Below are 144,179 nucleotides of genomic sequence, written 5' to 3' on the forward strand. Positions count from 1 at the left end.
ATGTTTTATATTTCATGGAGCGTGCAAGTTGCATACCGGAACATATAAGAACGTGTAAATAAACTGATACTAAACAGATTTTATATTAAATCCGGTTGAAAAAGGAGGTTACAAAATAGGATCACATCAAACCTATTCACAAACTTATTTTATTCTACCACACCACCGCACCACACGACACCACACCATCACCACACGACCACACCAGCAGTCACCAGGAAACCCTAGTTGTTGTCGAGGATCTCTTAGGCCCCTTCACGCTTTACTCTTTTATTCACCGTCACTTTGTGAGTTGTTCTCTCTAGCACATCTTGAAGCTGACCATAGTATGAAGCTTGCTTTTCCGGGTAGGTTATTGCCTCTGTCTTGAAATTGCTATATGGTTGCTTCAGAACTTCTTGGTGAAGTGCATCGGTTTTTGTTGCTTCATCTGTCACACACGTCTTTGTGTCTTCAACTACTTGTAGCCGATTGCAGTCTCTTTCAAGCTCCATGTTGATTCTTGCTCGGAAAATGCTTTTAACAGTAACATTCCCAAAATCCATTTTTTTTTCAATTTTTTGTTGTGTGTTTGTGAGATGCATTTGCTCTCTTTTTATATACATTTTTTGATTTTTTGGTTGGTGAATGAAGTTATTACAATATTTACTTAATATATTGAACTAAGTATAATTATATCTAGGTATATTAACATTTTAGTAGGCATGATTGCATTGCCATTTTTTTCAAAGTGAGTGGTTGAACGTATTAATGAAATTTGTAATTTCTTTTTTCTTTGTATTTTAATTGGTATTGGAGATTTAACATATATAATAATTAAACTAAAATCTGATGAAAATTTTTTAATTACATGCAGTTGTCATTTCAGTAGGGTTATTTTTATGACCAATCTTTTAATACTTTGGTGTTAGAACGTATGAGAACATTTGATAATGTATTAGAACGTGTAAGTGTCTTTCATATGTGTCAGATTTTTTAAATTATTAAATTACAAAAGATTTAATTTTTCCCAATAATTTATTTCACTGTAGTTTTTTTTTGTCTTTATGTATCTTTATTTTATCTATTTAATTACAACCACACCTTTCATCTCACCACACAAAACTCAGTACAACAAGATATGTATTCCTCATCTTCATCGTCTTCTTTATCAGCTAAGGATTTGTTGTTGAAACAGATTCAAGCGCAAATCCTTGAAGATACAAAGAATCGGGCTGCTTTACAACACGAGTTTATCATCACCGCTGGTGTAAACATGGATATGAGGGATGAAATAACAAAGTTGCTAGCAAACATGCCCGGTAGTACTATTAACTATTTGTATGCTTTGTTTTTTATTGACACAGGTAAAAAGGAAGTTGATGAGTTGAAAGAGTTGTGTAAGGCGATAAAACTTCTGAACTTCTCTATTGAATTGAAGACCGAGTTTCTTAAATCTATCATGTAATAAATGGATTTTTAGGCAGTGTGTTCTGGTTACCCAATAATTGTTGCCTGTTTTATTGTATTTTTTTATGTTTTATGTGATTTTGATAACATTCTATGTGTTTTATGTTATTTGGTATTTTTATGTTTTATTTTTTTGATGAATAACTCTATGTTATCTTATATACAATTATGCAAAAATAAGATATGTTAACTAGAACGTATAAGCAAAATCTAATTAAACTCCATCATATTTCCATACAAGGTCTGTTAACTTGAATGTACAAGCAAAATGTATGCATCAAAAATAAGATATGTTAACTAGAACGTATAAGTAAAATAGAATAACTCTATGTTATCTTATTAGCAATTAAGCAAAAATAAGATATATTCACTAGAACGTATAAGCAAAATCTAATTAAACTCCATCATATTTCCATACAAGATCTGTTAACTTGAACGTACAAGCAAAATGTACAAGAAAAATGTATCCATCAAAATAGAACGTATAAGCAAAATCTAATTAAACTCCATCATATTTCCATACAAGGCCTGTTAACTTGAACGTACAAGCAAAATGTAACTAGAACGTATTAGCAAAATAAAGGTCATTTCCATACAAACATAATAAAGGTCAGTTTCTAATTATCTTGCCTCTCATCAACTTTAGCAGTTAAAATTTTGTTACTGAACAGTTTTTTCTCAGGTAATGCATCATATTCCTTTGCCAGTCTAACTAAATCTGATTTGGCTTTGTTGATATCGTATACTAACACCTTTGACAAGTATTTTATCCTCAAATCGTTTAGTTGTCTTTTTTTTCCTTGGACACTCTTTATAAAATCCGCATGTCCACGGATACTTCCCTTTGTAAGTTTCCACGTGTCTTATACCGAAGACGCCACAATCAAGTTCGTTGTTTTTTTTTCTCCAATGCATCTGCAGCCTCTTGATCTCTGATATCTCCAACCTCGGCGCAAAGTACATGCAAAAAATATCCCTCTGCGGGTAATCAACATATTAATTTTTTTTATATATTATTTAAATCAGTTTTACAGAATGTTTAAATGTTTACCAGTTTTTCTGGGACACCATTATATCTTATTTCTAAAGCTTTTTTTGTAACATCTGTTTTTCTTGAGATGATTTAAAGCGAGTAGTTTTTGATATATCGCCGTTAGCCATGTTGTCAATCAGCTCATTGTACCTGTTTTCAAATTGAAAACAACCACATAGAAATGGTATTCATAAAGTACTGGCACAACAAACAGTGTAACTGGTTTGAGTGACTTGAATTTATGCAAAGCCATTATCTTGTCAAGGTTGTCTGTGAAAACTTCCAGTATTTTATATTCGCTGACGTTAGCTCCCTTCAAATAGTAATCACTTGGCTTCATGTATAAAAAATAAAATTTGATATAATTAATATGTGTATACATTTTTGTTAACGTATAAATAATTGTGTAATACTTACTATAAGCGTTGATGAAGCAAAAAATCTTAACGGGGATAATTTTTCATCTCTCTTGTTCTCTTCATGATTCAAAAACTCTTTGTAATATCCATAGCACCAGCCAAGATGTATATATCCGGACAAAAGCATTCAAACACAAATTTGAAAACGGTGACGGATTCTGACTTGTAAATCACTTCAAATTTATGTTCATCATTGTGACACTCGTCAATTTCAGGTTAACTCCGTTAACTCAAACTCCGTCAATTCAAACTTAAGATCACTTGATCTATAACGCACATCTTATTACATTTAAACTAGGGTTTTAAATGACGCTTGACAATCACTACATATGTAGTCTTTCGGGATTGCACCGAAACGCAAACGAGTTGACACAAACTATTGGTGAATAAAAGAAAAACATCCAAACAATAATTATTTGATAATTATGTGTTAGGATTATGTGCTATTTGATAATATAATATAGAACACTAACTCAAGATGCAAACAAGTTACTTATGCTAGAAAAGTAATAATTAGAAGTTGAGGGGCCTTGATGTAACATATTATTATTAATAATATTAAAAACCCTAACTCCTCTCTCCCTCTCTAAAATCCGATCGGCCTCCTCACCCCCCTCCCTCTCATCCTTTGCGACGACAGCCACACCCACACCCATATCACCTTCGTTTTGGCTTGGTTCTTCATAATCGGAGCATCCCACACTTGTTTTTAAGCATCTCTCACCTTTCTCTTGGTTGTTTCTGCGTTTTTAAGGTATAAACATGAAACCCTAACTTTGTAAATCATGTATTAAGTGTTTATATGCTTGGTTTTGATTAGAGGATGATTGATTATACGTTGGTTATTGATTTAGATGATCATATGTGATTTTGAACGATGAAAGATTGTTAAATCATTGATTGTTTGTAAACCCTAGAGGGTTACTACTGATTTCTATGAATAATTATGTTTATTGCATGTTTGGAGATATGTCGTATGCTTAGGATGCATGTTAGACGATTGTGTGTGCTTGCTGAGTTTTGACAGCAGAGATAGTTAAACTTGAACAACATGTAACTTGTTAAATATAAAGCCAAACTGGATTAATTATGAGTCTAAAAGGTAGTACTCTGAGTTTAGTTTCCAGAAAACCCAACCACGCCTGATTTGGAGGTGTTTTGGTTGCTCAAATGATTTAAATGTGATTAAAGGTCAAAACTGGTACTGGACAGATTGTAAGTTATGTTTAGACAACTGTAACTAAATGTTAATGTGGTAATTGGTCGAGATTGTTAACACTACAGTGTACTAGGTTGAGTCTAGTTTCTATAAAGTCCAAGTTTGTAATTTTTGGACAGGTAAAGGTTAACTTTTATTATTTTACAAAACTGAAGTACAAATTTGAATTATGAGACCTGCTGTTAGGCTGTTTTGTAATTATCATATCTCATGAACTACAAGACCAAATGGGTTGGTTCCACTTCTTTAAGTTAACATGTTGAGTTAAGAACCTAACCCAATTGGTCTTGCATTAATTGGATTTTTCATTTAACGGGAATAATAAATAACATTCTGTTGCGCATGATTTTGACTGCTGTGAGTTTACTGTAATGTTTTGATCATTGTGAGTAAACTATGTGGAATAAAACTACAATAAAAATAGTTCTGGAAACCTAACTCATGTGTGCTTTTGTGAAGATTTTTGGTGAATTAATTGATATGTTATGATCTGTTGGATAGAGTAATCTTTCAAGTAGAATTAGGTCTTGATGAAACTAGCTGCTGAACTATGTGAAAATACATGAAACGTGCTTGTTGCTAGATAATTGCTATGTTTTTGACTAAATTGCCCTTGTGGGGAATGATTGCTAGTAATTTAAAATATTAATACATGATATGTAAATAGTTTTTCACACATGTAACGTATCACCAATGTGCTTGTTGAGACACACACAATTCACCAACGAAACACGAAACATATCTTGTGCATAGGTGTTATGTGCCGAGTCTAGAGACTCGATAGTAGTTCCAACACTTAGAAAATCTCATTTGTTGTTTTAGAATGCTAGTGAGGATTTTCTCTGACGCGCATCACTTGGGTGACTTGTTTTATTGAATTCTTCGCAAACAGTGAGTTTCACGTTCCCCTTTTAACTCTTTTAAACGCTTTTTCACTTGAGGGAGAATACATACTCCGAAACGCTTTTAGATTTTGTTATTTAGTTATATATCACCTATAAAGGCTAAGTGGCAAACGAAACAACAAAAGTTCTTCATACACATCGAACCGTTTAGTATTGGATAATAGCGAGTCACTGTTGAGTAGTACTACTGGATTTGACAAACCCCACCCAACACTAAACTCGACTGGAGGTCGAGTGGGTGTAATCTTGGCTAACACATTACCATGGTCGGGATAGACCTGGTGGCAAGGCAAATGATAAACAGTCAGCTTCGGTGTCGAACACTTAGTAATACTTGCTTTATAGGCTTGCTACCTATAGATATATAATTGATTTAACACTATCCGGTAACGCAAACGCAAAACGCAAAACGCAAAACGCAAAACGTAAACGCAAACGCTATATTTTATATAAACTTGTGAACTCACCAACCCCGTGTTGACACTTTTAGTATGTTATTCTCAGGTAGCCGAGGCGGGCGCGCGGTATAGAATCATGCATTACTTTGAACGCTATTGTTTATGCAAACTTATTTTTAAACTGTTATTAATTGGGTTTTTAAGTCGTCCTGCGTGACGCAACACTTGGTTCATGGTTTTACGCTTCCGCACTTATTTACACTTAAATTGTTTTCGTGGTTTGAAAACTTTATTTATGGTTTGATTATAAATAATGATTCCGATCCTGTTAGTTCACACCCTCTGACGGTAAAACTCCGTTAGTGGATTTTGAGGGTGTGACAATCAGAAAGATCACCAATAACAAATCGTGAGACAATCCGTTCATCTATTGTTATTTTTTCAGTCATTCCAATTTCCCGGTTCAGATAAGGTGATTTCAGGCCGGTGCTAGTCTATTTTCTCTTTCTTCTCGCTGTAGTTTATCTATTTTAAGATAACTTGCAGCTGGTGTAGGAAATGTAGCAACAAGGGACAATTTTTTTGATTTAGATTCAGGAGTTCTAAATTTCGTTGAATGATTGAAAAACGGAGTTTTCATTATCACTGAATCCAAATCATCACTGTCGTATTCATAATTTCTTCAACATTAACATCAACCAGCCTATAATACGACTAAGTTATAATATACATTTTTTTGTTTGTGTGTGTTTTTGTGATTGTATATACAAAACTTTTTAATACATTGAGTAGAGTTGTTGATACTTTCTTTGTCACCAATTTATGCATTTAATTCTTCCACTTTTGTAACTACATACCAATTATTGTTAGTATATTTTTTAAATAATATTTTAAAACAACAGGTTTTTAATTAATTACCTCGAATGGGTTCTTCCGTTTGTCTTTAAGCATTTTCTTGTGTTGATGTATCTGTATTCTCAAAATCAAGTGTATCATTGCATACTTTCTCATTTCCTTCAATACAGTTTTTCAAAATTTTGAATGTACCTTGACTATATCTCTTTTCTTCATTCATTTCTTCAATTTCTGTCACTGCAAATTTTTTTTATAAGTTTTTTTTTACTTTAAATGTAATATAATCATTAGTTTATTAAAAAAATTACCTTGAATTATATCAGCTGTTTGTCTTATACCATCGTCATCCTCACATCCTTTGTCAGCTACATCAGTCAATGGATTTTTTTCTGCAATTGAATATTTTTTAATTAGAACGTATTGGAAAGTATTTAGCATTTTTATTTGATAAAAAATCAATTAAAAATTAGGTTATGATATTAGAACGTATCGGAACATTTTACCACCTTTTATTTTTTTTTAAATTTTCTTGAAATTATCTTGCAATTCCTTTTTGCTCATGGCATCAACAATCTCAACGTCATTTTCTACTTCTTTTGTTAAGTTTTTTGGATTCTCATGGACTTGGCTAACATCTTCTTTGCTCACATTATTTGTGTCATTTACATACATATTAAATAAAAAAATTTTAAATGCAGAGGGATAGAACGTATAAGAACGTATAAAGGGGATAGTATTTTTTACCTTGAATTACCCCTTGCTCCTTGGTTACTTCAATTTGTTTCTGAACATCTTTTTCTACCTCATCGGCTAAGGTTCTTGGATTCTCATTGTCTTGGATAACATTCTGAACATCTTTGTCATTTAAAGTACCTAATAAGTAAAAATTAAACTGTAGAGATGTAGAACATATAAGAGGCGGGCGCACGGTATAGAATCATGCATTACTTTGAACGCTATTGTTTATGCAAAATTATTTTTAAACTGTTATTAATTGGGTTTTTAAGTCGTCCTGCGTGACGCAACACTTGGTTCATGGTTTTACGCTTCCGCACTTATTTACACTTAAATTGTTTTCGTGGTTTGAAAACTTTATTTATGGTTTGATTATAAATAATGATTCCGATCCTGTTAGTTCACACCCTCTGACGGTAAAACTCCGTTAGTGGATTTTGAGGGTGTGACAATCAGAAAGATCACCAATAACAAATCGTGAAACAATCCGTTCATCTATTGTTATTTTTTCAGTCATTCCAATTTCCCGGTTCAGATAAGGTGATTTCAGGCCGGTGCTAGTCTATTTTCTCTTTCTTCTCGCTGTAGTTTATCTATTTTAAGATAACTTGCAGCTGGTGTAGGAGATGTAGCAACAAGGGGCAATTTTTTTGATTTAGATTCAGGAGTTCTAAATTTCGTTGAATGATTGAAAAACGGAGTTTTCATTATCACTGAATCCAAATCATCACTGTCGTATTCATAATTTCTTCAACATTAACATCAACCAGCCTATAATACGACTAAGTTATAATATACATTTTTTTGTTTGTGTGTGTTTTTGTGATTGTATATACAAAACTTTTTAATACATTGAGTAGGGTTGTTGATACTTTCTTTGTCACCAATTTATGCATTTAATTCTTTCACTTCTGTAACTACATACCATTTTTTGTTAGTATATTTTTTAAATAATATTTTAAAACAACAGGTTTTTAATTAATTACCTCGAATGGGTTCTTCCGTTTGTCTTTAAGCATTTTCTTGTGTTGATGTATCTGTATTCTCAAAATCAAGTGTATCATTGCATACTTTCTCATTTCCTTCAATACAGTTTTTCAAAATTTTGAATGTACCTTGACTATATCTCTTTTCTTCAATTTCTTTCACTGCAAATTTTTTTTATAAGTTTTTTTTTACTTTAAATGTAATATAATCATTAGTTTATTAAAAAAATTACCTTGAATTATATCAGCTGTTTGTCTTATACCATCGTCATCCTCACATCCTTTGTCAGCTACATCACTCAATGGATTTTTTTCTGCAATTGAATATTTTTTAATTAGAACGTATAGGAAAGTATTTAGCATTTTTATTTGATAAAAAATCAATTAAAAATTAGGTTATGATATTAGAACGTATCGGAACATTTTACCACCTTTTATTTTTTTTTTTAAATTTTCTTAAAATTATCTTGCAATTCCTTTTTGCTCATGGCATCAACAATCTCAACGTCATTTTTCTACTTCTTTTGTTAAGTTTTTTGGATTCTCATGGACTTGGCTAACATCTTCTTTGCTCACATTATTTGTGTCATTTACATACATATTAAATAAAAAAATTTTAAATGCAGAGGGATAGAACGTATAAGAACGTATAAAGGGGATAGTATTTTTTACCTTGAATTACCCCTTGCTCCTTGGTTACTTCAATTTGTTTCTGAACATCTTTTTCTACCTCATTGGCTAAGGTTCTTGGATTCTCATTGTCTTGGATAACATTCTGAACATCTTTGTCATTTAAAGTACCTAATAAGTAAAAATTAAACTGTAGAGATGTAGAACATATAAGAGGCGGGCGCGCGGTATAGAATCATGCATTACTTTGAACGCTATTGTTTATGCAAACTTATTTTTAAACTGTTATTAATTGGGTTTTTAAGTCGTCCTGCGTGACGCAACACTTGGTTCATGGTTTTACGCTTCCGCACTTATTTACACTTAAATTGTTTTCGTGGTTTGAAAACTTTATTTATGGTTTGATTATAAATAATGATTCCGATCCTGTTAGTTCACACCCTCTGACGGTAAAACTCCGTTAGTGGATTTTGAGGGTGTGACAATCAGAAAGATCACCAATAACAAATCGTGAAACAATCCGTTCATCTATTGTTATTTTTTCAGTCATTCCAATTTCCCGGTTCAGATAAGGTGATTTCAGGCCGGTGCTAGTCTATTTTCTCTTTCTTCTCGCTGTAGTTTATCTATTTTAAGATAACTTGCAGCTGGTGTAGGAGATGTAGCAACAAGGGGCAATTTTTTTGATTTAGATTCAGGAGTTCTAAATTTCGTTGAATGATTGAAAAACGGAGTTTTCATTATCACTGAATCCAAATCATCACTGTCGTATTCATAATTTCTTCAACATTAACATCAACCAGCCTATAATACGACTAAGTTATAATATACATTTTTTTGTTTGTGTGTGTTTTTGTGATTGTATATACAAAACTTTTTAATACATTGAGTAGAGTTGTTGATACTTTCTTTGTCACCAATTTATGCATTTAATTCTTTCACTTCTGTAACTACATACCATTTTTTGTTAGTATATTTTTTAAATAATATTTTAAAACAACAGGTTTTTAATTAATTACCTCGAATGGGTTCTTCCGTTTGTCTTTAAGCATTTTCTTGTGTTGATGTATCTGTATTCTCAAAATCAAGTGTATCATTGCATACTTTCTCATTTCCTTCAATACAGTTTTTCAAAATTTTGAATGTACCTTGACTATATCTCTTTTCTTCATTCATTTCTTCAATTTCTTTCACTGCAAATTTTTTTTATAAGTTTTTTTTTACTTTAAATGTAATATAATCATTAGTTTATTAAAAAAATTACCTTGAATTATATCAGCTGTTTGTCTTATACCATCGTCATCCTCACATCCTTTGTCAGCTACATCACTCAATGGATTTTTTTCTGCAATTGAATTTTTTTTAATTAGAACGTATTGGAAAGTATTTAGCATTTTTATTTGATAAAAAATCAATTAAAAATTAGGTTATGATATTAGAACGTATCGGAACATTTTACCACCTTTTATTTTTTTTTTAAATTTTCTTGAAATTATCTTGCAATTCCTTTTTGCTCATGGCATCAACAATCTCAACGTCATTTTTCTACTTCTTTTGTTAAGTTTTTTGGATTCTCATGGACTTGGCTAACATCTTCTTTGCTCACATTATTTGTGTCATTTACATACATATTAAATAAAAAAATTTTAAATGCAGAGGGATAGAACGTATAAGAACGTATAAAGGGGATAGTATTTTTTACCTTGAATTACCCCTTGCTCCTTGGTTACTTCAATTTGTTTCTGAACATCTTTTTCTACCTCATTGGCTAAGGTTCTTGGATTCTCATTGTCTTGGATAACATTCTGAACATCTTTGTCATTTAAAGTACCTAATAAGTAAAAATTAAACTGTAGAGATGTAGAACATATAAGAGGCGGGCGCGCGGTATAGAATCATGCATTACTTTGAACGCTATTGTTTATGCAAACTTATTTTTAAACTGTTATTAATTGGGTTTTTAAGTCGTCCTGCGTGACGCAACACTTGGTTCATGGTTTTACGCTTCCGCACTTATTTACACTTAAATTGTTTTCGTGGTTTGAAAACTTTATTTATGGTTTGATTATAAATAATGATTCCGATCCTGTTAGTTCACACCCTCTGACGGTAAAACTCCGTTAGTGGATTTTGAGGGTGTGACAATCAGAAAGATCACCAATAACAAATCGTGAAACAATCCGTTCATCTATTGTTATTTTTTCAGTCATTCCAATTTCCCGGTTCAGATAAGGTGATTTCAGGCCGGTGCTAGTCTATTTTCTCTTTCTTCTCGCTGTAGTTTATCTATTTTAAGATAACTTGCAGCTGGTGTAGGAGATGTAGCAACAAGGGGCAATTTTTTTGATTTAGATTCAGGAGTTCTAAATTTCGTTGAATGATTGAAAAACGGAGTTTTCATTATCACTGAATCCAAATCATCACTGTCGTATTCATAATTTCTTCAACATTAACATCAACCAGCCTATAATACGACTAAGTTATAATATACATTTTTTTGTTTGTGTGTGTTTTTGTGATTGTATATACAAAACTTTTTAATACATTGAGTAGAGTTGTTGATACTTTCTTTGTCACCAATTTATGCATTTAATTCTTTCACTTCTGTACCTACATACCATTTTTTGTTAGTATATTTTTTAAATAATATTTTAAAACAACAGGTTTTTAATTAATTACCTCGAATGGGTTCTTCCGTTTGTCTTTAAGCATTTTCTTGTGTTGATGTATCTGTATTCTCAAAATCAAGTGTATCATTGCATACTTTCTCATTTCCTTCAATACAGTTTTTCAAAATTTTGAATGTACCTTGACTATATCTCTTTTCTTCATTCATTTCTTCAATTTCTTTCACTGCAAATTTTTTTTATAAGTTTTTTTTTACTTTAAATGTAATATAATCATTAGTTTATTAAAAAAATTACCTTGAATTATATCAGCTGTTTGTCTTATACCATCGTCATCCTCACATCCTTTGTCAGCTACATCACTCAATGGATTTTTTTCTGCAATTGAATTTTTTTTAATTAGAACGTATTGGAAAGTATTTAGCATTTTTATTTGATAAAAAATCAATTAAAAATTAGGTTATGATATTAGAACGTATCGGAACATTTTACCACCTTTTATTTTTTTTTTAAATTTTCTTGAAATTATCTTGCAATTCCTTTTTGCTCATGGCATCAACAATCTCAACGTCATTTTCTACTTCTTTTGTTAAGTTTTTTGGATTCTTATGGACTTGGCTAACATCTTCTTTGCTCACATTATTTGTGTCATTTACATACATATTAAATAAAAAAATTTTAAATGCAGAGGGATAGAACGTATAAGAACGTATAAAGGGGATAGTATTTTTTACCTTGAATTACCCCTTGCTCATTGGTTACTTCAATTTGTTTCTGAACATCTTTTTCTACCTCATTGGCTAAGGTTCTTGGATTCTCATTGTCTTGGATAACATTCTGAACATCTTTGTCATTTAAAGTACCTAATAAGTAAAAATTAAACTGTACAGATGTAGAACATATAAGAACGTATAAAGCAGGTTTCTTACCATCATCTTTTCTTTTTCATTTACACACTTAATAAAGAAAGAAACTGCATGACTGAAATTTGATCTCTTAATGCACCATTTGCTCTTAAACAATGATTTTTATTGATAAATATAACTGATATTGTATTTAAGTCAAAAAGTGTTGCATTTTACCTTCAAAAAGGCTGAATATGTATTTTCGGGTAAGGTTTGATGTTTTATAACCTTTCCGAGCATACTTAGATGCTTGTGTCTAAGTTTATCAATTTCGAGCATGCTTTGAAGTATTTAAAATTTTTCGGGTAGAGTTCATAATTTTACTTGAAATTTAACTTTCTGAGCAAGCTTGATATTTGTTTATGTTTGAATATGATGTTTCCTAGCAAGCTTTTATATAGTTAGGACTTTCGAGCATACTTTGATGATTTGTTTGAAAGTACATCTGTTTCTAGCAAACTAGTTGATATGATTGATTGCACTGTTCACTAGAAAGCTTTGTTATTTTCTAAACTTTCTAGCAAACTTAACTATTTTATAGGTTGTTTAAGTCAGTCTAGCAAGCTTTGTGATTAGATGTGATCTTCTAGCAAGCTTTAGTGATTGTTTGTGTCTGTTACATTTAAGATCCATAAGCAACATTTCTGTTTGTATCTGATTCCGCTGTTTACAAACAGTTTTCTTACCCAAAATAGCAACCGTCATTAACCCTCTTGTCGACACATTTATTGTGTGGGTTGTGACATTAATTGTGAGTGTGAGTGATTATTCAGGACCGACAAGTATACGTATAAATAAAAAAAAATTAAAACTGTAGAAATGTAGAACATATAAGAACGTATACGTATAAAAAGTACAAAGGAGCATAACATATAAGAACTCATAAAGAAGTTGGTATTTTTTACCTTGAATTACCCCTTTCCCCTTGGTTACTTCAACTTGATTATCAACATCATTTAATACCTCATCTTTGTCATTTAAAATACCTTATAAATAAAAAAAATTAAACTGTAGATATGTAGAACGTATAAGATCGTATAAAGCAGGTTTCTTACCATCATCCTTTTCTTTTTCATTTTTTACATTGCCTTGATTCTGAACATCTTTCTCACGGTCAAGGCTCATATTTTTGGTGCTCACATCATCTTTGCCATTTACACACATAATAAATATAAAAATTTTGAGCATAACGTATAAGAAAGTACAAACGAGCAGAACGTTTACGAACGTATAAAGAAGATGGTATTTTTTTACCTTGAATTTCCCCTTGCCCCTTGGTTACTTCAACTTGATTCTGAACATCATTTTCTACCTCATTGTCTTGGCTCACATCACCTTTTTGATATAATTACATAATAAATAAAAACAATTGAAATGTAAAGGTCTAAAACGTATTCAAACGTATTAGAATGTATTAGAACGTACTAGTTTTACCTTCATTGTCTTCCTTGTTAGCATACCATGAATCCACACCAGAGTTGTTTTGATTTATTGAAAGATCAACTGCTGCAACTATAATTTTATATAGGGGTGTTGGTTAGGTATTGTATTATACAATTAAATTAAAAAAAATGGTGTTTCCCAAATTCATTTAGACCTCCTTCTTCAGATTGAGATCCAAATGGTGTTTCTTTTGAACAACCTTTTTGATAGAATTTAGCTTCCCAAGCACAACACCTATCAAAGAACCATATGTTTGTTCCATGTTTTTCTTTACCTCTCTTTACCAACTCATTGATTTCAGAGACAATTTTATCAAATTACTCTAACATATTGTCCATTTCTTTATTCCAATTCCGCAATAAATATTTTTTTTAATATTTTTACAAAAAATTGTTTTGTATGTTTAAAACTTTTACCTCTTCCTCTTTGGTGAAACGTTCTTTTGGTAGATATGCAGACAATCTAGACAACTCTGGTTGGGTATTGTAGTAGTCTATTATTTCTTGAGTTGCTGTTCCTATAGACATCTGGAAATAATCTTTATAATTTTTTTCATTTTGTTATTTTTCTTTGGCAGTTTCATTATGTTCTTTTTCATTATCCTTGCCATCACTAGTGTTCAACATACCATTATCCTCTTCAGTCTCATTTTCCCCCCCTTTTTGAACACTGTTTGTTGCATGTTCACTTACTTGATCATTTTTTATTTCTTTTTCATTGCAAGGTCCACTGATCATCAGAACCTTACCTTTTTCAGTTGGTTCAATATTTGAAGGACTATCGTTCACTGTTTTTGTTTTTTTCAATGATAAAACTAATATAGCATCAATAGTAATATTTTTAACATTATAAAGTTATAGTTACTTACCATGATCAATTTCAACTATTTCATTCTCGTTTGCAGCAGTAGTGTTCATCATAGCATTATCCACCTCAGTCACATTTTTTTGCACTAATTGAACATGGCTTGTTCTATGCTCACTCACTTTTTCATTGCAATATGCAGTGATCATCAGAACCTTACCCTTTTTAGTTGGTTCAATATTTGAAGGACCATGATTCACTGTTTAGGTATTTTCAAAGATTAAATTATTATAGCATTAGTAGTCATATTTTTAAAATTAGAAAGCTATAGTTACTTACTTGAGTCTTCGTTGTCCTCCTCGGTATCAGTTAATGGACCATTATCATACACGTAGATATCCGTGCTCACAAGAGTTATTGTGGTAATGTAGCTAATTTCTAGTGTTCTGACTGGCTTCTCAAATGCTCCATGACGTTTTTGATACTCGTGTGTGTAAATCATTGCAAGCAATGTTGTCGGACCATTGAATTGTTCTTGTTTTCCATTTTCTTTTATATCTTTCCAGTCATTTTTTGATCTTTTCAAATTATGAATCATGTAGCTACACCAATTCATATTTGAGATTTTTGAAAAGTCATCAATCGATGTGACGAACATTAAATTGACTGTTGTAGATTTTGTTATCAACCTAATTGTCACACCCTGCCAATAGGGGGCTGGGAGTTTCATGGATAAATTGGTACCATGTGTAAGCAGCGAAATATTATTGATAAAGATAAGTTACAATATTTGTACTAAGTATTTATGACAAGGTGTAACTACACAACTATCTCTTCTCTTCTCTGACACTGCTGCAATCTATGTTGGGTTCTACTAATCTCATTGGCATCTAATCTTCTTTGTTCTTGTTCGACTTACGCCTCTATCTTTAGTCATTCTCATTACAATGCTAATCCAAATCACTATCCACAAGGTACCTGAATACATGCTAAAAAGTGTCAACTAAAAAGTTGGTGAGTTCGTGAGTTTAGCTCACATACACATAAAACAGTTCATTTATAAAAGCGCGCAAGTTTGCGTGTATGTATGTATAAAGCATGGTGCACATCTATCAAGTCCGCAATCAAACCTGCAAGTAGCATACGTATCCCCAACTCATACTAGAAGTTAAACCTTCCTGGACTATCACCCTGCTAAAAGCAATAATCAAACACGTAGGTTATATGCCGCAACGATCCGCAGATCTTAGTGTGGATTACCCAACATAGGGTCACTGTGAGTGAGGGTCTCCCAAATAGTACTACCCATACAAGCCTCCGGCCCATCCCCTTGGGCTAATGATTGTGTAAAAGTTGGGACAAAATTTAGCAGTAAAATACCTCTTGATAAATATCACACCATAAGTAAAACCAGCATGTATCCAGCCCAAAAAGTTTAAGTAAAAAGGGTAGCACGAAACTCACCTCAGTCCATATGCAATATGTATATGAAAGATTATCAATGAGCTTTCACTATGCTAGAAATAACCAAGTACGCCTAGTGTATATATTAATTAACAATAAGTTATCGAAGAACAATATAAAATTCACTATTGGAATTGTGTACTAGATAAGTGTTTTCCAACACATTTGTTTATCGATGAGTAAAGTTTCCTTTTATGGGGAGTTTTTACTTAAATAACTTAATAATATTGATGTTTCGTGTTTAGGTATATAATTCAACTTCCAGGAGTTGTAGTTACCTTGGTTCATTTGCCAGGTTTCCATAAAGTTTCCATTTTTGGAAAGTTCGGGTTTTCGGTTAGGTTTTGGGTTACCATATGACCATAGAATATAGATTTCATCGACGTCAAAAGTTTAATGATTCTTATTTAAAAAACCATGGCTTGTGTTTGCATAAGTTGACAATTATCGGTTAACTGGTGTTGTTGGTTTTTAACGATGTCTTGAAAGAATAGTTTAAATAAACGAATGCTCTTGTAACTAAAACTTCTAATTTTCCAGAAACACATATTATACAAAATATGCTATTTCCAGGTCTAATTATTCAGAAAGTTTGGTGTTGTACCGGTTTAGTACCCGCCCTTTCGTTTAACGTTCGTTTAGACAAAAATCGGGTTAAAAACTTAGTTAAATTTGGAAAAATAAGTAAACACTCAAATTATGGTTTTATAAACTTATACTTACTGTTAGAAATAAAAAAAAAACTTCAAAATTTTGTATTTTTCAAGTTGCTTGTTCGGTTTATGTCGTTTTATCGTAAGTCACGTTTAAACGTCAATTCTTGACAAAAGGGTGTTGTAAATATATATAAAAAAATGGTTTATAACATCATAATAAATAATTTTATTTATTACTTCCGGAAAAATATCCATTTTATATTTTTGAAGTCTTTTAGTCTTTAAAAGCCGGCCCGTTCGTCGGTTTTGACGAAACAATAATTTTAAACTTGTAAACGGGCCCTTTTTCTAAATACATGTATCCTTGACATTTTGTAACTAACTTATGCCCATTTTGACTCAAAAGTTTCTGTCCTAATATCATATTTTCATAATGTAACATCCCGTTTTTCTAGTTTCGGTTAATAAAATGAGAATATGGATTATTATTTGTCGGGCTAGTGTTGGGTAAAATGGATATGGGTTATGGACTTTGGTCATGAAGGAAAGAAGGAAAAGACCATGGGCTTAAGCCCATGATCCATAATTATATAAACCTTAATTACCCATTTTTCATTCATTTACACATATTCCATACACCACCAAAACACACACTTAGCTCTCTCTCTCTAGCCGAAATCACCAAGGAAAACCGATCCTGATCCAAGGTAATGATAGTATGATATTGTATGAGCTCAAACCCGTTAGATCTAGTTGCGAAACAACGAGCCGACACCTTTAAACTGTTAAAGTCACGAGATCCGGGTGAAATCGGGTATAAACCGAACCTAAGATGAGCTTAGGGGTCACCCTAGCTCAAATCTAGATCGAACGGGACGAAAAACGGTGAAAATGGTGCAAAAATACATTTTCCCGGCGAACCCGCGGTTTTCCGGCGACGACGGCGCCGGAAAGGCGGCGGGTACGAGGAAAGGAATGCCAGAGAATGTTTCTGACATTCTCTGACCTAACCCTAATTCGTTAATGAAGATTTAACGAATTAGAGGCAATTCGTTAGATGATTCGTTACAAGAAGCTTAACGAACTAGCCTTAGTTCGTATCCAGATTCGTTAAGGAAAAGCTAACGAATTAGCCCCAATTCGTTATAGTCATTTGTTAAAGGAGATAACGAATTAGAAGATTCAATTCGTTACAGAGGGGTCATTCGTTATAGGGTTCAATTCGTTATAAGGACTAGTTCGTTATGAACCCAATTCGTTAAGAACCAAGTAACGAACCAGACCTTGTTGAGATAACGAACCAGAATAACGAATCAGCTAACGAACTAGATCATGAAAGATAACAAATTAGTTAACGAATCAGGCTTAATTCGTTAGGGCAAATGAGTTAGCGAATTAGAAAATAATTTAAAATTCTAATGAAAAATGTGACCTGGCAGCTCGACCCCAGCCAGGGGCTCTGCCCCTTGGACCCTGCTAGGGGCTGCCGCTCCTAGACCCTGCTGCCAGGGGCGCTGCCCCGGACCCCCGTTCGTTGAGGATTATAACTAGACTAGAAACGCGATGTGAGTAGTGATAGTAAATTGATAAGTGTAATTGTTATACAGTTAGTCGTGCTCAGCTCAAGAAAGGATTAACTATAAACGGTGAACGTAATCGCGTTCAGGTGAGTTTCTAGCCCCACTTCCTTGTTATGTTTTCGGGGCTGTGTGGATACTCGATGTGATAGTTAATACAATTACCTTACCTTAAGTGGTAAGTGTATGCCTTATATGAAATATGTATGATGATTGCTTGACGGTGCATGAACGATCTTCGGATATTGCATGGACCGTCAGGTGGTAGCTAATAATATGAATGATATATATGATTTATGATTGATGTATGAATGAAGTATGTATGATGTATGAATGATATATGTATGGTAGTACATTAACGATCTTCGGATATTGCACGTGTTATTAAGGCAAGTATGTAATGGACAGGTATGTTACAGTAGCACAATATAAAGGGACCAGACCCTAATAATATCTGTGAGGATAGGGACCAGACCCTAATAATATCTGTAAGGATAGGGACCAGACCCTTATAATATCTGGTGATGGTAGGGACCAGACCTAATAATATCTGTGATGTTGGGGACCAGACCCTTATAATATTTATGAGGTTATAGGGAGGAAGGCTCTTTATTTAGTATGGATAGTTATGCAAGTAAAATAAAGTATGAATAATGTACACACCTTCGGGCACGTGTGCAAGTATGTGAACAGATTGTATGTCGTAGGATTAACTAAAACTCACTCAGCGTAGCTGACTTTTAGTATGCACGCATGTGAGTAGATTGAGGCAGCTTGCAAGGGGAAGCACATGGCATGAACTTCAAGAAGCTGGCATCTCACGAAATGTTATGCTATTTTAAAGACAATATTTTATGTTTAAATGTTTTAAATGCCCGTTATGACAAGAATGGATGGTTATGTAATAATATGGTTTGAATGTTTTTAATATTCCGCGAATGTTTTTATTAACTCTGATATTATGAACTGTCTATGAGTAAATCCAACGTCCAAAGTAGGACACCGGTAACGGGGCCTTACAAGTTGGTATCAGAGCAAAGTTCAAGAGATTTAAGCATCCTACATGCTTAGACTCGAACATAAAATGAGATTAAAGTAAGAAAAGAAAGAAGATGCCAGTACGAGAATACCATGTGTCATTCAAGCAAGTTAAGTAAAGGTAAAGTATGTGATTAAATTCACATGTAAATTAGAATGATGAATGAATGTTTGCGTAATAGATAAATAAAGAATGTATGAATGCTAGCTTAATTGCTAGTGTAGTTTCCCAAGCGGATCTACACGGAAGTATCTCGTACTACGTAAGTGCGGAATCCCTACGTAAGACGATACGAGCGTAGGATGCGATATACGTTAAACCCAAGTACAAATACACGTTACAATACTCAAAAGACACGTTGTATTGCAACTCTTTTAACACGTGATATGCAAATCACAATTACACGTACTGATCAACTCCCTCAAAATAACCCGTACATCAAACATATATAGTTATCGACAACTTCGCCTAACAGGCTAGGCGAAGTTGTTGATAACTTTGCTTGTTCCTCAAGTTCGCTTATAAGAGGCGAACTTGTGAGACAACTTCGCTAAAACATAACAAAACCAACTAACACGATTACAGACACTATATACTGAACTACTGACATCATGTACCAACAGACTCCCCCTTGGCAGTAGCTTCATATCTCTAACTCCAATCACGTGTCTTGTTATCCCAAAACTCTTGTCTCTCTCGTCTTCAAGCATTAACTCCCTGTCTTACACAGACAGAGATGACTCTCTGGTATTTCCTGGCTTCTTCTTTCCATGCCAGAATATAGAATATCTTTTTCTCGTTCAGCACCTGCAAGTCAGCTTGAGACAAATTCATCAAGTGCATAGGATCATACACTCTCAGCAACTCTTGTTCATCTTCATCCTCCATCACCGCTTCAGCTGTTTCACTATCGACATACCACCATTTTAGATTCTTTAGGACATCCTTGGGCATCTGTTTCATCGGCACTTCTTTTAAACACCAGATCGGCTTATACTTCATTATCATCCAAGGTTTGCCATCAGCTCTCATACCTCTGTCTTTATCTTCAACGAGCTTTCCTTTCTGCGGCTTTAATAACTCAAACTTTTTCTCTTTGATGCTTTCTTTCCACACGATCTTTCCAATAATCCTAGCCATATTGTCATCACTCCTGTTTATCAACCCCAACTTGGCTAAGTCCTTCACCTCACACTCCGGCAAGGTATTCAACGATCTCAACAATCTCTTGAAATACTGAACTCCGTCAAAACGTTTAATCACAAACAGCCTCAACTGCTCATCGTATAACCAGCATATAATCCCCTTCTTCGATTCAGCATATCCTTTGATGTTGTAAATCTTCTTGAACATAGTAGGAACTGCCGGTTTCTTTGTCTTTACGAACCATTGAGCGTAGCCTTCTTTCCATCTCGGCTGCTCTTCCCATTCAGTCTCATCGCTTCCCATATCTTGACCCATATCTGACTTATCAACTTCGGGAATTTCATGCACAACGTTTTCTTCCACAATCTCTCCCTCTTCAATCTCACTATCAATTACAATATCAGCCCCTATCTTCTCAATCTCTTCACTTGGTAACACATCGTCGTCACCCACAGTATCATCATCCAACACCTCCTCAGCATCCACTACCACCACATCATCACCCCCTGATCCACCAGTTGCACCCGTTGACTCCCCCTGAGATGTGGAAGTCCCAAGAGCTTGTTCAGTTCTTGGCAACTCACCACCTACACCTTTCGATGCATTGGGATCATCATCTCGATCATTCCTCTTCTTCGTCCTCAACTCATCGCCCTTGCAGCTCGTCTCCCCCTGAGATGCTAAGAACTGTTGTAAAGCATCAAAAAGTTTACCGTGCTCAATCAGGAGGGACGACTGAATTTGATTTTCGGCAACAAGGCGCTGGATAGCGTGAGTCTGGATCAAGTTTATTCTCGACTGTTCTGCCACGACCCTTTCAAGAGCTGCTATCCTGTCTGAGTCAGATAAGGTTGCATCAAAATCAAACCTCACATGAGAAGTGTCTTGAGCATATGGTGGAGGGATTCCCAAAGAAGCCGATACATCAGAAACAGGCATAACAGTAACCGCAGGTGGTATCGAAACAGATAACCCTGCAGTGGCAACCAAAGTCGACTCTACGAATCTTGCAACAACCTCCGATGGAGTAAGTGTAGAAGGTGGCAAGGAGACAATTTCTGGAGTCGAAAACTGGAATGTAGTGGGTGGAATGCGAAATGAAGATGATGTAGATACCACGGGAACATCCGAGGTGATTGGTCCTGTCAAAGTCATGGATGCAGGGACCATAGTCATTCCAGATAAACTTGGTGGAGAGAAACGAACCACCCTCGAGCTTTCACCAGCTCCCGATCCTTCACCCGTTCTTGCCCTTTTAGATCGACGAATCAAACGACCCAACTCCTCCTCAAAATCAGACTCACTGTCATCTGTATCTTTCTTTCTTTTTCCATGAATTCTTTCTTGAGCGACCAGTATCTGTCTTGCTTCAGCAACATCGTCAGCTGAGGAGTCAGAGTCGGTTCTTTCAGAATCAGCTACCGTCGTAGCTACCAACGACACATCAGCACTAGAAACCTGCGCAACTGAGACCTGAACTTCTTCCTCAGGATCAACTCGTTCCATGTCGAAAAATCCTTGGCCACCAAAAGCAGCTTCAAGGTCTACGTGTTCCTCAGGTGCCACAACAGGGGCAGCAGGCAAAGCTTGCTGTACCACAGATGGTGGTTGAGGTGCTTCAACCTGTTGTGATGCCGGATCCCGAAACTCATCCCCACGAGGAGCAACATACGCTGGGTTGATCAAATAACCAAATAGCGGAGTGTGTCGTGGACGAAGCTCTGGTTTACTTCGAGCACTCGACGCTCTGCACTGTGCGAATATCCTCTTGCTGACACTCTCTACATAGCGAATCGGACGGCGCTGAGGTAGCGTAGGAGCCACGTGATTCAAGATCATCTGTAAGAATCTTGGATACATCAAGAATCTTTCACGAGCCACCGCTCGTCTCTGACGGTCTATCTCATAAAACACCATCTGACTGAAGCTGTAACGCTTGTTGTATGTCAGTGCTGTCATTGCCGACTGCATCGTCGCACCCATCCCGTCCGTACCAGCCTTCCCGACATGCACACGATCATCACGTGTATAAGAAAACGCCATTGATCCAACAAGAATCCTTTACGTCTCTGAGTGTCACCCAATGGACCAGAATAGCCCATTCTTAAAAATGCACCGTCTCTAAATGGAGCAAAAAAGTCTGTAGGGTCATCTCTCGTTTCGTTCCCAAACTGCAAAGCGACCCTTATCTGTTCCGATGAGAACTGCACCACCTGATTGTTAACGGTGGCGCGCATTACCGGGGGCTCGACTTTGCAATCATATTCAACCGTCTGCCAGAAGTCTTCTATGTTCGGCAGAGAGATGGGCAGAGTTGTAGAAATTGCATGGAAGATACGCGAGTGAATCAGAAAGTTGATGATCTCGCGATAATCATCAACACCGCTAGCATCCGGGTCCAGTGTTATGTACATATTGTGCCCCGGAAAGAATTGGCGGTAGTTATCACCACCTTCATCACCACCGGCACCACCGGCTCCTGCTACAGCTGCCATATCTGCACCACAAATTGTCTAAGTTAGAGAATCGTCAAGGCAGATCGTAACTTCGCTTATTACCATGAGCGAAGTTAAGATAAACATTAGTGTGCAAGCGAAGTTAGACATAGGGCGAAGTTGAGCACAACTTCGCCTATACAATAACTTCGCCTGACAACAGATTAACTTTTAAATAATATTTAAAGCAACAGGCGAAGTTAAGCCTAAGGCGAAGTTAAGGATAACTTCGCATAATCATAACTTCGCTCCTTGAACAACTTCGCCCCTGATTAATTAAAATTTAAAGTAACAGGCGAAGTTAAGCCTTAGGCGAAGTTGAGAACAACTTCGCCTAAACTATAACTTCGCCTGAACTGAAATGGCAAAGGTTTAGACGGCCAAACGAGATGTCTTTTGGATAATTTGAAGATTGTAGACTCTAAAAAACATGTTTTTATGGAGATCTAGACGATCAAGTTGGTTACGACCACGTTAAAACGAGTTTGGAAAGCGGGTGTTTAAGGTTTGAATGAACGGGTCACTAATCGGACCAAAACGACAACTAATTAACGTGATCGACATGAATTATTCATTATCCCGACCCTACACACCTTTAATACGGATTGAAATTGAGAAAAGATAACAAGTGTTGATTCGTTTGACAAGTTCGCCGAGGGTTATATTATGATAAGTTCGCTGGAATAACTTCGCTGGGTTTTTGAAAATAATAAAGAGTTTGACCAAATTAACCCTTATATAGGTCTGACTTTGCTCAGGCGAAGTTAAGGTTAACTTCGCTTATCTTTAACTTCGCCCCTTAACAACTTCGCCCCTTAACAACTTCGCCCCCTGCACAACTTCGCTTAATACTAAACTTACAAAACAGTCCCTCATAAATTTGAACATAATGCAATTGTCTCTTAAAACTTTCTTTAAAGAGTTAAATGTTACAATCAACGACCCAAGTAACCAAGTTTTAAGCCATAAAACGTCATATGCAATGAAAATTTTAGAAATAAAATACACGGGATCAAATTTCAGTCTTGACAGGGACTAGTATGTTTTAGAAAAGATCCGAACAGGAATCATACTAATTAGATGGCTGTCACATAGATCCATGTTTAGCTGTATTATGACATAAAGAAACAGGTTGTAAGCAGGTAAACAACAAAGTATGGTTTTCATCGCTTCTGTGATACGGGTTAGGTTCAATTAAGCTCAAAATATAAATGGACAACACATCAGAGATTGTGATGCCTCCTATCTATTCTCAAAGCGTATTTGGCTTTTCCCAAGTCACCCCGAGTTGACCTCGACCGTAGTGTCTGATTAAACAGTAAGTACACTTCGATCTTTAGAATCTTCTTCCCGTTCTCTTTCTTGCTTCTTGATTGATAAGTATAATATAATAGGCTTCAGAAGGCTTAATTTTTTTTAATGATTTCAATTTTTTTTTAATGCTAAGGATTTACATAGCTTCAAACAGTAGACTACTGCAAGTCCCGAATCTGGATCACTGCAATTTCTTGACACACTATCTTCTCGGGAATCAGAACACTCATGGGCTCGTGTATGACTGGGTAATCACTTTTCTGCCTTTCATTCGGAAAGATATATATGGAGACATACGCAACTCTTAATGAGTTGTCCCTTTAAATCGAGAAGATTTAGTTAGTATCACTTCTACTATTACGCACCATAAAAAGCTACCATAACATACAATGACTGTTCTAGAGTCTTTTAGGCCTAATAATTTCACTAGTTAAGCACATAGAAATAGTTAGTGTATCACTTTCCAGGGTTGGATCAATTTTCTTAGAAACATTGTATAGTAACTTCTTACGAAGTAGTAGACTTGAAAAATTATTTCATCTCCCTTAAAAAAAAAAACCAAATTTTATCGCCCCGATCAAGTCAAAGTTATCAGGTAAACGGCTATCCTAAATATCCAATGGATCAGCTGGACCGACCACATACGAATATGCGTCCTTTTAACTTAGTATGAACGACTACTTTTCAGCGAAAGAATAAAAACACATCATAAACCGCCCCAGTTGCTTTCAGTCATCTGGTTAATGGCTATCCTCATAATCTACTGGTAGAAGTGAGGACCAAACACATCCGAAGATATGTCCTTCAAACAAAAGCAACCGACTAATTCTAAGCGGTAGTGACGTTTTTTTTTTTAAGTAAAAACGAAAAATACGGTTACTCGGGATTGATCATCCCATTAAACTCAACAAGGTTTTGAAAACGAGTTCTGTCAAACGCTTTAGTAAAAAGATCAGCGAAATTATCTAACAAATCAACCTTTTCGAGCACTATTAATTTCTTCTCAGCACAATCCCGTATAAAGTGATGACAAATGTTAATGTGTTTAGTTTTGCTGTGCTTTACAGGATTGTTAGTTACTGAGATCGCTGCAGTGTTATCAATGCAAATAGGAGTTTGAGTGAATTTCAGACCGTAATCGTGCAATTGCTGTTGTATCCAAAGAACCTGGGAGCAGCAGTTTGATGCTGCCATGTACTCTGCTTCACAGGTAGAAATGGCTACAGAAGTCTGCTTCTTGCACTGCCATGACACCAATCTTCCTCCCAGAAACTGGCATCCACCGGTTGTCGATTTCCGGTTCTGATTGCATCCTCTATAGTCAGAATCCGTGTAAGCGACCAAATCCAAGTATCCCCCTTTCGTGTACCACAATCCCAGCTTAGGCTTGCCTTTGAGATACCGTAATATCCTCTTTACTCCCTTCATGTGAGATTCCTTTGGGCTTGCCTGAAATCGAGCACAGAGACAAACAGCAAACATAATATCAGGTCTTGATGCAGTTAAATACATTAAAGAACCTATGATTGCTCGATATTGGGTGGGGTCCACATCTGCATTACTGTATGAATCAGCACCCAGTTTGTGGTTGACGCAAACCGGAGTGTCAAATGGAGTGCTATCCTGCATCTTGAAGCGTTTGAGAACGTCTTGGACATATTTAGTTTGATGGATGAACATCCCCTCCTTCTTCTGATCAACCTGCAATCCTAAAAAGAAAGTTAATTCACCCATTGCACTCATTTCAAACCTCATTTTCATGACTTCTTCAAATTCCTGACACATGGCGACTTTTGATGCAGCAAAGATGATGTCATCCACATAGACTTGAACAAGAAGAAAATCTTCCCTCTTTCTCTTGATAAATAGCGTGCTGTTGATCTTTCCTCCTTCGAACCCATTCTCAAGTAAGTAATTAGACAAGGTTGCATACCAGGCACGAGGGGCCTGATGTAGTCCATATAGCGCTTTACTTAGCTTGTACACATGATCAGGAAAGTCTGGGTCAGGAAAACCCGGAGGCTGTTCAACGTAAACTACCTCATCAACTTTACCATTAAGAAAAGCACTTTTCACGTCTAATTGGAACACCTTCATCTCATTGTGTGCAGCAAATGCCAAAAATAGTCGAATCGCTTCCAATCTTGCCACATGAGTAAATACTTCATTGTAGTCGATTCCTTCCTGTTGATTAAACCCTTTAACTACTAGCCTCGCCTTGTTTCTAATGATTATTCCTTTCTCATCTCTCTTACACTTAAAGACCCACTTTGTGTCAATAGCATGTACATTCTTCGGTTTTGCTACTAACTTCCAGACTTCCATCTTCTCGAACTGAGCTAACTCTTCTTGCATGGCTTCTACCCACGAGCTATCCTTGAGAGCCATTTGATAATTCTTTGGTTCAATCTGGCTGATGAAGCAGGTGTACAAGCATTCATTTATGATACCCGTTTCTTTAATGCTTGCGTAAACACAAGTGTGCTCATTCAAACTTCTTCTTGTTTGAACACCGTCAGACAGATCACCTATCACGTTCTCCAAAGGGTGATTTTTGTGAATAGCAGTAGTCTGAACCGGACCGACTTCTAGATTATTTTCCAAATTCGAAGAGAGTTCTTCAATGGCTGATTGATGTTGAGAGTGAAAAGGGTTGTAAAATTCTTCTTCAGTAGAGGCGGCAGGAGTATTAACGGCGCTTGACGTGGAAGGTTGACTTTCTTCGTATCGTGGACGTTGCACAATATTTTCCTCCTCGTCATACATGATCTGTGAAGCAATTTTCTCATCAACTTCTGCAAAATCCAAGTAAGGCACATTAAAAGATTTGAACAGTCTATCATAGTCAAAAGCCTTAGCGGGTTCCATTCTTGGCTTTGGTGGTTTGTAACTCGTGATGTCAGTGTTACATACCACTTCAACCTTGCTGTTCGATAAATTAAAGACTCTTCTGTTGGGTGTCCCAACTACATATCCGACTAAAATACCTTCGTCGGCTTTCTCACCAAATTTTGAGTTTGTCTTTAATATCGTACATGGGGACCCGAATGGTTCGAGACCATTCAAGTTTGGCTTTTGACCATGCATAAGTTCATAACAAGTTTTATTTAGCCTTTTAACAGTTAAAACACGATTAAGGATATAACAAGCTGTGGCTGCTTTAGCCCAGAACACCACGGGAAGTTTAGCATCAGCCAGCATGGTTCTGGCTCCTTCAATTAGCATCCTGTTCTTCCTCTCAGCCACCCCATTTTGTTGCGGAGTATACGGGGCGCTGTATTGACGGTCTATCCCTTTCTGTAAACAGAACATCTCCATCTGGTAGTTCTTGAACTCCGTCCCATTATCACTTCTCATGTACTTGACCTTTCTCCCAACAATGTTTTCAACCTTGGTAATCAAGTTAATTACCAACTGAACCGTCTCATCCTTTGCCTTCAGAAAATACACCCAAGAGTATCGAGAGTAATCATCGGTTACTACCAAGCAGTATGTCGTTCCACCTAGACTCTTTACATTCACGGGACCGAAGAGATCCATGTGAAGTAGGTCTAGTATACTGACAATTGAGTTAACCTTCTTGGAGTGATGAGGTTTCTTGTGTTGTTTTCCCTTCTTGCACGATAAGCATTGATCTTCAAAGTTGAAATTCTTCAGGGGAACACCAAGCACTAGCCCATTCTTGACAACATAAATCATTTTTTGAAGATGTATATGTCCCATTCTCCGATGCCATAATTCGGACTCAGATTCAGTTGTCTTTGATAGAAGACATGACTCTTCTGTTGCCATCTCGGTTGACCTCATATCCATTACATATGTGTTCTTCTCTCTTGGAGCTTTCATCACCACCCATGCCTATGGTATCTTGAAACCAGGATACAGAACTATTGCTTCATTCTTAGTAAAGTGCACCGTGTACTCTTTGTCACAAATCTGAGACACACTCAACAAATTATGCTTCAACTCCTTAACAAAATTCACCTTCTCTAGTTTCATTTTACCATTTGTCACAGTTCCAATACCCGTAATCCTACCACCGCTCTCTCCAGCGAAACTTACTCTTCCTCCTCAAACAGGTTTCCATTCATGTAACAAATCCTTGTTACCAGTCATGTGCCGGGAACAACCACTATCCACAACCCACAGATTGTTTACAGTCCTGTTCAACGGTTCCTGCACGATTAAAACAAAGGATTAAAATCTAGGGACCCAAGACCTATTGGTCTTGGGACGATTAAACCTGTTAAACGGTATCCCGTACATTGATTGTCTAAAGTCAGTTTGAGAATGACTTCTGTAAATTCTGAAAGGATACCTTCTTGTGGATTGACTATGAGGCCAACCAAACCTTCGTGAATTAAATGAATTATAACTGGTGATTTGGTTGTTAACAGGGAAAAACTGAGATCGATTTCTTTGAAATCTAGGATTAGTTCAATGTCTGAAATTTGGTGAGTTTGCATTCCTATTAGTATAGTAATTACCATTTGATTTATTCTCATTTTTCTGAGTCCTCATACCTCTGAATCTCTGAATTAGAGGGCAATCAACAATCAGGTGTCCTATTCGATTGCATCTGAAACAACTCCTGTGTTCAACTTTCGTCTCAACAGTTGTTTCAGACGTTGAGGTTGCATTACTACCCGTTTGTCTAACATATGGTGGGACAAACGGGTTTAGGGGAGAATTCTTTTCAGTTGGCTTATATTCCTCCCCACGTTTTAGTAACACTACCTTTTCTTTTATCTCACTAGATTCGGATGTCTTGTCCGAATTTGATGAGACAGAACTAGGAGCAGAAATCTTAACATTCGAAACAGGCTTACATGTTTCGCTTTTACTAACTTCAGGTTCTTTAATCGAAACTTTGACAGGAACTGTTTGACTAATTTCAACATCAACAAATTTTTGATTACTAGGATCATATGTATAGTTATGGTTATATGGTGGTGGAACTTCAGAATATCCAATTCCCCTTTTTTTAACTGGGGAACGTTGAACACTTACGATGTGATCAAGCATTGCTGAGGAATTTCTAAACTGTTCAATTTTTCTGTTTAGTTCCACCACTTTTACCTGGTAATCAGCTATCTGTTTATCCCTTTCAGCAATTAGTTTGGTTTTCTCTTCTAACACTTCATAACTAAGATCAATTACTTGTATTTTTTCAGCTAGACTGGCATTAAGACTTCTGATATCCTTTTCACTAGCTTTTATTTTTACCGTGTAACTGATTTCTCTAGTTTTAGTGTAATGGTGATCTTCTTTTAACGTTTTAAATTGAGCGTCCAAACTAACAAACTGATCAGTTACTGTTTTTAATTGTTCAGACAGATTTTCACATTGTATACAATGGAGTTCAGAACTTACCTCAGAGAGCTGATCATTCACTTCTGCCATATAAGCTTGATCTTCTCCCGTCTCTCTGTCGCTCCCTCCAGTTTTGATGTTTACCAAGTTGGCTTGTTCAAACACTTACTCAACTTGAAAATTCCAGTTGTATCCCCCATTCTGTCTGGATACCATCGCCCTATTCTCACTACCTCCCCCATTCTGTTGTGTAGTCCTGTTCTGACTACGTTCGACTCTTTCATTTGTGCATTCCTTAGCAAAGTGACCATTCTGTTGACAGTTATAACATTGAACCTTTGACTTATCAAACCCTGGTCTCTCGCCAACGAACTTTCTACCCGTTTTCTTCATGAACCTTTTAACTCTTCTTACTATCATCGCCATCTACCACTGTAGATCCATCTCTTCCAGATCATCAGCATCAATCTGATCATAGTCTTCATCCAAAGTTGCGGGATCGACTACTTTTCCTTTGATGTAATCCTCATAAGATGCAATGATAGATGCATAGAGGGCAAACTGCTGTTCAGCTGATTTAACACTCATGGGCATCTGTGAGTATTTGTTGATTTGAGCATTTGATGAGAAGTTACCAGTAGTGGCTTGAGGTTTTGAAGAATTACTTCCTCCAGCTACAAAACATACATCACCATCCATGTTGAGAGTCACATGAACATCATGAGTTGAGTTTGAGCTTGAGTCTCCCTTTGAGTAGTAAGCAGATGATTCTGATCTTGAACTTGAACTTGAACTAACTTTTGCACCGTACATACCCGGATCCTGAACCTGATTAGTTGGTTTCTCTTTCCGAACCATGTTAAGTTCAAAAGTTCGTAATTTATTGACTGTTGTTTCCAAATCAAAATCGGCAAACTCTTTATCTTCTCTCATCAAAACCGTGTACATTTCCCATTTTGGTGGAAGAGCATCAAGGAGTTTCTCTACTATCTCCTCTTCTTTGTATACAATGGAGTAATTGCTGAGTTCGGTCATTAAGTGATAATATCTTGTGATGATATCATCAAGTGATTCATTTTTCAAATATTTGAACACCGAGAATTGGGTTTTTAGTAGCTTAATTTTGGATGCACGTATCCCCACATTACCTTCATATCGTTTTTCTAGCGCTTCCCATAGCTCTCTAGCGGTTTTGTATTTCCTGAAGGTGTGAAGAATCTCTGGTGGAAGAGCCATAGTGATCGCCGCATGAGCTTTACTCTCTGCCTCATACATTTTCCCCTCCTCCTCATCCATCTTACTGTACTTCTTTATTTGATCACGACCCTCAAACAAGGCCGTTGGTGGAATGTATCCATCTTGTATGCACACCCACATCTTAGCATCTTGGTATTTAACATACTGCTCAAACCGATCTTTCCAAGCAACAAAATCGGTACCCTTAAGCATTTTCGGAGCCTTAGTAGCTGAACCTGCTTCCACCTCCATTTTCACCAGTTCCGTAATGTTTATAGAAGTTATCTTTGAAAATACGACTCGAAAACACAAAGAAACCCAAAAATAATATTTTATTATTCTGAACAGTACCCAGTAGGCGAAGTTATGCTTAACTTCGCTTATACTCAACTTCGCTTACTTCGTAACTTCGCCTGATGTTAACTTCGCTTAATGACAACTTCGCTTAATTCAAGCGAACCTGTGAGACAGGCGAAGTTAAAGATAACTTCGCTTAAACTTATATCTTCGCCTAAACTCTACAAACAGTGGCGGCAACTTCGCCTGATGAACAAAAGATTTTTGCAGGTTTTAATTTGACGTATTGCGAGGTATGTGGAGATGTAATGGGTTGTATTTGATAGTGGGAGATGGTTAGGACACAAAAACTCGGTATTTTAACGTAAACTCGTTCCGCGAATAGTCGAACGGAACGATTTCTACACTCGTGTGATAATCCCGAACCACACAATCACGAGCAAATGCTCTGATACCAATTGTATTTTCCCAGCCGGATCTACACAGAAGTATGTCGTACTACGTAGGTGCGGAATCCCTACGTAAGACGATACGAGCGTAGGATGCGATATACGTTAAACCCAAGTACAAATACACGTTACAATACTCAAAAGACACGTTGTATTGCAACTCTTTTAACACGTGATATGCAAATCACAATTACACGTACTGATCAACTCCCTCAAAATAACCCGTACATCAAACATATATAGTTATCGACAACTTCGCCTAACAGGCTAGGCGAAGTTGTTGATAACTTCGCTTGTTCCTCAAGTTCGCTTATAAGAGGCGAACTTGTGAGACAACTTCGCTAAAACATAACAAAACCAACTAACACGATTACAGACACTATATACTGAACTACTGGAATCATGTACCAACAGCTAGGGATAGGAGTATGTGAGGATATGAATTGTTTGATTGTCTAACTGTTAGAAGTAGAATTAGCATAGATAGACTCATAAGTGGAAGTGTCTAGGACACAGAAAGTAACGTGAGCAGCTAATCACAGCTGGCCACTGTTATTACCTGTTAGCCTTACTATCCTTGTACTAAATGGTTCCTTAAGTGATGACATTTGTGTTTCATTATAGAATACGAATGGCTGGAGCTAAGAAAGCTGCTGGAAGAGGAGGACGTACGGGACGTCGTGGCAGACCACGCGTCATCCGAGAACCGTCGGTAGAGGCAGCCACCAACAATGAAGGAGGAGGAAGTGCAACTGGTCGAAATCCAAGTAACAACGAGGGAGTTAAATTGGACCACGGGATTCAAAATGCCATTGCTCAAGCGGTAGCAGCTGCTGTGAAAAACATGAATCCTGAAAAGTCTGTTGGGGGCCGTGAAGGAATCGCTGAAAGTGCGGAAGGAGATGGTATGAAGGTTGATGAAGGGGAGAGGGAAGAATCAAGCGTGGTGAAATCGGTGAAGGTTGATGATAGGAAAATGGGCCGATGTGGATGCAACTATACGTCTTTCAAAGGCTGTGATCCACCAAAGCTAACTGGCTTGGGAGACACAATCGCTACTTTTCAATGGATAACCGCCATGGATAAAATTATCCGAATTAGCGAATGCCGTCCTGATCAAGCTGTAGGGTATGCTACCCAATCGTTCGGTGAAGAGGAAATGTACTGGTGGGAGTCGGTGGAACAGAGGAAGAGTCGGGAGGAGATCAAAGCTATGAGGTGGGATGATCTGAAAGAATTAGTGATGAAGAGGTTTTGTGCTAATGCAGAGGTAGAGAAGGTTGAGATGAAGTTCTTGATTCTGAAGGCGGGTAAGATGACACACCGCGAATACCTCACTGAATTCAACCGTCTGTCAAGGTTGGTGCCAGATATGGTGAACACTGAGGCCAAGCGGATCAAATGCTAACTTAGGGGACTGTTGCAGAATGTTCGCGTCTTGGTCAAGGCTGGTAGACCAGGTACCTTTGATTCTGCGGTGGGGCTCGCAGAAATGGTTTATGAGGACTTGTCAACAGATGAGGTGATTATGGAAGAGAAGAAAGAGAAGAAGTGGATCGCTCCTGTTAAACGACCCGGTACCCAGATATGGAACCCCAAGAACAAGCAGCAGAGAGTCTGGGAGAAGAAGTCGTGCAAGACGTGCGGAAAGATGCACGGTGGTGAGTGCAAGTGGGGTAGGAGTTCCGATGTTTGTTCCAAATGCGGAAAGACACATGGTGGAGAATGCAGGATGGGGTCCAATGCGTGTTATAACTGTGGAAAGGTAGGGCATTATGCCAATGAGTGCAGTGCGAAGCCAGCATGTTACAAATGTGGCAAGACAAACCATATGGCAAGAGAGTGCACTGATGGTGAGGCTGGAGGTAGTGGAAAGAATGATGCTGATCAAGCAAGTCCGAGGACTAGAGCCTACATGCTGACCCAGGAACAAGCCCGACAGATCCCCGATGTTGTGACCGGTACGTTCTTAGTAAACGGTATCTCTGCTTCGGTATTATTCGATTCGGGTGCGAATAGAAGTTTTGTAGCTAAGACATTTAGTAAACTAGCTAAAATGAAATATTGCCAAGTGTCTGAAACCTTTATAGTGGAAACCGCTAGTGACACTTCAGTTAAAATAACGAAAATGGTTAAGGACTGTAAGATAGAATTAGAGGGGCATGAGTTCCCTGTTACATTGTATGTTATGACTTTGGGCGGGTTTGACGTAGTTTTGGGAATGGATTGGTTGTCTGATTACGAAGCTCAGATAGTGTGTAAGAGTAGGATAATAAAGCTAAAGTCCTTGTATGGTAGTGCGGTGACGGTTTATGGCGATAAGGAAAATTCAGGGCTTAATGTCATTTTGATGATAAAAGCCGAAGGATTGTTAAGACGAGGGTGTGGTGCCTACCTAGCGTATGTTGTCAACGCTACGGCCGAGACCAAAGAAATTAATGATGTTCCTATCATGCGCGACTACCCAGAAGTATTCCCTGAGGATCTTCCGGGGTTGCCACTAGAGCGTGAGATAGAATTCTAGATAGATTTAATACCAGGAGCCCAGCCTGTCGCGAAAGCACCTTACCGTCTAGCGCCGTCTGAGATGAAAGAATTGATGTCCCAACTGCAAGAACTCCTCGACAAAGGTTTAATATGACCAAGTGTTTCCCTTTGGGGCGCGCCAGTGTTGTTCGTGAAGAAGAAGGATGGAAGTATGAGAATGTGCATAGACTATCGCGAGTTGAATAAGCTTATGGTAAAGAATAGATATCCTTTGCCAAGGATTGATGATCTGTTTGACCAACTGCAAGGTTCAAGTTGGTTCTCATGAATAGATCTTAGATCAGGCTATCATCAGTTGAAGGTGAAAGAGGCAGACATCCTTAAGACAACGTTTCGGACGCGGTATGGACACTATGAGTTCCTCGTAATGTAATTCGGTCTAACGAATGCTCTCACAGCATTTATGGATATGATGAATAGGGTGTGCCGGCCGATGTTGGATAAGTTAGTTATCGTCTTCATTGATGATGTATTAATTTATTCAAAAAGCGAACCTGATCATGCCGAGCATCTAAGGGAAGTGTTGGAAGTTCTGAAGAAAGAGAAGTTGTATGCCAAGTTTTCAAAGTGTGTGTTTTGGTTGCGAGAAGTGCAATTTCTAGGTCACGTGATCAACCCTAAAGGGATTCCAGTGGACCTAGCTAAGATTGAGGCGATAACAAATTGGAAGACTCCGCAGAATCCGACTGATATACGAAGCTTCCTAGGGTTAGCTGGCTACTATAGGAGATTCATCGAAGGTTTCTCCAAGATAGCCGCACCGTTAACCGGTATGACCCAAAAGTCGATAGTATTCAGTCGGGGTAAGTTTCAAGAAGAGGCTTTTCAGGAGTTAAAGAAAAGACTCACTCAAGCTCCAATCTTTGCCTTACCCGACGGTGACGAGGATTTGGTTGCTTGTACTGATGCTTCACATCGTGGGTTAGGTTGCGTGCTGATACAACGAGGAAATGTGATAGCTTACGCGTCTAGACATTTGAAAGTCCATGAGAGTACTTATCTGATGCATGATTTAGAGCTAGCGACAGTAGTGCACGCTCATAAGATATGGAGGCATTACCTGTATGGTACTAAGTGTACCATTTACACAGATCATAAGAGATTAAAGTACTTTTTTCGAGCAGAAAGAACTGAACATGAGGCAAAGAAGGTGGTTAGAGTTGATAAAGGATTATGATTGTGACATTAAACGGGCCCTTTTTATAAATTCACGTATCCTTAACATTTTGTAACTACCTTATGCCCATTTTGACTCAAAAGTTTCTGTCCTAATATCATAATTTCATAATTTCAGTTTTTAAGAAATAAACGATTTCCAAAAATGCTCTTTCGTTATAATTTTAACAAAAACTTACTCTTGGTTATTTGACTTGTTAAGACCTACTATAATACATAAAGATAGGTTGTTTTGGTATTTCTTGGGTTTTGAAAATAGTTCATGGCTGCGTTTTCACTAACGGGCCCGGTTTTGGCTCTTTCGGGTCTTAGTTTGTTTTTTTCATATAAAATGGTTTCAGGTCAGATTATATATCACTGAAATATTATATTTATGGCTGCAAAAAGTTATCATATTATTACTAAGGTTTCACGGTTTGTTTCTTATAAAAATGGGTTACCAAAGTGCCGGCTCGGATGCTTTTTAACACACGGTTTAAAGGTATCTTCCGGGGCTGGTTTATTCCAAGTTTAGGGTTTAAAATAAACATATTTAACTTAAAACCTTCTGTTTTAAAATCAATATTTTCTGTTTCGTAGTTATAGTTTTATATTTTCCAAAATTTACGGTTTAACTTATTATTCTTTAGTTCCAAGAATTCCCTTTTAAACAAAAACCAACTTTTGGTCATCATACATTTTAAGACCTGTTATAATACATAAAAAGAAGTTGCTTTATTATTTCATGGGTTTTAAAGGCATATTCCCGATCGCGTTTATACTAACAGGTCCGGTTTTGGCCCATTTGGGTCCTAGCTCGCTTTTTAAAGCAACGTTTCATGAAAAACAGTTTTGGGTTAGATTATTATTCTTCAAAATATCATATTTAATATCTAGGTCTGAACATATGTGATAATATTATTTTGGTTGCCGGGTAAGTTTCTTAGTTAACGAGTTATAAAATATCGGTTTAAACGGTTTTTCATACACGGTTTGGTATTAGTTTCGAGGTCTAAGTATCTTAGGGATTTTAAGGACTAAACTTAGGTGTTTTTACTTCTGGACTTATGCTAACAGTCCAGAATTTAATATGCTCACTTATTGTTCGGTTTTCAAACTAGTTTGTCCTTAAACGAGTTACCGAATGCCCATTAATGTGGCCCCGGTTTTCGGGCTGCATATAATGTAGTTTTTAAAGTTTCAAACCAGTATTATTTTCTGCAGGTTTTGGTTACTTTAACAAAGTTAATGAGTTAGTTTCACATGTCATTTGTTTTGTTTTTCGGTTCAGGTTTTATGTTTGTAAAAATCAGTTTATCTCTTGTAAGAAGTTAGGGTTCAGGAAAGAGTTTGTGTCTTGTTCATGATCATGATTTTCCATATATAGGGCAGGTCGTTTAATAGAACAGCACATGGGTCATGAAACACTTAGAATTAAGCGGAAAGAAGGATGAATACATAGTCACAGACATATACCTCGATTAGGTTCCATGGGTTCGGGCTTGCTGGTTCTGTGTCTGTGATCACTCCAAGAGCAGAAAGAGAATAGGTTTGAGCAGAGATCTTGATTGTAGATGGAAACTTCGGTTCTTCAAGTGCTGCAACAGAAAGCAAATTTGCAGATGGGAGTTTTGAGCATGATGATTGAAATTGAAAGGGTTTATTAGAAGTGAGATAAAGTTGCAGACATTGGGTGAAGAAAACTGCATGAAGCTTGATTGGAAGCAGGCTGAGGTCGAAGATGAGAGGGGGCAGGGACTGTCAGACGCTAGTGATTGGAGACCAGGGATTTTGAGATTTTATTTAGAGTATTTTGTAATATTTCATAATATCTCTCATCATATCTTTGTTATAAAATTCAAATAATAAGTTTAAAATAAATAATAAGGCAACCAGTTTTAATATAAAAACAAAACACAAAGTTATGTAATTTAGATACTCCAATATATACCAAATCGTTGATGTTCAGGTTAAATATTTTGGATACTCTTTATGATTTAAATGATATTAAATGGTTCATATGATTTTTGAAATATCCAGGTTCGAGTTTGTTTATGTAACATCCCCAAAATTTCGATTCAAATTTGACAACTTAGAAAAGTTGAGGGATCAAAAATAATATATAGACAAGTCATGAGAAAATATTAAATAAGAAAATATAAGAAAAATAAGTAAATAAAAATATTTCCTAAGTTAAGTTTTCCCACATAAAGAAAATAATGAACGGAAACTCCATCCCACATGGAAGGATGTAAGAAAGTGTAAGCACTTTACTTGGGTATAAATAAGAAATATAAATCCCATCCACATGAAAAGTGGTAAAGAAATGGAAGCTCTTTATAAGAGATAAAATTTCCGTAGTTATATGCTTTTATGCTTAGCATGCACCAAGTGGTCCTAGCGGAGGGTGCGAAGCACCCGACGCGGGCGAGGACGACGGCGACGGCGGAGGACGTTGGGCGCAATGTGGCGCTTTGATGTTGCACTTCGCACGATCGCATCGCCCCGAGCCGCTTTGAGAGCCGCTTTAGTATTTTTGGACAACGAAAGTAGAGTTAGACCCAGACATGACAAGCTACTAAAGTTAAGGGATAAAAAATGAAAAATAATATCCAGGGACCCATCGCGATACGTGATGAGTCCAAGAGCATGGCCATCGCGTATAGTGAAGGTCCGTGATGACTCAGGGACCCGTGTCACACTCTGGTGACACGTGGCAGCATGGCAGGACACGTGTCAGGCCACGTGGCGACACGTTTCGTGACCTCAGAAATGAAGGCGTCGCGATACGCGACGAAGTTAAAAGAGGAGCCCATCGCGTATCGCGATGGGACTCAATTTCAAGTATAAAAGGGGAGCCTCACGGCATCCTACCACACACACATTTACACTCTCTCTACTTCGTTTTATGTGACAAGCACCGTTTTGTGTGCCATCGACCCGACAATATCACCTCGTAATCCATACCAAATACCCGGTGTTTTCCTCTAAGTGTGTGCCACCCAAAAGTAACCCGACATTCCGCCTCGAAGTATGTGCACGACCTGGCAACACCTACACATTGACTCGATTTGCGTGCCAAGGAAGGTTGACCAAGAATGCTTGATAAACGTGCACATAGAGTAGAAGTGCTGCATGTATAAACTTAGGAAAATCTATCTCTGAATACCCGTGCAAGGTAGGGGTTCTGCCTAAGTTATTATTTTATTATTATAAATGGCTTAAGACCATTGTCGGAGATATAGCAGAACCTTGATTACAATTTATTATTATATAACCTTTCTTAAGCAAAGGTTATAGTTAAAATATTGTTTCTTCTTGATTAAGAAACGTAAGCAAGTATATACAAAGGGTATAATTAAAATAGTATTTCTTTATTATTAAGAAATATAATATTCAAAGAATATAATTAAATTAATGTTTCTTCTTGAAGAAGAAACTCAGTATAGACGTTACTTCCTGAAGAAGAAACATAGTACATGATTGGTATAGAAACAAGAGGACTAAAGGTCCAAAAGCTTTATACAAACAATTGTTTTTATCAAGGTTAAAGCTATATAAAACGGACTAAAGGTCTGAAGCTAGATCAATGATCTGGTTATTTATACAAAGGTTATTCTTGTACTATAGGTCCGAGGTAACAGAACAAGAAGAAGAAAACAGAAAACAGAAAACAGGAGTCTGTATCAGAAACTGATTATAAACAGAAAAGGTGAATACGCACTAAACTTTTACAAACTCTTTTAGAGACAGAATGTTTGCATAGGATTTACGAATCCTTAAAACTTTGTGTTACAATAATAAGAAATAGACACTCTGATTAAGAGTATACATGTGTCTGGATCCATTCATACATGGTGACTCGGCATTTCCCCGAGGCCATGCATATCATCAACATGCCTCTGAAGGTCTACGGGACTATTCAGAGAAATGATATTGTGTATATAATTAATTGTACATGGTACTTAGGGTAATTTGATGCCAATGTAGTTGGGTGCCTAATGAGTAGTCACAAAGGACTTATTGTTGGTTTCACACAGGTATTGAAAATATTTTTAAGAGTCATCGTCATTCACCAGCTGTGTGCTGACGTAATTTTCTAACAATTTACAGGAAAACAAGAAAGGTTAGAACAGACAAGCAAGAAGGATTAGAAGATTGGAGTTATAGTCGTTAGATACTATCTGGTGGCTCAGATATTTTATTTCAAATTATTATAAAGAGTTACATTTTCTAAAGAAATGTATTTGAAATATCAAACGGGTATTTTAACCCGAGTTTTTAATATAATAATATTTTATTCAAAGATTTCCGCTAAAATAAACCCGCAACTATGATGTATTTACATAATAGGTACCAACTATTGGTCACATGCCTAGGCCCTAAGTCGGGGTGTGACAGGTTGGTATCAGAGCCATCAATCTTAGCGAATTTGGTATTTAATTATACCTAGGCTTTGATTAAGGATAAGTTTTGAAAACTTATTATACAAATAATGATTCAAACAAACTAGATACTAAGTTGAAAAGTATCAAGAAATTATTCGAAACTGATACGGATAAGATATAAACAAAATAAATAAGATAGGAGCGTCTCCCTATCCCTAAATCTAACCTCGCGCAGATATCCGATTATCAATCTAGCCAAGGATCATGTCAGCCTCGATCTGGTAAAGGAGAAGGATTTATGGGAACGTCTTTTCTCCTAATTCCTATATCTAGCGATGAAAACTCATATCAAACAACAATAGAAGAAGATTCAGATTCATTTGATTCTGACATTCCGTTAGCTCAGATAATTCCAAATCAAAACACATATGGAGCAGGATCAAGTAGATCCAAGAAACCAATAATGCCAAAGGAAAAAGAAGTAATGATTTATCCGGAAGAATATACTCAAGAGCAAGAATATTTTAATTTCCGGCAACTCAAGATCCTTACTTTGCTCACACTCAAAATGAAGAAACAATGAAGGAAATGGAAGTGGAAAAAAAAGAAATGGAGGCTAGCAAAAACATCAAGAAAGATAGCAAGATTAAGAAATTTCTCATTCATTGGAAGAAATAAAACCTTAGTAATTGTAGAGAGTATAATTGTAAGAAATAGTATGCACTCTTGTAACTATAATAAGATGAATAAAAGATATGTTTTGAATTCTTCAAATATTGGACTTATCTTTAAAATTTTATTATAGTATGTGAAGAGAGGAAAGTGCAAACTCTCACAATACTCCTCATAAGAAAACTGTGAATGAAGAAAACATCGAAAATAAAGATAATGAAATTCCCACCCAATATATGGAAGGAATTCAAAAGATGATTAAGGAAGCTATCAAAGACATTTCTATAAATCAAATTCAACCAAAATTCAACAAGCGAAGTAAAAGTAAATCTATACATTCAAGAAAGGAAGACGCTCATGATAGCTCTACATCTCATAATAATTCAAGAAACAAGAAACGAAAGATTCAAAAATGATGTAACTTTAAGAACTTTAAAGTTTACAATCCCAAAGAATTTCATGGAGACTCGAATGGTATAGCCGCTATGAAATAGCTAGAAGAACAAGAATCAATCGTCATCATAAGCAAATGCACCAGTGAGAAAGCTATCCAGTATTTTTCACAAATGTTCAAGGGAGAAGCTCTTGAATGGTGGAACACCCTGATTCAAAACAATGTATAACTTAAGTTGGGAGACATTCAAAGGTCTTATATTAAAGAAATTTTGCCCAACTCATGAAATGGATCGAATTCAAACCGAGTTATGGAATCACAAGGTTATTGGCATAAATCTTAGGGAATATAACATTAAATTCCTAGAATATTGCCGATTGGTTCCACATTTGGTAACGCCAGAATTTAATAAAGTAACTCGCTATATATATGGATTACCATGAGAAATAAGAGACATGGTACGATCCAATATGACAGAAACAGTTGATTCGGCTATGGAATTGGCCGGATACCTAATCAACAGTATGATAAGAAATCAAGAGGAGGAAAAGAAGAAAGATAAAGAAATCAAGAAAGCTAAAGATTTTGAGAAGATGGAAAAAGAAGAAAGTACTCCCAAATCAACATGCAAAACTTGTGGAAGAAAACATACTGGAAAATGTCGACTAGAAAATACAAATAATTGTGCATACTGTAAGAGAGCAGGACACACAATAGAAGAATGTCGTAAGAAGTTAGGAGTATGTTTTACATGTGGAGAAACATGCCACTTTAAGACTGAATGCCCGAAAAGAAAAGCTAATCAAGATTAATGAATGATAAGATCATATCAAAGAAATGTTAGATAGATTAGCTAACTTCTGTATTATTAAATGTAACTCGTTTCCAAACGAGAAGTTTTGTAATCAAAAGAAAGCTATTTAATCCCGAAGTTATAAATGAAATATTAGCATGTAGATCGTGTTAATTCACAAGAATGCTTATATTCGTTTCCTCTTAAAGACAATCAAAGAGGTTCAAATGTTGAAAAGTTTTATCCGAAACTTAGAGTGAATAACACATACAAGGATAGTATATTATCAAAAAGTAATTCTGATCAACCACAAGATATTCAAGAAATACAACTAATATTATATTATCTACCGAGTAGCGTTGATCAAAAAGTCAAAGAGATAGAATTCAGGAATATTCAAGAAATACAATTGCTAAGTATAGCAAAAGTGATTAAGCCAAATTACAAAGGAACTGCTAGAATGAGCAAGACTAAAGACGGAAAGATTCGATAGACTGAATCAAAACATCAAAGTTGTTAACAAAAATAAATGTTTAGAATACAAAACAATAAGGTAAATAGTTAAACACAACTGATCACTGTGTTTATCAATTTATATTTACTAATGATATTCTGAGTTATTAACTGATTACATCATTTAAGATATAAGTTAACAACAAAACCAAAACCTTAGTCATTCTGCATAGAGATTGTAACAACAACCGGATAAGATAGAAGCTAATCAACAATCGAAGGTAAGGGTCATTTAAACTTAAGACAACGAATCTCGAGGACGAGATTCATTTCAAGGTGGGGAGGATGTAACACCCAAAATTTCGATCCAAATTTGATGGCGCACTTTGCACTTGTCCGTGATGACTCAGGGACACGCGTCACACTTTGGTGACATGTGGCAGCATGGCAGGACATGTGGCAGACGTGTCAGGCCACGTGGCGACACCTCAGAAATGAAGACGTCGAGATACGCGACGAAGTTAAAACAAGAGCCCATTGCGTATCGCGAGGGGACTCAATTTCAAGTAAAAAAGGGGAGGCTCACGACATTCTCCCACACACACATTTACACTCTCTCTCTCTAACTTACTTTCTCTCTCTACCTCGTTTTACTTGACAAGCACCGTTTTGCGTGCCACCGACCCGACAATATCACCTCGTAATCCGTGCCAAATACCCGGTGTTTTCCTCGAAGTGCATGCCATCCAAAAGTAACCCGACATTCCGCCTCGAAGTACATGCACGACCCGACAACACCTACACATTGCCTCTATTTGCGTGCCAAGGAAGGTTGACAAAGAATGCCTCGATAAACGTGCACATAGAGTAGAAGTGCTGCCCGTATAAACTTAGGAAAATCTAACTATGAATACCCGTGCAAGGTAGGGGTTCTGCCTAAGTTATTATTTTATTATTATAAATGGCTTAAGACCATAGTCGGAGATATAGCAGAACCTTGATTACAATTTAGTATTATATAACTTTTCTTAAGCAAAGGTTATAGGTAAAATATTGTTTCTTCTTGATTAACAAACGTAAGCAAGTATATACAAAGGGTATAATTAAAATAGTATTTCTTTATTATTAAGAAATATAATATTCAAAGAATGTAATTAAATTAATTTTTCTTCTTGAAAAAGAAACTCAGTATAGACGTTTCTTCCTGAAGAAGAAACATAGTATATGATTGGTAAAGAAACAAGAGGACTAAAGGTCCAAAAGTTTTATATAAACAAATTTTTTTATCAAGGTTAAAGCTATACAAAACGGACTAAAGGTCTGAAACTAGATCAATAATCTAGTTATTTATACAAAGTTTGTACTATAGGTCCTAAGTAACAGAACAAGAAGAAGAAAACAGAATCTGATACTGATTATAAACAGAAAAGGTGAATACACCCTAAACTTTTACAAACTCTTTTAGAGTCAGAATGTTTGCATAGGATTTACGAATCTTTAAAACTTTGTGTTACAATAATAAGAAACGGACACTCTGATTAAGAGTATACATGTGTCTGGATCCATTCATACATGGTGACTCGGCATTTTCCCGAGGCCATGCATATAATCAACATGCCTCTGAAGGTCTACGGGACTATTCAGAGAAATGATATTGTGTATATAATTAATTGTACATGGTACTTAGGGTAATTTGATCCCAATGTAGTTGGGTGCCTAATGAGTAGTCACAAAGGTATTATTGTTGGTTTCACAAAAGTATTGAGAATATTTTTAAGAGTCAGCGTCATTCACCAGCTGTGTGCTGTCGTAATTTTCTAACCATTTTGCAGGAAAACAAGAAAGGTTAGAACAGACAAGCAAGAATGATATGAAGATTGGAGATATAGTCATTAGATGCTATCTGGTGGCTCAGATATTTTATTTCAAATTATTATAAAGAGTTACATTTTCTAAAGAAATGTATTTGAAATATCAAACAGGTATCTAAACCCGAGTTTTTAATATAATAATAATTTATTCAAAGACTTCCGCTAAAATAAAACCCGCAACTCTGATGTATTTACAAAACAGGTACCAACTATTGGTCACACGCCTAGGCCCTAAGTCGGGGTGTGACAATTTGGGTTAAACAAGTCTCGGTTTTGTTTGCTTAATTTGGGTTGAGCCCATTAACGTACGATCCCTTCAGTTATTCAACTAACATTTCACTCGGTATCTAATAATAAGTTTTCTCTTTTTTTTTTTAAAAAAAATAGCCCCATTTTTGGGGTTGTTACAGTCTTCCCAACTTATAGGAATTTCGTCCTCGAAACTCGACGTAGTTTATATAGATGAGAATAACACGTATGTATCTCGTTTTATATTTTACAACTTTGTTAACGTAATATACCCGGGTCCATGACAATGCCCAAAAAATATGAGGATGACAAATTGGTAGTAGTTGACTAGGATATTTTGGATTATGAATTCATCACCAGACCAAATAAATTATTGACGTCAACCAGAGGTTTAAGAATCGCCAATGAAATATGATGAGCCATCTAGGCTTATACAAAACTAAAGGACTTTAACGAGAGGTAATGTTGTAGTAATCTGTTTATTCGAGAACACAACAATCTAGTAATGAAGGTTATAGTTTGCCTTTGACTTTATTGTCTCGAAAGAGGTTTTGAAAAGTATTGGGAGTCAAGTCGAAAAGGCATCCTGTTTGTTCTATTCAAGATCAGATTACAAAGGTGTGGTCGAAATATAGGCAGACAAGCTTCAATGGTATATAGACTCCCATGTCAGGATTTTATTATAAGATTTTCACCCACTAGTAATTTGAAAGATTCAATTAGTGATTTTGGCTCTTACATTAATTATTTAATAGACTATGTTTTTAGGTTTACAGTTAGGAAAGAAGATTATATACTAGTACCTTAACTAAAGGCATGTCACCTCGCGTTGTAAAAACTATCCATTTCCCGAAAAGTGTTTGTTTGATGAATTTGGACCGGTTAGGAGTGGTCTACATAATCGAATGGATTCCTACAAAGAGTAAGGAAATTCAAGGAATTGACAAAACCCAGCATTCTTCCCAAGAATTAAATGGTTATATTACATAATAATTTAGTTCTCTTGTATGATGGGACTGTTAGGAACAACTTATTTATCCTAGTTAGATGGGGAATGTTAATAAAAAGAAAGCCTGTTTGCTGCTGGTAGACCGGTGGGCATGTCGATTGTAACCACCATGATGAGATGTTTCCTAAGATATTGTTCCTAATTCTTCTCCAAGCAGTAATAACTCATGAAATATGGCGAATAAGATTTCAACATTGCGGAGTGGATTTAAAGAATGTGGGGATGGATTCTATTTAGATGTTCGCAGTCCTAGGACAAGTGTTGTCTAAAGAACGCAACTTGAGGGTTGTATTCAATAGAATCCTCTGCATCTAACGAGGAAGAGAGATACGAGCACGCACACACATATATGCATCTAATGAAAAGATGAGCATTCTAATGAGAAATGAAACGATATTGTTGTCATCATGTTAGTCACGAACACAAGATCAAATAAACAAAGTTACATAGGTTGGAAAACTATGTCATTATAGAATTACTAATTAGTGTCAAGTGATTCCATTAATCTTTTTAAATCTTGAGGTTGCAACTTACCTCAAAAGGTTATTAATTGTACCACATTGGACTTAGACCAACATGTTGGAATGGATGTCAACAATTTTTCACTTAGATCAGGGTAGTCTTAGGAAAATCTCACAAAGATGTCTTGTAGGTAAGGTGAATAAGGTATCATGAGGATGTCGATTCGAGTCGCTTTTTTTTTCAACTACTGGTTAAATAGACATAATTGTGAAAAATATAATTATTAGACGTAATAGAGTAATATGAATTTATATAAAATAAGAATGTACATATTCCATAAGTTATGAAAATAATTTCCGTGCCTTATTTAACGTTGATTCATTTTAAATAGAAATGTATGGATGAAATGATCATTAAACCATCATCTGGGTTTTTTTTTTCCAGATATTAAGTCATTTTCATTAAAAAGTTAATAGATAACTTCAATGAGGTAAAAGTGTTTAAGAAGAACTAGAGTTTTTGTTAATTTAAACTTCAGCACTAAATTTGTAAATCCTCACAAAAGTTTTAATAAAATTTTGAAAGAACATCCAAAATCTTTTCATTAAGGTTTTAGTAAACTTTAATAAATCGTTATATATTGTTTATATATTTTAAGAAAATCTTAGTTATCTCTAACAAAATTCGAAGTATTAATATAGCTTTACTACTAAAGTTGTTAAGAAAAATACGGATTAAAACGATTAGTGTAACCCTAGAAGGATATGAAGGTAAAATCTTAAAACAGAGAAGAGTGCAACTAAGAATGGTCGAGGTTTCCTTGGTTGACGATGCAATTACGGGGAGTTGGAATGATCCTTAGTCTAGGTTTTTGATGCTAGCTGTTCAGTTCCAAATAGTTGTAGTTTATTAGTACGTATAGATTACCTCACCAATGTTGATTCAACATCAAATCTAGTTATCACAAATTAGGAAATTGTGATTTCAATATTCAAACCTACCAGGTAGTAGTGTGTCGTGAGCTTCACGAGGTGTTCGTATGAATCATTTGCATAGTCGTTAGAACTAAAAAAATAAGAAAGGATGTGGTATAGTGGAAATGTTCCCAATTACTATATATCGATTAAAGTAACAAAATATTTTTAGAAATATCAAAGAACTATCATGATAAAGGAACATTTCTTAAGCGTAGTTCTAAAGCAAAATTCGAAGATAATACCAACAATTAGGTACGCATTCCTATTGTGCAGATTACGAAATTAGTTCTCCATAGAAGAAAATTCCAGAATTATCATTTTTAATTTTGAGGGATTAGTGGCACGTCACCATCTTTGATGAAAATAATCCTTGGAGACTAAATGCTATGGAATGGTTTAGATGGTGTTGGTATGGGTGGATACAAATGAACTCACCACTAGGTGTTGTAGGATTGTTTAGCGGTTTTAAATATCATTATAAGTGGCTTTCGACAATTCACCATCTACCCATTTGGGTAATTTTTGTAAGTAGCAAGATTGCATATGGATCCGACAAACTCTAGACATGCTATATGAATCCAGGGTTTACAAAAGTAAAGGTCAGAATGTTCTCAAGTCTCTGGGATTGTTCAATTATATAAGTGGCGTATCACCATATAGGCGTGTGCACATTGGGAAACATAGCTACACATTGGGAGTTACTGGTTGAGAGCCTTTGAAAAGACTTTAATGAGATTTGAGGCTCTCACTTACCTCTAGTTTTGTTTTCGGAGTCCTATGTATAGTATTAATATCTATTTAGAATATGAGTCATGATGAACTAGCACTCGTGAATAAAGCTATGTTGGTGTGGAGAAGTCTGGTTACTTTCACGTGAGCCATTGATAGTAGTCATGTAGAACTAAGGCGTACCGATTGGGATAAAGTAGCCGAAAGAAATATCAAAAGTATCGTCTAGACAGATATATATCAATGCATGAACAAAGGAAATACAATATCAAGTGTTTTGCGATCTTGACTGGTTGAAGTGTCCAAAAATGCTAGACGAGTCTACTATAATCCTAAAAATCTTCCTAGTGTAGTTGTCGCGTGGGATTAGAGATTGTGCATGACAAAAGTTCAACATATATATGTGTCAAAGAAGTGTAGAGTAGAGGGTTTCAACTTACAGGAATAATATAACTGACAAGTTTTGAATACGACTACTTAGAAAGTCGCTTACACTTAGCTTAAAAAGAGGAACTGATAAAGTGACGAAAGAGTTCACTAAGCTCTAAATGAAAGGTACCTCCATGCCCTCGTATTTGATAACTCATAAAGTACATTAAGTTTGGATTTAGCAACGTGCCCGCTTTTGTTGTTATACCTGTATATGCATGGTGTTTCGTAATAGTTTTGGTTGGTGGTGTTGGTTACCATAACAGGGTCACTAGAATTCACACACACGTGCAAATTTATAATTACGTTGATCACCCATAATTATAAATTTTCCTTGCATGGTCACTCTAGTTTTCTCCCATCATGGTGTTTTATATGAATTTTTGTTCATAGTTAGTTTTGTATTTCCCTAAGCAAGCTCTTGTGGCACTCCTAGTAATGCAATATGGGCTCCTATGTTACTCAGTCTATGGCTTTCTATGGATAGAAATGAAGGAAAATCACGTAACCTTTTTGGCTAAGTACAAGAAATAAATGATTAACACAAAAACGGGTCAAAGTCCCCAAATAGTCTCGAGCATAGCACGCTCCATTCAATATAGTAGCCTTCTGGCATTGGCATATACTCTCGAGCATAACTCGCTCAATCAAACTAGTACGCCCTATATACAATAGTAATAATCATGTGTGCATAAAATTCTTACAAGTACCCATGAGAATATCGATAGCTTTTCATGTATGCACACTTTCAAATCAATCAGGTTATCACATAGTTGTTAATACTCTAAGTGATGTCTTAAAGTTCTACAAGCCAAATCAAAGAACTAGTCAATTCTAATAGCCAACCCTTAGAGCTACTTTGATCGCACCTAAATGTTTTCATATACCTAATTGGTCAAGGTCTTTGCAGTGTCAGAGTCTTAGTCTTCGCAAGTAGGGATCCTTAAATCATTTCGGTTAATTCCTAGATATCTCCAACGGATTCTAATTCGCTGTAACCTTCGGCTCTGATACCAATCTGTCACACCCTGCCAATAGGTGGCTGGGAGTTTCATGGACAAATTGGTACCATGTGTAAGCAGCGGAATATTATTGATAAAGATAAGTTACAATATTTGTACTAAGTATTTATGACAAGGTGTAACTACACAACTATCTCTTTTTTTCTCTTCTCTTCTCTGACACTGCTGCAATCTGTGTTGGGTTCTACTAATCTCATTGGCATCTAATATTTTTTGTTCTTGTTCGACTTACGCCTCTACCTTTAGTCATGCTCATTACAATGCTAATCCAAATCACTATCCACAAGGTACCTGAATACATGCTAAAAAGTGTCAACTAAAAAGTTGGTGAGTTCGTGAATTTAGCTCACATACACATAAAACAGTTCATTTATAAAAGTGCGCAAGTTTGCGTGTATGTAAGTATAAAGCATGGTGCACATCAATCAAGTCCACAATCAAACCTGCAACTAGCAGAAGTATCCCCAACTCATACTAGAAGTTAAACCGTCTGGGACTATCACCCTGCTAAAAGCAATAATCAAACACGTAGGCTTTATGGGTCAACGATCCACAGATCTCAGTGTGGTTTACCCAACATAGGGTCACTGTGTGTGGGGGTCTCCCAAATAGTACTACCCATACAAGCCTCCGGCCCATCTTTTCGGGCTAATGATTGTGTAAAAGTTGGGACAAAATTTCGCAGTAAAACATCTATTGATAAATATCACACCATAAGTAAAACCAACAAGTATCCAGCCCAAAAAGTTTAAGTAAAAAGGGTAGCACAAAACTCACCTCAGTCCGTATGCAATATGTATATGAAAGATTATCAATGAGCTTGCACTATGCTAGAAATCACTAAGTACGCCTAGTGTATATATTAATCAACAATAAGTTGTCGAAGAACAATATAAAATTCACTATTGGTATTGTGTACTAGATAAGTGTTTTCCAACACATTTGTTTATTGATGAGTAAAGTTTCTTTTATGGGGAAATAACTTAATAAGATTGATGTTTCGTGTTTAGGTATATAATTCAACTTCCAGGAGTTTTAGTTACCTTGGTTCATTTGTCAGGTTTCCATAAAGTTTCCATTTTTGGAAATTTCGGGTTTTCAGTTAGGTTTTGGGTTACCATATGACCATAGAATATATATTTCATTGACGTCAAAAGTTTAATGATTCTTATTTAAACAACCATGGCTTGTGTTTGCAAAAGTTGACAATTATCGGTTAACTGGTGTCGTTGGTTTTTAACGATGTCTTGAAAGAATAGTTTAAATAAACGAATGCTCTTGTAACTAAACTTCTAATTTTCCAAAAACATATATTATATAAAATATGCTATTTCCAGGTCTAATTATTTAGAAAGTTTGGTGTTGTACCGGTTTAGTACCCGCCCTTTTGTTTAACGTTCGTTTCGACAAAAACCGGGTTAAAGACTTACTTAAATTTGGAAAAATAAGTAAACACTCAAATTAGGTTTTATAAAATTATACTTACTGTTAGAAATAAAAAAAAACTTCATAATTTTGTATTTTTCAAGATGCTTGTTCGGTTGATGTCGTTTTACCATAAGTCACGTTTAAACTCCAATTCTTGACAAAAGGGTGTTGTAAATATATATAAAAAAATGGTTTATAACATCGTAATAAATAATTTTATTTATAACTTCCGGAAAAGTATTCATTTTATATTTTTGAAGTCTTTTAGTCTTTAAAAGCCGGTCCGTTCATCGGTTTTGACGAAACAATAATTTTAAACTTGTAAACGGGCCCTTTTTCTAAGTACACGTATCCTTAACATTTTGAATCCAGTTGCTCAATATGATGATGATGACTTTGCTAAAGTTGAAGAAGATGAAAAGGCTCTCTCCACTCTAAACATGGCACTCTCACCTGAGATTGCCCTTCAATTTAGAGAACTTCAATCTGCTAAAGTGTTGTGGGCTGCACTGATAGAAGTTTATGAGGGAAATGAAGATATGAAGAGAAGTCGCCAAGATCTGCTGCGAAAAAAGTTTATTATGTTTAATCATGTTTTGGGAGAGACATTGGAATCCCAACTTCAAAGGTTTATATCTCTCGTGACTGAAATGAGAACTGCAGGAATCTTTCTGCATACCTCATAAATTAACAACAAGTTGGTGAACTCTCTGCCGAAAAGTTGGGACATGAATGTTGCGGTTATCAAAAAGATCAAGGATCTTAACGGAATGAGCATGACTGAAATGATAGCCACTATTAAAGCCTGTGATATGGATGATAAATAGCGGGCAATAAATCACGCTAGTTCTTACAGTGCTGCGAGATATAACGTTGCTTCTAACAGTGCTCTTATGTCTCAAGATAGCTTCTCACTGTTAAGCCTACTCAACAACCACCACAGGGAAACTTCCAGATGTTTTCATCCACTCTAGGGCAGTCATCATCATCCAATTCGCCCAAACCAGCTCTAGCATTTTTCACAAAAACTGGTCAGTCTACAAATGATTCCGGTAAGACCACTCCCAATCAGAACCTCAGCCAGATTCCCACAATACCAAAAGAAACTCAAGAGAATATAGCTCTAATGGCGGGATTTATGAACTGTTACCATGCTTTTCTGGCCAAAAATTTGGTTCAACCAGTGGTTGCTGCTGAACTTGATCAGAGTCATCCCGATGATGTTGAAGAAATGGATATCTCGTGGCAAATTGCAATGGCAGTTTCCCGTGCCAAGAAGTTTACTAAAAGAACGGGTATAAATAATTGGAACATGCCTAATAATCAAAAGGTGGGTTTTAACAAAGAGACTCTCAGGTGCTACGATTGTCATGAGCCGGGTCACTTTGCTCGTGAATGTACTAACCCAGCTAAGGATGGAAATTCGAAAAGGGCATTAGCTCCAGTTGGGAACACTCGGGGTGAGGCTGGAGGTAGTTCGGGTAATGGTGAAAGAGGTATGGTTGCTCAAACGTTTTCTTGGGAATGTCAGATGGCTGCGCTTAACATTGGAAATCAAACTGCAAACTTCGCAACTGTTGAAGACACTAAAGAAGAAAACACTGCTGAGGAGAAGGTCAAGGAGCTTCAGTTCGCATATATGGCTTTCACTTCTCCAGATTCATCTGAGGTACGTTTTCAACCATGTTCTTTGAATTGTGGTGAGAAAATAGAGATGTATAAACTTCATAATGATAGTCTAAGTAGAGATATGGAAAGAATAAAATCAGAAAATTTTAAACTCAAGAAAAATGAAAGGGCTTTCTAGACAAAATAGACTCTCTAAATAAGGATATTAAAAAATTTAAGTCTGATTTTAGCATAAAGAGTTGTCACCATCTTGATGCTAAACAAGAAATCGCTAAGTTAACTGCTAAACTGGAAGCTTCCAAGTTAGAAATCTTAAATCTAACTAAAAAGTTTGAAGAGGCTGAACTTGATTTTAAAAAATTCGATGGCTCCGGTAAAGTTGTTAACTCAATGATTGAAAATCAATTGTGGTGGAAAGAAAATGAAGGTGAAGGGATAGGATACAATCAAGTTCCTCCACCTTACAATAATAGTTATGTCCCTACTCCTGTCACCAAGGAACAGGAGGAAAAGATAAAGGACATGAAGTATGGTAAAAAGACAAAGGTAATGGGACCAGCTCTGCGAGTGCTGGTCCGTCTACTTCAAATATGAACGATTCTAATATATCTACTTCATGTGCAGAAAAAGTAATTGTGAAGGAGTGGACTGATGAGGATGACGACCCTTCTTTTAATTAATAACATAAAATAAAAAAAATTTCACGATTCATTCTCGCTTAAATTTATGTCGGTTTCTAAAGTTTGAAGGACATATATTCGTGTATGGTTGGTCCGGTGTTCTACTTGTAGTTTCACAGGATAGCCACTTACCCAATGACTAAAAGCACCCGGGGCGATTATGATGTGTTTTGTGTTTTGTATTCTTTCACTTAAAATTATGTCGGTAACCTCGAGCTGGAATGACACGTATTTCATACATGTTTGGTCCGGTTAACCACTTGTGGTCATAGCAGGATAGCCATTTACCTAAAAGCTTAATAGTGACCGGGGTGACTGAATCCTTAACACGTGTGTTTTATGTAACTCCATGGGAAATGATATAACTATTCAGTTAACAGCTTTTTAGAAGCCTCAAAATATTTTCAAATGAAAATTGATCCAACCTTTGGAAAGTGATAGATAAATTGTTTTTGTGTGCCTAACGGATTGTTGGTACATGATGTCAGTAGTTCAGTGTCTAGTGTCTGTAATCGAGTTAGTTGGATTTGTATTTTGTATTAAGCGAAGTTAGCTCACAAGTTCGCTTATATAGGTGAACTTGTGGAACAAGCGAAGTTAGTGACAACTTCGCCTAAACATGTTAGGCGAAGTTGTCGTCTGTTATATACGGCTAGGTTACGGCTGAATTAGGTGAATCAGTTTATGAGTTGTTCAGAGTTTGTGTAATCGGTGATCAGTGCATCACGTGTTTCCAGTTGCAATACAACGTGTCTTTGTTTATTGTAACGTGTGTTTGATTGTGTTAACGTGTATCGTCTTCTACGCTCGTATCGTCTTATGTAGGGATTCCGCACCTACGTAGAACGAGATATTCCGTGTAGATCCGGCTGGGAACCTACACGGGTGAAATTATTAAGCTTAAAAGGCTCTAGAATAGTCATTGATATTGTTTGGTAGCTTTCCATGGTGCGTAAAAGTTGAAATGATATAAACTAAATTTGGTGAACTTAATGTGGAGAGTCATTTTGAAGACAGGTGCATGTCTCCAGATACATCTCTCCGAATGATAGGCAGAAAAGCAATTACCCAGTCATACACGAGCTTGTTAGTGTCTTGATCCCCAAAAATATTGTGCTATTATGTTTATTAAAAAAATCAGCAAAAGAGTTATTTGAGTATTATTTTAATCAATAAAATTATTTTATGAGGTTTAAAGGGATAAACTAGAACTACAGAGATGGGGGCACACAAGTAAGTCCTGTCATGTCTTGAATGAAAGGCTTGTCAGTTTACTGGCACTAAGCCCAACGTTCAACCTTAAAGCCTAAAATTTTTTCCTTTATAAAAATCTTTTGATCAAGCACTAGGGGGTTGGAGTCAAATTAGGGTGATCTGGGGAAAGCCAAATACGCTTTGAGAAGAGATAGGAGGCACCACAGGTCCATGAATGATGTCCATCAAAGTTTTATGCCGAACTGAACCTTAATCATATCACTGATGCAATGAAAATCATGCTAAGTATGTTATACCTTCTATCAACCTGACTCTTTATGCCATAATAACGCTGAACATGAATCCTTGTGACAGCCTCTTAAACGATATGTTCCATGTTTGGATCTTTTCATAAAAGGTTAGCTTTTTACTAAACTGAAATTTGATCTCGTTTTTAGAAATTCAAAGGGAGTTACTGTGTATATTAAAATGTGTATTCTTTTTGCCTTTATTCTTAGATAATTTTATTTTGTTTTGTAATGTCTATTTTATTTTGTTTCATTTTTTCTCGAAATTACTCTCCTCGAAACGTTTGAGTAAACTAATTTTATTTGGGCTTAAATTACTTCTAATTACTTTGGACTGCTTGTTTTTTGTTGCTGGGTCTTTCACGAGTCCAAGGTTTTTGGTTCTCGGCCCAGGTTGGGTTTAATATAATGAAAGTTGAGTGTTCTTTTCATTACCGTTATCATTTAATATCAAAAACTTTCTCACCCTCAAGCCTATAAGCCGAAATCTAAGCCATCCTTACTAATCATCCTCATAGTGTCTTTCTTTGTTTAACATGTATAGTCCAAGGTGTTGTGAAATTTCGATTCTGACAGGGGCTTAACTTAAGTTGCGAAACCGATTTCATGGAATCTTTAAGCAATTAGGTTTTTTTTGGACATCTTAGGGTTTAATGAGGGTCCATGTGTTTTCGGCTGTCCGGTTTGAATCAATTTGCAAGTTTAATGGAGGTTTTGGCTGAGTTTTCGGTGAGTTGAAGATGAATTGCACAACTTCCAAGAAGAGACCCAAAGGGTTCTCTGTCTCCAGCTATAAAAGGGTTATCGGTTGACTTTCGTTGACCGAGAACACCTTGCACTAACAGAGAACTCATGTTCTCGGCTAAGTGACCGAGAACTCTTGTTCTCGGTTGATTTCTTGACTTTCGTTAACCGAGAACCCACTATGTTGACCGAGATCTCTCCAATTGGGCTTTACTCTCACTGTTTGGGCCCACACTTATATTGTGATGTACACTTGGGCCATATAATATATTTTGAGCTCTTTTATGATTTCTCTGTGGGCTTGTTACAATATTATGGACCGAATTCCATATAAACCATGGAAAAATTCTTAAATATTATCAAATTAATCTATTGTCTATCTAACTTGATACGTTTGGTGCAGAAATGGCTGATCAGAATCCGTTAAAGATTGCTGACTCTCACAACGTGGCTGGATACTTGTATGATCCACCCGTAACTCACAAGTAATTCAAATCTATGATTGTCGGCCTCAACACGTGCAGGATCTCTCACGCACTACGAGAGAATCTTGTCATTTGCAAGAAGATGATCATGGATTTCTGGAACAATGCCTCAATAAACCCACACGGACAAGATGGAGTCATGTCCATAGATTCCAAAATACATAAGAAGCCATTTAGTGTCACTGAAGCTGTTGTGAGAGAGGTGTTGATGTTTGGTGATCAACCTGATTACCCGACTGAGTATTATACTGATGCTGTCACAGAGGTTCTCACCAGAATGGGCTACGAGGGCACTTATCCTCCGGCAATCAAAAAACTATTTCACACATACTGGAGATTCTTGATCCACACGTTTTTCACTTGCGTGTCTGGTAGGAAAGGGGGTTATGATGAAATTAGTCATACTCAGATGTCTGCTATCACTACTCTGATCATGGATTGGGATTACAATTATTCCAAGTTCGTTTTCAATGAAATGATGAGCAATCTAAAAGGGAAGAAGAAGGAGATGTTCCTTATGTATCCAAGGTTCCTGCAGATGATTTTCGACTCTCACTTTACAGACCTTGTAAAATCGGTTGACATTATGGATATGAAGTCATTGGGACCCAATACCTTTGGGTTGATGAAGAAAAACAGGAAAGGTGCCAAGATTGTTTATCGGGACCTTCATGATCTGGTAAAATTTGGACGATTTGCTGAGATAGAAGCTGAGCCGGTCATAGCTCAGGTTGCTGATGAACACGCGGCACCAATTCAACCGCGTTTTGCAACTTACGAGATTTCTGATGATGAAGAAGATGAGACTGAACACCGTCAGTAAGTTACCGCTCCAAGTACTGAGACCTTAAGTGCTTTGGAAGCTGTGAAAGCTTTGTTACAGTTAACTGCTCTGAAGCCTCCTCAGACTACTGCTGAAATTAATGAAGAAGACATAGCTGAAGATCCAGCCGCAGACCTCGGTCCACGTAAACGAATCTGAAACAACCACCATACCATCTACTGATGCCACAACTATCCCTTAATAACAAACTACTCAACCTGAGACACCTGCCCCAGAAGTACAAGCTGAACAAGATACATCTTATACTGAGCCGTCATTTCATGATTTGTTGACTAGTGATTTTGGTGATGACTTTGATTTTGAGACAGATATTCCACAAATCAACACTAGCAATATTCCTTCAGGTTCATCTAGTCCAGATAATCAGGGTCAATCAAGTTCAGGCACATCAAACAAGATTTCCCAAATTCTGGCTATGCAAGAGACTTATCTTCGAGATAAAGATAAAGGTGTGGTTCTTGAAGATGCTCCTGTTGAAGTTCATGCACTACAACGTCGATTCTTTGAACTCGAACAAGATTCGGTAGTCAAAGATGTTCGTATTCAAGAATTGGAAGCTGGCAACTCTGATAAAGATTCCAAGATTAAAGAACTACAGTCAAACATGGAGAACTAACGGCCTTGTATCTCGATCTTCAACAAAAGCTGTTTCATAAGTTTGGAGATGAGTTTAAAGGCAGTGATAACGTAGCTTCTAAAGCGCCCAACGTGAGTCAAGGTGGTAGGTCTACTACTCGCCCTGTTGGAAACATTGATGACTCGGAATCACTACAACAGTACATGGATGCTCCCCCCATCTTCAAGGAGAAATCAGACAGAATTAAGTAGAATCTACTTGAAAAGGGGAAGAAGAAACTGCTGGTGATGAAGAACTCGAATCAGAATGTTCAATCATCGGATCATCCAGACAGGTTTGTTGTTAACTTTCAAAGGGTTTCTCCGACAAATACAGTGGTCGATCTGGAGTTTTATCGTGGGGTTTTGATGCGGATAAGAACATGTGGTGGGTTAAGTGGAAGTCAGGAACAACTGAATATTACAAGAAGATGAAAAACTTTGGTTCATGGACCAAGGTGGATCTTAGTGACCTGATTAATGCTCCATTCACCAATCCAATTAATGATAAACGCGGTATAGATTTCTGGAACTTTCTGAGAAGACAAGTCAACAGAGGTTTCCCTAATATGAAGACGACTGTGTCCTTTTTGAAGAAGGTGAAAGGAGTTCAAGATCCAAAGACAGGGAAAACAATGGTCAATGTCATGTGGCCTCCCACAGACAAGGCCACTCATATTCCTGTTCCAGATGAAATTCCAGATGGCACGTTGGATAACATGAGATTCTGGATGTATGATAGTGTAACTACTACAGTTGTCATTAAGCTGGCCAAAGGAAAGGGGCAGTTAAGATTTGTTGATCCGAGAGACCTACTGAAGTTCAAAGAACGAGATATCTAGACTCTAAGTACAATTCAGATAATTGCTTATCCGATTTTTGAAATGGCCGCCAAAGAATTCACCGGTATGGTAGCTTCAGTTATCAGATGCAGGTTTTGGGCGGGTGCTCTGAAAGATGCTGATATAGAGTACATGGAGCATGATTAAAAGACAAAGCTACAAACCAAGGGGGAGATTGTTGGGCCTAGTTTATGTGGTTTGAGCTTAGTTTATATTTAGTTTAACTTTGTTTGGGCTTGGGTTTTGGGTTTGTATGTGAGCCGAGAACATCTATGTGTTCTCGGTGGGCCTTTGTTAGTTTGGGCCGGCTAGGTTGGTGGTGTCCCTATATATAGATGTTATCATGTATAGGGTTGAGGTTGTTCATTCCTAGTTATTGTGATCAAGTATTTTAAGTGCTTAAGCACCCGACGTATTCTTAATATACGTGTGTTTTGAAGCAATCCCATGTTATTCTTTATTGTTAACTCGTGTTATTGAATCACCAAGTATCGGTATTCCACACCTATACTTGTTATATTGATATCATAATTGTAGTGATCCAGATTCGGGACATACATCCCTTTTCAACAAAAACCAACTTTTGGTCATCATACATTTTAAGACCAGTTATAATACATAAAAATAAGTTGCTTTATTATCTCATGGGTTTTAAAGGCATATTCCTGATTGCGTTTATTCTAACAGGTCCGGTTTTGGCCCGTTTTAAAGCAACGTTTCATGAAAAACAATTTCGGGTCAGATTATTAATCTTCAAAATATCATATTTAATATTTAGGCCTGAAAATATGTGTTATAATATTATTTTGGTTGCCGGGTAAGTTTCTTAGTTAACGAGTTAAAAAATATCGGTTTAAACGGTTTTTAATACACGGTTTGGTATTAGTTTCCGAGGTTGGTATTTTAGGGATTTTAAGGACTGAACTAAGGTGTTTTAACTTCTGGACTTATGCTAACAGTCCAGAATTTAATATGCTCACTTATTGTTTGGTTTTCAAACTAGTTTGTCCTTAAACGAGTTACCGAATGCCCATTAATGTAGTCCCGGTTTTCGGGCTGCATATAATGTAGTTTTTAGAGTTTCAATCCAATATTATTTTCTGCAAGTTTTGGTTACTTTAACAAAGTTAAATGAGTTAGTTTCACATGTCATTTGTTTTGGTTTTCGGTTCAGGTTTTATGTTTGTAAAAAACAGTTTATCTCTTGTAAGAAGTTAGGGTTCAGGAAAGAGTTTGTGACTTGTTCATGATCATGATTTTCCTTTGTGACTTGTTCATGATCATGATTTTCCATGTATAGAGCAGGTCGTTTAATAAAACAGCACATGGGTCATGAAACACTTAGAATTAAGCGGAAAGAAGGATGAATACATAGTCATAGACATATACCTCGATTAGGTTCCATGGGTTCGGGCTTGCTGGTTCTATGTCTGTGATCACTCCAAGAGCAGAAAGAGAATAGGTTTGAGCAGAGATCTTGATTGTAGATGGAAACTTCGGTTCTTCAAGTGCTGCAACAGAAAGCAAATTTGCAGATGGGAGTTTTGAGCATGATGATTGAAATTGAAAGGGTTTATTCGAAGTGAGATTAAGTTGCAGAACATTGGGTGAAGAAAACTGCATGAAGCTTGATTGGAAGCAGGCTGAGGTCAAAGATGAGAGGGGGCAGGGACTGTCAGACACTAGTGATTGGAGACCAGGGATTTTGAGATTTGATTTAGAGTATTTTGTAATATTTCATAATATCTCTCATCATATCTTTGTTATAAAATTCAAATAATAAGTTTAAAATAAATAATAAGGCAACCAGTTTTAATATAAAAATAAAACACAAAGTTATGTAATTTAGATACTCCAAAATATACGAAATCGTTGATGTTCGGGTTAAATATATTTGATACTCTTTATGAGTTAAATGATATTAAATGGTTCGTATGATTTTTGAAATATCCAGGTTCGAGTTTGTTTGGGTTAAACAAGTCTCGGTTTTGTTTGCTTTATTTGGGTTGAGCCCATTAACGTACGATCGCTTCAGTTATTCGACTAACATTTCACTCGGTATCTAATAATAAGTTTTCTCCTTTTTTTTAAAAAAAATAGCCCCATTTTTGGGGTTGTTACACCAATGCATGTGTTGAACAACACAAGGAAATTCAGTTTAAACTCATCTGTTTTTCCATTATGTTTTTTCATTCTATCCAAGACGTTTTGAATACTTATCCTTGAATGTTCAAATTGATTTATAAACATGTCTGCACAAATGCTTGAGCCCAATCTTGGTCTGTTTTTTTCTACCACCGTTTCTTCACCAACTGGTATCCCAAAAGCCTCATGAACTAATTGTGGTGTTATCTTAACAATATGTTTCCTTTATTTAATTCATTCAGATTAGGATCATAGTTCATAACCAACCAATATGCCAATCGACTAGGTATTGAGGTAATCTTCATTGTTAACAATGACCCGAATCCTATTTCTTTAATACATTTTTTTTCTTTTTCATTCATCACTTTAATTGATTCAAAAATATTACCTAGTGCACACCTCATCCAAAGCTTTGTATCTATATATTCTTGAAAAGGTTTTCTACAACGTGTTGTCTGAGGGTTTGGCCTTTTGGCTTTTTTCTTTGGTGTTTCAAAGTCTGAATCAGAATTGTGTAACTCGGCTTCTGATTTTCCTTTTTTTTTCTTTTTATCTTGTTGCTTATGTTCCACCTTTTTCTTTTTGAATTTCAATGATTTGATTGGTGTTTCAAATTCGGAGTCGGAATTTCTTTCGTGGGCTTGTTTTGTTTTAACTTTCTTATTTGCAGGTTCATGTTCCTTTTCCTTAGTTGGTTCTGCATTTATTTTTTTCTTTTCAACATCTTCATTACAAAAAAATATGATCAGTGTTGTCAGAAACATTTTTTAATACGTTCTCATGATTTCAACCTCTATTATTCCAAGCTTAAAACACCTATGCATTTTTAAATGTTCTAAGACGTTCTGTTGATAATTCAAATTTACCCACCCACTTTTTACCAAACAAAATTGAAGATTAACACGTTCTGTTTCAAATAAAAAAAATCTTAGTAAAAGCTTATGCTAATTTGTTTGTTATTACAAATCAAACAACAAACAAATTCATGCCTAATTCATTATACGTTCTAAGTTAACAAATTAGAAATGTATTACCTGATTGTTGTACGTTTTGATGTCTGTCGTTGATCGCTTTCGACCTTCGTTCTTTATCCTTAACAAGAAGCTGAGTTGAATTAGGAATTCCAGCCGAGCTCGCATTCAACTCCATGTGTAATGCCCCAAACCCGGTAGCCTTACTTTAACGTCAGATTTACTCATAAACACAGTTCTTACAAATCAGAGTTAATTAAAACTTTCGCGGAAACGCTAACTTAAATCCTTCGTTACAAAACATTAAGTCTTTTCTTTGATACCATAACACAAAACATTATATTTAAAACATCATTTCTTCCATCTTAAGATGCCAGCCGTTCAATCCATGCCATGTGCCATCCTCATGCTAACTCTTTAGTCGGATCACCTGCGTGCATACTAAAAGTCAGCTATGCTGAGTGAGTTCTAGTTAACCAAACAACTTACCATACAACCACTACATGCATTCATATACGTATCCGAAGACACATAGTCCACTGTCTGACATGTTCACCTTACCACTTAACCACTTAACTACCCTAACCACTTATTTACGGAAACACTTAGAGATTTGCTCTCCCACGTGCTCAAGTTATGCCACTTAACAACGAAGGCACGTATAGGCTTACCCTACCACGCACTCACGTTATGACACTTAATAACGAAGGCACGTATAGGCTTACTCTACCACATACTATCATCATGCCACTAACACCCATACTAGACCCTTGCTACTTCTATCACACCCTACCTCTACTTGTCTACCACACACTTTATATCATTACATCATTTACATAATAACCAAGTTACATCACAACATTTACACACGCTAATAACCACTTAGGGATCATTCCCGAATGACGGTACGCGCAATATCTGAAGATCGTTCGCACACCGACTAACGTTCCTGTCTACACGTGCAATATCCGAAGATCGTTCACGCACCAATAGACATCCATTCATAAAATATATAAATATATCGTATTAAAATTATAGCATACACTTACCACTTAAGGTAAGTGTATTCACACTTCACATCGAGTATCCACACAGCCCCGAAAACATAACAGGGAAGTCGGGCAGAGCCCCTGGCTAGAGTCGAGCTACCAGGTCAGCTTGGAAATATTTTATTTCCATTAACCGTCTTATCACATTTTCCATTAGGATTTTAAATTATTATTTTATTCCCTAACTCATTCCTCATAACGAATTAAGCCTAATTCGTTATCTGAACATAGTCTGATTCGTTATCTAATTCGTTAGTCTGTTTCATTAACGATTATAACGAATTGGTCGTCTTAACGAATTGGACCTTTATAGCGAACCGGGGTTAATTCGTTATCCTTTCCATAACGAACTTGGACACGAACTAAAGCTAGTTCGTTAAGCTTCATTAACGAATCTCATGACGAATCGCCCCTAGTTCGTTAACTCCCTGTTAACGAATTACCTCTAATTCGTTAACTCCCCGTTAACAAGTTAGGGTTAGGTCAGAGAATGTCAGAGACATTCTCTGACATTCCCTTTCCTCGTACACACTTTCCGGCACCGCCTTCGCCGGAAAACCGGGATCTCGCCGGAAAAGCGAGATCTCACTTAATTCACCACCGTTTTCATCGTTTTTCATCCCGTTCGATCCAGATCTGAGCTAGGGTGACCCCTAAGCTCAACTTAGGTTCTGTTTATACCCGATTCTACTTGGATCTCATGACTTTAACGGTTTAAAGGTGTCGGCTCGTCATTTCGTGACTAAATCTAACGGGTTGAGTTCATACAACATCATACTATCATTACCTTGGATCATGATCGGTTTTCTATCTTGGTTCGGCTAGAGAAAAGAGAGATGTAACATCCCGTTTTCTAGTTTCGGTTAATAAATGAAAATACGAGTTATTATGAGTCGGGCTAGTGTTGGGTTAAATGGATATGGGTTATGGACTTGGGTAATGAAGGAAAGAAGGAAAAGACCATGGGCTTAAGCCCATGATCCATAATTATATAACTCTTAATTACTAACTAATTCATTCATTCTACACCTATTCCATACTCCACCCAAAACACATACTTAAGCTCTCTATCTAGTTTCTCTCTTTTCTCTAACCGAACCAAGAAGGAAAACCGATCCCAATCCAAGATAATGATATATGATGTTGTATGAGTCCAAACCCGCTAGATTTAGTTCCGAAACGGCGAGCCGACACCCTTAAACCGTTGAAGTCATGAGATCCGGGTGGAATCGGGTAAAAACCGAACAAAGGATGAGCTTGGGGTCACCCTAGCTCAGATATGGATCGAACGGGATGAAAAAAGGTGAAAAACGGTGGAAAACGAGTGAGATCTCGTTTTTCCGGCGAAATCGCGGTTTTCCGGCGACGACGGCGCCGGAAAGGCGGCGCCAGAAAAGTATACGAGGTAAGGGAATGTCAGAGAATGACATTCTCTGACCTAACCCTAGTTTGTTAGCGGGGAAAGGACGAACTAGCAAGTAATTCGTTGAGGAAAGATAGCGAATTAGCTTCATTCGTTAACGTCCATAACCAGTTCGTTATAAGGTCTAGTTCGTTATGAGGACTGGTTCGTTATAAGGGTTCAATTTGTTAAGAAGTTCAATTCGCTAACCAGACCAAATGAATAAGGTACAGTTCGTTATAAGTCCAATTCGTTATACGAATTAGCCAATTCGTTATGAAGTAACGAATTAGCCAATTCGTTATGGAAGACAGAAGTAACGAATGAACCCCAATTCGTTAAGGAGCAGAATAACGAAGTAGACTTTGAAAGAATTACATAATGGTCCCTGCACTTAGAAAAGAATGAATTAATTACAAAATAGCCCTTGAACTTTATTAATTTATGGAAGATACCTTAAAGGATTGAGAGGTTAACAACAAAATATTATCATGAAATCCTAATGGAAGATGTGTTAAGACAGTTAATGAAAATAAAATTTTTCCAAGCTGACCTGGCAGCTTAACCCCAGCCAGGGGCTCTGCCCCTAGCGTTGGATTTACTCATAAACACAGTTCTACAAATCAGAGTTAATTAAAACTTTCGTGGAAATGTTAACTTAAATCATTCATTACAAAACATTAAATCTTTTCTTTAAAACCATGATAATATACATCATAATTAAAACACCATTTCTTTCATCTTCAGATGCCAGCCGTTCAGTCCATGCCATGTGCCAACCTCATGCTAGCTCTTTAATCATATTCACCTGCGTGCATACTAAAAGTCAGCTACGCTGAGTGAGTTCTAGTTAATCAGGCGACATAGAATACATACACATATCTTACATACATATATATCTTAACCTTGTATAAATATCCATAAGTGGAACGTCACATAATATCTATTAAAAGAACCATGGCTATTGCCCATGCTATATATATATGACAAACTGAAATTTTTTTCTTACTTTTTCAGACACTCATCACGACTTGACTCAAATTTTCGGGACGAAAATTCTTTAACATGGGAATGATGTGACAATCGTCAATTTCAGGTTAACTCCGTTAACTCAACTCCGTCAATTCAAACTTAAGATCATTGAATCTATAACGCACACTTCATTACATTTAAACTAGGGTTTAAATGACGCTTAACACTTACTACATGTGTAGTCTTTCGGGATTTGCACCGAAACGCAAACGAGTTGACGCAAACGATTGATGAATAAAAGAAAAACGTCAAAACAGTAATTATGTGATAATTATGTGTTAGACTTATGTGTTATGTGATAACATGATTATAAACGTTAACTCAAGATGTAAACAAGTTAGTTAGGCTAGAAAAGTAATACTTAGAAGTGGAGGGACTTGAATGTAACATGTTATGTTTATAAATATATCATTAACAATTAACCCTAACTTATTATTATAACCCACAAGTCCCGATCGGAACCCCAAACCCCATCCCCTTGGCTGCCGTCACCTACACACACACATACAATCAAGAAATCAAGTGTTTGATTGAAGAATTAGGTGCTAGGAAGGTATAATTGATTATCCTATGCATCCTTTATACTTGATTTTAATGTTTGTTGGGTTAATCACAAACCCTAGCTGCCGATTTCATGAGTGTATGTAGTTAATATGATTGTTGTTGATTAATTGATGATTTGATAACTAGATTGGATGTTGTTACATGTTAATTGTTGTGTCTTTGATTTGAGTTCAAACGAAAACCCTAATCATGTATGTAATGTGTAATTGATGTGCATGGATGGTGTTTATGGAGTCTAGAGTGTTATATGAATGCATGATAGTTCATAGATTGTTAATATGTTGAGTTTGGATGCAAACAGTTTCTGGACAGAATGTGTTAGTGACGTTAAATTGACTGTAACGAGGTGTAAAGGTGAAACTTGGTTGAGATTATTGGTACTACAGTAAACTAGGTTGAGTCTAGTTTCTATAGAGTATAAATTTGTAATTTTTGGACAAGTAAAGGTTAACTTTTATGATTTTACAAAAACGTTGTGCAAAGCTGAGCTGTTAGACCTGCTGTTAGGTTGTTTTGTAAATGTTATATCTCATGAACCACGAGACCAATTGGGTTGGTTCCACTTCTGTAAGTTGACTTACTGAGTTAGGAACCTAACCCAAGTGGTCTTGCATTTATTGGATTTTTCGTTTAACGGGAATTGCAAATAACATTCTGTTGCGCTTGAATTTGACTGTTATGAGTTTGCTGTAATGATTTGATGATTGTGAGAAAACTATGTGGAATAAAAACATAATAAAATATGTTCTGGAAACCTAAGACATATATGCTTCTGTGATGATTTTTGGTAAATTATTTGAGATGCTATGATCGGTGTAATAGTACAATCTTTTAAGTAGAATTTCTGTCTCGGTGAAACTAGCTGCTGAGATTTGTGAAAATGCATGAAACATAATACTTGCTAATTTATTATCGTGTTTTGACCAAATTGCCCTTGAGGGGAATGATTGCAAGATAATTGTCGCGTTTTGACCAAAATGCCCTTACGGGGAGTAATTGCTGGTGATGTACTTTATGAATACATGACACGTATATGATTGCTTACACATGTAATGTATCACAAATACATTTGTTAAAGTCACACACGATTCACAAACGAAACACGAAACATGTTATGTGCATAGGTATTATGTGCCGGGTCTAGAGACTTGATAATATTCCGACACTTAGAAAGATCTCTTTGTTGTTTTAGAACGTTAGAGAGAGCTTTTCTGTGACGCGCATCTTGGTGATTTAATTTGGGAATTTCTTCGCAAACAGTGAGTTTCACTTACCCCTTTAAACTATTTTAAACGCTTTTCACTTGTGGGAGATAACATACTCCGATAAACGCATTTAAGATTTTGTTAGTAAATTATATATCACTTGTAAAGGCTAAGTGGCAAACGAAACAATTGAAGTCCTACACATCGAACCGGTTAATATTTGGAATAGCGAGTCACTGTTGAGTAGTACTACTGGGTTTGACAAACCCCACCCAACGCTAAACTCGACTGGAGGTCGAGCGGGTGTAATTTTGGCTAACACGTACCATGGTCTGGAGGACCTGGTGACAAGGCACTTGATAAACAGTCAGCTTCGGTGTCGAACACTTAGTAATACTTGCTTTATAGGCTAGCTACCTATAGATATATAATTGACATAACACTATCTGGTAACGCAAAACGCTGTAAACGCAAAATGCTGTAACGCAAAACGCTGTAAACGCAAAACGCTTAACACAACACGCTGAACGCAAACGCTAATCGCTTTATTTTTATTTAAACTTGTGAACTCACCAACCTTGTGTTGACACTTTTAGTATGTTATTCTCAGGTAGCCGAGGTGGGCGCCCGGTTTAGGAACATGCATTGCTTGAACATTTATAATTATTCAAACTTATTTTAAACTGTTATCATTGGGTTTTTAAGTCGTCCTGCGTGACGCAACATTGGTCTCTATGGTTTTACGCTTCCGCATTAAATTACTCGTAAATGTTTTTCATGGTTTTGAAACTTTGTTTTATGGTTTGATTATAACTGATGATTCCGATCCTGTTAGTTCACACCCTCTGATGGTAAAACTCCGTTAGTGGATTTTGAGGGTGTGACAATATATATTCCATAGAAGGACGCTCTGTATAAATTTTCCATAGAAGGACGCTCTATATACTTCCATAGAAGGAACATCCTATATATTTCCATAGAAGGAACACTATGCTTTCCATTAAAGGAACACTATGTTTTCCATTAAAGGAACACTATGCTTTCCATTAAAGGAACACTGTACTTTCCATTAAATGAACACTATGTTTCCCATTAAAGGAACACTCTATACATATTTTCCGTAGAAGTAACTCTGTACGTAATTTATTATTTAATATCCATATAAGGAGACAATCACTATTCTTGGCAATACATGCAATATCCGAAGATCGTTCATGTACCGACAATCAATCATCTTTACATGACATAGAATATTCAAATCTATATCTATAACCTGTCAGTACGTGCAATATCCGAAGATCGTTCATGTACCGACAAGCAATCATCTTTACATTACATACAATATTCAAATATATATCTATAATCTGACAGTACGTGCAATATCCGAAGATCGTTCACGTACCGACAAGCAATCATCTTTACATTACACACAATATTAATATCTATTTTATTAACCTGACAGTACGTACAATATCCGAAGATCGTTCACGTACTAACAAGCTTTCATTCTCATTCAAGACATATATAGATAACATATAATTCATACATGGCATACACTTACCAATTAAGGTAGGTGTATTAACTATCACATCGAGTATGCACACAGCCCCGAAAACATAACAAGGAATGGGGCTAGAAACTCACCTGATCTCGGTTACGTTCACTGTTGATGGTTACTCTTTCCGAGAGATGTGTACGGCTAACGGTATAACAATTACACGTAACGATTAACTATCACTACCCATATCACGTTTCTAGTATAACAATAGCCCACAACGAAACGGAGGTCCGGGGGCAGCGCCCCTGGCAGCGAGGTTCTAGGGGCAGCATCCCCTAGCGGGGTCCAAGGGGCAGAGCCCCTGGCTGGGGTTAAGCTGACCTGGGATTTTATTTTCACTGACTGTCTTAACACATTTTTCCATTGGGATTTTAATATTATTATCCAATTCGCTAACTCATTTGCTATAACGAATTAAGCCTAATTTTTATAATGAATTAAGCCTAATTCGCTATCTAATTCGTTACATAACCTTCCTTAGTTCGTTATCCAGATTCTTCCCTTATTACCATCTGATTTGTCATCTCATGACTTGATTCGTTATCTCAGCATAGCGAATGAGCCTATAACGAATCACCAGATTCGTTATCTTATTTAACGAATGAGTCTATAACGAATCACCAGATTCGTTATCTTATTTAACGAATGGGTGATTAACGAATTAAGGGCTGATTCGTTATCAATTCGCACGGATGAGTCCCATTCGTTATGCACTCGTAACGAATTGATCCACCATAACGAACTATCTACAGTTCTTATCCAGATCTTGTCTCTAGGGTCAAAGTCAAAATTGATAAGAACAAGAACAGTCAAACTATATCAGATCTGCGATTAAACGTTCATTTCTTAACGAAACATCATGATTTAGGTATCATTGGAATCGTCTATGCAGCGCCTACAAACCCTAACCATTCACTCGTTCAAATAGTCGTGTTTATAGGGTGCGATTTAAACATATATATACAGGTTCTATTAGGCTAACAATTAACCCATCAAATGTTAATCGATTTCCATAAGATTTGTTGCTTTGGACTCGTTTATAACATACTATAACAGATCTATGATTTCCCAAACCAAACCGAACCTATATGAACGATTTCTAAATATAGACGTACCTTAAACGAGTCAGTTTACGAACACGGTTAAGCCTTGATGTTGTTTTGGTTCTTCACGAATATCTAGAACCAACGGGTTCGGGTTTCCACCTTTGAATCTTGGCTCGGGTTATAGGATGGCGTTTGTGTGTGTTTATCAAGGTGTAGGCTATGGTGTGGATTTGGATAAAAAAAATGGAAAGGATTAGGGTTTAAGGGGTATTTATACTCCCTTAAGCCCATGGACCTAAGGCCCATCTTTCCTTTTTGGTCCATCTTTAATTCTATTAACCAAGCCCGCTACCCCTTAAGCTTTATTAATTTATCCCACTAACTCAAATGATTCACCCAACGCAGGTATAACATTAAATATTATTCTAGAATTTGTGGGATGTTACAGTATGCCTTACATGATTATGTATAAATGAATGCTTGATGGTGCGTGAACGATCTTTGGATTGTGTATGTATCGTTGGGTAATAGTTAGAGGATATGAATGATATGTGTATAAAGTATGAATGATTTCTTGTCGGTAGGTTAATGATCTTCGGATATTGCACGTACTATCAAGTTATAATGTTATGTATAATGTACGAATGATATGTACGTATGTTATGAATGAATGTAAGAGATAGTCAGGTACAGAAGAAAGGGACTGTGCCCTAATAATACTCAAGGTAGATAGGGAACGGACCATAATAATATCCGAGGCAGAAAACGGACCGAGCCCTTTATAAATCTCGAGGCAGAAAGGGACTGAGCCCTAATAATACTCAAGGCAGAAAAAGGGACCGGACCCTAATAATATCCGAGGCAGAATAGAATTATGTAAATTAGAGTTTAAAGTAAAGTATGAAGGCAAGAATGTTTATTATGAATGAATTATGAAAGTATGAAGTACGTATGGAAGCACATAGTTATGAATGTACTGTATGTTGTATGATCAACTAGAACTCACTCAGCGTATCTGACTTTTAGTATGCACGCAGGTTAATCGACTGAGACAGCTGGCTTGAGGAAGACACATGGCAGGATCCGAAGAGGCTGGCATCTAGAGACTTGTCGTGATGTTTTAAATACTATGTTTTATGTTATGTTTTTAAAAGACAAGTTATTGATGTTTGTAATGAATGTTGACTTTTATATTATTCCACAAAACTTTTTATTAACTCTGATATTTAGAACTGTGTTTATGAGTAAATCCAACGTCCAAAGTAGAGCACTGGTAACGGGGCCTTACAAGAGAAACTAGAGAGCGAGCTTAAGTGTGTGTTTTGGGTGGTGTGTGGAATATGTGTAAATGAAGGGATATGGGTGATTTAAGGTTTATATATGTGGGTCATGGGCTTGAGCCCATGGTCCATCTTCCTTCCTTTCTAACCCAAGTCCATTACCCATATTACTTAACCCAACACAAGCTCGACTCATAATAACTCCCACTTTATTTTATTATTTTCCCACTAACCCGAGTAATCTTCCTCACCAACAATAAATAATATAACTAATATTATTTTAGAAATTTCGGGATGTTACACCATGGTGTTTCGAGGTACTCCCGTTTACTGCAAAAACGTATTGACGAACGGAATTGGGGGTGTTTGAAAACTAATTTGGGGGAAATTGGAGAACTGATTCGCGGAGTGGGAGGTTAAATTGAAATATTATCTAGACGGAATTGCCCTTTTGATAACCGGTATATAGTCAATTTCCTTTTAATTACAACTTTTCCACCACGTTCTATTGTACGCTCCAGATCCTCTCGTACCTAATGTATGATAGTATATTAGTGTACATTAACCACCCCCTATATATACATATATATATATATAAACATATAAATTTTCATAATAATTTTATTTATAATATTGAATATAGTAGTAAAGATATATTTAAAAGATTTAAAAGGTTTAAAAGGTCTATAAAATAATAAGTCTAAATAATACATATATTTAACAAAATTATAATCGATCGTCTAACTCTATTTTATTCGTCAATTCCTTATGTTTATTTCCACACTTTATCTTTATTAGGTGTAACACCCTTGGCAAACACAACATCATCCAACTCTTAGGCAAATTCCACATCGTCCGTGGACTAGAGAGATCCTTGGTTCATAAGTAAATGTCCTACCTCTTCAATCACCAATGCGGTTTGGGTTTAGTTGGCTGTGGAGCACATGAAAACTCCACGGTTAAGCGTGCTTAGGTGGAAGTAGTACTAGGATGGGTGACCTCCTGGGAAGTCTCCATCTGGGCAACCAAAAACAAATCTATGAGCTCTTCGTGGGCAGAGCGGACAATATTGGTAGTGCAAGGGGCCGGATGTTACAGGTGGTATCAAAGCCACTCTTGTGCCGTTCGGGATGATGGTACACGCCTCATTGAGGACGATGAGTCCAAAGGGGGGTTGTCTGTAACACCATTGGCAAACACAACACCGTCCCTTTTAGGCAAATCCCACATCGGCCGTGGACTAGAGAGATCCTTGGTTCATAAGTAAATGTCCTACCTCTTCAGTAACCAACGCGTTTTGGGATTAGTTGGCTGTGGAGAAAACTCTACGGTTAAGCGTGCTTAGGTGGAAGTAGTACTAGGATGGGTGACCCCTGGGAAGTCTCCGTCTGGGCAACCAAAAACAAATCCGTGAGCTCTTCGTGGGTAAAGCGGAAAATATCAGTGGTGCGAGGGGCCGGATGTTACATTAGGCTTACCGTCAACGTTTGATATACCATCTTCGTTCTTATTATTTTATTCGCGTTTTCTTGTCTGATAATGTGAGTATCTAACTCCTCCTTTTAACTCATTTTTACCTTTTTGGGGACATATACGTTTCTATTTATTTTATTATTATTTAATAATCAACTTGCAATTGTTAGTCACGTGTGCTTAAAAATTTATGCCTAACATGTTATATGCTTATATGCTTTACTTGAATACATTTCGGAGAGGTCTAACATATTCTCAGAGTAGTATGATCATACGTCCTTCGTGTTAGTTATCACTCAGTTCATCTGGCATCGAGCTTACCGACAACATTATTTACTTGCTCATTGGTTAAATTGTTTATCTCACTTGACTCAGTTTGCTCTTTTATCTAACAATACTATTAAAGCAATACATATTGTCCACATGTCATTCAACTAGCCTCTCCACATCAATTGTCCATATTTCATTCAACTAGCCTCTCCACATCAATGCCACATCATTGCCAAGTCATCTATTTCCTTTCTTATCTTGTATATTATTAAATCAAAAATGATGTTAATGATGGGAATTGAACCCTGGCACAATCCCGAGATGGAAACTTAACAAATGCAACAATGGCTAACCAACCAAGGACTACTGATGTTCAATTATTTGAAATACAAATCCTATATATTGAAAGAACCATTGTAAATGGAAGGTTTTTATAATTATGGTAATGGCTAAATTTCTCAATACATGATCAATAATCATTTGAAATTTGAAATGTTAACCGACATTAGTTATATATATATATATATATATATATATATATATATATGACGTCATCCGGGTTAATGTCCGGTCCACCTCTCGGGTCGGGTCTGGGTGGGTCGATGTCTTGTCCGGGTCTGAAAACATTGATTTAAACCTTAAGATTTTCCACCCTAATCATTGTAATCTCTCTCTCTCTCTCTCTCTCTCTCTCTCTCTCTCTCTCTCTCTCTGCTTACTAACTCCACCATCCACCATCTTCTATATTCCGGTAATGTAGATCGGGATTAATCGTTTTCTGGTAAGGTTATATATTATACTCTAATGGCCAACAATGTTATATGATTTACCCGCAAAGTTATATCTTTTTCCGGTAAGGTTTTCCGATGTGGTTTTATATTTATTTTAATTGTTATATGATTTTGTAATAATCTCTTTAGGTTGTATATCAAAATCAAAGATTGAATTGAAATTTTAAAGTTATTACAGTTTTCTAGTAAAGTTTCCGGTAAGATTTTAGTTTTCCGTGTTTGTTTGTATTTATATTAATTAATATATGATTTTCTTATAATCTCTTTATGTTCTATATCAAAATCGAAGATACAATGGATATTTTCCCTATTTCGTTTTCCGGTAACGCGATTCAAATATTCTGGTTATCAATTTTACATTTGTTAACATAATTCAAATCTTCCATAATTGGTAATTTGTGTATTATGTGATATTAATATTTAATTTTCTCATTTCAGGTTTTGTTCCCAGCTTGATATAGCTAATTCCGTGGATTGAAGATTTGTTGATAAGATATCTTATTTTTTGTTTAATATTGATGTATATTTTTGTTATTATTCATGTATTTATGTATTTTTCGCAATTCATGTAATTTATTTGATTTTTATATATTAAATCATATATTATTGTTGGTTAAAGTACAATTAATATATATTAATCAGAACCGATGTATTAAAGAAAATTTATTTGTATCTTATATATATATATATTTATTAATGATTATCTCTATAATCTATAGTAACTATTATAAGTTTAGTAATTTTGTTATTATTAATTTATTACCTTTTCTAATTAGTTGTTACATCTTATATTGACTGAAATAATAACATTTACACATTATCATTTTTATATTTCAATATCTTTGAATTAAACATTATTCTGTTTTTATAATGTAAGATGCATTATATTTTCTATATATAACCAATTACGTTATATATGGAAAAAACCCAATAAATAAGTTATAAAGTTTTCATGATTTTAATTACAAGATTTGCAATATAAGAATTTATTGCAAATAAGCATTTACATTATATTTTCTATATTCAATGTATTTCCATCATTTTAATTACATAAATACAATAATTAAGTTTTCAAGATTTTCACTTATGGAAGTCAAATTAAATTAAATTATTTAAACTATTTAAACTCAAATTTATTTTAATTACACTAATAATATTGTTACACGGATTTATGTATTTTTAGAATGATTTCAAATATTGTGATAACTAACTATCATTTGACCAAAATGATATAACTATAATTAATGATATTATATTTTGCCAACTTCAAAACAATTTATACTACTTATATATGTAAATTGTTTGAATATAAGTTTTTGCAATATATGTTGACCACTAATTAATTTATTAATTATGACGTCTTTGACCATAACACTTTCTTTGTTTTACAAATACAATTATTTGACAAATATATATGAACATTAGCTCCATGTGATAGCTAAAAATTAATCAAATAGAAAAGAGTTTAATACCAAGTTTATAACCAAAAATGTCTATATAAACGTAGAAATGAATGAATATATACCAATTACGTTGTTCTGTTAGATAAGTTTATAAATGTTACTTTTATGTTTTACTTGAATATTACATATGTAGATTGTGAAAAATGACAAGGTTTTGTTGTCCAACTCATAGTATAGGTAGATATGTATGTTTATTTAAACTTTTGTAATTATTTATAACATATGAATCCATTTTGTTTATAAAATATTAATTGTATTAGAGTTATACTTTTAATTCCAAATGATGCAGTTATCATTTAATTAATATTTGAATAATTTTTAATTACGCATAAATATTAAGATTAATGTATACAATTAGAAAAAGAATTATATAATGAAATTGATTTTAAATAAAGAAATGATGTTAACCTTCCTTAATTTAAGCTCAAAATAAAATAACATTGATGTAACATCCCAATTTTCTGTTCGGTTGATAATAATAATAAAATATGATAGGATAAGTAGGCTTTTTAGATGGAATTAATTATGGACCAAAAGGGAAAGATGGGCCTTAGGTCCATGGGCTTAAGGGAGTATAAATACCTCTTAAACCCTAATCCTTCCATTATTATCCATCTCTACACATAGCCTACACCTCGAAAAACACACACAAACATTATCCAAAACCCGAGCCAAGATCCGAAGGTGGAAACCCTAACCCGTTGGTGCTAGATCATTGTGACGAAACAAAACAACATCAAGGCTAGACCGTGTTCATAAACCTACTCGTTTAAGGTAAGTTTATATCGATAACTTGTTCGTTTAAGTTCAGCTTTAGTCTAGAAATCTTAGATCTGTTTTAGTATGGTAAAAACGAATCCAACGAAGCTAAACTTACTGAAATTAATTACACTTTGATAGGCTAATTGTTAGCATGAAGACCTGTAGTATATATACATAAATTGCACCATGTAAACCCGATGTTTTGAACGATTGAATGGTTAGGGTTTGTAGGTGCTACATAGACGATTCCAATGATACTAAATCATGATATTTGGTTAAGAAACGAAGGAGTATTGCAGATATAATACCTGTTGACTGTTATTTGTTCTTATCAATTTTGACTTTGACCTTTGAGTCCAAGTCTGGATAAGAACAGGGATGATTCGTTATGATTGGTCAATTCGTTACGCATTCATAATGAATGGGACTCGTTCGTTTGAACTGATAACGAATGAGCCTTTAATTCGTTATCTACCCATTCGTTACATTAATATAACGAATCAGGCCACGCCAAGATAACAAATTAGGCTAACGAACTGAGATAACGAATCAGAATGACGAACCAGAATAACGAATTATGCTAATGAATCAGGAAAGTGATAGTAATCATTCGCGTAATTGTTATACAGTTAGCCGTGCGCAGCCAAAGAAAGGAGTAACCATTAACGGAAGAACTAACCGAGTTCAGGTGAGTTTCTAGCCCCATTTCCTTGTTATGTTTTCGGGGCTGCGTGCATACTCGATGTGATAGTTAATACACTTTGTAAGGCCCCGTTGCCGGTGCCTCACCTTTGGACGTTGGATTTACTCATAAACACAGTTCATAATATCAGATTTAATAAAAACATTCGCTGAATATTAAAAACATTCAAACCATATTATTACATAACCATTAATCCTTGTCTTAACGAGCATTCAAATTATTTAAAAATAAAACGTTGTCTTTTAAATATATAACATGACACTTCATTGAGATGCCAGTGTCTGATGTGCGAAAAAATATACATATATATAAATAAAACACAAGTCGCAACTAAGCTTTAAAAACCAAACAATCTATCCTAGTTCACACAAACGGCAAATGTACCGGTCGCGTATAGCACAGATGAGGAAAGTCCGGATATCGAACTCGAAGACACGTGAAAACGTTTATAAATACGAAACTCTAACCAAGACTCGCCAAAATATTTAATTAATTTATTTTAGAATTTATTTAACTACTTAACTTAACTGAATGAAAACTTTTGACAAAACTTTGAAAACTTTGGTTTAAATTCAATATATAAAGACGTCTACCTATGAATGAATCATGTTGACAGAAATAACAAGACAATGGATTGAAAATATTCACGACACCGGTTATAAAAGATGACACAACTAAAACTCGTTTAAGATAGTCAAATTACCTCTCAGTCTCTCTAACAAACTCCAACTTATTTTAATTGATTTTAAAGAATAAACCGGAAAAACAATTATTAACGTGTTCAAATGACGACTCTCCTCTCGGTCTCATCGACACACTATCCTAATGGAGACAAATACTATGTCACCAAGGATAGAGGAACAATTTAACTTAACCCAAATTAAACCAACTAATTGCACATAAACACTCAAACTTGACAAGACAAAAACCCGCTCTCGCGCGGTCTTAATTCTAACAAGTAAAAGCAACGAGACAATATTACTTCTTATCACCTCTCGGTCTCAAAGAAGGTGTATTTTAACTGATTTTAGATGATGTATATTACCCACTTATCCCTACGGTTGTACACCCCGCAAATAAACCCTAACACCAAGTCAAGAGTCTAACAAGCAATCAATTAATCAAAACTAATTCAATTAACTAATGCAAGAGGATTATAAGTAATAAAACATAAAACACAGCCATCACACACAATCTAAATCATGGTTTAGTTAAACTTTACATCAATAATTCAAGTCTTGAACATTAAAAATCCATTATACAAGTCTAAACTACTCAACAATCATCTATCCTAGGTAGAACAAGCAAGTTTAGCTACTCATAGATTTTGGACAGCCATGCATACTTAAGAAAAGCATCATAAACATCATCATAAACATGATTAAATTCATTCAAGATACAAACACAATCAATCACAAGTCAAACTATCAATCACTTGCAAAACAATACAAAGCAAAAGACCGATGCAACAAAGTTAGGGTTCTTGAACAATAAACAAAGTTTAAGGATAATTACTTAGGGTTTATGGCTGAGATTTATGATGTATAAGACTCCTAGCAGCTGCACCAAGATCCCTCTTGATGTTCCTCTTCCTCTCCAGCTGCCACAACCACCAACAGCCGCCTTTTCTTCTTTTTTTTCTTCTTCTTTGGCTGTTCCGATCGCAACTGTTAGGGTTTAGGGTTCTTTATTTTGATTTCGGGTTTGTTGCTTAGATAATGGCTGGAATCCCCCTTAATTATCTTCATATAATATTAAATAAGGCTTCTATCTTGTGGGCTTGGGTTGGGCCTTGAGTTATAGCTTTAAAACTTGACAAACAAGTCCTCTAGAATCTTCCATATTGACTCTTTTTTCACAATCTTTCATAAATCTACAATTAACATTTGAACTTTGTAAATTATTGCACTTAGCCCCCAATACTTTCATAAAATAAACAAATAAGCATAAAAACCATGATAAATTCATAAGGAAAGTAAGTGTGTTTCACTACACATCAAACATCCCCACACTTAAGACTTTTTCGTCCCTGAAAAAGATTTGACTGCAGTTGGATCAGAATCGGAAAATCAAAGTTAAATCAAACATATAGGTTATATTTTAAAGCTCAGAAAAAACGCAAAAACCGTGATCATCGATATTGTTGTCCACCTAAACCCATGCCTTAATCTTTACCGGGACAAATAAGATCCGACAATAATAATACTTAGTGGTTTACACAATTAAGACCCGCTTATTTTCAGCTTTTACCGGACCAGACCACCCCAACTTGACTTAAACCTCAAAGTTAGCAGATTTAAAACTTTGTTGCTCAATATTTATGAATAGTTAAGACGATCAAGGGTATTGTTTATCCACCTAAGCTTAAGCATCAAAGTCTACCAAGCAGCCATTGGATACGATTAAGGTTCAATTATTTATAGCCAGTGCTCCCCACAACATGACATACCCCCGTTATCAAGCAATACCCCAAATCCATAACCATAGGTGAGTATGCAAAATTTCATCTGTAGGGCTTACATGTAGCGTGTCCCTTGTGGTCCGTTTCTTAATGGTAATGAGACGCGAGCAATGGGACCCCACATGGCTAACAGCGTGGATGATCAAGTCTGTAGTGTATTTGTACTTTTGTACTTTTATGATCATGTTTATAGACTTATAAGGGTTTGCTCTTTGGCTTTATTTTAAATATACACAACCCCACTTAGGAATTGTGAATACCCAGATAAATAGATTGCATACAGACCCATGGCCTCCGGACCTAAAGCATCCCATCAATACAGGATTTAAGGTTATAAAACCATACGCCAATGAGGTGTAAAACACTAAACTAGCATTTTAAGATTTATATCACAGGCTACACGGCATACTCTAACGTTAAACCTACCCAAGCATCATATGATAACGTATTCAAATTTTTAAAACTCATGATACTTCCACTTTTTCATACCAAAATTTGAGGCTTGAGTATGGCCCGACCTTTCATTGCTTATTTTCCACGGACAAAACGCTTTACCCACAAAAGATTTCCGTTTAACTGTTTTATCGAATTTGCCCTTTCATTTTCAAGGCTGAGCCTACCGACACATCCCAAGTTAAGTGCGTTTTCTTTGATTTATCTCATATTATTAATAGTTTGAAAAACCGATTTACGATAAATATCATCATCTCCCACTTTAATGCAAAAGAAGCTAAAAACAAGGGACACATTTTTTAAAAAAAAAAAACGTACGAAAACGAAAAACAAGTGAAAACTTTTTATTTTTTTTTATTTTTTTTTCTACAACTAAGTAAATTAAATTCCCATCTCCACACTTAGAACGAAATCGTCCTTGATGAGAACATGGAAAAGAAATAAAATAAAAATATAACGTAAAGCATAAAATTAAAACTTGAAAGAACAGAAATTAAAATAGAGAACGGGTTACTCCCCTGGTTTAGATGCAAATTCTTCATCAGCTGTGTATGACTCAAACGAACGACCGTATAGCATTTCATTCGCGACCGCAACCTCAGGTGAACCAGTTCCAAAACGCCATCAGAGCTACCATGCGCATAATAATACCTGTAACAACTCAAACTCGCTCGCATGTAGCGGCGTACGAAACAGAAAACAAAAACATAAGAAGTAAACATATTTTTGTGTTAATTTTTTTGATTTTTATTAAATATTTATTTTTTTGTATTTTTATGTTTTTACAAATATAAATAAAAATAAAACAAATAAAAATAGATAATAAGGAGAATCATAATACAAACTCTACAACTCGGGCTGTCTCCCGAGTGATGCATCCATCACGCCTATTCCTCGGTGAATGAGTCAAGGTAGAACACCTCGACTGTCTGATCAGTTATCGGCTCTCCTATGTAGTGCTTCAATCTATGGTCGTTCACCTTAAACTTCCCGCTTCGATCTTGTATCTCAATCGTGCCATACGGGAAAACCTCAGTGACCGTGAACGGTCCCGACCATCGGGATTTCAACTTTCCCGGGAATAACCTCAACCGTGAGTTATACAGTAAAACCTTATCCCCACACTTGAACTGCTTATTACCCTTCAATTTCCTGTCATGCAGTTCCTTCGTAAGCTCCTTATACCGAAATGATTATGCATATGCGTGATCCCGGAGCTCCTCTAATTCATGTAATTGATGGAAACGATTGCCCTCTGCGGCGGGTAAATCAAGATTAACCCTTTGAAGGGCCCATGAAGCGCGGTGTTCCAATTCAACAGGAAGATGACAAGCCTTCCCATAAATCATCCGAAATGGTGTGGAACCAGTCGGAGTCTTGTAGGCTTACGGAAGGCCCACAGAGCGTCATTTAATTTGTCAAACCAATCCCGACGATTTGAACCAACCGTTTTCTCGAGAATACGTTTGATTCCCCGATTACTCACTTCTACTTGCCCACTAGTCTGTGGGTGGTAGGCGGTCGCAAGCCGATGGGTGACCCCATAACGCTTCAACGCCTTATCCATCTGCGAGTTGCAAAAGTGAGTACCTCGATCACTGATCAAGGCTTTCGGGACTCCAAAACGAGCAAATAGACTTTTTAGAAAACGGACTACCACTCGGGCATCATTGGTGGGTAGAGCTTTGGCCTCAACCCACTTAGACACGTAATCGACGGCCACGAGTATGTATTTGTTTCCACGCGAAGATGGAAACGGTCCCATGAAATCAATACCCCAAATATCAAAAACCTCACAAACTTGAATGGCATTCTGGGGCATTTCGTTTCGCGAAGAAATGTTGCCGACACGCTGGCAACGATCACAACTCTTAACGAACAGATGAGCATCCTTAAAGATAGAAGGCCAGTAAAAACTAGAATCAAAGACTTTCTTTTCCATAGAACTCACACCGTGGTGACCTCCAGTCGGTCCCACATGACAATGGCTCAAAATTTGCCATCCTTCCTTGACATCTACACACCTTCTAATAAGCTGATCAGCACCAATGCGGAAAAGATATGGATCGTCCCAAAGGTAAAATTTGATGTCAGCAAAGAATTTCTTCTTTTGCTGGTAAGGCATCTTTGGGAGGTATCCGTCAGCGAGATAGTTCGCGAAATCAGCAAACCATGGAAAATCTTCCTCTTATGCAGTAACGAACATCAGACTCTCCGTCGGAAAATGATCGTCGATCCTAACTCCCGAATCTCCTAAATCAACTCCCTCTAGTCGTGAAAGATGATCAGCCGCCAGATTCTCGGCCCCCTTTTATCACGGATCTCTATATCGAACTCTTGAAGCAACAGGATCCATCGGATAAGACGAGGCTTAGCATCCTGCTTGCTGAAAAGATATCTAATAGCGGCATGATCCGTATAAACAATCATTTTGGACAAAACCAGATAGGACCTAAATTTGTCGAAAGCGAACACCACAGCTAAAAGCACTTTTTCGGTGGTGGTATAGCTTTCCTGTGCGCCATTTAAGGTCCGGCTCGCATAGTAGATCGGATGGAAATGTTTATCCTTCCGTTGTCCAAGAACCGCTCCGACTGCGAAGTCGCTCGCGTCACACATCAACTCGAATGGTAACGACCAGTCGGGAGCAACCATGATTGGGGCGTTAACGAGTTTGTCTTTTAGAAGATCAAACGCCTCGATACACTGCTCAGAAAAAACAAATGGAGCATCCTTCTCCAAAAGTTTGGTCATGGGTCTCGCGATTTTAGAAAAATCTTTGATGAACCGGCGGTAGAACCCAGCATGACCTAAAAAGCTACGTATTGATCTCACAGAAGTAGGCGGGGGAAGATTAGAAATGGTCTCGACCTTTGCCCGGTCAACCTCTATCCCCGCACTTGAGATTCGATGACCTAGAACAATGCCCTCGCGAACCATGAAATGACATTTTTCCCAGTTAAGGACTAGGTTGGTGATAACGCAGCGGGACATCATCCTCTCGAGATTTGATAAACAATTATCGAAGGAACTCCCAAATACGGAAAAATCGTCCATGAACATCTCCATGGAGTCCTCGATCATATCATGGAAAATGGTCACCATACACCTCTGGAATGTGGCCGGAGCGTTACAAAGTCCGAAAGGCATACGTTTGTAAGCAAACGTTCCATAAGGGCAGGTGAAAGTGGTTTTCTCCTGGTCGTCGGGAGCTATCGGAACCTGGAAGTACCCGAAGAAACCATCTAGGAAGAAGTAGTACTGCTGACCTGCTAAACGCTCTAACATCTGATCAATGAATGGAAGAGGAAAGTGGTCTTTCCTGGTGGCATCATTCAATCGGCGATAGTCAATACAGACTCGCCATCCCGTCACAGTCCTCGTGGGAATAAGCTCGTTCCTCTCGTTGGTGACGACAGTCATGCCACCCTTTTTAGGAACCACTTGGACTGGACACACCCAAACACTATCAGAAATGGGGAAAATGATTCCCGCATCAAGGAGTTTAATGATCTCCTTCTTTACAACCTCTTGCATTTTCGGATTAAGCCGCCGTTGCGGCTGGAAGACAGTTTTGAAATTTTCCTCCATGAGGATTTTATGAGTGCAGAACGAAGGGTTGATACCCTTGATGTCGATAATCTTCCAAGCAATAGCCTCCTTGTGCTCTCGTAGCACCCTCAACCCTCAACAACTTCTCATTCTCGACCTCGGTCAACGCAAATGCAATGATAACCGGAAGCTTCCTCTCTTCATCTAAAAAAGCATACTCAAGGTGGGAAGGTAAATCCTTAAGCTCTAAGGAAAGAGGAGGACTCTTGACTGAAGGTCGGTCCATCGGATCGTCTCGTACGATCTCAGCAGACACGCCAGATTCAGAGGTATGCGACTCGGTGTCGTCATTTAAGGACTGATTGGTTACGGGAACCATTTCAATCTCCGGAATCTCCCTATCGAGAATCTGGGTGTCGGAGGCAGATCCTCCACAAATTTCGCTGAAAAACTCCCCGACATGCTCCATGATGGTATCAATGAAGTATAAGGAGTCATCAGCAGACTTTGGGTGTTTCAGTGACTGTCGAACGTCAAAGGTGACGTTCTCATCCCCAACTCTTAAGATTAATTTACCCTCGCAGACATCGATCATTGCCTGTGCAGTGGCAAGGAATGGCCGGCCCAAGATGAGTGGGACACTATCGTCATCGTTCATGTCCAGGATGACAAAGTCCACCGGGAAGATGAACTTGTCGACACGAACAAGCATGTTCTCGACCACCCCTCGGAGGTATTTCACAGAACGATCAGCAAGCTGGATACTCATACGGGTAGGCCTCGGTTCGCCTAGTCCCAACTTGCGATACACGGAATACGGCATGAGATTAATACTGGCACCAAGATCTGCCAACGCATGGACGATCGTATTATCACTCAAGATTCAAGGAATTGTGAAACTCCCAGGATCGGACATCTTTTCTGGTAACTTTCTCTGCAAGACTGCAGAGCAACCAGCACTCAGAGGAATGGAAGAGACTTCGGCTAACTTCTCTTTGTTCGAAAGAATATCCTTAAGAAACTTTGCGTATTTGGGCATTTGCGTAAGTGCCTCAAGGAAAGGAATATTAAGATGAAGTTGCTTCAGAAGATCAAGAAATTTGGAGTTTTGCTCCTCGTCTCTATCCCTACGGACTCTCCCGGGAAATGGGAGTCTAGGTTTGTAGACTCTCGGTGGTGTGCTGGGTAATGGTTGGTTCTCGGCCTGTGCTGAACTTCCGGGAATGTGCCTCTGATGCACCTTGGCCGGTGGAGATTCCAACTGAATCTCCTCGTCTACCTGCTCCTCTACATCTACAGCAGGCTCGTTAACGACTCCTCTCGTCACCTCTTGAATCACGGGCTCGCTACGTGCCCCCGCACCGCTCCTTGTCGTCACAGCCTTTGCAAACGCCTTCGGATTTTGTTCAGTGTTACTTGGAAGTGTACCTGGCGACCTCTCATTTAGACGACTTGCTATCTCTCCCATCTGACACTCAAGATTTTGAATTGAAGCTCCTTGATTTCTCATGAATGACTCATGCTCCCGGAATTTCTCTTGAGTTTCTTTGTGACGGGAGTCCTCTCGAGTCATGAGTTGCGACAGCATCTGTGTCTGTTGTGCCATCATCTCCTCTAACGTGGGCTTCTTCTCCCCACTACTCGGTCCCTCACCGGAATCCTGGAATAGGCTCTGACGTTGCTGGAAGCCGGACTGATTTCCGTTCCTCCAGTTGGAATTTTGGTTACCTCTCCACCCCGAATTATAAGAATTGAAAGAATGTTGATTTCGGTTTGGATTATTAACGAAGTCGGCTGCCTCCTCCTGGAAACCTACCGGGCACTGAACAGTATCATGTCCCCCTCTACAGATCTCACATAACTTACTTTTCACCTGCAAGTCCTTCACAATCTTTGCTAACGCTTCAACTTGTGCCGCAAGTGCGGTGCTCGTGTAGACCGAATGCATGCCGCGTGGTAGGGAATCGACGGTTTTGGTACTCTTAACTGGTGGTCGCTGGTATCCACTCATGGCTAAACCGTTAAACAAGGCAATGCACTCATCTGTATCCTTCGTTGTCAGTAGGTTACCTCCTGCAGCTGTGTCGAGCATACTCTGAGTTGCGTACGTCACTCCGTTGTAGAACTTCTCAACAACTACCCAGTCTTGTAGGCCGTGGTTTGGACATAATGCAAGTAGATTTTTGAACCTTTCCCACGCCTCGTAGAAGCTCTCGGTGTCCTCCATCTGGAAAGAATGAATTTGGTTACGCAAATGAGCGGCCTTAGCCGGAGGATCGTATTTTTCAAGAAATTGGGTCTGCATGGCAGCCCAAGTAGCAATGGATCCCTGTGGGAGGGACTCAAGCCACAGACTCGCATGATCAACGAGTGAGAACGGAAAGATTCGGAGTTTTATGGCGTCTTCGGATACGCCAGCAAGATGAAACGTGTCGCAAATTCGTGTGATGCGAGTGATATGAGCATGTGGGTTCTCATGGAGTAACCCGTGAAATTGAGCAGAATGAGAAATCGTGTTCAGAACATTAGATGGAATCTGCCAAGTCGTTTGAACTCCTATAGCTGGTGGAGCAATGCTGGATCTCGCGCCAGCATCGACCGGATGGGCCCGGTCTGCAACTGTCCTCCTCGGTGGTGGATTCGCGTCGCCCATAATCCTATCCCTAATGACGGGTTCAGAAAAAGTAGGAGAAGAGAATGTATTACCGACGGACGTAGATGAACTGGGAGACGGGTTTATACGACGTCTCTCACGAAGCTCTCTCTCTGGTTCGGCTAATCCTTCAACTTCTGGTGGTCCTAGAGATCGAGTACGTCGTATACAACTATTAAAATAAATAAAAGAAACTATAATTAGCTAAACTATTTTAAATTAACAAACAAAACAAATAAGAAAGACAAGTAGTAAACAAGGCAAGTCTTAACTCGAGTCGTTCTTAATACGCCTCAAACCGTGTCCCCGGCAACGGCGCCAAAAACTTGATGTGCGAAAAAATATATATATATATATATAAATAAAACACAAGTCGCAACTAAGCTTTAAAATCCAAACAATCTATCCTAGTTCACACAAACGGCAAGTGTACCGGTCGCGTATAGCACAGATGAGGAAAGTCCGTATATCGAACTCGAAGACACGTGAAAACGTTTATAAATACGAAACTCTAACCAAGACTCACCAAAATATTTAATTAATTTATTTTAGAATTTATTTAACTACTTAACTTAACTGAATGAAAACTTTTGACAAAACTTTGAAAACTTTGGTTTAAATTCAATATATAAAGACGTCTACCTAGGAATGAATCATGTTGACAGAAATATCAAGACAATGGATTGAAAATATTCATGACACCGGTTATAAAAGATGACACAACTAAAACTCGTTTAAGATAGTCAAATTACCTCTCAGTCTCTCTAACAAACTCCAACTTATTTTAATTGATTTTAAAGAATAAACCGGAAAAACAATTATTAACGTGTTCAAATGACGACTCTCCTCTCGGTCTCATCGACACACTATCCTAATGGAGACAAATACTATGTCACCAAGGATAGAGGAACAATTTAACTTAACCCAAATTAAACCAACTAATTGCACATAAACACTCAAACTTGACAAGACAAAAACCCGCTCTCACGCGGTCTTAATTCTAACAAGTAAAAGCAACGAGACAATATTACTTCTTATCACCTCTCGGTCTCAAAGAAGGTGTATTTTAACTGATTTTAGATGATGTATATTACCCACTTATCCCTACGGTTGTACACCCCGCAAATAAACCCTAACACCAAGTCAAGAGTCTAACAAGCAATCAATTAATCAAAACTAATTCAATTAACTAATGCAAGAGGATTATAAGTAATAAAACATAAAACACAGCCATCACACACAATCTAATTCATGGTTTAGTTAAACTTTACATCAATAATTCAAGTCTTGAACATTAACAATCCATTATACAAGTCTAAACTACTCAACAATCATCTATCCTAGGTAGAACAAGCAAGTTTAGCTACTCATAGATTTTGGACAGCCATGCATACTTAAGAAAAACATCATAAACATCATCATAAACATGATCAAATTCATTCAAGATTCAAACACAATCAATCACAAGTCAAACTATCAATCACTTGCAAAACAATCCAAAGCAAAAGACCGATTCAACAAAGTTAGGGTTCTTGAACAATAAACAAAGTTTAAGGATAATTACTTAGGGTTTATGGCTGAGATTTATGATGTATAAGACTCCTAGCAGCTGCACCAAGATCCCCCTTGATGTTCCTCTTCCTCTCCAGCCGCCACAACCACCAACAGCCGCCTTTTCTTCTTTTTTTTTCTTCTTCTTTGGCTGTTCCGATCGCAACTGTTAGGGTTTAGGGTTCTTTATTTTGATTTCGGGTTTGTTGCTTAGATAATGGCTGGAATCCCCCTTAATTATCTTCATATAATATTAAATAAGGCTTCTATCTTGTGGGCTTGGGTTGGGCCTTGAGTTATAGCTTTAAAACTTGACCAACAAGTCCTCTAGAATCTTCCAAATTGACTCTTTTTTCACAATCTTTCATAAATCTACAATTAACATTTAAACTTTGTAAATTATTGCACTTAGCCCCCAATACTTTCATAAAATAAACAAATAAGCATAAAAACCATGATAAATTCATAAGGAAAGTAAGTGTGTTTCACTACACATCAGTGTCTTCAAATCCATACCATGTGCTTCCCCTCAAGCAAGTTGTCTCATTCTACTCACCTGCGTGCATACTAAAAGTCAGCTACGCTGAGTGAGTTCTAGTTATTCATGTGACATACAATCTATTCTCATACTTGCACACGTGCCCGAAGGAGTGTACATTATTCATACTTTATTTTACTTGCATAACTATCCATACTATATAAAGAGCCTTCCGCCCTATAACCTCACATATATTATGTAACATCCCGTTTTCTGGTTTCGGCTAATAAATGAAAGTATGAGTTATTATGAGTCGGGCTAGTGTTGGGTTAAATGGAATAGGGTTATGGACTTGGGTTATGAAGGAAAGAGGAAAAGACCATGGGCTTAAGCCCATGATCCATAATTATATAAACCATTAATCACCCATTTAATTCATTTCACACACATTCCATACACCTCCCAAAACACACACTTAAGCTCTCTCTCTCTCTAGTCTCTCTCTCTAGCTGAAAGATAGAAGAAGGACCGATTCCGACCTAAGGAAATGATAGTATGATATTGTATGAGCTTAAACCAGTTAGATATAGTCACAAAACGACGAGCCGACACCGATAAACTGTTTAAGTCACGAGATCTGGGTGGATTCGGGTATAAACCGAACCTAAGATGAGCTTAGGGATCACCCTAGCTCAGATCTTGATCGAACGGCGCGAAAAAACGGTGAAAAACGAGTCAAAACTCGTTTTTTCGGCAGAACCGCGTTTTTCCGGCGACGACGCCGGAAAGGCGGCGCCGGAAAAGGTGTAAGAGGTAAGGATGTCAGGGAATGTTCCCTGACATTCTGACCTAACCCTAACTCGTTAACGGGAAGTTAACGAATTAGAGGTGATTCGTTAGCAGGGATTTAACGAATTAAAGGTGATTCGCTAGCTGATTCGTCTTTGGGAGCATAACGAACTAGCTACAGTTCGTGTTCAATTCGTTAAGGGGAAAGGATGACGAATTACCCTTGATTCGTTATAGCCAGTTCGTTAGAAGAGATAACGAATTAGATGGACTAATTCGTTTATGGACTGGTTCGCTATGGACTGATTCGTTAAGGAGTCCAGTTCGTCAAAGGGTTCAATTCGTTACAGGAACCAGTTCGCTAGGATAAGCCAATTTGTAATGAACCAGTAACGAATTAGAAGTTTATTAATTGACAAGAACAGTCCTGGACTTGGTAAAGAATGAAATAATTACACATTAACCCTTGAACTTTTAAGTTAGTAAATTAATTAATGATTTAAAATCCTAATGAAAAATGTGTTAAGACAGTTAATGAAAATAAAAATTTTCCAAGCTGACCTGTCAGCTCGACCCCAGCCAGGGGCTCTGCCCCTTGAACCATGCTAGGGGCTGCCGCCCCTAGACCCCGCTGCCAGGGGTGCTGCCCCCGGACCCCCGTTCGTTGAGGGTTATAATTAGACTAGAAAAGCAAGATGAGTAGTGATAGTTAATTGATGCATGTAATTATTATACAGTTAGCCGTGCCTAACTGAAGAAAGGAATAACTAGTAACGGTGAACATAACCGACTTCAGGTGAGTTTCTAGCCCCACTTCCTTGTTATGTTTACGGGGTTGTGTTCATACTCGATGTGATAGTTAATACACTTACCTTAAGTGGTAAGTGTATGCCTTATATGAATTATGTATGATGATTGCTTGACGGTGCATGAACGATCTTCGGATATTGCATGTACTGCCAGGTAAAGGTTTGATGATAAAATTATTATATATGAAGAATGAATGATGTATGTATGTATGAAACATACAATTATGTATATAGAAAGGTATGGTATGAAGGGGTGACCGGACCCTAATAATATCTGAGGATGGAGGGTACCGGACCCTAATAATATCCGAGGATGAAGGGAGACCGGACCTAATAATATCTGAGGATGGAGGGTACCGGACCCTAATAATATCCGAGGTATGTAGGGTGAAATGCCCTTTATAATGTAAGGTTAGCTATATATGTGTATGGATGAATGAAGTACATGTTGGGTATGTAATGCGTACTTTCGAGCACGTATATGTGTATGAAAAGGAAGTTATGTGATTAACTAGAACTTACTCAGCGTACCTGACTTTTAGTATGCACGCAGGTGAATAGATTGAGGCAACTTGCTTGAGGGGAAGCACATGGCATGGATTTGAAGACACTGGCATCTCAATGAAGTGTTATGTTATGATGTTTTTAAAAGACGATGTTTTAAGTTTAAATGATTTGAATGTTCGTTAAAGACGAGAAATGATGAATATGTAATATATTGGTTTGAAGTTTATTATTCCGCGAAAGTTTTAATTCACTCTGATATTTAGAACTATGTTTATGAGTAAATCCAACGTTAAAGTGAGGCACCGGTAACGGGGCCTTACATATTATAAGGGTCTAGTCCCCAACATCACAGATATTATTAGGGTCTGGTTCCTACGATCATAGATATTATTAGGGTCTGGTCCCTACCATCACAGATATTATAAGGGTCTGGTCCCTATCCTCACAGATATTATTAGGGTCTGGTCCCTATCCTCACAGATATTATTAGTGTCTGGTCCCTTTGTATCATACTACTATAACATACCTGTCTTTTACATACCTGCCCTAATAACACGTGCAATATCCGGAGATCGTTCACGTACTATCGACATATCATACATAACATACATACATACATACATACATACATACATACATACATACATCATACATATATCAATCATATCTTTAACTAGCACCTGGCGGTGCATTTTAATATCCGAAGATCGTTCACGCACCGTCAAGCAATCATCATACATAAATCATACAAGGCATACACTTACCACTCAAGGTAAGTGTATTAACTATCACATCGAGTATGCACACAACCCCGAAAACATAACAAAGAAGTGGGGCTAGAAACTCACCTGAACTCGATTACGTTCACCATAATTGTTATTCCTTTGCTTAGCTGTGCTTGACTAACTGTATAATAATTACACGTATCAATTAACTATCACTACTCACATCGCGTTTCTAGTTTAGTTTGCTAACTCAAAAAGTCCAAGGGCTTTTTTGTAATTAAATCATTCTTTTTCTAAGTCCAGGGACTGTTCTATCATTATTTTAAACTTCTAGCTCGTTACTTATTTTTAACGAATTGACTCATCATAGCGAACTGGTTTCTGTAACGAATTGACCCCTTTAACGAACTGGTTATTAAACGAATTGGACCTTTTAACGAACCGGTCCCTTTGACGAATTAGCCCATATAACGAATCAGTCCGCGTAACAAATTGGATATTCTAATTCGTTATCTCCTTAACGAAAGGTCATGGCGAATCAGAAGCCAGTTCATTATTTTATCCTCAACGAATCGCTTAACGAAATGCTTCTAATTCGTTAACTCCCCGTTAACGAATTACCTCTAATTCGTTAACTTTCCGTTAGTGAATTAGGGTTAGGTCAGGGAATGTCAGAACATTCCCTGAAATCATTTACCTCGTATTAACTTTTCCTGCGTCGCCTTTCCGACGCTGTCGCCGGCAAAAAGCGGATTCGCCGGAAAAACGAGTTTTAACTCGTTTTTCACCGTTTTTCGTCCTGTTCGATCCAGATCTGAGCTAGGGTGATCCCTAAGCTCATATTAGGTTTGGTTTATACCCGATTCCATCCGGATCTCGTGACTTAAATGGTTCAATGGTGTCGGCTCGTAGTTTCGTGACCATATCTAACGGGTTTAAGCTCATACAATATCATACTATCATTACCTTGGATCGGGATCGGTTTTTCCTTGGTGATTTCGGCTAGAGAGAGAGAGAGACTAGAGAGAGCTCAAGTGTGTATTTTTTTTGGGGGGGGGGGGGGTATGGAATGTGTGTAAAATGAATTAAATGGGTGATTAAGGGTTTATATATTTATGGATCATGGGCTTAAGCCCATGGTCTTTTCCTCTTTCTTTCATAACCCAAGTCCATAACCCATTTCCATTTAACCCAACACTAGCCCGACTCATAATAACTCGTATTTCATTTATTAACCGAAACTCGAAAAATAGGATGTTACACACTTACCTTAAGTGGTAAGTGTATGCTTTGTATAATTCATGTATGATGGTTGCTTGATGGTGCGTGAACGATCTTCGGATATTGCATGTATCGCCAGGTGGTAGTTAAAGATATGATTGATATATATGATGTATGAATGATGTATGTATGTTATGTTGGTAGTACGTGAACGATCTTCGAATATTGCACGTACTGCCAGGTTATAAATAAATATATGAGTATTGAATATAATGTAAGAATGATTGCTTGTCGATACGTGAACGATCTTCGGATATTGCATGTATTGCCAAGAATAGTGATTGTCACCTTATATGGATATTAAATAATAAATTATGTATAGAGTTCCCTCTACGGATAATATATATAGTGTTCCTTGAATGGAAAACGTAGTGTTCCTTTAATGGAAAGCATAATGTTCCTTTAATGGAAAGCACAGTGTTCCTTCTATGGAATTAAATAGGATGTTCCTTCTATGGAGAATATATATACAGAGTGTCCTTCTATGAAAAATATATAGCATGGGCAATGGTAATAGTTCTATTAATAGATATTATGTGACGTTCCTCGCATGGATAATTTTACAAGATTAAGATATTAATAGGTATCTTCGGATATGCATGTATATGATTGTTAATGTATGTATGGTATGGTGTATGATTAACTAGATATCACTCAGCGTAGCTGACTTTTAGTATGCACGCAAGTAAATATGTTTAATGAGCTAGAAAGAGGAGGGCACATGGCATGGACTGAACAGCTGGCATTTGAAGATGGAAGAAATGATGTTTTAAATATGATGTTTTATGTTATGGTTTCAAAGAAAAAATTTAATGTTTTGTAATGAATGAATTAAATTAACGTTTCCGCGAAAGTTTTAATTAACTCTGATTTGTAAGAACTGCGTTTATGAGTAAATCCAACATCAAAAGTGAGGCACCAGTAACGGGGCCTTACAATTGGTCTTAAAATTAATTAAAATTTATACCCATTTTTATTTAAACAAAAGTTAACAAAAATAACCTTATAATATTTAATGACTATATAAGCAACATATTAGCCATGCATTCTTTGAGTAGTTCAAATCATCTATATCTTCACAATTTCTCTACAACTAATTTAACTTTTGTATAATATAACTTTTTTTTGTTTCCAAAATTATTAATTTATTTCCAACTTATCAACGATGAAATTCGAAAGTTTGACCATTCTTATATATTAATATTTAAGTAATAACAATAATATTAAAACCATGAATTCTAAATGTTCCAATTTATGATAATTTAAAGAAAACAATATTTGATGGTGATACACATGCATAAAATTATTTTTCACAAGACATTGTGATAATATTCTGTTGCAAATTGTTATGGCTATTATATCACTGAATGTTAATATTACTTTAATTACCTAAATATTAAATATATAATTATGGTCAAATTTTGAAATTTCAAGTTAGATCAAATTAAAGTCTTGATTGTGTTCATAAACTTATTTTTATTAAATGTTTGAATCATTTATAATTACAATAATTTGTTTCCAAAATGTCCACAGTTATTCATTCAAGTTTATATTTATATTGTGTATATATTATTTTGTTGTATTTACTATGTTTTAATTTATTGTCAAAATTTTGAAATTCAAATAAGAACAAATTAAATTTTTGATTGTTTTTACAAACTATTTTTGTTAAGCAGTCAATAAATTAGTTTAAAACGGATTTTACATTTCCATAATAACAAATTATATTTCAAAACTTTTTAGAGTTAAATACATATTTTTTAATGGGTAAACTAGGGTTTGATTTTCCTTTTAACACACACACGCACGCATGCACACACACACACACACACACACACACACATATATATATACTTATTTAGCAATCGATTTTATGATAAAAACACGAAAATACTATTATTACCCCCTAGATTTACTAATATGTTTTGTAATTTTTCAGGTTCCGGACTTCTTGTATGTTGAAGTATTCCTTATAGATTGCAATTTTTGGATGTTGATTTAATTAGATGCTTAAATTTTAATTAATATGTGTTTTTTTCTCATGTTATAAGTTATAAAAATGTTTTAACTTTTTATTTATCTTTGTTCGTGTTTGTGTGTTTTTGTATTTGAATTTACACAACAATTTAATGTCTCATAATTTATGTTAAATTAATCTTTTTTATATAAATATGACATTTGAATTTTACTAACTTTATAATATATACATTAACCTAAAATATTTTTCTGCATAAGGTTAAACATCCATTATAATACAAATTAATGGTTACATAATGTTATTTGAAGTTAAAAATCCATCATTAAAAATATTCCAATATCAAAATACTATCAAGATTTTTTTTCTAAATTCCATTAAAATACCAATTAATGGTTACACGATTCTAATTGAATTTGAATTCAATATTATATTATAATAATATGTTAATTATGTCAAAATGGATGCTTAAAATAAAACTCGCATTAAAAGTTTTTAAATCTCAAAATAATTTCTACGTTAATGTTTATTGAATAATTCAATATTATATTAAAATATTTTAATTATGTCAAAAATGTTGCTTAAAATAAAACTTTCAGATCCTTAATTTATGCATATTTATGAGCATAATAGTAGTAAAATGATAATATGACGACTATCTTTATATAGTTCTTATTATAAAATTCATTCTTTCATTCCAATGATGTACATAGAGATTTATGATTTGTTTATAAGTTTGTGAATTGTATCTGTACCTTTATTTCTCTTATTAAAAATGCATTGAATTGATTTTGTAGTGATTTTAGTTTTCTTCTTTGTAAGTATAAAAAATTACAACACATTTCTTTCTATTTCGATGATTGTTTAATAAACAAGACTTTATGACTTCATATATCATGATGTAGTTTTTATTGATATATCATTTTGGCATCATGTATTTTACGTTATTTGTTGTTGTATGTTATTTTATTTTAATAAAAACAACAATGTAATACCTTATAAATATTACACTATCAATTCATTATTATTATTATTAGTATTATTATTATTATTATCATTGTCGCTATATATATATATATATATATATATACATATATATAGGGTGGGATCTAGAGAGAACTCCTCTTAAAGAGAGAACTAGAGAACTAGTAAAGAATTATTTTAAACTATTTTAAAAAAATTATTTTATGATTTTTTTTCTTTCCTCATTCTAATAAGATGATATTGATACTAAAAAAAAAAATCTTGTCGGTGTAGTACTGTAGTGCATATGTGCACTAATGCCTATTGCATATATACAATAGTGTTTTATTGCATATAATACAACACGATTGCATTATCCAATACACACTATTGAATATATGCAAATACGACACTAATAATTGTATGCAAACACATTATCGCATATATGTAATACAACACTAATGCACATATGCACTATATCGATTTTTTTTAATTTTTGTATATAATATAACACTATTGCAAATAAACAATACAAACAACTATATATATGCTATTCAACACTATTTCAAATATCAAAATGCACACTATTGCACATATGCATTATAAAAAAAGTCGGTGTATTGCATATATGCATTACTCGTTAATTTTTTTTATTTTTATTTTTTTTTTTGTGATGAAGAATAACAACATATAAGAAGGATGAAAGAAATAAAATTTAAAAAATATTTTTTTAATTAAATTAAAAATACTTCATTATTAGTTCTCTAGCTCTCTCCATAAAATGGAGTTCTCTCATGATCTTCTCCCCATATATATATATATATATATATATATATATATAATTATATACAATTTTCACACGTATGATACATGTTACTAACCATTGAAAGATATTAAAATTTTACATCATTGTTTGAGTCTTTGTCTCCAATTCTTCCAACGTTATAAAAATACATTTTTTAATATGTGACAACATTTAGTTCTAAAAGTTATTTTTATAAACATAAAATGTATGATGATATCGGTATAAATGTTTTGTTTTAAAATAAATCAAACACCAATGTTTGGTTTGCAAATTATAGTTTATAATTAATAGTGTATAAATATATCAAAATCTTATTATAAAAGTCATACATAAAAATCATTATATGATATAACTAAATTTACGTATTACATGATATATTTTTTTACTTTTATTATAACTTCAATCCGTATGTAACACGGGCTTTCATTATTAAACATGTTATTATTTTAATGATATATTTAATTTGGATAATATTGTTTTTTTAAATTTTCAGGTGGTGAAGCAAAATGAGTTTTTTTGTTAGAATATTTGAAGAAATTGATGGTGGTCTGATATGAAAGAACATGTTTAGATCTATTTGTGGTTTGGTGTACACTAACTTATTGTAACTTTAAACTTTTAATATCTAGACATTGTAAATGATTAACGTTTTGATCCGAAAGTTGAAGAAGTTTTGTGTGCTTGAATTTGTTATATAAATTTATTATGTTTAGTGACATGTTATTCCACTCGCGTGTTACGCGGGTATATACCCTAGTTTATTATTATATATTTACAAAATCTGGTGTTTTACTCACTCAACCTATTATTTACAAAACTATTGTATTTTCGCATATTCAGGTTACTATATGATATGACTATCAAGATTGTTGGAAGAAACTTAGGATTGCATGATAGAGAAGAAGATCACAAGAATTTAAATTTGGATTTGTTTTATATGTTTTATTTATGAAAATTTTGTACCTTGTTTATTTGAACTTGTTGAATTATTTGAAATTGATTAATAGATATTATCATTATAAATATTGCTTGATAGTACCTTGAGGGATGTGAGCAATCAGCTCACGCTCCGGCATTTCCATCGTAGGTTGGGGTGTGACAAAGTTAATGTATAAATTACAATGAATAATTTAATAAAAATAAAAAAAAAAGATAACTAAGTCTCTTTATATTATGTAAAAAAATGTATTACAAATATAGTCGATTTATATCATCAAATGTATTTGAATTTTAAATCGAGAATGGATTGTTCTACAATCGGTATACAATAATGAAATGTCTTTGGAAGAAACATTTAAAACAATGAGGCCTTTCGATTTGAAAGATGTAGCTAAATCTTTCACAAAAATGTTTTACACTCCATACCCGGCCATAGATAAATAAGACACCAGATTTTCCTTTTTGAACAACTTTCGTGATGTCCTTATAAACACACTGTTATTCAACTATCACAATAATCTTATAGTAAATATAAAAAACAGAAAATTTGTCTATTATTATTAAGACCGAATATTTGTTCAAATATATATATATATATATATATATATATATATATATTAGTTTTTTTCAATACAAAGAGGCCCTAAAAATTGAATGTTAGTGCACTCTTTAAATATAATTCATGGCATTTGTAATTCAATCAATGAATATTGACCAATTAATACGGTATGTTAAATTTATAATCAATATTATATTTAAAACCAATATTTTTTCTTTCTTTTCCATCAATAAAAATAGAAGTGATTTGAGCAGGAATTTAATAGTGAGAATTAACCTTAGAATGTCATATGTACATGATTTTTTTCTTTTATTACTGTAGGTATATATATATACATATATATATATATGTGTGTGTGTGTGTGTGTGTGTGTGTTTTAGAGCCCGTGTAACACACTAGATAATTCAAACTATGAAATTACAAGTAAAGAAAATAATAAAATAACGTATATGAAAAAATGTATTACATCTATGCTTGTGTCTATACTATGTGTATATAACTTGATTTTATTTATATCAAAAAATGATTTTTTTAAATAAAGTTAATAAAAAAATGCGCGGGCAAAAACGTACCCGATAACGTTCATTTTATTGAAATTGTCATTGTAAGTATCATATATGTATAATTGAAAGAATTTATGAAGTAAACTTCTCATACAATAGTAGTTCTGACCACTCAGCCTAAATACTAAAGGTGTGTTACCTTTATTGATAGCACTATAAATTTACAACCCATAGAAGGAAATGAGAACATTAAATTATAACGACGGATGTTCTTCAAGAACTATGTTTTTCTGAAATAGATTTTGATAAGTCTGACAACATAAAAATAACATGTTAACTCATTTAATTTTGTGATTATTTTGCTTAATTTGAGCACAGTTTTGCATGACATGCTTCTCATACAATGTTCTTGTAACATCCCGAAATTTCAAAGTGATATTAATTATATTACTTACTAATAGAGGGAAGTTTACTCGGGTTGTCAGGAAATAAATAATAGAGTAGGAGTTGGTATGAGTCAGGCTAGTGTTGGATTAATGGAGACGGGTTAAATGAGAATGGGCCTTAGGTCCATGGGATTTCAGGGATATAAATACCCTAGCACCCCAAAATATCTTCATTTCTATCATTATCCAAACACACACATACACCACAACTTCGCCGGCGGCCGGAACCGGGCAGATCCGAGGAGAGGAACGGGCAGATCCGAGAGAGAGAGAGAGCGATTAGTTGTGTTAACAAGTTAAACGAGATCCAAACAAGCTCAAAAAGGTATGATTCTTGATCTTTGAAGTTTAAAGATCCAAGCTTTTTAGTGTATAAGCGACCGAAAATGGTCGGGAAGCGTAGTGGGTGATATTGAACCATAGGAAGGGTGTTAAAATCGCTCAAAATGCTGGAAAGAAACCGAACAGCGGCTGTCTGGGCAACTTCGCCTGCATCTGGGCAACTTCGCCTTCAAAGCGATGAACTTCGCCTGCAAGCTAAGTTCGCCTGATGAACTTCGCCTGCAAGCTAAGTTCGCCTGATGGCAACTTCGCTGTAAAGTTAAGTTCGCCTAACTGGTAACTTCGCCTGAGGCCAAGTTCGCCTGATGACAACTTCGCCTGAAGCCAAGTTCGCCTGATGACAACTTCGCCTGAAGCCAAGTTCGCCTGATGACAACTTCGCCTGAAGCCAAGTTCGCCTGAGACAACTTCGCCTGAAGCCAAGTTCGCCTGATGACAACATCGCTGTAAAGCTAAGTTCGCCTAAGGTTTAACTTCGCCTAAAGCCAAGTTCGATTAGAAAATAAATTAAAAGCGATAAGTTAAAGTAAGCTAATACTAGGCCACCAGATTAGATCAGGCGAGTATTGATACGTGTAACTTGTACAGTCAGCCGAGCTCAGTTAAGGAAGGGATTTACAGATATTAGAGGAAGAAGCAGAGTCCAGGTGAGTTTCTAGCCCCATTCCTTGTTATGTTTTCGGGGCTGTGTGCATACTCAATGTGAAGTGTGAATACACTTACCTTAAGTGGTAAGTGTATGCTATAGATGTTATACGAGGTATATATTTTATAATGCTTGTCGGTACGTGAACGATCTTCGGATATTGCACGTATCGCCAAGGATAGTAAATTCCAAGTGGTTGATAGTGTGTATGAATGTTATGATGTGACTTGTTTATTACGTAAATACCGAACTGATATGAAGTGTGATATATGCAGGTAGAGGTAGAGCGTGCTAAAAGTGGCAAGAGTCTAGTAAGGGTGTTAGTGGCATAACGTGAGCGCGTGATAGGGAAAGCCTGTACGTGCCATCGTTATTATGTGTGTATGATTGTTGATGTGACTTGCTTATTATGTAAATGATATGAAGCGTGTTGTAGACAAGTAGAGGTAGAGCGTGTTAAAAGTGGCAAGAGTCTAGTAAGAGTGTTAGTGGCATAACGATAGTACGTGGTAGGGTAAGCCTATACGTGCCTTCGTTATTAAAGTGGCAAAGTGGCATAACGTTATACGTTATTAAAGTGGCAAAGTGGCATAACGTTATACGTTATTAAAGTGGCAAAGTGGCATAACGTTTTACGTTATTAAAGTGGCAAAGTGGCATAACGTTATCCGTTATTAAAGTGGCAAAGTGGCATAACGATATTCGTTATTGAAGTGGCATCAAGTGGCATAAAGTGGCATAAGTGGCTAAGCTGTAGGGGTAATTAAGAGGCTAAGCTATAGGGGTAATTAAGTGGTTAAGCAGTAGTAAGTTAGATAGTGGACTACGTGTCTTCGGATACGCATATGATGCATGTAGTGGTCGTATGATGAGTTGCTTGTTTAACTAGAACTCACTCAGCGTAGCTGACTTTTAGTATGCACGCAGGTGAGCTGATTATAGAGTTAGCATGAGGATGGCACATGGCATGGATTGAACGGCTGGCATTTGAAGAAGAAGAAAGGATGTTTTAAATATAAGTTTTGTGTTAAGGTATCAAAGAAAAGATTTAATGTTTTGTAGCAAATGATTGATGTTTTACCTTTCCGCAAAAAGTTTTAATAAACTCAGTCATTTGAAGAACTGTGTTTATGAGGAAATCCGACGCTAAAGTAGGGCTACCGGTAACGGGGCCTTACAGTTCTTATCAACATTAAAGGAAAAATTAATGCTGACACAAATGTTTAAAATATGATACAAGTTAGAAGCATTGATAGGTCTGGCATGACATGTCGTAAGTGTTCACAATCTATTCTTAAAATTTTAATAGTCGAGGGAAAAATAGTCAATTTACCAAATCTCAAACCTTTTGATTTTTTCCTAAACTGTTCTTGACAATAAATTTGAAACCCAAATCATGTTTAAAATTCTAACTTTTATCCGTTTGACATTTCAAGTCTACATTTTGAACCCGTAACAAATTTCAGATTTCTCATTTTTGACCCAAATGTAGTTAACTTTTACTAAACAATCTATTTACCAATTTAGACTGTAAAAACCAAATTTAAGTTCTACAAAACTCGAAACAATCATTGATAAAAAAAACCACGAAATTAAATATGATAAACTTTGTTATATATGAAAGCGATTGGTATATATTTACTAAATTAACCGAAAAATATATAGTTTACTAAATTAACCGAAAAAAATTGATAAATTTAAAGCATATATTTAAAATTTATAAATTTATATGACAATAATAATAATATTAACAATAGATAAATGGATTGATTTAAAAAAATGAATCAACGTTTAAGCATAAATTTATGATTTGATTATTAAAAAATTACTTTCTAAAATGAAAGCATGTTCGAGTTTTGTTTTTCTTTATATTTTTTAACAATATATATAGTAAAATATTTAATTATAGCATTTGATATTATATATTCATTTCAATCTTTAACAAACATGGTTTGTTGTTAATTTATGGATTTCACCAAGTATTTTGGAATCTATAGTAAACTAATATGCTAATATTTATTTTTATAAAAATATATAAATATAATATAAATAAAATGTAAAAGAAAAGTGAATTTAGACATGTATTAGGGTCAATTAAGATTATAGTTTTGGAGGGAAAAAATGTAAGGTTTAACCATAAACTGACACGTGTCACCATTTATTTTATTTTATTTTATTTTATTAGAATAATTAGAGGTAGATATATATCTATATTACATTATGGGGGTGTTTGGTACAGAGAATGGAAATGGAGAGAAAATAGAAATGGTATTGGAATTGTAGAGAAAGAGAATTGGTATGGAGAATGAGAATCATTTCTCTTGTTTGGTACACGAGAAAATAAACAGAGAACTCTACCATACCCAACCCCACCTCCACCCAACCTGACACCACTCACCACCGCAGCCCCACCACCACCAGCACCACCACCACAGCACCACCACCACGCCCCACCACCACCACCAGCCCCACCACCACAGCCCCACACCACCAGCACCACCACCACAGCCCATCACCACCGGCTGCCGCCACCAAACCCCCTTCTTCAACCACAGTACACAAGAAATTAAAAAGATTCAAATTTTTGGAACATAAGATATAGAAAAAGGAGGCTCAGATCTGTCATCACTGCCTCTTTGGAGATTTTGTGGTGGTGGTTGAGGTGGCGATGATGATGATGATAATCAGAAGCCACCTGCAACCACCGCCGATTTCCACCACCACTGTCACCCACCTGCGACCACAATCACCCGACCATCTGAAAACCCTAACCTACCACGAACCACAACTTGAAACCCTAATCTCCGTTCACCCGTACCACCTGCAACCTACAACCGGTTACCATCTCTGTGTTCACCACTGCGAACGGCGGAGACGGAGTGGTGGTTGCAGACTTGGAGACGAGGTGGCGGTTGCAGACTTGGAGACGAGGTGGCGGCCGGAGACGGGGTGGCGGCCGGAGACGGGGTGGTGACATGCTATGAGGAGGCTGCTGAGAAATTGATTTCTCTTTGTTTTAAAGAGAAATGGAATTCTCTAGTTTTAGAGAAATAGAAAGAGAAATAAAAATGAAAAATGGAAAACAAAAAAAAAAAAAATATTTCTAATTCAATTTCTCCCGATCAAATCCATCAACCAAACTCCCCCTATATGTTACAATGACCAATTACCGGAGAGACACTGATAAATTGAATGCGCCCAAGCCTCCGGCCAATCTTCACATTGCTCCGTTAAGTCTTCTGACCATAAATTGAATGATAGGGTCCGTTAATCAATTGGATTGAATTCCACCATCGCTCTTTCAATTTTGATCTTCAGATGCCAGTAAGATGAATATCAATAGCTTACATGTCTGCCATCCGTTTCAATCCGTCACTACTGATAATAAAGCCATATCCCAAATGCCCGATCGCTTTCTTCTTCAACCACCATTATCCAGGTATTCAGTTTCGCCTCAATTCATCTTCCAAAACACCAATTTGAATACCTAATTTCTTTAAATTAGGTTTCGCTCCCAATTTAATAGATTAATTGTAATGACTTTTACATTTTGTTTGACTTCTTTATGTTCCTAAATATGCTTTGCTTGGATATTAAAGTCCATCGATTGAATATCATCAGTTTGTATATTAATATCCACCCTCTTCATCGCTTTTAACTTTATGGCCCTTAGTCCATCGATTGAATATCATCAGTTTGTGGTTGTTTCTATTTGCTAATGTTGTTAGTTTAATGAAATTTAACTTTATGGCCTGGGAAAACTCCTTATGCTGCTGCAACAATTATTCTTATAGCTTCTTGTTTGTTTGTTTTTTTATGATTGATACGTCTGGATTTTGTCATAATCTGTATGACATAGTGATAATTAGTCAAACGGGACGGTGATAGGGAGAACATGTCTTATGGGTTGTATAAGATCCAAATTTTACTCGAATCACCAAGTTGTATGTTTTATAATCTGGTTGTGCAGTTGTCCAGAAACATTTCACGTTCACCTGTCCGACACAAAAAAAATGCTTCATATAGGTAATGGTACCATTGACATTTATTTAAATTTTGTATATTTTCGTTCATTTATGTTCGATTATTATCGTATGTTTATTTAAGTTTATTTAATATGTGGACGAAGATGAACATTAACTGTTTTTCCTTTAATTAAACGAACGAATATGAAGGCATCATTCATTCATTTGCGTTCGTTAACGTTCGTTTGTTTTTGTTCATTCACCTTCGTTTATGTTAGTTGATTAGCATTCGTTTATATACATTCATTTTTGTTTTCATTTGCGTTCGCTCCGGTAATATTGTAAGGCCCCGAACACGGTAGCCCTACTTTAACGTCGGATTTACTCATAAACGCAGTTCTTACAATCAGAGTTAATTAAAACTTTCACGGAAACGATAACTTAAATCATTCGTTACAAAACATTAAATCTTTTCTTTGATACCATAACTTAAAACATCATATTTAAAACATAATCTCTTCCATCTTCAGATGCCAGGCGTTCAATCCATGCCATGTGCCATCCTCATGCTAACTCTTTGGTCAAATCACCTGCGTGCATACTAAAAGTCAGCTGCGCTGAGTGAGTTCTAGTTAATCAAGCAACTTATCATACAACCACTACATGCATTATATCCGTATCCGAAGACATATAGCCCACTATCTGACCTGCTCATCTTACCACTTAACCTCTTAATTACCTCTACAGCTTAGCCAATTTAATAACGAATAACGTTATGCCACTTTAATAACGAATAACATTATGCCACTTTGCCACTTTAATACGAAGTCACGCATAGGCTTACCCTACCACGTACTATTGTCATACCACTAACACCCTTACTAGACCCTTGCTACTACTGTCACGCCCTACCTCTATTTGTCTACAACACACTTTATATCATTACATCATTTACATAATAACTAAGTTACATCACAACATTTACACACACTAATAACAACTTGGGGATCATTCCCGAATGACGGTACGCGCAATATCCGAAGATCGTTCGCAAACCGACTAACGCTACCTTTCCTGTCTACATGTGCAATATCTGAAGATAGTTCACGCACCAACAGACATCCATTCATAACATATATAAATATATCACATCAAACATTATAGCATACACTTACCACTTAAGGTAAGTGTATTCACACTTCACATCGAGTATGCACACAGCCCCGAAAACATAACAAGGAAATGGGGCTAGAAATTCACCTGAACTCAGTTACGTCTTCCGTTAACAGTTATCCCCTTCTTGAGTTGTGCGCGACTAACTTTTTAATCATTACATATATCAAATACTACTCCAGCCATTCTCAATGCTACTTAATTAGTCTTACGCGTCTAAGCCGGTTTTACTTCCTTGAATCATTACCGAGTTAGTTAATCGTTAGTCGTTAATCCTTTATAGGTATCTTTCATAAATTATCAAAGTCCAAGGGCTAATATGTAATTATCTCATTCTTTTCTAAGTCCAGGGGCTGTTCTGTCATTCTGCCAAACTTCTAGTTCGTTATCCAGCCCTTAACGAATTGGACTATATAACGAACTAGTCCTCATAACGAAGGGGACCTTGTAACGAACTGGTCATCATAACAAATTGGACCTCATTCGTATGGTTTGGTTAACGAATTGAACTTTATAGCGAACTGAACCCTTAAACAAACTGGACCCTTAACGAACTGAACCCTTAATGAACTGGGTTCATTCATCAGTCCTCCCTTAACGAACTACTTTAACGAATTGGGTTTAGTTCGTGATCTTTCTCCTTAAAGAATTGGATACGAACTAAGGTTAGTTCGTTAAGCTTTCGTTAGCGAATCACCTTGATGAATTACTTCTAATTCGTTAACTCTTTGTTAACGAATTAACTATAGTTCGTTAACTTCCCGTTAACGAATTAGGGTTAGGTCAAAATGTCAGACTATTCTGACATCGTCGTACAAACATTCTTTGGCGTCACCATTGCCCGAATAGCGGGATCTCGCAGGAAAAGCGAGATCTCGCTTGTTTCACCACCGTTTTCACCGTTTTTCGTCCCGTTCGATCCAGATCTGAGTTAGGGTGACCCCTAAGCTCATCTTAGGTTCGGTTTATACCCGATTCCACCCGGATCTCGTGACTTCAACGGTTTAACGGTGTCGGCTCGTCGTTTCGTGTCTCAATCTAACGGGTTTGAGTTCAAACAACATCATACTATCATTACCTCGGGTCGGAAATCGGTTCTCCTTCTTCTCCTTCTTGGTTTCGGCTTAAAGAGAGAGTAGGATGAGAGAGAGCTAAGTGTGTGTTTTGGTGGTGTATGGAATATGTGTGAAATGAATGGAAAATGGGAATTTAAGGTTTATATATCATGGATCATGGGCTTGAGCCCATGGTCCATCTTCCTTCCTTATTAATCCAAGTCTATAACCCATATCCATTACCCAACACTAGCCCGACCCATACTAACTCCTACTTTATTTATTATTTCCCCGCTAACCTGAGTAAACTTCCTCACTGACATAAATAATATAATTAATATTATTTTAGAAATTTCGGGATGTTACAAATATGTTTTATTTCTACCACCCTAAATTGAGCCAGTCTTCTAGGTTTTTGTTTTTTTTTGGACGAATCCTTAATATTTTCGTCAACGATTTACGTTTCCAAGGCCGAATTTGTTAACTTACAACTTGCTTGGTCTGGTTTTGGTTTGACTTCATTGTAGAAACTGATGCAGATGTGCATTTTCTTACGAATTTTACTATTATTCAGAAATGCGATCATATTTCACGCAAGCATGAGTAAGTTTCTTCCCTTATTCTGCATAAGGGGATGGGTCAAGGTCGTATGATTATTATAAATTACTACTTCATTTGTGTTTAGTTTATTTCTTCTATTAATTATAATCATGTATGGACATCTCATTTTCTTCAGCGCCTAATACCCACATCCAGCATAACTTATTTGAAACCCCTACCAACATAAGACAACTTAACATTTGAAAGGGGAAAAATGGATCTATAAAGAGTGTGAAATCTCTTATAACTACTAGCTTCTACATCCGTTGCAACTCTTTAAACATCAACAAACTTCTCTCAAGACAATATGATTATTGGTGAAGGTTCCTTAGGTCGTTTATAAAGCAAATTTCTCCAATGGGAAGGTACATTTGTTTCATTTATTGTCAAGAAAGTTCAAAAATTGGTGGATATTCAAGTTTATTGTGGGTATACGCTTTTTTTGCCCTTGGTGACAGCTTTCAAGAAGATAGATAATGCAGCATTATCACTTCTATTTAACGAGTAGTGGTATAGAAATCTAATTGAAAGTTTGTTAAAAATTGTACATGGGGCAACACAGTTGGTTGGCTCATCTGGTTATTGGTAATGATACCTTAATTATAATTTTGTAATATTTAAGAAGTTAATTTATTCCTTGGTATGTGTGTATAAAGTTCAAGAGTAACATTCTAAACAATGACTTGTAAGATGGGTCACCCCTCAACTCCATGATATTGATTCTTTGGAAGGGTTACACAGTTGGTTGGCTCATTTGGTTATAGTTGATGATACTTTGCTCACGTCATCGCTCATTGTGTTCTGGTAAACTTCTCAAAATTTTGTTAATGCTAATTAAATTTATTAATACTTTCATGAATGAGGAAAAAAAATGATGTTTTTGATTTTGTATACGTACAGCCTGAACAGAATTCCGACCTCCCATGTCTGAAGTTGTTCAACCATAATGTAAAGGGCAAGCGTGGTCAAGAGGCATTCCAGTGATGACTCAGGGTTTACAATACAAAATTCCAGATGACGAGGTGACAAAATGTCATATTAATATATCCAAATTTGAGTTGTTTGGCTGAAAAACCTTACACTTTTCCCACATATCTGTGCAAGGTCAAAGACTCGACATTGACTATGGCAACGTAAGATTTAATGAAGGTATCTGAGAAGGGTGTTATTAATAATCAAATATGGAGTGTACGTATGTTTTAATTCGTTTTCATCAAACGTTGGTCACTTGATGTTTAAGTTATGGTAAATATATACACTCAAGATACTTCATATATTTGTATAAAGTAAAGACCTTTGACTTTTTAATGTAATTCACTTGATGTTAGTTTTTATTAAATCTCTAGGATATTTGTGCCTTTTATAAGCTAAAAAGGTCACTTGTGAATTTTTAATCACAAACATTTTGTATATTTATATTGGTCACTATCTGAAAGAGATGCAAGTTCATTCTTTGGTATTTTGTTAGGATCAGACTCTGTTTAAGTCAAACTAATTATTTGGGCATTAAAATTACCTTTTTATTTATCCATGTGAAACACACGTAAATTGGTTTGTAAACAACTGATGCGTAAATAACGATTAGCGGTAAAGGGGAGTACAATACCCTAACTGGACCGGCCTGTCATAGTTGACTTTTTTTACCAAGTTTGACTATCTTTTGATACAGTAGTATTGTTTACATTATCAATTGAATAATCAAGAGTGGTAAGTGGTTTTGGAATAACAAAAATGATATGGGAATGCATTATTTGATTGTTAATAAAAGTAATATATATATATATATATATATAAACATTTACATTTTCTGTTGTTTTTTCATATGTTGTTAAAAGTTGTACTTATGTTCTTTTTAATTTATGATAAAACTTAGTTAAGTGTATGTTGTTGTTAAAAGTGTAGTGTAAGCTTATGATATAGATAGACCACACTAATGCAACTCACTTAAAAAGTTTATTAGAAATAAAAAAAAATAAATAAACCATATTCAATATATCGTGAGATGATTGAAAAGTTAACATAAACACTACCGTTGTTTTTACTCAACCTCAACTAACATCTCTTGCATTAACCTATAGCGAATTACAATACATGTGGTTTGAAAAAGCGCACCTAGACGCAAAGCGACATAAGGTGCAAGCTCCATCGCAGTTGTGTACATATTCACTCTTTTTAAAACCAAGACGATATATATACTCACAAACCGTACCGATGCCATCGGATTACCGTCACGACTCTGCGGCTAATAATACACAACCAAATTAAATCTAACATCAGTTGCAACACCCGATCCAACTCGCCTGTTTTAAAACGTCACACAGTTATGCCTTGTCAAACTTAAATCGTTAGATCAAACTTTAATCCAAATCCTTTCGTTTCTTATGCAACTATATTAAGCATTTGTTAATTTACACGGCCCGAGAGTGTAATCAAGCCCGATCGAATGCCCGTCGTGCACCCACCGCAACGCGCGGGCACTTTTACTAGTATATATATATATATATATATATGTGTGTGTGTGTGTGTGTGTGTGTGGCTACAACACCATTGATGTATGAAAAACATATATATTATTAAAAACCAAGTTTTACCGAATTCACCTAAAAAACCACGCACAATCAGCAAGTGTACCGACCGTAATGTAACTAGCATGTAAGAACGGATATCGAACCTAGGACACTATGGGTAAACTCTAATTATTAAACCTACTGATTACTAACCTAGACTTTCTTTTTTGATTTTTAGAATTCTTTTTTTTACAATAATTAAACTAATAATACTTAACTAATTATAATTTAAACTAAAAACAAAACTTTATAAAAATTGGTTTTAAAACAAATATGAGAAACGACTACCTAGGTAATGGAATCCTACTAGTTAAATTAATAACTAATGAACTTGACTTGGTTGGAAAACAGTATCTTAAAAATATGACACTAAAGACCACTAAAGTACGCTAGATCGCCTCCCGGCCTCACCAACGACACCCTAGAACTTTAATGACATGTGAAGCTCAATTGTTAAAGGTTTGGATCACCTCTCGGTCTCACCTTACCTAATAATACTATAGTACCCCAAAACCCAAATCACCTACCGGTCTCTTTGAATACAATATATATTAATATAAGGGGGGGGTATTAAAAATTAACTTGAACACAACTTGTATCACAATAATCTAAGGGACCTAGGATAACTCACTTCCGTACAATCATAACCTAAAACCGCAAAAGACAAAGATGACACAACACTAAATTGCCTCCCGACCTCTATAGAAATAGAACAATAAAATCTAATAAACTTTTATAAATTATTCCTATGGTTATTTCGACCATAAACAGCAAACAAGTTGAAACACAAAGTAGACATCCTAATCATGCGTCTAAGAATCACCAAAAATTATTAAACACAAGTGGAATAAATATTAAAGTAATAAACTAGATTCGATTACTCAACAATATTATGACCAAACCAATTAAAAACTTTTACCATAGCATCAAATCAACCAACATCCAATAATTATTCTTCAAACCATTAATATAACATAGTATTCAAAACCTAGGTAGTTTAAAATATTTAGCTACTCATATAAAAGTATGAAACAAAAATAATATATAGTTTATTGTTCATCGAAAAAGAAAAAACTAATTGACCTACTAGCTTGCTTATTATTTTCAGCCGTAACCTTTTGATTTTACTAGTAAGGAAGCTTGCTTTCTTCTTAATCTATACACCCCACTGCACACACAATAAAATGATTATATAAAGATGTGCACAGTAGCCTTCCTTTTCCCAATGTTGACTGGTCTTGCGTCCACAATAGCCGTCCTTTTTTTTGATTTCATGCCCACTCCACCCACAAAACAAAACCCTTTTAATATTCTAATATAATTCTGCTTTCTTTTTGTTTGACCTCCTCGACCAAAAAAACAAACCACCAATCTTATAATCATAATACTCTAATAAATGACTACCACCTTATGCCACTTGTCACACTCTCATCCATTCTCATACTTTTTAACCCATTTTTTAAATATGAATCCTACATGGGCCATTACCCACCCTGTTTATGTTATTCAGATCTCATATATTTTATTCCTTTCTAAACCCTAAATCACAAAACTCTCCCAACTCCATCATCCATCCCCCTCTCCATGGCCGCTGCTGGCAATCGAAATCTCACGAACCCCACCATCCACCCCCCTCTCCATGGCCGCTGCCGGCAATCGAAATCTCACGAACTCCATCATCTATCCCCCTCTCCATGGCCGTTGCCGGCAATCGAAATCTCACGAACCTCTATAGATATCGATCCTCTATAAATATCGAGTAGAGAATACTATTATTGCCCCTCTCCACGGCCGCCGCCACCACCACTGCCGGCACCCAAATCTGACGATCCCCCATCAAAATAACCATCACTCATCAGTCGCATTCTCAGATCTCACGAATTTGCGCCTTTGCTGCTTATTATCAGGTAAATCACAATTCCCTCCTTTATGTTTCAGAATTATCATTTGGATGAATTTAGATTTTAGAATACTCTTAAACAATGATTTGAGAAAATATAATATTTGGCATGTTTAGATAAGATATATGAAATTCTTTTATAGGAGCATTTCATAAATCAAGTTCGGTAATTACAAAATATTGTATTTTCACATAAGACAAACTTTTACACATATGTGCTCTTAATGAATGATTTACAAAATGTTGTATTTTTAAAGTATGAATATATAAGAACTGTCTATACTTTCATGTTTATACTTATAAAATTTGATAGGCAAAGGTATTTCTTCCAAAAATTGATCTCTGGGTCTCCTACTTTCATTCCATGGTACATTAAAGTTTGATAACTAACAACATTAAAGTGTCCTGTTTTTAAGGTTTCGATATTGTTACATGCAATAAATATGTCATAGAGATTTGAAGCTGGAAAATACACTTTTGGACGGGAGTCGAGCACCTTAGCTCAAAATATGTGATTTCAGTTATTCAAAGGTTCTTTTCCTATTTTGTTTACTGTAATCATTTAGAGCTGTCAAACGTGTCAGTTCTATTAAACATGTCTGATTTACTCAAACATAAACACGAACATGTTTAATAAATGGGCTAGAACTTACGATACATAATTAACATGATTATACATAACTAATGCAATATAACAGTGGTAGATGATTTACATGTTCAAATGGTAGATAATTTAGTATCATAGTTCTCAATTTCACCATTTGACATTTTTATATATTACATAGCATTTTAAAACAATCATACAAGAGTATAGGACTGTAAGAGATAGTGGGTTGGGTCGGTTAACCATGTTTACGTCAGTTGGTTTGATTAATTTGGTTTATGAAGTAAATTGTTTTAGAACTTTGAAGTTGAGGCATCGCAAGGGATCAGATGCTACTCGGGAAGCTGAGGAGTAGATGCTCAAGGTCTACCCTAATCTGTTTAATTAGATAGTTAGGTTTCGGGAACGAAACCTCTTTAAGGAGAGAAGACTTGTAACATCCTAAATATTAAAGTATTAAATAAAGAGAATTGCATTAAGTCGTCGTGTGTTAATAATTAATTAGTATTAAATAAAGAAATAAACATGGACTTGGATTAATTAAGGGGATTAAAGGGTAATGGGCCTTAGGTCCATGGGCTTTAAGGGATATAAATACCCTCTTAAACCATCCTAAAACCCTACTCCTCATTCCATCTTTTCATATTTGCCTATACTCTAAAACACACACACACACACCTCTTTATCATTTCGGCTGGGAGAGAGAAGTGAAATCCGAGCCAAACAAACGTCGATGGTTTATAGATCCTCATAATACAAGATAGAAACAAGACCTAAAGTTCTTAACCAAGCTAACCGTAACCATTAAAACACGTAAAGGTATGTTCTTGAACTTAAAGCTTACATTTTTATAATCGGTTAGTCTCGAAACTTTAACCTAGAGTAGATCGGGTATAAACAGGTATTAAAGTAGCAAGCTTGATGTTAAAAATGAACCTAACGAATCCATGGCTATGTACTTCTCGTTTAAAATAAACCTTGGATCTAGTATTGAACGTTTTAAGCCTAAACGTCCAAACTTTATGCTTTTCCGGGCCAAGTTTTACTCAAAAAAGACCATGGGAATGATCATGGGTGTGGTAATATCATCTCCAAGAATTTCACGTCGAAACGAAGATGATTATGGGGAGGTTAAGAACGAACCGTGGCTGATGCTGGGTAACTTCGCCTACAGCTAAGTTCGCTGCAGCCAAGTTCGCGGGTACAAGCTCGCCAAGCTAAGTTCGTCGGATGTTAAGTTCGCCGGATGTCAAGTTCGCCTGATATTTAACTTCGCTGATATATAAGTTAGCTTATATATAAGTTCGCTTGATATCTAAGTTCGCTTATATCTAAGTTCGCTTACATATAAGTTCGCCTGATATCTAAGTTCGCTGATATCTCAGTTCGTTTAAATTGAGACCCGGATACATGGCGACCTGTATATGTATACCTATATGTGCATACGCGTGAAGGTATGCAATGTAAGGACCTAAGAGACATAACGCTAGCATGTTGTAATAAAGGAAAACCATAAAAATGCTAAGTAAAAGTGAGCTAATACTAGGCCGCTAGATTAGATCAGACGAGTATTGATACGTGTAACTAATATACAGTTAGCAGAGCTCAACTAAAGAAAGGATTAACTATTAACGGAGAAAGGAACAGAGTTCAGGTGAGTTTTAGCCCCACTTCCTTGTTATGTTTTTAGGGTTGTGTGCATACTCGATGTGATTTGTTAATACACTTACCCTAAGTGGTAAGTGTATGCCTTATATAATTTATGTATGAGTGAATGCTTGATGATGCATGAACGATCTTCAGATATTTCATGTATCGTCAAGGGATAGTTTAAAGATATGATTGGTATATAGATATATGATGTTTGTACGTATGGAAGTTATAATTATGAATGTAGATAAAGGTATGGTTAGAAACGGAACGGACCCTAATACTATCCGCGAATATAGGGAACGGACCCTAATAATATCCGCGAATGTAGGGATCGAACCCTAATACTATCCGTGAATGTAGTGAACGGACCCTAATAATATCCGCGAATGTAGGGAACAGACCCTAATTCTTTCCGCGAATGTAGAGAACGGACCCTAATACTATCCGTGAATGTAGAGAACGGACCCTAATAATATATGCGAATGTAGGGAACAGATCCTAATAATATCTGCGAATGGTTTAGGACGAAGTATATATATATGTGTATGTGTAACAAGGTAAGAAGGAAAGTATGATAGTATGAACGTATGAAGAATGGTAAAGAACTATATATGTATATGTACCTACGGGTGCGTATATAAGAATGTGTGTGGACGTATTGTATGTTGCCTAATTAACTAGAACTCACTCAGCGTAGCTGACTTTTAGTATGCACGCAGGTGAGTAGGATGAGGCAGCACGGTTGAGGGGAACACATGGCATCGAATAAGAGGCTGGCATCGGAATACTCAAGGCGTTTATGTTTAACGTTGCTTAGTTTGAAAGACAAGTTGTTTGTTTAAGACAAGTTTTGTAATGTTTTATGAAAGTTTTTATATTCCGCGTATGTTTTTAGAATCAGTGAGTATCGCCCTGACCAAGCTGTCGGTTATGCCACCCAATCATTTGGTGAAGAGGCGATGTATTGGTGGGAATCGATTGAGCAGAGGAAGAGTCAAGAGGAAATCAAGGATATGAGGTGGGAGGATCTGAAAGAACTGGTTATGAAGAAATTCTGTGCTGGCGCCGAGGTTGAGAGGGCGGAGATGAAGTTCCTGAACTTGAAAGCTGGAACAATGACACATCGTGAGTACACCACCGAGTTCAACCGAATGTCTAGGTTGGTGCCCGATATTGTTAACACTGAAGCTAAAAGAATCAAGTGCTATGTGAGGGGACTGCCACAGAAAGTCCGCACGCTAGTCAGGACGAGTAAGCCACCTTTGACTCTGCTGTCAAGCTTGCAGAGATGGTTTATGCAGACCTGGTTGCTGATGATGTTGTGGTGGAAGAAGAAAAGAAGGATAAGAAGTGGGTTGCTCCTGCTAAACGACCCGGTACTCAGTTGTGGAACTCAAAAGATAAGAATCAAAAGGTGTGGGAAAAGAAGTCGTGCAAGGCCTGCGGTAAGATGCACGGTGGTGAGTAAAAGTGGGGCACTGGTTCTGATGTGTGCCATAAGTGTGGGAAATCCCATGGAGGGGAATTCCGGTTAGGGTCAAATGCATGTTACAAGTGTGGGAAGGTGGGGCACTTTGCTCAGGTTTTCCATGCAAAGCCCGCATGTTATAGGTGCGGTCAGACTGGCCACCTAGCGAGGGCTTGCACGGGCGGTGAAACTGGAGGTGAAAAGAAGGATGTTGATCAGACTAGACCAATAACTAAAGCCTACATGTTAACCCAGGAAAAAGCCAAGCAGATTCCAGATGTCGTCACAGGTACGTTTCTAGTAAACGGTGTTTCCGCTTCAGTATTATTTGACTCGGGTGCGAACAAGAGTTTCATAGCCACGCCATTTAGTAAATTAGCTAAAATGAAAGTTGTCGAGTATCTGAAACTTTTATAGTAGAAACCGCTAGTGACACCTCGGTTAAAATAATGAGAATGGTTAAGGACTGTAAGATAGAGTTAGAGGGACATGAGTTCCCTGTTACTTTGTATGCTATGACCTTAGAAGGGTTCGATGTGGTTTTAGGAACGGATTGGTTGTCTGAGTATGAAGCTCAGATAGTGTGTAAGAATAGGATGATAAGTTTAAAGTCCTTAGATGGTAGTGCGGTGATGGTTTATGGTGATAAGGAAAGTTCTGGGCTTAACGTCATTCGATGATAAAGGCTGAGGGTTTGTTAAGGCGACGGTGCGGTGCCTACCTGGCGTATGTTGTCAACGCTATGGCCGAGACAAAAGAAATGAAAGATGTTCTATAGTGCGCGATTACGCAGAAGTTTTCCCTGAGGATCTTCCGGGGTTGCCACCGGAGCGAGAGATAGAATTTCAGATAGACTTAGTATCGGGAGCCAAACCCGTCGCGAAGGCACCTTACCGTCTAGTGCCGTCCGAGATGAAAGAATTGATTTCCCAAGTGCAAAAACTCCTCGATAAGGATTTCATAAGACCAAGTGTTTTTCCGTGGGGCGCACCAGTGTTGTTTGTTAAGAAGAATGATGGAAGTATGAGAATGTGCATAGACTACCACGAGTTGAATAAGCTTACGGTAAAGAATAGATATCATTTGCTAATGATTGATGATCTGTGTGACCAACTGCAAGGTTCAAGTTGGTTCTCATGAATAGATCTTAGATCAAGCTATCATCAGTTGAAAATGAAAGAGGCAGACATCCCTAAGACAGCGTTTCGGACGCGGTATGGACACTACGAGTTCCTCGTAATTTCATTCGGTCTAACAAATGCTCTTGTAGCATTTATGGACATGATGAATAGGGTGTGTCAGTCGATGCTGGATAAGTCAGTTATCGTCTTCATCGATGATATATTAATTTATTAGCGAGTCCGATCATGCCGAGCATCTGAAAGAGGTATGGGAGAATCTGAAGAAAGAGAAGTTGTATGCTAAGTTTTCAAAATGCGCTTTCTGGTTAAGAGAAGTGCAATTTTTAGGTCACGTGATTAATCCTGAAGGGATTTCAGTGGACCCAGCTAAGATTGAGGCGATAACGAATTGGAAGACTCCACAAAATCCAACTGACGTACGAAGCTTCTTAGGGTTAGCTGGCTACTATAGGAGATTAATCGAACGTTTCTCCAAGATAGCCGCACCGTTGACCGGTATGACCCGAAAGTCGATAGTATTCAGTTGGGGTAACTTTCAAGAAGAATCTTTTGAGGAATTAAAGAAAAGACTTATGCAAGCTCCAATCCTTTCTTTGCCCGATGGTGACGAGAATTTAGTTGTTTGTAATGATACTTCGCATCATGGGTTAGATTGCATGTTGATGCAACGAGGAAAAGTAATAACTTACGCGTCTAGAGAGTTGAAGGTCCACGAGAGTACTTATCCGACGCATGATTTAGAGCTAGCACCGTAGTGCATGCTCTCAAAATAAGGAGGCATTATATGTATGGTACTAAGTGTACCATTTACACAGACCATAAGAGTTTGAAATACTTCTTCGAACAGAAGGAGTTGAACATGAGACAGAGGAGATGGTTGGAGTGTTGAAAATTTATTTTAAGATGAATAGACATTTATTTATTATTTTACTGAAATTATTAATAAAACTCTTAATATGGTGAATTAAAAAAAAACTCTTGAGTAGAGTTTTATTTATGTCACTTAATGTGTTTTAGTAGAGCTCATGTCTCAAATTAAGTGAGACTTTTCACTCGTCCATGTCTCTTGTATAAGTTTTTCTAAAGTGAATGAGAGAAGACTTGGAACAAAAAATGATGATCATCAAGAAGAAGGCTTTGTATAATTCTTTTCAAGAAATATTAGAGATGAAAAACTCTCTAAACTTCATCTTTATATTATCAAGTTCAAGCACACTAAAGTATCTGGTGTAGCCTCGAGCGCGTAGCCTTCCCCGGCAATACATACTGCTTCGGCTGTTGTACCCTGGGAAACAGGCGTATTATCCAAGTAGAGGCGCGGAATCTGTTTTAAAGGAAGTGTGTTAAACACGTGCCTCAGCCTCAACCGTCAATATTTTGTTTTTTTTTTTGTTGTAGTCAAGGTCCTTAGTCGAAGACCAAATATGATGAAGACACAAGAAAAGGATACTACATGAAGACCTGTTAAACTACCCGCTAAAGACTTTGGATCATATCAATTTTGAATATAAATTTTTTATTTGTTTAGTTTTGTAAACGGTATCGTACTAGAATATTTCCCATTACTAACGAGAGTATCGTTAGAGTTTATTTTTATTTTATTTTTTAAATAAAATGTGACCCATGTCCTACAATCTTAAAACCTTATTTATAAGGATTTTGGGTCCATAAAAGAATTAATAACAAATGTATTTGATTTTTTTTTCATGAAACTTTTAGAAATAACTTTGGGAAATATTGTCATATGTAGAATGACATCATTTTTGGATATTTTAAAAGATTGGAGTACAATCTTATATCTTTGAATACCGTGTTACAAAAACAAATGTTTGATTCGACCATTTGGTTTTGAAACGGTTTTTGTAATCGTTTGTATTCTAACAACAATGTTAGAAACGGTTTTTGGATAACCGTTAAGGTTTTACTTATTTATTTTAAATGATTTTTGTAATTGTTTATGCCTAACAATTGTGTTAGAAATGGTTTTGAGTAAACTGTTAATTTTAAAATGATTTTTGTAATCGGCTGTTTTCTAAAAGTCTTGTTAGAAACGGTGCATAATAAAACATCCGTTTTAAACCAATTTTGTAATTGGTTATTTTTCTAACTTGTGGGTTAGACCAGATGTATCAGTATACAACATATGTTTAAATAACTAACATGCGTGTTAAATACGATTTATTATATATATATTAATATATGTGGTTAAAATGTTTTATGTAAACGTCAATTTCTAACGGTCATGTTAGAAAATAATGTGCGAGACATCCATGTGTAATTTGATGAATTAGTGCACAAAAACTTTCACGAGTGTCCATACGTATTCCTCAATTAAGTTACCATTAATTCAAATATTAACTCGGTGTTAATGGAGAGACTTTTGGGGTATACATTAGAAAAACCTATAATTTAAAGGTTTTATCTCAACATTTAATGCTTCATGTATGAATAATCTTTCCTATAATGTGCATATTGGATTGTTTTTATTCTAACATGTTTGTTAGAAATTGTTCATTTTATAAACCATACTGATCGGAAATGTTTTATCTAAACATTCAATTTTTCTAGCGTTTGCGTTAGAAACATTTAGAAATAGTTTATTGTATAAACTATATCCTTGGAAAACATCACATCTAAACGTTTAGTTTTCTAACGTGCATGAAATAACATGTTAGTGCTACAAACCGTTTTAGTACGTGGGTATTACATGTAAAACGTGTAAAACCATTTGATATTTTAGGTTTGGATTTTATAAACCCTTATTGATATTATTAATATAATATATTGCAAAACTAAATAAATGTTTTAGAACGATTTTTAAACAAAGTTTTGCATATTTTAGATAATTCAAAATGGTTCGCTACTCAAGCTAAAAGTAGTACATGTTAAACTAAGATAACGTTTTCAAGGATACTCTATAGTGGAGAACAACTTCGTGTTGTGTGAACAAATTTGATTGTTCAAGTTTCGTTACTTAAGTGTAATTGTAGCAACTTGAGGTTGTTTTTCAACATATTTGTTCAAGAGTATAGTTTCAATATTAGAATGAGGAAATGTGTGCATGAAGTTCTATTTGAGGGAGTACCTCAATACATAACATGAAAGTGTTGAAGTTAATAACACTGTTTGATGTATAAATGTCGTATGTGTATCCATTGATTGAATTTTTAAATGGTGGTTTACACTTTATGTTGTAGTTTCGGTTGTATTATTATTTTGTGTTCAATATCTTCGGATAACACATGCATTTTTACAACCAAATACAACAATATTTATTGTGACGTGTAAAATTATTTTATAGGATTTTCTTTTCAAATGGATTTAAAAAAAGATTATTTTGAATTGACAGTTCAGAAAGAATTTTGCATAAGAAACAACTTGTGAGTTTTTACGTTTATTAAAGTCTATGACGTCACATCAAATGTATAACCACATCATGAGAGGGTCATGAAATAACTTGATGAGTGTATTAAGATGAAATACACAAGATTATTATATTTAAATCCTTGAAATCCACTAAGTGTGAATTATAACATATGAACTAATATATGTTAATGAGAAATTAAACTTCTTGAAAATTCGCTAAGTGTAAATTATAACATATAAACTAATATATGTTAACAAGAAATTAAACTTCTTGGAAGTTCAATAAGTATGAATTATAACGTATGAATTAATACATGTTCATGACGTATTTAACGCCTTGGAGATTCACTAAATGTGAATTGTAACATAATATACGTTAATGAGATATTTATATAATTGGATATTCATCTTTGAAAATTCACTGAGTGTGAATCATAAGAGATCTATTATGTTATTATTGTAATTAAATTTAAGTAAATCTTAAGAGATTTATTATAATATGCTTACAATAATGATGAATATATGTTTCTACTCTCATCCAATTTGTTTGAACTATGTGAAAGTTTGTCTTTTATTTTGAGATAGTATCTCAATAAATAGTTTCAAGAGACAACAACGAAATGTATAAATCACTTTTATGCTAGTGTGAGATCCAAGAGTTTTGAGTGTCAATGTAGTTGACTTTATCTCAACATAATAGTGATTGTAGACGAGTAGCGTTCATCTTGTTGGTAATAAAGTATTCATCAAAATGATTCGGATTAAGACTTATAAGTCAATGGTGAAGCGTTGAAAAGAGTTATGTTCCTTAAATGAATGAAAAATTTATTTATGTTCTATATACAATAACTTGTGAGACTTTCCTGAATATTAAGGTTTAGGGATTGTGAATAGGTCTCATAATTATGTCTAAACAAACGTTTGAGTGTTTCAAAGTGATATTGTAATGGCTGTGAAGGATCAGAATGACGCATCTTCTATTCACATGCTCAAGTATTGTAGTCTAAAGCATGCTAGACTAATACATGTTAATTATGGTGTTTTATGTAGACTAACTAGTTTTTATCCCCCGTATTACGGGGGTTGTTTTATATTGTTTGTTATAATATTTATTTATTTTTTGAATTTATTTTATTGTATGAAAGTTAATAATATATTTATTGTTTGATAATAAATTGTTTCACAAATAAATGAGATGTTATAACTCGGTTTAAAAACTATATGGTTTTGATGAGACCAATACCCGTTTATTTTTTACTATAAAATTGGTATTATTAATTATAAATAATATTTATGAAAGTTAATAATATACTTATGGTTTGATGAGACCCAAGACCCATTTATTTTTTTTTACTATCAAATTGGTTTTATAATTTAAATAATATATATATCTTTTTTAAAATAAATAAGATATTGATTTTTATTATATCCTATTTGATAGGACTTTTACATCAATAATTTGTTGAGAATAATTTTTAATTTAATGAGATGTTATAACCCGTTTAAGGAATATCTGGGTTTGGTAAGACCCATACCCATGAATTCGGGTCAAATGCATGAGAAGCTTCTATTTAAAAATCAAGCAAATCTGGTGACTCCAAAAAAAGGGGGAGCGACCACATCACAACACGTTTTTTATCCCCCGTATTACGGGGGTTGTTTTATATTGTTTGTTCTAATATTTATTTATTTTTTTAGTTTATATTTTTTTATTGTATGAAAGTTAATAATATACTTATGGTTTGATGATAAATTGTTTCACAAATAAATGAGATGTTATAACCCGGTTTAAAAGCTATATGATTTTGATGAGACCCAAGACCCGTTTATTTTTTTTACTATAAAATTGGTTTTTTAATTATAAATAATATTTATGAAAGTTAATAATATACTTATGGTTTGATGAGACCCAAGACCCGTTTATTTTTTTTACTATAAAATTGGTTTTTTAATTTAAATAATATATATATATATATATATATATATATATATTTTAAAATAAATAAGATATTAATTTTTATTATATCCTATTTTATAGGATTTTTACATCAATAATTTGGTGAGAATAATATTTAATTTAATGATATGCTATAAGCCGTTTAAAGAATATCTGGGTTTGGTAAGACCCATACCCATGAATTCGGGTCAAATGCATGAGAAGCCTCTATTTAAAAATAAAGCAAATCTGGTGACTCCAAAAAAAGGGGGAGCGACCATATCGCGACTTGTAGGATTTTTACATCTTCGTTTATATATATTATAGATTAACGCGTAAATTTGAAGCATCAACAACACAAGATTGTGTATAGACAAATTTAAAGAAATTTTCATTCAATATAAGGTAACAATGTAACTTATGAGGATCTTGAGAATACCTCAACTTTCTAGGGTTTTCTTAGAGAGTGATTTAGAATCCTTCTAAGTTGGTAATGTTTGATAACAAACTTTTGACAAGTGTTACTTTATTAGTAAGCAATGATGAACTCATTGATACAAAGACATGATCTTTTTCAAATCATGAGTGTAAAGTTGTCTTCATAAGTAAAGTTAAACAGACTGTATCAAAATGCAAGAATTTAGGGGGGGGGGGGGGGGAAGTCATTTAAGAAACTACTATTTAAAAGTGTGTAGAAATGGTAAATGATATGATTTATCAAACTTGTGTAGAAAGGAAGAACCTTTCTTTACCACATTATGTTATCCAATAACACTTAAATGTGGAGGTGTCTTGCATTTGAACTTGGAAGGTTTAGTAAAGAGGATTATTGTAATCCAATCTAACATTGCAAACACACGACTTAGTGGAGGACAAAAAGGTCGTAGTGCATAATGAAGATGTGTTTGCCTTAATTATAAGTGTATCTTACAAGACAAATATTATAACCAGATTCAGGTGGCCACTGAGGTTATAGTCTTAGAAAGTTGAAAATAGGCAAAATTAACTTATAAGTTAAGAACACATCACGACAACTGATCTCAACTATGCAAGTTATATGTACTGACTAGACAGAGTCAAAGATAATGTTATGGATCCAACAACCTGAGGGATTAGTAGAGATCAAGTTGTGGAATGAGACTAAAGCCTATAAAAAAGGGTATATAAAGGAAACCTAACTTAGTTGATGGAGATCCCAAGATCTAAGTTCAATAGGACAACCTAATTATATATCTAAGGGTGGTCACTGTGGGGGGCGTAGTTTATCTATAAGTTGACACGTAAGCTGATATGTATATATATATATATATATATATATATATATATATATATATATATCCTCATAAATTATAAAGGGAGTCTAATTACTTCCTAGTCAATTCCTATAACAACAGTGACATGTTGTGAGGCTAAGCATAATATATGGTTAATGATTTGTAAATCATTATAACCTTAATGCTTTTAATGATTTGTGGATAATCACCTATGTGAAAGAGAAGTGGGGTCGCTTCGAATGAATTTGTGGGGTGCGTAGTTCCTAGAACTTTCATAGAATGAGGGGATGTGCCCGGCTAGGGAGAGTATTGTGTGAAGTTTACTGTCGTCTACACAAAAGGGGGTTTGTTCAAGGACATCGCTTCTACTAACCGCCAGGAGACTAAGTATACTTCACAAAGGAAGGTTCAAAGCTAACACCTACCTATCCTGCAATACTTAACCGTCGAGGCTTCATTGGATATTTTATGTGCTTTGATCAATCTCCATTCATGTGGGGGATTGTTGGAAATTTATTTTAAGATGAATGGACATTTTTTAATTATTTTACTGAAATTATTAATAAAACTCTTAATATGGTGAATTAAAAATAAACTCTTGAGTAGAGTTTTATTTATGTCACTTAATGTGTTTTACTAGAGTTTATGTCTCAAATTAAGTGAGTCTTTTCACTCATCCATGTCTCTTGTATAAGTTTTTCTAAAGTGAATGAGAGAAGACTTGGAACAAAAAATGATGATCATCAAGAAGAAGGCTTTGTATAATTCTTTTCAAGAAATATTAGAGATGAAAAACTCTCTAAACTTCATCTTTATATTATCATGTTCAAGCACACTAAAGTATCCGATGTAGCCTCGGGCGCGTAGCCTTTCCCGGCAGTACATACTGCTTCGGCTGTTGTACCCTGGGAATCAGACGTGTTGTCTAAGTAGAGGCGCAGAATCTGTTTTAAGGGAAGCGTGTTAAACACGTGCCTCAACCTCAACCGTCAATATTTTGTTTGTTTTTTGTTGTAGTCAAGGTGCTTAGTCGAAGACCAAATGTGATGAAGACACAAGAAAAGGATACTACATGAAGACATGTTAAATTACCCGCTAAAGACTTCGGGTCATATCAATTTTGAATATAAAATTTTGTATTTGTTTAGTTTTGTAAACGGTATCGTACTAGAATATTTCCCATTACTAACGAGAGTATTGTTAGAGTTTATATTTATTTTATTTTTTAAATAAAATGTGACCATGTCCTACATGGAGTTGATAAAGAATTACGACTACGACATCAAGTACTATCCTGGTAAAGCTAATGTGGTCGCTGACGCACTAAGTCGTAAGAATGAAGAAGTCATTGCAACAGTGAAGTCCTACCAGCTGATTATGAATTCAAGTCTTTTTGAAGAAATCATCAAGGTACAGTTGGAAGTGCTGGTAGATGAAGGGCTAGTGAAGAAAGAAAGAATTTACGGCCAGCAAGATGAGTTAATCTAAAACAAGCATGGTGTTAAGACTAGGTTTGACCGTATGTGGATCCCACACCATGGAAATCTTAGAGGTTGAATCTTATATGAGGCTCATAAGTCAAGAAACTCGATTCATCCTGGAGCTACAAAGATGTATCATGATTTTAAAAGGGACTACTGGTGGCCCGGAATGAAAAATGTGTAGTGGATTATGTTAGTAAGTTCTTAACTTGTTTACAAGTCAAAACCGAACATCAGAAGCCTTATGGGAAGATGTAATCGCTTGAGATACCGGAATGGAAATGGGAACACATCACTATGGATTTCATAACTAAGCTACTTCGTACAGCTAAGCAACATGATACCATCTGTATAACATCCCGTTTTTTATAGTTTCGGTTAATAAATGAAAATACGAGTTATTATGAGTCGGGCTAGTGTTGGGTAAATGGATATGGGTTATGGACTTGGGTTATGAAAGAAAGAAGGAAAGACTATGGGTTTAAGCCCATGATCAATAAATATATATACCTTTAATCACCCATTTAATTTCATTTCACACATATTCCATACACCATCAAAACACACCCTTAAGCTCTCTCTCTAGTCTCTCTCTCTCTCTCAGTCTCTTTCTCTCTCTCTAGCCAAACATAGAAGAATAATCGATCCCGACCTAAGGTAATGATAGTATGATGTTAAACACGTTAGTATGGTCATGAAACGACGAGCCGACACCGTTAAACCGTTTAAGTCATGAGATCCGGATGGAATCGGGTATAGACCGAACCTAAGATGAGCTTAGGGATCACCCTAGCTCAGATCTGGATCGAACGGGATGAAAAACGGTGAAAACGGTGGTGAAATAAGCGAGATCTCGCTTTTCCGGCGAGATCCCGGTTTTCCGGAAGAGGCGGCGCCGTAAAAACGTGTACGAGGTTCAGAGAATGTTTCTGACCTAACCCAATTCATTAATGGAAAGTTAACGAACTAGGGGTGATTCGTCGTGTAATTCGTTAATGAAATCTTAACGAACCAGCCTTAGTTCGTATCCAGATTCGTTAAGGAAAAGATAATGAATTAGCCCCAATTCGTTATAGTCATTCGTTAAAGGAGATAACGAGTAAGAAGGTCCAATTCGCTACTTGGACTGGTTCGCTATATGGACTGATTCGTTAAGAGTCCAGTTCGTTATAAGTCCAATTCATTTAAATAACCAGTTCGTTAAAGGTTTTAATTTGTTACAAGAACCAGTTCGCTGGGATAAGCCAATTCGTTAAGAACCAAGTAACGAATCAGAAGTTTGATAAATGACAGAATGGTCCCTGAACTTAGAAAAAGAATGATTTAATTACAAAGAATCCCTTGAACTTTTAAGTAGCAAATTATTTAATGATTCGAAATGCTAATGGAAAATGTGATAAGACAGTTAATGGACCCAGCCAGGGTCTCTACCCCTTGGACCCTGCTAGGGGCTGCCGCCCCTAGACCCCGCTCCCCCGGACCCCCGTTCGTTGAGGGTTATAATTATACTAGAAACGCGATATGGATAGTGATAGTAATTAATATGCGTAATTGTTATACAGTTAGTCGTGCACAGCTAAAGAGGGGAATAACCGTAAATGGTGAACGCAACCGCATTGTGGTGAGTTTCTAGCCCCACTTCCTTGTTATGTTTTCGGGGCTGTGTGCATACTCGATGTGATAGTTAATACACTTACCTTAGGTGGTAAGTGTATGCCTGGTATGATTTATGTATGATGATTGATTGACGGTGCGTGAACGATTTCGGATATTGCATGTGCCGTCAAGTGGTAGTTAAAGGTATGATTGATATGTATTATGTATGAATGATGTATGTATGAATATATATGATGTATGAATAATGTATGTATGATATGCTGATGGTACGTGAACGCTCTTTGGAGATTGCACGTATTTTCAAGGACAGTATGTATAGGATAGGTATGTTATAGCAGTACGAATGTAGGGAACCGACCCTAATAGTATCGGCGAATGAAGAGAACCGACGCTAATAGTATCGGCGAATGTAGGGAACCGACCATAATAATATCGGCGAATGTAGGGAACCGACCCTAATAATATCTGCGAAGTTAATAGAGTGAAATGCTCTTAAAACATATATGTACGAATGGAAGTATTAGGTAAGTATGAAAGAAAAGACGAAAGTACGAATGTATGCACGTATGTAAGTAAATATGATGGTGTGTACCTTCGGGTGCATATGTCAGTATGTGGATGTATTTTATGTCATCTGATTAACTAGAACTCACTCAGCGTAGCTGACTTTTAGTATGCACGCATGTGAGTAGAATGAGGCAACTTGCTTGAGGGGAAGCACATGGCATGGATTTGAAGACACTGGCATCTCAATGAAGTGTTATGTTATGATGTTTTAAAAGACAATGTTTTATGTTTAAATAATTTGAATGCCCATCAAGACAAGAAAGGATGGTTATGTAATATAATGGTTTGAATGTTTTAATATTCCGCGAATGTTTTTATTAACTCTAATATTATGAACTGTGTTTATGAGTAAATCCAACGTTAAAGTGAGGCACCGGTAACAGAGCCTTACAATCTGGGTGATTGTGGACCGTTTAACCAAGAGTGCTCACTTTCTGCCCATACGAGAAGCTATCTCATCAGAAATGTTAGCAAGCTTGTTCATTAAAGAGGTTGTGGCTAAGCACGGAGTGCCGTTATCAATCGTGTCAGATAGAGATACTCGGTTTACTTCGAAATATTGGAAGAAGTTCCTTGAAGCCATGGGAACGAGATTGAACATCAGTACGGCGTATCATCCCTAAACAGATGGGCAGTCTTAAAGGACGATCGAAACCCTTGAGGATATGCTACGTGCTTGTGTTTTAGACTTTGGTGGAAGTTGGGATGATTACCTGCATCTAGCAGAGTTCTCCTATAACAACAGGTACCCTTCAAGTATTGGTATGCCACCATCGCAAGGGATCAGATGCTACTCGGGAAGCTGAGGAGGAGATGCTCAAGGTCTACCCTAATCTGTTTAATTAGATAGTTAGGTTTCGGGGACGAAACCTCTTTAAGGAGGGAAGACTTGTAACATCCTAAATATTAAAGTATTAAATAAAGAGAATTGCGTTAAGTTGTCATGTGTTAATAATTAATTAGTATTTAAATAAAGAAAGGAACATGGACTTGGATTAATTAAGGGGATTATAGGGTAATGGGCCTTAGGTCCATGGGTTTTAAGGGATATAAATACCCCCTTAAACCATCCTAAAACCCTACTCCTCATTCCAGCTTTCCATATTTGCCTACACACTCTAAAACACACACACACACCTCCTTATCATTTCGGCCGAGAGAGAGAAGTGAAATCCGAGCCAAACAAACGTCGATGGTTGATAGATCCTCGTAATACAAGATATAAACAAGACCTAAAGTTGTTAACCAAGCTAACCGTAACCATTAAAACACGTAAAGGTATGTTCTTGAACTTAAAGCTTACATTTTTATAAACGGTTAGTCTCAAAACTTTAACCTAAAGTAGATCAGGTATACACAAGTATTAAAGAAGCAAGCTTGATGTTAAAAATGAACCTAACGAATCCATGGCTATGTACTGCTCGTTTAAAATAAACCTTGGATCTAGTATTGAACTCTTTAAGCCTAAAGGTCCAAACTTTATGCTTTTCCGGGGCAACTTTTACTCGAAAAAAACCATGGGAATAATCACGGGTTTGGTTAATATCATCTCCAATAATAACACGTCGAAACGGAGATGATTATGGGGAGGTTAAGAACGAACCGTGGCTGCTGCTGGGTAACTTCGCCCGCTGCCAAGTTCGTTGTAGCCAAGTTCGGGGGTACAAGCTCGCCAAGCTAAGTTCATCGGATGTTAAGTTCGCTGGATGTCAAGTTCGCCTGATATTTAAGGTCGCTGATATATAAGTTCTCCGGATATTTAAGTTCGCTTATATATAAGTTCGCATGATATCTAAGTTCGCTTATATCTAAGTTCGCTTACATATAAGTTCGCCTGATATCTAAGTTCGCTTATACCTAAGTTTGCTTATATCTAAGTTCGCTTATATCTCAGTTGATTTAAATTGAGACCCGGATACATGGCGACCTGTATATGTATATCTATACGTGCATACGCGTGAAGGTGTGCAATGTAAGGACCTAAGTGACATAACACTAGCATATTGAAATAAAGGAAAACCATATAAAATGCTAAGTAAAAGTGAGCTAATACTAGGCCGCTAGATCAGATCAGACGAGTATTGATACGTGTAAGTTATATACAGTTAGCAGAGCTCAAATAAAGAAAGGATTAACTATTAACGGATAAAGGAACAGAGTTCAGGTGAGTTTCTAGCCCCACTTCCTAGTTATGTTTTCGGGGATATGTGCATACTCGATGTGATTTGTTAATACACATACCCTAAGTGGCAAGTGTATGTCTTATATAATTTATGTATGAGTGAATGCTTGATGATGCATGAACGATCTTCGGATATTGCATGTATCGTCAAGGGATAGTTTAAAGATATGATTGGTATATAGATATATGATGTGTGTACGTATGGAAGTTATAATAATGAATGTAGAGAAATGTATGGAAGGTATGGTTAGAAAGGGAACAGACCCTAATCTGATCCGCGAATATAGGGAACGGGCCCTAATAATATCCGTGAATGTAGGGAACAGACCCAAATACTATCCGGGAATGTAGGGAACAGACCCTAATAATATCTGCGAATGTAGGGAACGGACCCTAATACTATCTGCGAATGTAGGGAACGGACCCTAATACTATCCGCGAATGTAGGGAACAGACCCTAATAATATTTGCGAATGTTTTAGGACGAAGTATATGTGTATGTGTATGTGTATGTGTATGTGTAACAAGGTAACAAGGAAAGTATGGTAGTATGAACGTATGAAGAATGGTAAAGAACTATATATGTATATGTACCTACGGGTGCGTATATAAGAATGTGTATGGACGTATTGTATGTTGCCTGATTAACTAGAACTCACTCAGCGTAGCTGACTTTTAGTATGCACGCAGGTGAGTAGGATGAGGCAGCTCGCTTGAGGGGAACACGTGCATCGAATAAGAGGCTGGCATCGGAATACTCAAGACGTTTATCTTTAATGTTGTTTATTTTAAAAGACAAGTTGTTTGTTTAAGACAAGTTATGTAATGTTTTATGAAAGTTTTATATTCCGCGTATGTTTTTAATAACTCTGATGATTAGAACTATGTTAATGAGTAAATCCAACGTCCAAATGTGAGGTACCGGTAACGGGGCCTTACAATTTGTTAATTTACATGGCCCGAGAGTGTAATCAAGCCCGATCGAATGCCTGTCGTGCACCCGCCGCTACGCGCGGGCACTTTTTACTAGTATATATATATATATATATATATATGGCTACAACACCATTGATGTATGAAAAACATATATATTATTAAAAACCAAGTTTTACCGAATTCACCTAAAAAACCACGCACAATAGGCAAGTGTATCGGCCGTAATGTAACTAGCAAGTAAGAACGGATATCGAACCTAGACACTATGGGTAAATTCTAATTATTAAACCTAATGATTACTAACCTAGACTTTCTTTTTTGATTTTCAGAATTCTTCTTTTTATAATAATTAAACTAATAATACTTAATTAATTATAATTTAAACTAAAAACAAAACTTTATAAAAATTGGTTTTAAAACAAATATGAGAAACGAATACCTAGGTAATGGAATCCTACTAGTTAAATTAATAATTAACTAACTTGACTTGGTTGGAAAACAATATCTTAAAAATATGACACTAAAAACCACTAAAGTACGCTAGATCGCATCTTGGCCTCACCAACGACACCCTAGAACTTTAATGACATGTGAAGCTCAATTGTTAAAGGTTTGGATCACCTCTCGGTCTCATCTTACCTAATAAGACTATAGTACCCTAAAACCCAAATCACCTCCCAGTCTATTTGAATACAATATATATTAATATAAAGGGGGTATTAAAAATTAATTCAAACACAACTTGTATCACAATAATCTAAGGGACCTAGGATAACTCACTTCCGTGCAATTATTACCCAAAACCGCAAAAGACAAAGATGACACAACACTAAATTGCCTCCCGACCTCTCTAGAAATAGAACAATAAAATCTAATAAACTTTTATAAATTATTCCTATGGTTATTTCGACCATAAACAGCAAACAAGTTGAAACACAAAGTAGACAACCTAATCATGCATGTAACAATCACCAAAAACTATTAAACACAAGTGGAATAAATATTAAATAATAAACTAGATTCAATTACTCAACAATATTATGTACAAACCAATCAAATCAACCAACATCCAATAATTATTCTTCAAACCATTAATATAACATAGTATTCAAAACCTAGGTAGCGTAAAATATTTAGCTAGTCATATAAAAGTATGAAACAAAAATAATATATAGTTTATTGTTCATCGAAAACGAAAAATATAATTGACCTACTAGCTTGCTTATTATTTTTAGTCGTAACCTTTTGATTTTACTAGTAAGGAAGCTTGCTTTCTTCTTCTTCTTCTTCTTCTTCTTCTTCTTCTTCTTCTTCTTCTTCTTCTTCTTCTTCTTCTTCTTCTATTCACCCCACTGCACACACAATACAATGATTATATAAAGATGTGCACAGTAGCTTTTCTTTTCCCAATGTTCACTTGTCTTGCGTCCACAATAGCCGTCCTTTTTTTATTTCATGTCCACTCCACCCACAAAACAAAACCCTTTTAATATTCTAATATAATTCTGCTTTCTTTTTGTTTGACCTCCTCGACCAAAAAAACAAACCACCAATCTTATAATCTTACTACTCTAATAAATGACTACCACTTTATGCCACTTGTCACACTCTCACCCATTCTCATACTTTTTAACCCATTTTTTAAATATGAATCCTATATGGGTCATTACCAGCTTGTTTATGTTATTCGGATCTCCTATGTTTTATTCCTTTCAAAACCCTAAATCACAAAACTCTCCCAACTCCATCATCCATCCCCTTCTCCTTGGCCGCTGCCGGCAATAGAAATCTCACGAACTCCATCATCCACCCCCTCTCCATGGCCGCTGCCGGCAATCGAAATCTCACGAACTCCATCAGCTCTCCCCTTCTCCATGGCCGTTGCCGGCAATCGAAATCTCACGAACCTCTATAGATATCGATCCTCTATATATATCAAGTAGAGAATACTATTATTGCCCCTCTCCACGACCGCCGCCACCACCACAACCGGCACCCAAATCTAACGAACCCCCATCACAATAACCATCACTCATCACTCGCATTCTCAGATCTCACGAACCTACTCCTTTGCTGCTTATTATCAGGTAAATCACAATTCCCTCCTTTGTGTTTCAGAATTATCATTTGGATGATAATTTAGATTTTAGAATACTCTTAAACAATGATTTGAGAAAATATAATATTTGGCATGTTTAGATAAGATATATGAAATTCTTTTATAGGAGCATTTCATAAATCAATTTCGGTAATTACAAAATGTTGTATTTTCACATAAAGCAAACTTTTGCACATATGTGCTCTTAATGAATGATTTACAAAATTTTGTATTTTTAAAGTTTGAATATATAAGAAACTGTCTATACTTTCATGTTTATATTTATAAAATTTGACAGACAAAGGTATTTCTTCCAACAATTGATCTCTTAGGTCTCCTTCTTCCATTCCATGGTACAGTAAAGTTTATATATTAAAGTTTGATAACTAACAACATTAAAGTGTCCTGTGTTTAAGGTTTCGATATTGTTACATGCAGCAAATATGTCATAGAGATTTGAAGATGGAAAATACACTTTTGGACGGGAGTCGAGCACCTCGCCTCAAAATATGCGATTTCGGTTATTCAAAGGTTATTTTCCTATTTTGTTGACTGTAATCATTTAGAGCTGTCAAACGTGTCAGTTCTGTTAAACATGTCTGATTTACCCAAACATAAACACGAACATGTTTAATAAATGGGTTAGAACTTACGATACATATTTAACATGATTAACATAACTAATGCTATTATAATAGTGGTAGATGATTTATATGTTCAAATGGTAGATAATTTAGTATCGTAGTTCTCAATTTCACCATTTGACATTTGTATATATTACATAGCATTTTAAAACAATCATACAAGAGTATAGGACTGTCGGTTAACCATGTTTACGTCAGTTGGTCTGATTAATTCGGTTTATGATGTGAATTGTTTTAGAACTTTGAAGTTGAGGCTATGGAGAAGTTCATTGAAGAAGCTAGCAGTCCTCTTGTGACACCTTTTGACCAAAGTGAGACCAACCAACCATTTGTGTCTAAATACTTTGAAAGTTAAGATTCCAAGGTACAAATTTTATTAAACAAAAAAAAGAATATATATATATATATATACATTCATTCACTTATGTTATACAATAATAATAACAAGATTTGTTTCATTTGCAAAGGTTATGTTCTTCTTTAACTATGATCATGAGAAACAAGAGAATTTGAAGTCAACATATCATGAACTTTCTGCATTGTACAAAGGAAGAGGATTAGTTTTCCTCCAGGGTGATGTTAAAGACAGTCAAAATGTGTTTGAGGTAATTAATTATTGTTGTCATAGACATATACATATACATATACATATTCAAACACTTATATTTCATTCCTGATCATATGTTAACCTGCAATATTTTGGAGTTGACGCCGATCAATCACCTGTTCTCATAATACAAGACTCTAAAGGTGACAAATATGTTAGCCTAAACGTGCAAGCTAGTCATGTTGTTCCTTGGTTGAAAGACTTTACGGTATATAATTAACGATTTTGTTATTATTGTTACTATTGATTGGTATTATTAGTATTGAAATGATATAACACGCCTGGTCATGAATATTTACTCTAGGATGGAAAGCTAAAACCACATATCAAGTCAGATGAGGTCCCCGAAACTAATGACGAGCCAGTTAAGGTGGTGGTTACAAACAGCCTTAAAGAGATGGTTTTGGATTCTGAAAAGAATGGTAAGTTTATACTTGGTTTTACATTTACACATACAAATATTTGGCCTATTGATTTAACTGTTTTAGACTTGGTTTTACAGTTCTACTAGAGGTCTATGCACCATGGTGTGGACATTGCAACAAGAAGTTGAAGCCTTCAAGAAGGTGGTAATCAGGTACAACTACCACCTAATATTTTTTTTGCGGTTACAAATTTTGATACGGAATAATATCAACATATATATACGTTTAAAATGTTTTTTTATTATAATTTTAGTCAAACTAATTAGAAAGTTATTTTTAACACATAAACAAAATACTTTTTTTATTACTTTTTTCAGACTACGTAATGTCATGAAGATACAACTGACATTCCCTAAAGTTTTATCAAGTAAGTTGTTTTTTTTTTAATTTGTTGGGTAATTCCGATTTATAATGTTAACTTTTAATTAAAAAGTAAAACAAAAATAAAGATATTTTTTTGGAAAATTTCAAATAACTTTTTGTTGTTTTTAGGAAACAATTTCAAATTAGTTTAAAAAGTCAATGTATTAAACAAAATATAAAACTTAACGACTCCCACTAATTTGGGTTTCAATATCTCTAAATTTTAATATAATTCGTTATATTATGTGTTATATAGACATTATGTAGTCTCAAAGAAATACAACAAGAAATTTTATTTTGTTAAATTATTAGGTTACGTTTAAAATGTTGTTTTATTATAATTTTTCTTAATTTTAATCAAACAAATTATAAACTCATTTTTAACCAAAAATAAATTTATTTTTTGGGAAATAATTTTAAATTAGTTTTAAAAAGTCAAGGTATATCGTATGAATAATAAAATTAACAACCCCACTAATCCGGGTTTCAATATCTTTAAAATTTAATAAAATTTGTTATAATGAAATTATGTATATCCTTTTATGTATATGTTACGTTTTTTTGAAATTATGTATCTGTTAATATTTTGAAGTTTTCCTATCAATCAGTGAACTTTTAAAAAGTAATATATTTAATAACATATGACTTTAGGAAAGAGATTCATATTAGCAACTCATTTTAACCAAAAATAAAGATGTTTTTAGGAAATAACTTCGGTTTTTTTAACTCATTTTTAACCAAAAATAAAGATTTTTTAGGAAACATTTTCAAATTACTTTTAAAAAGTATATCACAAATTACAAAATTTAACAAATCCCACTATTTCGGGTTTCAATATCTTTAATTTTAATAAATTCGTTATATTGACATTATATATATCGGTTCTTTTATATGTTACGTTTTTTAGGAAACGATATAGTCTCAAAGAAATACAACATCAAATTTTATTATGGTAATTGGTTATTACGAATGACGCACCTGTTAATAAAATCGTATAACTACTCTATTATAAATAAAATCATATAACTAATGGTAGACATGAAACATTGTTTAAATGGTTTAAATTTGTAACAGCCCAGCTACCACCGCACTATAATATTGTCCGCTTTGGCCGGGACGTACTACCATCGCCTCACGGATTTGCTTTTGGTTGCCCAGGTGGTCACCTATCCTCATACTTCTCCCACCTGAGCATGCTTAACTGTGGAATTCTCCTCTCATCCACTACCATTAAGCGCCCAAAACGCGTTATGATGGGGAAGGTATCCACCTCCTTATAAAGAAGGCTTAGTTCTCCTTCCCAACCGATGTGGGATGTCCTCGAGTATCTTTTGGTCTATCGTATAGGTAGAAAGTGAGCACTTTTGGTCAAACGGTCCACTATCACCCAGATGGTATCATGATACTTAGCTGTACGGGGTAGCTTAGTTATGAAATCCATGGTGATGTGTTCCCACTTCCATTCTGGTATCTCCAAAGGTTGCATCTTCCCATAAGGCTTCTGATGTTCGGCCTTGACTTGTAAACAAGTTAAGCACTTACTGACATAATCTACTACGTCATTCTTCATTCCAGGCCACCAGTAATCTCTTTTTAAATCTTGATACATCTATGTAGCTCCAGGATGAATCGAGTATCTTGATTTATGAGCTTCATCTAAGATTCGACCTCTGAGATCTCCATGGCGTGGAATCCACATACTGTCAAATTTAGTCTTAACACCATGAGTGTTTTCCATCAACTCATCTTGCTGGCCATAAATCCTTTCTTTCTTAACTAACCCTTCATCTACTAGCACCTCTGACTGTACCTTGACAATCTCTTCAAAAAGACTTGAGTTCATAATAAGCTGGTATGACTTCACTGTTGCAAGGACTTCCTCTTTCTTACGGCTTAGCGCGTCGGCGACCACATTAGCTTTACTAGGGTAGTACTTAATATCGCAGTCGTAATCCTTTATCAATTCTAACCACCTTTTATGCCTCATGTTCAATTCTTTCTTCTTGAAGAAGTACTTCAATCTCTTATGATCTGTGTAAATAGTACACTTAGTACCATACAGATAATGTCTCCATATCTTTAAGGCATGCACTACTGCTGCTAGCTCTAAATCATGCGTCGGATAAGTACTCTCATGGACTTTCAACTGTCTAGACGCGTAAGCTATCACCTTCCCTCGTTGCATCAACACGCAACCTAACCCACGATGCGAAGCATCCGTACAAACAACCAAATCCTCATCACCATCGGGTAAAGCAATGATTGGAGCTTGCGTGAGTCTCTTCTTTAACTCCTAAAAAGCTTCTTCTTGAAACTTACCCCAACTGAATACTATCGTCTTTCGGGTCATACTGGTCAGCGGTGCGGCTATCTTGGAGAAACCTTCGATGAATCTCCTATTGTAGCCAGCCAACCCTAAGAAGCTTCGTATATCAGTCGGATTCTGTGGAGTCTTCCAATTAGTTATCGCTTCTATCTTAGATGGGTCCACCATAATCCCTTCCGGATTAATCACGTGACCTAGGAATTGCACTTCTCGCAACCAGAACGCGCATTTTGAAAACTTAGCGTACAACTTCTCTTTCTTTAGAGTCTCTAATAACTCTCTTAAATGTTCAACATGATCAGTCTCGTTCTTTGAATAAATCAGTATATCATCGATGAAGACGATAACTGACTTATCCAACATCGGCTGACACACCCTATTCATCATGTTCATAAATGCTGCAGGAGCATTCGTTAGGCCGAATGACATCACGAGGAACTCGTAGTGTCCGTACCGCGTCCGGAACGCTGTTTTCGGGATGTCTGCCTCTTTCACTTTCATCTGAGATCTATTCGTGAGAACCAACTTGAACCTTGCAGTTGGTCAAATAGATCATCGATCCTTGGCAAAGGATATCTATTCTTTACCGTAAGCTTATTCAGCTCGTGATAATCTATGCACATTCTCATGCTCCCGTCCTTCTTCTTCACGAATAACACTGGTGCACACCACGGGGAAACACTTGGCCTTATGAAACCCTTGTCGAGGAGTTCTTGCAGTTGGGACATCAATTCTTTCATCTCGGACGGTGCTAGACGGTAAGGCGCTTTCGCGACGGGTTGGGCCCTTGGTACTAAATCTATCTGTAATTCTATCTCTCGCTCCAGTGGCAACCCCGGAAGATCCTCTGGGAATACTTCTGGGTAGTCAAACATGATAGGAACAGCTTTCATTTCTTTCGTCTCGACCGTAGCATTGACAATATATGCCAGGTAGGCACCGCACCCTTGCCTTAACAAACCCTCGGCTTTTATCATCGAAATGACGTTAAGCCCAGAACTTTCCTTATCACCATAAACCGTCACTACACTACCTTCCAAAGACTTTAACCTTATCATCCTACTCTTACACACGATCTGAGCTTCATACTCAGACAGCCAATCCATTCCCAAGACCACATCGAACCCTCCCAAGGTCATAACGTACAAGGTAACAGGGAATTCATGTTCCTCTAACTCTATCTTACAGTCCTTAACCATCCTCATTATTTTAACCGAAGTGTCACTAGTGGTTTCTACTATAAAAGTTTCAGACACTTGGCAACATTTCATTTTAGCTAATTTACTAAATGGAGCAGCTACGAAACTTTTATTCGCACCCGAATCAAACAATACAGAAGCAGAAATACCGTTTACTAGAAACGTACCAGTCACAACATCCGGAATTTGTTTAGCCTGTTCCTGAGTCAGCATGTAGGCTCTAGTTCTTGGCCTGGCTTGATCAGCATCCTTCTTCCCACTACCTTCAGCTTCACCCTCGGTGCATTCTCTAGCAAAGTGGCCCGTCTTACCGCACTTATAACATGCGAACTTGGCGGTACAATCTGGGACATAATGTCCCACCTTTCCACACTTATAACAGGCATTCGACCTTAGCCTGCACTCTCCTCCATGAGTCTTACCACACTTATGACACACATCAGATCCTTTACCCCACTTGCACTCACCACCGTGCATTTTACCACACGTCTTGCACGATCTCTTCTCCCACACTTTCTGCTTCTTATCTCTGGAATTCCACAACTGAGTACCGGGTCGTTTGACGTTGACCCACTTCTTATCTTTCTTCTCTTCTTCCACCACAATATCATCCGCAGCCAGGTCTGCATAAACCATCTCTGCAAGCTCAACAGCAGAGTCAAAGGTAGCAGGTTTACTCGTCCTGACAAGCGTGCGGACTTTCTGTGGTAGTCCCCTCACATAACACTTGATCCTCTTAGCCTCAGTGTTAACCATATCGGGTACCAACCTAGACACTTGGTTGAACTCGGTGATATAATCACGATGAGTCATCATTCCAGCCTTTAAGTTTAGGAACTTCATCTCCGCCCTCTCAACCTCGGCGTCAGCACATAATTTCTTCATAACCATTTCCTTCAAATCCTCCCACTTCAAGGCCTTGATTTCCTCAGGAATCTTCCTCTGCTTAACCAATTCCCACCAGTACATCGCCTCATCACCAAAGGATTGGGTGGCGTAACCGACAGCTTGGTCATGACGACACTCACTGATTCGGATAATTTTATCCATGGCGGTTATCCACTGAAGAGTAGCGATTACATCACCCAAACCAGTCAGCTTTGGTGGGTCACATCCTTTGAAGGACTTATAATTGCACCCGCCTCGGCCCCTTTTCTTGTCACCGGCTTTCACAGAATTAACCCCACTCGAGGCCTCACTCTCTTCTTCCTCATCTCTCCTACCATCGCCTCCTTCTCCTCCAGCAGTTCTTTCACGGCTTCCAGCTGACCCTCCAGGAGCCATATTCTTCACAGCAGTGGCTACAGCTTGAACAATAGCTGCTTGGATTGCGGGATCCAGTTGAACCCCTTCATTGTTGATCGGACCTCCTGCAGCTGCGTTCCCCTCATCTCTGGTGTTGGAAGCTGACTCAACCGAAGGTTGCTGGGCACGACGAGGCTTGCCACGTCGTCCAGTGCGAACTCCCGCTCCCATATTTCCTCTCGTTCCATCCATCGTATTCTAAAAAGGGAAAACACAAACATCATCACTCAAGGAACTATTTAGTACAAGGATAGTAAGGCTAACAGGTAATAACAATGGCCAGCTGTGATTAGATGATCACGTTACTTTCCATGTCCTATACCCTTCCTTTTACGATTCCATTTGTGCTGATTCTACTTAAACAGTTAGTCAATCAAAACAATCAATTAATCCTATCCATATTGTTCACATATCCTTTCTTTATCAGTTAACATACATCATTTGATCATGCATCTTACCTTTGCTGAGCTTGCTTGAGCGACACATGGCTATCTTAAACTGGCATCTTCTTTCTTTTCTTACTTTAATCTCATTCTCTGTTCGATTCTAAGCATGTAGGATGCTTAAATCTCTCGAACTTTGCTCTGATACCAACTTGTAAGGCCCCGTTACCGGTACCCTACATTTGGTGTTGGATTTACTCATAAACGCAGTTCTAAATATCATAGTTAGTTAAAAACATTACACGGAAAATAAAACTTCAACCATAAAACGTTACATAGCTTTTAAATCTTGTCTTATCAAACATTCGTAGTCGTTTAAAAAAAAACATAGTCTTTCAAACATCATAACATTTCCTTGAGACGCCAGTGTCTTCAATTCGATGCCATGTTTCCTCCGCAAGCGAACTGCCTCAATCTACTCACCTGCGTGCATACTAAAAGTCAGCTACGCTGAGTGAGTTCTAGTTAATCACACATTATACAATACATACACTTACCTTCAATTATGCATCCGAAGATACATAATAATTACTTTACTAATTTACCTTGATTAAATAAGTCATACATACGTTCGTACTTTAATACTTTCATACTATATAAATTACTGTCATTTTCTATCGCAGATATTATTAGGGCCTGGTCCCTCTTTCCTTTGTCTATCTCATATATTATTAGGGTCTGATCCCTTTCTTGTCTATCTCAGATATTATTAGGGTCTGGTCCCTTTTTACTTCACTATCTCAGATATTATTAGGGTCTGGTCCCTTCTATCTCAGATATTATTAGGGTCTGGTCCCTCTTTCTTCATCTTCGTACGTATCATCTTTACATACCCATAACATACATAATTTCTTTAATCATTCATACATACTCATATATTGTACATATATCTATCATACACATTCATCTATCATAAACATACCTCCCTTGTTAGCATGTGCAATATCCGAAGATCGTTCACATACTGACAAGCTTTCATTCACATTTAAGATATACATACATAACGTATAAACCATATAAGGCATACACTTACCAGTTAAGGTAAGTGTATTAACTATCACATCGAGTATGCATACAGCCCCGAAAACATAACAAGGAAATGGGGCTAGAAACTCTCCTGAATGCGGTTACGTTCACCGTTTATGGTTTATTCCTTTCTTGAGCTGTGCACGACTAACTGTATAACAATTACACATATCAATTAACTATTACTACTCGTATTGTATTTCTATCTTTATATGACCCACAACGAACGGGGGTCCGGGGGCAGCGCGCAGGGTTCTAGGGGCGGCAGCCCCTAGCGGGGTCCAAGGGGCAGAGCCCCTGGCTGGGGTTAATGAAAAATTTTATTTTCATTAACTGTCTTAACGCATTTTCCATTAGGATTTTTAGTTATTATTTTATTCACCTACTCATTCGTTACCCCAATTCGTGGTCTATTACTGGATTACTTTTACTTAGCATTTTAAGCGAATTTAACGTTCAGCGAAGTTAACTTGGCGAACTTATCATCAGCGAAGTTAACAGTATGCGAACTTGGTAGCAGGCGAACTTGAATGAGGCGAACTTATATGTACGCGAACTTAACATTCAGCGGGCTTAGTTTCTGGCAAACTTAGGGTCCGACGAAGTTAAGCTTTAGCGAACTTATAAGCAGCGAACTTAAAGTGGCGAACTTATCGTTAAGCGGAGTTAACCACATGCGAACTTGTACGTAGTGAAGTTAACACCGGCGAACTTGCTTGGCGAGTTTACTGCACGTGTACTTGGCTGCAGGGAAGTTGCCCAGTAGCAGCCGCGGTTCGTTCTTAATCCCCCATAACCGTCTCTGTTTTAACGTGTAATTCTTGGATACGATATTAACCAAACCCGTAAATGTTCTCATGTTCATTTTCGGATAAAACTTGACCCGAAAGCGCATAAAGTTTGGACCTTTAAGATTAAAACGTTCAAGACTATATCTTAGGGTTCCATTTTAACAAGCCGTTTATGCTCACGGGTTCTTTAGGTTCGTTTTATCATCAAGTTTGCTACTTTAATACTAGTTCATACTCAACCTACTCTAGGTTCAAGTTTCAAGACTAAACGTTTATATAAACGTAAACTTTAAAGGTGAAACGGCTTACCTTTATGCGTTCTTCGGTCTCGGTTAGCTTTCTTATGGATTCTAGATCTTGTGTATGGCTCGTATAGCAAAGATTTACCAAAACTAACGTTCGCTCGATCCCGTTTCACCCCTTTCTCACTCGCGGCCGTATATGTGTGGTGGTGTGTGTGTTTTTGAGTGTGTAGAGAATAAGATGGATAGAAATAAGGATTAGGGTTTTAGGATGGTTTAAGGGGATATTTATATCCCTTGAAGCCCATGGACCTAAGGCCATTCCCTTGAATCCATCTTAATTAGTCCAAGTCCATGATTTTTCCTTATTAGACGCTAGTTAATATTATTTAACACACGACAATTTAACGCAACTTTCTTTATTTATTATTAGAATGTTTAGGATGTTGCAAAATTTCAATAAATTAGTATAACCAATCGTATAACTAATCTACAAATACAACTAAAATTTTCAATAATATTTCATAATATTGTAATATTTCGAATAAAATTGGGAATTTTTTTTTTCATATTAGAAACTCATTTTAACCAAAAATAAAGATGTTTTTAGGAAATAATTTCGTTTTTTTAGAAACTCATTTTTAACCAAAAATAAAGATTTTTTAGAAAAGAATTTCAAATTACTTTTAAAAAGTAAATCACAAAATATAAAACATAACAACTCCCACTAATTTGGGTTTTAATATCTCTAAATTTTAATATAATTTGTTATATTATGTGTTATATAGACATTATGTAGTCTCAAAGAAATACAACAAGAAATTTTATTTTGTTAAAATTATTAGGTTACGTTTAAAATGTTGTTTTTATTATAATTTTTCTTAATTTTAGTCAAACATATTACAAACTCATTTTTAACCAAAAATAAATAAATTTTTCAGGAAATAATTTTAAATTAGTTTTAAAAGGTCAAGGTATATCACAAATTATAAAATTAACAACCCCACTAATTCGGGTTTCAATATCTTTAAAATTTAATAAAATTTGTTATAATGAAATTATCTATATCCCTTTTTTATATATATGTTACATTTTTATGAAATTATGTATATGTTAATATTCAAATTTAAGTTTTCCTATCAATCAGTGAACTTTTTAAAAGTAATATATTTAATAACATATGACTTTAGGAAAGAGATTCATATTAGAAACTCATTTTAACCAAAAATAAAGATGTTTTAAGACATGAAACATTGTTTAAATTGTTTAAATTTCAATAAATTAGTATAACCAATCATATAACTAATCTACAAATACAACTAAAATTTTCAATAATATTTCATATATTGTAGTATTTCGAATAAAATTGCGAAATTTTTTTATTTTTCCCAATATGACTTTACCATGATTATTTGTAGATAACTATGGAAACCTACAATTAAGGATTATTAGTTGTTTATTTGTTTATCAATTTTTTTTGGAAGATATCAATATATATAAATATAAAGTTTATGTTAATATTACTAATAATTTGTTTTTAAAAAAATGTGTAATTATAGATCATTAACTTAATTAACTTAAAGTTTTATATGGAAGATATCTATAAATTTTCAAATTAATTTCTATAACTAACAGGTCAACTTAATCCCCTAATTTTAGACTTCTTCAAATATCCCCTAATTTTAGGGGAATATTATTTAAATTTAAAAATAAAATTCCTTATTTACTATTTTCAATTTTCAATACTATATATAACACACAACATTTTGTCATCTACCATCTCACACACACACACAAATCAACTTCAGAACAACTATGGCAAACCATATGTTAGTATATTTTTTTTTCATATTTCTCCCATTTGCATTCCTTATCTATTACTTTCAACTATTTCGTATACTTATATGATTACCTTGAATTATTTCAATACAGATCGGTCGGTGACAAGAAAATCATTATGATGAATCAACTTCCCTCATCAAAGGACTGTATGGAAGACTCAATCATCCAAGTGCGTGTGATCCAAATTTGGAAAAATCATATTTTTGATAAACCCGAGCAACTAATCTCAAAAGACGTGGTCTTAATTGATGAAGAGGTATGTTATGTTATGTGTTTACATATATATTTGTTAGTTTCATTATATTTTCATTTATATTGCCTTTATAAATTGATATTAATTCATTTTATATGCTAGGGAAACATGGTCCATGGGAGCATACTAAAAAATTTATATACAAGTTTGAGAGATATTTATCTGAAAATGCATGTTACATCATAAAAAATGTTTCGGTTGGTGACTACAGTACTAAATACAAGTATGTGGATAATGACAAAAAGGTCAATCTTTTCCTGAAGTCAACTGTTACACCTTGTGAAGATTTTGGTGGTGATTTACACGGATTCAAGTTTCAAAGCATTGATGCGCTTATTGACATGGTTACTAAACCGAACACCATTGTTGGTAAGTATTATGTTACTCAAAAAAAATATATACATTTGACTGATTGATGAAAAATAATTATAAGTCATAAAATTTCAACCTTTTTTTTCTTATTTTTTTAAAGCTTATTTTATGGTTTTTTCAACCCATTTCGTATGCTTATGTATACAAAAAAAATATTTTTTGGCATTTAATTGATTGTTTGGTTAAATATATTCAATTGATCAATCGAGGTCTGTTATTACTATTATTTAAATGACTATTAGATTTTTCGGTTATGCCAAAATGTTAGGTCCAAAAGTTTAATCAATCTATTTTCGGTTAATCGGTTTTGACACACAACAAAACCATAACCGAATCTTAAATTTTGATTAGTCAGTTATGACTTAACCAAACTGTCAGTAACAGTTCGGTTAAGTAGGTTATTTGTATCTTTAATATTGAGTGCATATTAATATTTATAGTAATTAAATTTTGTATCTTTAATATAACATATATTCTGTAAGTAGTAAAAATAAGAAAACCCTTTTTAGTATTGGGATATTTAATCTAAAAAATAATGAAAATAATGAAATTTGTAATTTTTAATCTAACCCAACTACGTGTGTTTGTGGAAATTAGTTATAGATATTAATTATTAATAATAATAATATGATTTTTAAACCGATAAACACAAGTTGTCTATATATATGTTAGGGGTGTGTGTGGGTTTGTTTGGGACGGTTTTGAGTCAAACCCATAATCATGACCAATATGTCGGCTAATAGTTAACCATAACCATAACCGATCCGTTATGACGGTTTCAGTTAATCGGTTTTGAATATTATGGTTCGGTTAAGGATCAATTAACCGTGACCAAAAAATATGACTGGACAGAAAACTTTAATACCAAATATTACAAAATAAACAAATCAAATTTTCGTCACTTTATACTATTCAGGCACCCATAAGGGTCATTCTATGCTTTTATATTAAAAACATATTTTTTACGTTATTTCATTAAGTTTATGTAAACCAACTCAAGAGCCACTAATATCTATATATTAATGTAGAGTTAGACTAGGTTATTGACCCGTATACGACACGGGTTAAAATATAGAAATTGTCTAACAAACACATGTAATCTGAGGACAACATAATTTATAATAATTTATAATACTTCTACCAAAATACATGATTGTCATATATAAAGTTAAACTAAAATAACATTCAAAGTACAATGTTTTGAAACATAATCAAAAGTTGAAAACGTAAATTTCATAAACCACTAATATTTCCTTATAAACGATATTTGTTGTTTTATTTGTAATTTTACATTCCTTGTCTAATATAAGCATTTTAATATTGTCTATACTTTTCACTCTTGATAAAGTTACATAAAATTGACCATATGTAAACACGGGGTCTCTCAAGTATATGTCAGCTATTGTTAGAGACTGACTGTAACATCCCGTTTTCTAGTTTTTGTTAATAAAATGAAAATACGAGTTATTATGAGTCGGGCTAGTGTCGAGTTAAGTGGATATGGGTTATGGACTTGGGTTATGAAGGAAAGAGGGAAAGACCATGGGGTTGATCCATAATTATATAAACCTTAAATCACCCATTTAATTCATTTTACACATATTCCATACACCACCAAAACACACACTTAAGCTCTCTCTCTCTCTCTCTCTCTCTCTCTCTCTCTCTCTCATTTCTTTCTTTTCTCTACCCGAACCAAGATAGAAAACTGATTCCGATCCAAGGTAATGATAATATGATATTGTATAAACTCAAATCCGTTAGATTTAGTCACGAAACAACGAGCCGACACCTCTAAACCGTTAAAGTCACGAGATCTGGGTGGAATCGGGTATAAACCGAACCTAAGATGAGCTTAGGGGTCACCCTAGCTCAGATCTGGATCGAACGGGACGAAAAACGGTGAAAAACGATGGAAAGCGAGTGAGATCTTGTTTTTCCGGCGAAGTCCCGGTTTTTCGGCGACGGAAAGGCGGCGCTAGAAAACGGCGTACGAGGATAATGAAGATGGCAGAGAGTGTTTGACATTCTCTGACCTAACCCTAATTCGTTAACGGAGAGTTAACGAACTAGGGGTAATTCGTTATGAGAATCGTTAGTGAAAACTTAAGGAACTAGTGTTCAAGTTCGTTAAGGAAAAGATAACGAACTAAACCCCAATTCGCTTTGACCATTCGTTAAAAGAGATAATTAATTAGAAGTTTCAATTCGTTACATGGACTGATTCGTTATATGGACTAGTTCGTTATATGGACTGATTCGTCAAAGGACCAGTTCGTTATGATAAGCCAATTCGTTAAAGAACCAAGTAAAGAACTAGAAGTTTAATGGAATTACAGAATGGTCCCTGGACTTAGAAAAAGAATGATTTAATTACAAAAAAGCCCTTGGACTTTTAAGATAGCAAATTAACTAATGATTCAAAATCCTAATGGAAGATGTGTTAAGACAGTTAATGAAAATAAAATTTTTCCAATCTGACCTGGCAGCTTAAGCCCAGCCAGGGGCTCTACCCTTGGAACCTGCTAGGGGCTGCCACCCCTAGAACCCCGCTGCCAGGGGCGCTGCCCCCGAACCCCCGTTCGTCGAGGGTTGTAATTAGACTAGAAACGCGATATGGGTAGTGATAGTTAATTATTACGGGTAATTTTTATACAGTTAGTCCTGCACAACTCAAGAAAGGAATAACCATAAACGGTGAACGTAATCGCGTTCAGGTGAGTTTCTAGCCCCACTTCCTTTTTATATTTTCGGGGTTGTGTGCATACTCGATGTGATAATTAATACACTTACATTAAGTGGTAAGTGTATTCTTAGTATGATTTATGTATGATAATTGCTTGACGGTGCGCGAACGATCTTCGGATATTGCATGTACCGTAAGGTGGTAGTTAAAGATATGATTGATATGTATACGATGTATGGATGATGTATGTATGTTACGTATGTTATGTTGATAGTACATGAACGATCTTCAGATATTGCACGTGTTATTAATGCAGGTATGTAAAAGGCAGGTATGTTACAGTAGCATGAAACGAAGGGACCAAACCCTAATAATATCTGTGAGGATAGGGACTAGACCCTAATAATATATGTGATGATAGGGACCATACCCTAATAATATCTGTGAGGATAGGAACCAGACCCTAATAATATCTGTGAGGATAGGGACCAGACCCTAATAATATATGTGATGTTGGGGATCAGACCCTTAAAATATCCGTAAGGTTATAGGACGGAATGCTCTTTACGTAGTATGGATAGTTATGCATGTAAAATAAAGTATGAAT

This window comes from Bidens hawaiensis, unplaced genomic scaffold (genome assembly GCF_021521415.1).
Source record: "Bidens hawaiensis isolate Kalapana, Puna unplaced genomic scaffold, B.hawaiensis_p1.1 tig00000237_1, whole genome shotgun sequence".
Classification (NCBI taxonomy): domain Eukaryota; kingdom Viridiplantae; phylum Streptophyta; class Magnoliopsida; order Asterales; family Asteraceae; genus Bidens; species Bidens hawaiensis.